Genomic DNA, 144,179 nt, shown 5'->3' on the forward strand with positions numbered 1-144,179 from the left:
TGCAGGGATTTAGCAGGAATGCGGACAAAGATGTTGAATAATATGATCTCTCTTGGAAGATTTAAAATGTTTTTTTCTTTTTTCCTTCTCTTACAAGGAACAAGTGCTTCATCTTTAGCCTTGTCGTCTGCTCTCGACTCCTGAAAATCGACAAGTACAATAAAATCAAGTTAAGACGGATCTTAATACAATGAGATTCACAAGAAGAGAGATTCACATAACCAAACTCACCAAACATGGTAAACGTATGAATTGAGGGTTTTTCTTGGTCAATTCCATTGCCTTAGCTTGCCTTTGCTCTTCGTTTTTGCCTCGTTTTGAACTTGCTGCTGCTTTCTAAATATAATCAACTGAATGAACTATTTCTTATTTGTTTAGTATTATATATAAATAAGATAATATGTTAGTTTTGGAAACTATAAAAATAAATAAATCTATTTCCAAAAGATAGAATATGGCTTAATTTTTAGATTTGTATTTTAGTTAGAGTATAATATTTAAGATTTTTAGTTGACATTCTAATTTAATATTTCATATCTTATCTTTATTAATTCAGAAGACAATACTCAATGAGATTAAGCCACGTCATTTGTACAACTTTTTTTTTTTTGGAAATTTAGGTTATGGTGGGTCCCATTGGTGTGCAAAGAATTTATTTATTCAAATCGTCTGCCAATACAAACATGCGGCAATTTCCGTCTTAGAAAAAAATTTATGAAATAATTACAACAATCGGAATAAATGAAATTAATTGCATGTAGTCGGAATGAATTACATAATTACATAATTAATAATTAGATTATAATTAGATTATTATACTAGAAATGCAAATGAAAAAATTCATCAAAAAAACATTCATATCGACCTAAATACATACCCGTGCAAATTGCACGGGTTTAAAACTAGTTTATTTAAACCAACACAAATTTCAAAAATCTAATAATGAAAATAGTAAATACTCCGTAACATCATCTAAAAAAATATTTGTTGGACAAAAATGAGGGATCCGCTAGCAATTCATTGGTGAAAACCAAGTGTTTGCTTGGGGATGGAGGATTCGATGATTGCAACTGCGATTTCATGAAGTTGAAGGCCTTGAAGCTTTCTTTGGCCACATTATAGCGAATCACAATCAACTCGTCATTAACTCGACGATAAAACCACAAATCTCCTCTAAATAACCTAACCGGAGTAATAACCAAATTTGGATAAGAATCGAGCACGTAACCAAATTTGCTATATAGTTCTCCCACCTTGATACTGGCCAGTTCGGTCCACTGATCAGATTTTACGTCTGTCAATTTCCAAAACTTCCACGTGAATCGCATACCAGAAGTATAAATTAAGCCTATTCCACTTCCCATGCCAAGAACACACATCAGATGATGTCCTTGAACTAAGCTATTTGGCTTAGAAATTTGATAAATTGTTTCCGTATCAACATCCAAGGCTAAACCAAGGTCACTCTCCCAGCTCGACTTTGTAAGCCAATATACAAATCCTCCTAAACAGTGCGGACTGTCTAATATTAAACTCTTCATTGTCCAATTAACGTGTATACCTTCAAGATCGATAAATCTCCAAGCTTTATCAACGCCTATAGTAAATACCCTCATATGTACCTGTCGAGAAAATGTAACTTTCCCAGAAACATGCACCACTTTATAATTGCCAGAAGAATCAACTGCTAAACCTACACTTTCGGGAAAATTGCGCAAACCCACCAAGGGAGGCAGGCTGAATTTTACTTCAGTCACGAGATTAACGACATGTAATATTTCTTTGTCTGCCGAATCTGAAAGCAAGACTAAGGCATTATAACAACACAATATTTTGACAGGGGGCGCTGTTTGAACTTTTTTTACCTTCAATATATCCGTGTCTGCCTCAATATAATAGACCTGATATATAGGCCTAGAGCCGCAAGAGGGTAGAGAGGCTTGAATGAGGAAACCAGCAGCAGGAGATATTTGACGACGCACTCTAATAAAATCAGGGTCTCTAATTATTTCGAACCACTGCCTGCACACGTATCTCACAGCATCATGCAGGACATCAGCAGGAACGTGGATAAGGATGTTGAATATGATCTCTCTTGGAAGATATAGTGTGTGCCTTTCTTCTTTCCTCCTTTTATAAGGAATACGCGCTTGATCTTTAGCCTTTTCGTCTGCTGTCGACACCTGAAAAATTGACTGTTATAACAGAAGGAAGAAAGAACAAATAAACAACAATAAGAAACAAACGCACAGATTTACGTGGTTCACTAACAGTGTGTTAACTACGTCCACATGGCAAAAGGGAGAGAGATATATTGATATGTGAGGAGTTTCCAGATTAAAGATTCAGACGGTATGATATGCATGACTGCTAGGTAGAGGCTTATAGAGTTTATATATTACTCTCTAAGACCTAATACTGAATGACTTAATAACGGCCCAAGACCCCCACATAGTTGTTCGAAGCGGCGACTAACAGAATCAAGGCACAAACCCAACATTGACAAGTACAATAATAAAACCGAGTCAGACAAAAACTCAGTCAGATGATCCTGCACTGTAGGATGCCTGGTGCAACTTTCGACCTCAAAACTACGTTAAACCGACAAATCAAATCCCAAGAATGCCCTTAGACCTTACAAGATGCACAACATATAGAGCTATGCCTTTTACAGATGCATGTATCATTACATTTCAAATAATTTAAATCTACAATTCTACATATACACAGCCTAATTGCAGAAAGTATTCACACAATTCCGTTTTCACTTTTCGCTATATATTCACACAATGATTCGATTTTATGTTATGTCGGTTGTGAGAGCCATCACTACATAAGACGATCCTAAACAAAAATTGGTGTAAAACTAATAAATAAGGGAAGTTGGAAAGTGGTACAGATACAAGCCGCTAGAGAACTGATGACGTGGACCCATTCGACCCTAAATAGTTTGAAATGAACCTCGAAAATCTTATTAATTTGGTAAATAACCCTATTTAACCAAAAAAATTCTTGTTAGAGTCTCGTCTTGTGGATCAGTGTTACACAATATTACTGTAAAACCGTCTTAAAGAAATTAACTGAATACAATCGATGCATAGTAAATTCGTAATAATAATACCTGAGAAAAAGAAGATTGACGAGAGGCGTGGCGACCAAGTTTCCAGCGAGTCGGATATCGGTGACATGATAATTTCATTGCCGTGTTTTTGCGTTGTGTATTTGATTTTTTTGCTGATTTTTAAATCAATCAACTACTCCCATAAATACATCAAAACTTTGGAGAAACGCAGTCTCAATAAAAAATGAAGATGATAATCAATACTGCTCGAGCAAAAAAAAGGGGAATAAGGGGTAATAAATAGGAGAATTCTACTGTGTAGGTAGTAGGGCTCTCAATGAGTCGAATCAGCTACCAATCGTTGGTTGGCGCAGTGGTAGCATGGGGCTGCGCTTGGTAGGGAGGTCTGCGGATCGATCCCCCACAACTGCGATTGGGAGGGGTTTAAATACCGTAATCCTTGGACACGCCCCGAAATCCGGATTAATCGGCCCAATGTGGTTCGGATTACCGGATGGTTTAGACCAAAAAAAAAAAAATGAGTCGAATCCGCTCGGTCAAAGCTTGGCTTAAAATAGGTTAAAAATTGATTTCGAGCCGAGGTTGACAAAATCCAAACCGATTCCGAGCTTAGTAGAGTTAGGATTGGAAGCTCGTTTAGTTTGTTTTTAATTTTGGTATTTTATGATTGTTTTGGTTCTTAATCAATATATATAACTAAAGGAGGCTTTTTTTTTCTAATTATACTATTAGCATTAGAATTAGGAGATAATTAATTATTTACAATTTTTCTATTATAATTAGGAATATAATTTTCCTATTAGAAATGAGAATTAATTAATTATTTTAAAATTTTCCTATTAGAAATGGGAAATAAATTAACAATTTATTAAGGCTTTTTTTCCTAATTAAACTATTAGAATTAGGAGATAATAATTATTTAAAATTTTTCTGTTATAATTAGGAATATGATTTTCCTATTAGAAATGAAAATTAATTAATTATTTTACAATTTTATTATTAGAAAAAAGAAATAAATTAGTTATCTACTCCGTACAATTTATTAATACTAGAAAATTATTCATTAATATTTTTTTTCACTTTTTATTAAATTAGAAGGAAAAAAACCTTTGATATATTTATAATATCCAATTTTATGACAACTTCTGATTAAAAAAATGAGGTATTATGAGGCTAAAATGCTCTAGGCCGAAGTGGGTTGTCACTAATGTGCATGCATAATACGTACTACATGGAATTTACTCATGTAACCTATTAGAAATGGGAAATAAATTAACAATTTATTAAGGCTTTCTTTTCCTAATTAAACTATTAGAATTAGGAGATAATAATTATTTAAATTTTTTATATTATAATTAGGAATATGATTTTCCTATTAGAAATGAAAATTAATTAATTATTTTACAATTTTATTATTAGAAAAAAGAAATAAATTAGTTATCTACAATTTATTAATACTAGAAAATTATTCATTAATATTTTTTTTCACTTTTTATTAAATTAGAAGGAAAAAAACATTTGATATATTTATAATATCCAATTTTATGACAACTTCTGATTAAAAAAATGAGGTATTATGAGGCTAAAAGGCTCTAGGCCAAAGTGGGTTGTCACTAATGTGCATGCATAATACGTACTACATGGAATTTACTCATGTAAAGAGTAAAATGGACGCTGAAATATACCCCTATGTCTTCTGTTATTGCTAATGTCATATTTAATTATACATAAGACGAAGTTTATTTTTCAAATGTCATATGTATTTCTTCTACTAATTTTAAAGTTATTTCCCTCACAATAACTTCAACTTATATTGATAATTTATTATTATATTATTTACATTCATTTGTCATTATATAAAAGTATATTAATCAAAATTTAAATAAGATATTCACAAATTATTGATAAGTACAAAGTTTGATATCTATTTTTCAAGAAGTATTAAAAGATAAAGAAAGTTGCTGCTAATATGCGAATCGAAATATCATATTATGACAAATGAGTAAATGTTTTGAAAAACTTTATTGTGCGATTGGTTTACAATTTAAAGTAAAAATGGTACCACGAGTAATAAAATAGATTTGAATGAGGCTTAAAGGTAAATTAGATACACATATTATAGAAATATGTATAAGGTTCAATTCAAGCAACGATCAACATTAAAAAAAAGTCATGATAAACACATAAAAGGGTAAGAGTAGTCTTTCCCTAACATAGTGAAGACCGTCTCTCTCAAGCTTTTCTTCTGACAAATTTAAATGCATAAAAAACGGTACTATTCAATTATATGGAGCAAACTAATTATTGTTGATGCTGTAATTTTTATATTTTTTTGTATGTAAATTGAGCACATCGTCACTATAATTTAGGGAGAGATACGAATTGGGGAAGAGTGAGACATATTCGTCATGCATAATACAATGTTTTAACCACCTTTAGGCAAAAATATAAAAATAAATGAAAAAATTTAAACCTAAAAGGGGGTCACGTACTTGCCAACTCTTCTATAGTTCTCTACAATATTCTCATGAAGTTTATGACATTTATTTCTTATTAATAAAAAAAATGATCACACTGATTCGTACAATTTGTGATTTATAACTTTTAGCTAACTTATTTGAACTTGCTTAAATTTATATATTTTAAGTGAAGAATATGAATTATAAATATGATAAACATAAAGTTTGATCTTTAATTTCCTCAGAGATAAAAAAAACTCAATTTTTATTTTCTTATAATATATTAATTAAAGGTCATAATGTAAAACATGAAATTACACCACAATCTACTATTTCAATATGTCGATGATCAACACTCAAAATAGCACATTTGTTATTTAAATAGTATAAAAACTCTCAAAATGCTAAAAAAAATTGTTCAGTCTGTCGTTATCAAAGAAAACCTAAGTCTCTGCATTTTTTTGTCATGTTCAACTTGATCTTTACGGATGTAAAAATGATGAAGTTCAGAAAGTAGCGGTTAGTTTTCTGTTAGTTAGATGGACTTTTCAAGAGAGAGATTAAAGCTTTGCATTAAGATCGTTTTATGTGTGAACCGATGGGATTAAGTAGTGGGCTAAAGGTTGTTTCGAGTGGGAATGAGGTTGATTGCTACGAGTTGGTTGACTAAAGTTTTTCCTTACTAGATATAGAAAGGGGATAATGATTATGAGATAATAAAATTTGAAGAAAAAAAGACAATAAAAATGAGATGGAGGTAGTAAGATTTATTTATGCAAAATGAAATAAATAACAAAGTTCGTGTATATATATAATATTCAAACTTATTCAGTTTACAAACATAGTACCCAAACACTTTGTTTGAGTATCTGGAATGGAGGTAGGGGATGGGACGAGAAAAAGACTAGGAAGGGAAAGGGAGAGAGATAAGAGGGAAGAGGGAAGATTGCTTCTTAAACTTTTATTTGTTAATTAAGGATAAATAAATTGTCTTTGATAAGGGAGACGAGGATCCATATCATCTAGAGTAAAGATTATTGTTTCATGGAGCTGAATGTGATTTATGACTTCTTAGATGTAAAACGTGGCAGAAAGGTAGTGATAATGGTAGTGGATTAGAGGTTGTTCCAAGTAGTAAGAACTATTCACAATGCATGGCTGATGTTTTATTTTGCGGGTAAATTAGTGGGGTGGAGGGAAGGTGCATTTGTGAAGGGTGATGAGTTTAACGAGGATAGTGATAATAAATAAGGTTATTTATCAGCAAAATATCGCTTGCATTAAAACATATAGGTAGCATGAATAATAACAAGAAACCTCAAAAGATCATAGTGATAATCTTAATCTTGACCCCATCACTCCAAATTAAAGTAAAATCTTAATTCTAACAACATTGTCGAGAGCAAGGGTTAGTTTCCATTGGATTGTGGATTTTTCTAGAACTAGGGGTTTAGTTTTTCACTTGGTTGGATAAATTTGAGAGAAGTTTCGAAGACACAGATCGATCTTTCAAGGGATGAGATTGTTTTAGATCATGTATGTGAATAAGGAAAATAGGGGTCTGCGTGAAGGATTTTCTTTCAAATTAGAAGATGGGGGGCAAGACTATTGTTATAGTGGGGTGTCATAAGCAGCCTCAGCCATATAGTATTGCGTTGGAATTTGGTTCACATTGAAAGGTACGTCTATAGTTTGACCGGGAGATATAACATTTAACTACCTGTAAATATTTTTACGTAATTACCATTTGACCCAACAATGATTAAAGTATGGTTGTTATTCTAAAGAAGGAGATTTGTTGCATCATTGGGTTGATTATGCAAAGTAGATATTATTGTTTTCCTTGACCAATTGAAAAACAAACAGGTATTAATGAACAAAATCTAAAAACTTTCAGTCCCATGTATCATATATATAAACTTCATATTGGTTTTATTTTCCTAAAAAAAATACATTGTCGAGAGGAAGGGTTAGTTTCCATTGGATGGTGGATTTTTCAAGAAGTAGAGGTTTAGTTTTTCACTTTGTTGGATAAATTTGAGATAAGTTTCGGAGACAAGGATCAATCTTTCAAAGGATGAGATTGTTTTTGATCATGTGTGTGAATAGGGAATAAAAATAGAGGTCTGCGTGAAAGAATTTTTTTCAAATGAGAAGATGGGAGCCAAGACTATTGCTATAGAGAGAAAAGGGGGGGCGGGGGGTGTCATAAGCAGTCCTAGCCACGTAGTATTGTGTCGGAATCTGGTTCTCATTGAAACGTACTTGTATAATTTGACCGGGAGATATAACATTCTAACTACCTCTAAATAATTTTACATAATTACAATTTGATCAAGCAATGATTAAATTATGGTTGTTATTCGAAAGAAGGAGATTTGTTGCATCATTGAGTTGATTATGCAGAGTATATATTATTGTTTTCCTTGACCAATCGAAAAACAAACAGATATTAATGAACAAATTCTAAAAACTATCAGTCCAAGTATCATATATATAAACTTCATATTGGTTTTATTTTCCTAACAAAAAGTATTTTATTAATCAAACAATCTTTTATTCTTATGTCAATATTATGTTAACGAGAATTATTTGTTGGTCATGCGGCATACATAAAATCTTAGACATAAACGATGTACTATATGTCTATATTCCATTTTATTGTGAAATTTATCACACATTATTTTAATATCCGTGCAACGCACGGGCAAGAAAACTAGTAAAATTGTATTTTAACATTTATGATTATATATTTTTACTATGTTTGATAAGTAGTTTATATTTACATTTCTCTTAAAATCTGATTTAAAAGTTAAAAAGGTAAAGAAAATAATGATTTAATCGAACTCGAGTTGAGCTCGAGCCTAATCCGAGTTAATTCTGAGCTTTAATTTTTTAGCTATGAGATTTTCGAGCCAATTCCAAGTCTATTTGAGCTCGAGCTCAAATCGGCTCGTTACATCCCTAGTAGGTTGAGGTGAGCATAGGTCCAATTCTAAAGTTAACCTCTAATAAACCCGTTTCATTAAATGCTATATGTAACCTTATTTAAATTGATTGTAAATGTCGTCTTAACTCATAATAACTTTAAAACACGAATTTCTAAATTCCAATAATTAAAATAGTTAATAATATCATGAAAAAAAATCTGACAAAAAATTAGGGGTGTACACGGCTAAAAACTTATAAATCAGGAGAGGCTAGCAATTCTTGGGTGAAGATCATGGGTTTGCTTGACGATGGAGGCTCCGATGGCAATTGCGATGTCTTGAACGAGACGGTCTCGAAGCTTTTGTTGGACAGATTATAACAAACCACAGTAAACTTCCCATCAAAATGATCGTAGAACCACAAAACTCCTCTAAATAACCTAACCGACTCTATATTCAAATGTAAACTAGAATCGAACATATAACCATCAAATTGCCTATCCAGTTCTTTCATGTCGATACAGGCCAGTTCAGTCCATTGACCAGATTTTACGTCTGTCAATTTCCAGATTTTCCATGCGAATGACTTACTACTATATATCAAGCCTACTCCTGTTCCGATACCAATAACACACGTCGAATGATCTCCTTGAACTAAGTAATTTGGCTTAGAAAACTGATAAATAGTTTCCGTATTAACATCCAAGGCTAAACCAAGGTAACACTTCGGTATCCCAAGCCAGTATATAAATCCTCCGAAACAGCTTAGACGACTGTATAACATTGAACTCTTAGCTTCCACGCTAATGGTTAAACCTTGAAGATCGATAAATCTCCAAGCTTTATCAACGCCTATAGTAAATACCCCTATATATAATTGTTGCCAGGATTCGGTTTTACTAGAAACATACACTACTTTATAATGACCAGAGGAATCAATCGCCAAACCTACATTTTTGGGATATTTGTGCAAACCCACCAAGGGAGGTAGACTGATTTTTACTTTAGTCACGACATTCACGACATGAAATATTTCTTCGTTTGTCGAATCTGTAAGCAATACTAAGTAGTCATTGTGACAACATAATACTATGGCCGATACTTGAACGTTTGTTACCTTCGATCTAGCTGTGTCTGCGTCAATGTAATAGTGAGGTAAGTGAGGGCATGGAGTAAGGAAACCGGCATGAGATATTTGACGATGCACTCTAACGAAATCAGCGTCCCTAACTATTTCAAACCACTGCTTGCACACGTATCTCACGGTATCATGCAGAACTTCAGCAGGAACGCGGACAAGAATGTTGAATATGATATCTCGTGGAAGATATATAGACCGTTTACAAGGAACAAGTGCTAGATTTTTAGCCTCGTCGTCTGCTCTCGACACCTGAAAAATTTAGAAGTACAATAAAACCGAGTCAAACCATCTTGCAATGAAGATGGGCTGCACTTTTCGTTATAAATGCTCAGGATTTTCAGAAGGTCTCCTGAAATATAATGAGATTCACAATAACAGAGAAATTCCACATTAGCAATCTCGCCAAACATGATTATAAATTTGAACCGATACATCATTTTATAAACATCGGTAAGACGGTAAACATTCCTAATTTCCTATAGCCCGAAAGGGTGTAGTTTAGTGGTTAAAACTTGGGTGAAATTCCAGGAGACTCGGGTTCAAGCCTCCCCAAGAGCAAAATTTTGTGGAGCATTCTTAGCCTGAGTAAAACCAATAAACCATATGCAAAAGATTAAACTATCCTTGTAAAAACCAATCTTAGTACATTATATTTAATCTTTTGTCTATATTATGTTAGTCTTTTCTTGTGGGTCATTGTTACACAAGATTAAGAGTAAATTAGATTTTACTATCTTTTGAAAGCAAAATTTTTAAAATCACTCCCTTAAGTGTCATTTTTTGCTAAAATTGCTCCAAATCTCAGTTTATGGGAAAAAATGCAATTTAAGTGTATAATTTTAGCAAATAAATGCAACTTAAGAAAATAATTTTAAAAAATAATTTTAAAAGGGAGTAATTTTAAAAAAGTTGGTTTCAAAAGGGAGTAAAATCTAATTTAGTCAAATATTAAAGTAAAACTAGTGAAAAACCGTAAGAATAATACCTCGTGAGGAAAAGAAGATTGACGAGAGGAGGAGCGACCAAGTTTGGAGCGAGTCGGATATGGATGACATGCTAAACGTATGTAGTGAGATTTTGTCTTCGTCAATTCCATTGCCTTAATTAGCTTTCCTCTGATCTCCGTTAAACACCCATTCACTTCACGTCATACTTTAGATAAAATATTGTTGGGTGTTTTTATAAATCGTACGAGTATATTATTGGTGTGTGTGATAAAATTATTTTCCGGAAAATTAATCTCTCTTCTCATTGATAATAAGCTCCCTATTTAATTATTTATACTGTTACAATTGTTCAAAATCCTACCTTAACATAAACCAGGAAGTCTGACATAAACTAGGATTAGGGGTGTTAATGAGACGAGACAACTTGCGAGCTATTCGAGACCGGCTCGGTCAAAGCTCGGCTCGGGATCGGGCTCGGCTCGAGAGCTTAACGAGTCAAGCCGAGCAAAGGTTGGCTCGAGTCGAAAAGCTCGCGAGAGACTCGAACTTGTGTGCTTACATAAGATATTGCTCATATTTTATAAAAATATTTTATCATGATTATATTTTTGTAACACACATATCAAATGCCTCGCTGATTTGCCAAATATTTTTACATTTAACCTTTGAGCTTTGTTATTGAAAATATCGAAAGAAAAAAAAAACAAAAACAAAAAAACAGTATTATATAGGCTCGATTTGGGCACGAGTTTGGCTCGAGCTCGCATTAAAGCTCGCAAGCTTTATAACGAGCACATTTTTTTTAAGCTCGGGTAAGCTCGAGATCGGCTAGAGTTCGAGTTTTGGTTATTGAGCACAAGCCGAGCAAGGCCAAGCTTGGACTCGGCTCGGCTCGCTAACACCCCTAACTAGGATACTTTCGAAATCATAAGCTTTCCTAATCATAAACTTTTCCTAATCATAAACTAGGAAATTTGACATAAGCTTTCCTCATCTCATGATTCAAACGGATTCGAAGGTTGTTAGAGCGCTTATAGGTTCGTCTTTTGAATTCCCAACAGCCCATTCTCATATGATACAAATATGTCAATCGTTTATTCGAGATAACACTTGGAAAGTGGAGCTTCATCACATTTATCGGGAAGCTAATTCATGTGCGGCCGATTGGCTTGCGAATCAAGAAGTAACGCAAATGCAGCAGTTGATCACTTATGACCTCTCAAATGTGCCGGATAAGCTTTTCCGATTAATGGAGCAAGACATTGGTGGAGTCTCTTGGCCCCGAGTTGTCCCGCTTCATTCGTCTTAAGTTTCTTGTTTGGTTGTTTTGTTGTTTCGTCTTTTAAGTTTCGTCTTTCTGTTTTTTAAAAGTTGAACCTTACTACTCTTCACAAAAAAAAAAAAAAAAAAAAAAGGTTTCCTAATTATTAATTGGAAACTCAAAATATCGTAATACTATGAAGATTCGTAATGCCCATTTTGCTCAATAACGCGTGAAATTGAGCACTACCCAAGGCTTTTGTGAGTAAATAAATCGGCTAGCTGACCCTTCGTAGAAACATGTTTGGTTTTAATCAACCCATTAATAATATCTCAAATAAAATGACTGTCCACTTCAATATGCTTAGTTCGTTTATAAAAAAGCGGTTTTCAGCAATATGGAGTGCCCACACCCGACGCATTATCACAATACAACTTGGCAGCCTGAGGATGAAAGACACCCAAATTTTCGAGCAACTCTTTCAACCATTTTATTTCACACGTAACTATAGCCATAGCACAATATCCAGCTTCAGTAGAGGAGCGAGTCACAATAGGCTGTTTCTTGGATTTCCAGGAGCACTCAAATTCGACCTTATAGAGTGATTCTGATCAATAGGTGTGCCTACGGGTTTGCTCCCGAGATAACCAGCTTCGCTTATCACATTCAGGGCGTATTTCCTTTGACAAATAACAATACCCTTTGGATTTCGCGCAACTTCAAAACCAAGAAAGTACTTGAGAGTACCTAAGTCCTTTATCGAAAAAACAAGAGCGCAAAAATCTTCCTTAAATGACGCCAAGGCTGCATCATTGTTAGCCGAGACAATCAAATCATCCACATAAATAAGTACATTAAGCTGAATTGCGTTTTTAGAATAAGTAAATAGAGAATAGTCAGAATGTGACATGACTGGAGAAACCCGTATTCAGTCAAGGCACAAACAAGCTTGGCAAACCAACAACGAGTTCAAATCGGCTCATTACACCCCCAGTAGGTTGGGGTGAACATCGGTCCAATTCTAAAGTTAACCTCTAATAAACTTGTTTCATTAAATTCTAAAGTATATGTAACCTTATTAAAATTGGTTGTGAATTCGTCTGAACTCATAATAACCTTAAAACACGAATTTCTAAATTCCAATAATTAAAATAGTCAATAATATCATGAAAAAAATACTAGTAAATAAATTCGTCTGACAAAAAATGAGGGGGGTACACGGCTATACTTATAAATCAGGAGATGCTAGCAATTCTTGGGTGAAGATCATGTGTTTGCTTGACGATGGAGGCTTCGATGGCAATTGCGATGTCTTGAACGAGATGGTCTCGAAGCTTTTGTTGGACAGATTATAACGAACCACAATAAACTTCTCATTGAAATGACCGTAGAACCACAAATCTCCTCTAAATAATCTAACCGGATTTATACGCAAATGTAAACTATAATCGAGCTTATAACCAAATTGCCTATGCAGTTCTCTCACGTCAATACAAGCAAGTTCAGTCCACTGACCAGATTTTACTTCTGTCAATTTCCAAATTTTCCAAGTTAATGGCTCACGAGTATATATCAAGCCTACTCCCGTTCCGATACCAATAACACACGTCGAATGATCTCCTTGAACCAAGTAATTTGGCTTAGAAAACTGATAAATAGTTTCCGTATTAACATCCAAGGCTAAACCAAGGTAACACTTCGGCATCTTAAGCCAGTATATAAATCCTCCAAAACAGTCTGGACGACTGTATAACATTGAACTCTGCGCTATTGCGCTAATGTGTATACCTTGAAGATCGATAAATCTCCAAGCTTCATCAACTCCTATAGTAAATACCCTCATATATACATGTTGACTGGATGTGACATACACCACTTTATAATGACCAGAGGAATCAACTGCTAAACCTATACTTCCGTAATTACTGCGAAAACCCACCAAGGGAGGCAGGCTGGTTTCTACTTTAGTCACGACATTCACGACATGTAAAATTTCTTCGTTTGTCGAATCCGAAAGCAATACTAAGTCATTATAACAACACAATACTCTGGTAGGGGCCGATACTCCAACTTTTGTTACCTTCAAGCTAGCCGTGTCTACGTCAATATAATAGTAAGGTAAATGCGACCAAGCGGGTTGAGTGGGAAAACCGGTTGGAGATATTTGACGATGCACTGTAACAAAATCAGCGTCCCTAACTATTTCAAACCACAGCTTGCACACGTATCTCACGGTGTCATGCAGGACTTGAGCAGGAACGCGGACAAGGATGTTGAATATGATCTCTCTTGGAAGATATAAAATGTTTTTTTCTTTTTTCCTTCTCTTACAAGGAACAAGTGCTTCATCTTTAGCCTCGTCGTCTGCTCTCGACTCCTGAAAATTGAGAAGTGCAATAAAATCGAGTCAAACGATCGTGCACGGAAGGATGCCTCATGCCTGGTGCAACTTTCGACCTCAAACTATGTAAAACCGCCGATTAATCAAAATCCCAAGAATGCTCTTAGTAGATGTACAGTATATCGCCTTTTACGGATGTTTCTTTTAGTCCAAACATTATTAGAAATAATTCACTCAAATAATCTATCTTCACGGTTTGCTTTAAATGCTCAGAATTTTCCAAAGGTCTCCTTAAATACACTAGTTCTTGTTTAAGACCGTCTTAAATTAAAATTCTCATACACCCAAATAAAATAGAGGAGCTGAGTGAATAAAAGTAGATTGAGAGAGATTAAGTTACGACGGTCTTAAACAAAACCAACCGACTAAAATATAATGAGATTCACAAGAATAGAGATTCTACATAACCAGTCTCACCAAACATGATTATAAATTTGTATCTATACAAGTATAAATCATATCATAGACATCAGTAAACATTCCTATAGTGAAAAAAATAGTTAAATACTTCATACACATATACTCCGTATTATTATATTAGTATGGATCCCGCGCATGCATGCGGGCTTGGTATATAAAATTTTTATATTTTTAGTGTATTAATACTTTATAAATTTACACCTCATTAATATTTAGTATTATATTAATGGAAAATTAATTGAAGAGAATTAATTTAAGTTGTGATTTTTTTTTAATGAATTTGGTTTATTGTCATGAAGCAAAAAAAATAAGTATGATAAAAAAAGTACAGGCAATATAAATCCCAATTCTGCCACGGTTTACGAAACCAAGGGTCCGAGGAGCCGTAAGTCTGTAATTAAGAAGGCCGAATCAATACTCCATTGTCCTTAAGAACATTACAGGAGCCTAGCTACTTTAATATCCAAACAAAGAATATTTAAAATTCGTAAATACTCGTGTAAGGTTGTCGTAATTACATACCTAATTGTGTAAAACCATATGCAAAAGACTAAACTTTTCTTTTTATACCAATCTTAGTACAGTATATTTAATTTTTTGTTAGTGTTATACACAATAATACAATATTAATGTAAAACGGTCTGAGAGTGATACATGGTAATAATAATAATAATAATACCTCGTGAGAAAAAGAAGATTGACGAGAGACGGAGCGACCAAGTTTCGAGCGAGTCGGATATGGATGACATGCTAAACGTATGAAGTGAGATTTTGTCTTCGTCAAATCCATTGCCTAAGCTCGCCTCTGCTCTCCGTTTTTTTTTTTTGCCTTGGTTTGATCTTGCTGCTTTGTAAATGAAACAATCCTAGTCCTGTAGATTTGTTAAACTCCCATCCCCTTCACGTCATGCTTTAGATAAAATATTGTTGGGAGTTTGTTATAAATCGTATTTTATTAATACATAAACCCTATTTTTTTATAGTTGAAAGAATCTATAGATATCGAAATTTTATCTTTTTTTCTATAAAAAATGAATAAATTATATTTTAGTATTTACTTATTAGATGATATATTTTTTTAGGAAACATAAGATGAGATATAATTATTAATTTCCGTCAAAAAAATATAATTATAAATTTCCCACAAAAAAATATAACTATTAATAAATAAAGGTTGTGACACTGACAATATTTATTTAGGTTATATACTAGTACAAGAGAATATTTTTAACCAGGATCAAGACACGAAAAACCTCGACCCGTAACCGTTTGACCCGATAATTTAGGGACATTAGGGTTGAAATCCAATCCCCTACTACTGAGAGAATAAAAATTCTTCTTAGTTTTCCCTCCAAAATAAGGTAACAAGTAAATTTTGTTTTCATTACATTATTATCTTTTCAATTAATATATTCTTATAATTAAACTTTAATCTTTTAATTAAAATTCATATTTATGACTTTTTCATTAAAATCCATAATTTATTATGCAATCATTTCCATTTTCATATATTATTCTTTATCAGTTACACTCTAAAATTACGCAAACTTACTTCTGCAGTCTTTAACATAATTATTGTCATCACTACACCTTAAAATTACATAAATCTGTTTCTTATATATCCTTCATCAGTTACACTCTAAATATGGTGTATATTTTAAAGGACGTAACAATTCTAATGTATTTTTTTAATTAAAAAAAATTATTAGTCTACTTATTCGTAAATCGTCTTTTTAAGTGCATGGTATATTGTTTTTACCTGTTTTTTTGTAAGGTTTATATGCGTTTTAATTAGGTTACATTTTTACATCACTTAATTGTAATTTAATGTCATAAATTAGTTTCGTGCAATGATATAGCATTATAGAATTAATTTTTATAGTAAGGTAATATAAAAATGGTTTAAGACAAAAATAAATAAACTTTCATTTTCTACCTCTTACTAAGATTATATTAGTACATTATAACATTAAAGGTACATTTAATTTATGCAATTAATTTATTGAGAATGTCTCTTTATAAAATAAAACTAAAAAAATACCGTGTTGTAGCATGGGCATTTACACTAGTTCGAATAAGTCAAAGATAAATAAAGAATTTTTTTAAAATATTTATTTTGAAATATTAATATATTATATTTGAAATAATAATTATAAAATTATTAGTTTTAGTAATTTATATTACAAAAATAATTAAAAATTTAATTCTATAGAGTATAACATGTAGAGTTTAATAATAAAATAATTATTATAGTAATTAAATTTCTATAATTGTGTCAATATAATTAACGTAACTATTAAAATATTAATATAAACTATGTTTCGATTTTTAAAAAATATTAATCATATTTAGCTTTTAAAATTACTAAAAGAAAAATCATGATTTGGGTGGCAAATATATTACTCTCTCAATTCCGATCAATTGTTGTCCTTTAGTTTTGGCACAAAGACCAAGAAAAGAGGAGAAGATAAATAAGTAAATGATAAGTGGACCAAATTTTGTGTGGATGATCAAATTTGTCATCAAGTCCATTCTTAAATAGAAAGGTCAACAATTAATTGAGATATCCAAAATAGAATATGACAACAAATGACCGGGACAGAGGGAGTAATTGGTATTGAATCAAGGACGGGAGGGACTCATGGAGGGAGGTCAAGGAACAGGTAGAGGATGGTAATAAATAAAATTAACTTTGACTGAGATGACCTTATCACTACCCTTCAGACCGTAATTTGACAAATCTTTGATCCTACCTTTGACCGTTGTTAGACCATGGTGAACCGACTATCCTAGCTATTTCTCCTTATTTTTAGACTCTTTATCTTTCTTTCATTACTCATATATAGTTTAGTAATCCAAACAAACAACTCCCAGAATTGTTACTTAGACGGACTTATTATTAGTAAATAGAACATTTTAGTCTCCATGTGGATACGATTCCGACTTCCTTTACTGCATTAGTTTAGCATGTTGGTTAGCTTTGAATAAGTGTACGATTAGCATGTCATAGGCCTTGGTAAGGCATTTTGGTAGATGGAGGTGTTACAGTAAGAAGGTGAGCAAGCGCGAGAAAAGGAAAGATCAAGAAGGAACTTACACGAAGTTTGGATTCAGTCCTCAAAGATGTAATCAATGGGAGTATTCAGAAAATCAACTTTGACAAAAAAAAAAGAACTTCTCAAACTAGTCCTCATCCTTCAATTTGAACTTCAAAAAAGAATTAAGTAACTGATTTTGTTTACATAATGAACCAACGACCCAGATCATCCTTCAAATTATTATTGATCCACATAATATTTAACACACCTTACACAAATGCCAAATGTCTACCTAAATGTGAATCATGTGAATCAATTCATACAAAATACATTACTCTTCAAAGAAATTTTTAGGTTAGTTTCTTTATTTTATTTTACTTTTCCTTTCTTTCCCTTCTCATTACCGTCTTTTAAGCACTTACTACCACTCACATTAGTTATAACTTTTCACGTTATTTACTTATCTTAATTTCCAAACTTGTGAATAAATTAACATGAAAACTACTTCATAATACTCTTATTTTGCCTTTCTTTCTTTGAAATATGTATTCGAACAATTTGGGGAAAAATATAGTCAAATAAATTAGTGATTTTTTGGATTAAGGACTCGCATAATCGCACTATGTCTTAGGTAAGAATCGAATCCCAAACTCCATGGTTGCAATAAGAGAGCTCTTCCACTTGAACAAACTCTTGTTTTCAAGTAAATCAACCATGACAATGTTTCTTAAAACGAGTAATGAAAGTCTTAGGAACTCGTATTCTTTACGTGCGTGTGAAGTGAACCAAAGCCTTTTGTTTTTCTTTTCCCGAAACTATCAATCCGTCCGAGCCGAACTGCATTGAACTGAATCACCTAAATCAAACATATCGGCTTCACCTCTCTCATGTCCATCAAATTTGGAGCTCCCATCGATAATCAATCGATGAGAATCTCCAAAACTGTTTCATCTTTCAATTAATAGTTCAATTAATAGTATGCTTATCGATCCTCTAGTCAACAAAAGTCTCTCTTTTTGGGAGAATCGTTTTTCAGTCCTTTATTTTGGGGGGGGGTTCGATTAATCCTAGGTTTTGTTTCAGTCGTAATATAGACAAGAGTAATTCGTTGATAGTTCGTCGCACATTACTTCAATGGTTACATGTTATTTTTCAACGATCTATAGAATCGGTAAAAGATATTTTTTCTTTTACAATTTATCATATACTAAGGATCCCCTCATCAAAATTGAATGAAGATAGTGATATGAGATGGAGCCGAATTGTCAGATCTTGGTTTGAGATCCCTAATTTACAAGAAAATTATTTTTCTTTGGTTTCTAATAGTTTCGTTTTCGGTTATAGATATATATTATTTGTAAATGTCGTACGGCGTTCTATTAATGAAATTATTCATCTATTTCAAAAGGGTTTTTCTACATGGTACTCTTGTATTTCTTCGAACTCTACATGGTACTGGTAGTCTGGTACCCCTCGCTTTTCAAAAATATCAGTGATACCCCTAAATTTAATGAAAACATCTTAAATTACCCAAAATGTTCTAATCCGCCACTTTTAAATGTTTCGTTTATGCATTTTTGATTGTTTATTGGCAAGAATTTGTCATGCCATTAACATAAATATCGTCTAGTTAATCGTAAACACATTTTATTCACAAAATTTAACTGTTTAGAAACTTGATTTTAATAGTTTGGGTATTTTAAGAACATTTTACTAAGTTTAGGGGTACCATTGATGTTTTCAAAAATCTAGGGATACCACGTAGAATTTGAAAAAAACACAAGGGCACCACGTAGAAAAACTCATTTAAAAAAGGGTGGTGCTCATTCATAGACGAGTTTTACTTTTTCATGGACGAAAATGACCATTTTACCCCTCTTATTTCATTACCCCAATTTTCACGTTCTCTTTCCATATTCAGTTATCCTAGATTCCAGCGTCTCCATTTCCCACTCCTACCACCACCTTGCCCACTGCCCTTCTCGCCCTTAGCTAGCCGCCAACCAGTGCCTCCTTCCCTCGCTTCTTTTGATCGACGACGCCTACCACACTAAAGCCCGGCCCATCATTCACCATCCCCAACCGTCAATGGGATCCGGTCAAGCATCATTATCAGCTCCACCATCAAAGACTAGTTCGTCATCTTCTATTGTAAGAATCAGAAAATGCGCTTGTGTCATAAAGAAGTGCAATTTTGACAGCAGCAATGCTGCAAACAGGTCTACTCATACGCAAAGTTATTCCAGTACTATCATGTCATAACATTTGATTGGTTACTAGTATAGAGCCCGTGCGAATGCACGGTATTTTAGAATGTCATGTGTAGAGAACTTAACAATTAGAGCTAATAATAATAATATATAAATGAACTTTGAATTTTATTTGTAATTATCTACAATTGTTAATGTATAAAAATACTAAGAATTAAAATAGAACGAATTTTACATTTTTACCCGGAATAAGTTGAAGATTAAAAAAAGAAGATTGTTAGTTTAATTACAAAAACTTATGCTTATTTTTACGCATTTGAAACTTATAACTATTTTTGTAATTTTTGTTACAATATACGGAGTAACAATTTAAACGGAGTAAAAAATTTAAAGAATAAAAAAGTGAAAAGCACACAGTGATTTTAATAATATAAGTAAAATCTGCATATGTTTTAAATAGAAAATTTACGTCATTTAAAATACATATATTTGACTAATGAGATAATAATGAATAAAATAAATTTGGCCCAGCTATAAAAGCTGCTGTGTTTGATAAGATACTTTGACACATAAAGACCATATATTTGGTCCAATACATACCTAGATAAAGTTAGACCCAATTTCTAGTTAAGAGCATTTAGGCGGGAAAATTTTCAGTTTTCTTATTCTTTTAGTTTAAGCTAAGGGGATGTAATCTTTTTTCTGAATTTAACAAAAAATCCCCGTTCCCATGTAATTTCAACTAACACCGACGACGGTTTAAACAAACCCTAATTTAACTAACACATACTTATTACTTGATCGATAAAAGAATTAACATCCATAATTGTGTAATTTGATGGATCTGATTAATTTTGTAGAATTTAATTAATTTTGTGAGGGAGAGAATTAGAGATACTTAAAGAGAAGAATTTGGCAAATGACATAGTATGAAAAAATAATGGAAAAAGGTTCATGAATGAGTAAGACCCTGTTCTTTTGGACTGAAATGGATCTGATCTGAACTGAACTGAACTTATATATAGGATCTGAACTGAACTTGTATTTGTATATAGGACCTGAAATGAACTTACAAGATCTGAATTTAAATTAACTTAAATTAAATTAACTTAAATATTATTGTTATTATTATTATTATTATTTAAAACAAAACTGGAACTTTTATTAAAAATTATCAAAAAACTTACAAGAAATTAGTGGGCAACCGAGAAACAATCTGGGCCCCAACTTATAAAATGTCATTGGTAGAAGTCGAACTCATGACCTATGGAAATGTTGATAGGATTTTTACCAGTTTAGCAACAAATTGCATTTGTGGAATTCGAACCCCAGTAATCTGGTTGAACAGTCGTCAGAGCAAACATCCACGTCTTCTTCTTCTTATTGTTGTTGTTGTTGTTGTTATTATTATTATAAAAAAAAAACGCAAACTTTTATTGAGATTAAACAAATTTTTTACAAGATATTAGTGGACAGCCAAAAGAGAAAATTGATAAGAAAATAGTCTAAAACACAAGGTAATATAGTAACATTTTTCCGCTTTATTTATATTAGTTTGTTCATACATTATACTACGATTACATCACAATAAAAAATAATAAGAGGAGTGAATGTATCGAATAATTAATGTCAAATGTTTTTGCAACGGTTTTTAAAAATAATATTTCGTATATAACTTTTTTGAACTGAATTTTTAAGATCTGAATTTATAGGATCTGAACTGAATTTATAGGATCTGAACTAAACTCAACTGAAATCTAAACCGAACTTATAAGATATGATCTGAACTGAACCCGTAGAGCAACTGCGAAAAATAAAATAAAAAATAAAAATAAAAATAAAAAAGCATACCGGCTTCACCGGTCGCAACACAAGTGCATAACCATAACTGATACTCACAAGTCCACCATTGTTTCTCGATCAAAAAAGCTTCGCCTTCAACAATGGCGAAGAAGAACTTCGAACCACCTCTCTCTCGTTTCGGCGTTCTCGTAGCACAGCTCGAATCTATCGTCGCTTCCGCTTCTCAACAGCCTCCTGATCCTCTTCTCTGTTTCGATCTACTCTCTGATCTCATTTCCGCCATTGTTGACGAACCTAAGGTCTTTTTTATTTTCTCTTTATCAATTTCATATAATCGAATTTCTGCAGTTTTCGCTTGAATTTCGTTTTTTGATTGATAAATGCCTCACTTGAATAATTATGCGACTTTAGGAAGTTGAAATGTATGCTTATTTTAGCATATTATCATGCAAATTATGCTTTGAAACTGCGATTAATTCTTGATACGGCAAAATGCGAGCGATTATATGCTTCAATTTAATAATTCTGCGACTTTAGAAAGTGCAAGTTTCTGCTTACATGAGCATATTGTTATTCAATTAGTCGTGGCGATGTTTCTTTATCTGTTGCAATTAAGTGTTGCTTCAGTATTGCCGGAGCTTCAATAAATGCCGAATTCAGTGCCTTTTATTCCTGTGATTGTTCGATTAATGAACTTTGCAGCAATGTTTGATACTGTAGGATAACATCGTGCTATGTATAAGATGAATTAATGGTAGAAATTTCAATTTGTAAATGAACTTTGCAACGATGTTAATTCAGGATCATCATGTTATTAACATGAGATTTCGAGTGATGTGAGAGGTTCTCTAATTAGTTACATGTGCAGCGATTACATGCCTCACTCCAATAATCCGGGAACTATAGAAAGTTGGAAGTTTCTGCTTATTTGAGCATATTATTATTCAATTAGTTCTGCTAATGTCTCTTCATCTGTTGCAATGGAGTGCATACTTCAGTATTTTTTGAGCTTTGAATGCTGAATTCAGTGCCTTTTGTTTTTGTGATTATTTGATCAATGAACTTTTTTGGGAGATGTTTGATACTCCATGATATTATCGTGCTATGTATCAGATGAATTAAAAGTGTAGCTTGGGACCTAGTAATGAAGTTGTAGCGGAATGTCTGGTTCAAAAGTATTGATTTTGAACATGCTATACTCATGACTCACAGTGATCTTTTGCGATAGACTGATAAAATCTGGCACTTTTTTAGTTGAGCTGCAATACTCATTACTCACAGCTGCAATATTGTTCTATGTATATCGCTACTATAATTTTGGAACTTTGAATAGGAAATTGACGGTGGAATGTAGTGAATTAATAGCGCAACCCTCTTGTGCAGGATTGTATTTTGGTATGTCAAAGAAAATGTGAAGATGCTCTGTATTCGTTACTGGTTCTTGGAGCAAGGAGGCCAGTCCGTCACTTGGCTTCAATAGCTATGGCAAAGATTATTGCTAAAGGAGATCCTATTTCAATATACTCAAGAGCCAGCTCACTTCAAGGATTTCTTTCCGATGGGAAGAGAAGTGACGCTCAGCGAGTAACAGGTTTGTTGAAATTGTTCAATTTCCTGTTAATTGCTTACGCGCGCACTTATGCCATCATTTCTGCATTTGTGTGTCACTTTGCATTTGAGTTGCATTACACTGTAGTGTAGGACCTTCAAACATAAGATTTTGATAAGATAGTGGATTAGTTGGGAGTTGGGACCTTCGAAGTAGCCATATGCCAATTTTAGCTGGTTAAGTGTATTGCATGAACCTTTGTAATCTGTATTAATAGTTTAATACTGAAACTAACATTAAACATCCCAAAGTAGACGGAAAACATTTTGAAAGTTTTTTTTTTTCCGCTGACTTCATAAGAACAAGAATTCTGGCCAGTCAGTAGAAGTGACAATGTGACATAAATTAGCTGCCTACAAAACAAGATCATAAATAATGAAAAAATCGCCTCTTAATCTTTGCTCAGAAGTCCACATTTTCACTACCTGGTTTTACCTTGATTATTTCGCGGCTGTAATATTCTTACTTGTGATCTATTTTTCATTTTCATGTGAATAAAGGTGCTGCTCAGTGTTTGGGAGAATTGTACCGCCTTTTTGGAAGAAAAATAACTTCTGGGTTCCCTGAAACAGCCAGCATTGCCTCAAAACTCATGAAGTATCATGAGGTATGCATTTTTGAATATTTGTCCATTAGCTGTATAAAACTATAATCAAACCAATCGTACATATTGTCTGACTGAATTATTTTTCACTTAGTGCATTGTAGAAACACTATGCGTCGAGTGGAGATACAAAATTAGACGGTTTGAATTATACTAGTGCTTGTGTAAGATGGTTTGACAGTACTACTTTGACTATAAGATTTTGGTTAGACCAGTGAGATTTCAGCATTAAATTGTTATGTTTTTAGAATGTGACTCTTAGGGCTACTATGTGTTTCTATTTATTTTGAACGTGCATACTTTGTATTAAAACCTTACACATTAATCTTGTCATGTCTGACCATAGTAATAGACTGTCAGATAGGAGTTTGTCTTTCCAAGTGGAAGGTGAATAGAGGATACTGAAAACTCCACTGAAATTAAACAAATGATGATTGAGACATTACCCCTCCTTGGTCAAAAGTTTAGAACTGTTCATTTTTTCCTTATTTTTAGACATGTTCTAACACGTCTTCAACAGTTCTTCTGAAGGCTACTTCTGACTATGTAAATTGCCCTATATACCACTACTTTTTATCATATGGCTTCCCTCTTGTGTCTTTTGCAAAACCATGGCCCAGCTCACAATTTTGAGAATCTGGTCAGATGGAGGTAGTATGTGCAGCATCTCTTTTTGTTTCATGTTTTGGATAAGTATCAGAAGTACATTTTCCCAGGACAGATGGGCAACACAATCCTGAATGATATATGAAGGAACATCTGTGACTAGGACCGCAGAATATTTTTTGCAGTCAAGAACACTTTTCTTTCTTAATTTTGTTGTTGTTAACATCCGAATAAGCAGCAAGCAATGTGATTCTTCTATTAGAAATTTTACTTTCTTTCGTCGTACACCTAGACTATTAAGTCTCAATGGCCAGTAGTTTGTTTCTGCGAATTAGCTATGCCAAAAAACTTGATCAAGTATTAGACAATACAAGACGTGGTAGTTGCTTGTTTTTTTTCCCACTACCGTAAGCCAACTATGTCCAGAGATACATGCGCATCAGGATAGAATGAGTTATTTAGTCGATGAGTCGTCGGTCTTGATAACTTTATGCTGATTCTGCAAGAACTAAGCTTGTAAAGACCTTTGTGAAAAATTTAACTACTGTCTGCTTCTTCTCTATAAAATTATAAATATAAAGCAGACTTTCAAATTGTACCTTATTGTGGTTGACATCAAGAGTTCAAATATTGCAGGAGTACGTCAGGAAGGAGGCGCTCTACATGCTGCAGCACGCAATGGAAGGTTGTGGTGGCACAGCCGTAACAACAGCATATACAGAGGCTTTTCGACTCATAATGCGATTTGGTGTGGTTGATAAGTCATCTATTGTCAGAATAGCTGCTGCTAGATGTTTAAAGGCACTTGCTAATATTGGAGGACCAGGTCTAGGACCTTCCGAGCTTGAAAATTCAGCTTCTACTTGTGTTAAGGTAGGTCCTTTCCCCGTTGCTTCTGCATTTCCTAATATGCTGACGTATTCTGAATAATTAAAAGATTTGTTTTGCTCAAGGCTTTCAATGATTCATTATCATCTGTTCGTGATGCCTTTGCTGATGCACTGGGTTCAGTGCTTGCTCTCGTGATGACTCCTGAGGCACAGGTTTGTATTTTCGATTGTCTGGTGAAAATGATTTTAACAACAACAACAACAACATCAGAGCCGTAATCCCAAAATGATTTGGGGTCGGCTGACATGATTCATCCTTTAGAACCGTCTATGGGTGAACGCACACCTCAAAATGCGAGAAAATAGAAAAGAAAAAGTGAAAAACAAAAGGGGAGTGAAACATAATACAAAAGGCAGGTAAACTTATAGGTTTTATAAATCGAAGTCCGGATTTGTCTTATAAAAACTTAGAATTTAAATCGAGAATAAAGATTGAAAAGATTTTAACATGTTAGATAATTTTTGTTGGAGGACTCAAGTTTCCTTTTTGTGATACAGGTGCAGCCACGAGGAAAAGGTCAACCTGTTTCAGGGAAGAAATTAGAAGGTTGCTTGCAGAGGCATCTGGTGTCCCCCTTTGTGAAAGGTATGTTTTTTGCTCAAAAGGCAGGGAAGTGGTTGCATTATTCTTCGGTTTCCTGTGCTTCTTTCAATAGGCAAATGGAGTTATATGTCGTACCTGTTTTAGATTATAGCTAGTAAAATACCTGTTTCATCAGTACAAGGCAGGTATTTTATTGATAGGTTGTGGTAATATGACGCAGATTAGTATTGGATCTGTATTATTACTTGTGTACGTAGCATCCATGATATATAAAGCAAAAGTTGATATCATTTGCCTAAATCAGATCATCAAACACGAGGAATGTAATCAGAATGTGACTCATCTAACTCTCTTTAGCATTTAGGTGCTTCATTGGGAAAATCTCACATAACGTTAAGTTAGTGTAAATTTATCTTTAATGAATGACTCTAAACTTTGGAAGTAACTGTGCAAATGCTCATGAATCAAATACTCTCTCTACTTACCAATGCTCATCATAAATGTAGGACTTCTTGCCACATGCTTCTTTTATCTTGTTGAACCTCTGTAATAATATGTACAATGGTCTTAAAGTTTATGGTCGAAAATGGGGCATGCCGTTTCCTTTCTGTTAAAAACGTGCAGTACTCCTTCAGTCCTTGTCGTCATCGGAACTTTAATATACTTGTTTGTGTCGACTATGGATCCTCGTCATTTCCTTAAATAAGCGGAGGTCCATTTCCTCATCGAAGGGCCTTATTTGTCCATATGCATCATCCAAGGGCGTATATTTAAATCAACAAAACGATGAAAGGATAAAGTGAGAGTGTGGAGGACATTTTTTTTCCTTTTCCATCATTTTGCCAGGTTAAATGTAGATCCTTGGATAATACCTATGAGTAAATTTGGTCCTTTGATGAGGACATGGATCTCCATCAATTTTTAAGAAATGAAGAGGATCCATTCCCATTTGTGTCTGCTGAGAAAATTAGAAACCTAAAAGCATTGAATGAACTAATTTGGAGATATATCCTTTTATATTTTTCTATTATAGCTAATGCCATTTCTTAACAAACTTGCAGCAAGTGGTGTTCGCCCAAGGGACGTGCGAATCAGCGTAACTTTAGCATGGGTTTCCTTCCTGCAGGTGGATTGTGATTTTTTTTTGTCCTTTTAATGTATGTGTATTTCTGATTGGATGTTATATTTGGATCCTGGACATCAGTTTTCAAAATACTCACCAGAAAGCCGTACTTTATATCAACCTGATGTCCTGAATCACTGAAGTTGATAGCAATTTTGGAGCTTGTACACTGTTCCATTTGCTTTCTCTGATAGATCATAACTTGGATCATGCATTTGCTTAATGTTGGTGTAATTCCGCTGCAGTGTGTTCATCAGTTCTGCTTATTTAGTGGCTGAAGTGCTTATTGCTTCTGAAGCTGTTGGTAGTCAGTGTGCATAAGAGCTGATAAAGGCTCAATTAGCCTACTTTATAATAAAAAGCTTTATTAGTCTACTTTACTGGATGGCTGTTGCTTCTTTATCTGGCTTGCTACACCTCCATGCTTTTGTCTTTACAGAAGATATATGTATTTGAAATAAGTAGGTTTGTAATTTTCTTACGCTCAAGTTAGGATGTTTTGGCAGCTCGTTTATCTTATGAATGACTGAGAGATGTCCAGTTTATTTTCTACCCCCTTTGCCCATTAATAAAGCTCCTACGTTCTTTTATTTAGGATGTCCACAATTTAAGTTCCTATTTGGAATTTCTCCTCTTTTGTCTGTCATTTGTAGTCCTACTTATTTATGACTTCACATCTTTCCTCAACTTTCATTCTCTTCCTTAAGTTTACTTGGTTTCTTAATATTTGTTCTCACACAAATAGGAACTCAATTAGTGGACAGAGGGAGTGAGTACTAAGTGTATACAAATCACAATTGCAGGCCATTCTTCTCAAGTATCAGCGTCCAGACAGTGAACTTCAGGACTTTGCTACCCAAGTGATGGACATGCTCCAAGTTGATACATCTGTTGATGCACATGCTCTGGTAGTCTTAATCAAGCTCATGAGCTCAACCCTTTCTCTGTGTTTGCTTTTGATATGTTGTTAGAATCTTGCTGATTAGGCCCCCTCATGTGACTTCTTTGGTTAAGAATTTATAAGGAAATATATGCAGCCACCTAGTAAGAAAAGCTGGTTGCGTTTACTGATTCTTGTTGCCAACAAAGGATTTTTTCTAATTTCCTTTCTGGAGTTAGTGTTGCCTTTTTGGGGGGAGATCACACACACCTTTCTTATGTTGTTTGTTCTTCTTTACTTTTGACTAATTCAAATTTGGGTTTGGGTTACTGGATCAGCTCAATCCCTAGCGAATTGGTTATGTCGTGGCTCTTGCTTAAAACATTTATACCAGGATACGCTATTAATAGTGTCACATATTGGATGTGGTATAAGGGAACCTTGATTTGGGTCATACAATCGTGCATGGCCAGCTTAGATTTTGATGACTATTGGTGCATTGATGTTTGCGTTTGAATGTATATAAGCTCGATACTTTCATATGATGTAATGAAGCTAATGTTAACATGAGCTTTATTACCTCAGGAAGCTCTAAACAGTTCCATGTTATAATTGCATTCAGGATGAATTGCTTTCTTGATAAAATTTGTGGAAGTATGCTTTGAAGTCCTTTTAGTTACTACTTGTTTCTATGTGTGTGGCTGTGTGCATACATCGCTATCTGCTTTATGCCGTGGTATAGTATAAAGAAGGGTTGGTAATATAGTTCCCAAGCTGGGTGGCTCTGATATACTTCTGGTTTTTGAAGGCATGTGTACTGTATATACTTAGGGTTGGTGTGGTAGATCAGTTGACAGAACCTACTCAAAGGAGCTTTTTAGTTGTTCTGGGACAACAGGTATGCTGGGTTACTTTCGAGATTATGAAATGATGATGTTGATATTGACTTTATACTTAAATATTTTCTTGGAAGTTGCAGCTTCAGTCTCCCGATAGTAGCTCTTTGATGAAGGTTGCTGCACTACGTACCTTGTCATATACATTAAAAACACTAGGAGAGGTGGGGCTTTATTACTGATTTTTATGTATTTTCTTTATGGTTTACATGAGTCAGTGTCCCCTGTCCATCACCTAAAAAAAGCCAAATATATTATTCTTTACCCTTTTGATATAATGGACTGAATAAAAATAAAAATAAAAGAATATGTTGGTGTTGGTTCTTCTGCATGCCCTGGTTTCATATTTGAACTTTGATATCCGTAGGTTCCAGTGGAGTTCAAAGAAGTTCTGGATAACACTGTTGTTGCTGCACTATCACATCCTTCTCAAATGGTAAGCTTTTGATACTTGAAGCTACTTTTAAGATTCTTCACTCATTATTTTATGGCTTTGGTCTTGGTTATATGTACTGTGCAGTATCATCTACATGTTTGTGTTACTTTTAGTCATATTCATGTTTTGGAAAACTTACATGGCTTGCTTCCTGTCTGCTAATACCCGACCTATTAATATTTGGGTAAAAAATTCCGGCAATGAAGTTCATACCGTTCCTTATCGAATGCCTGTGATTTTCACAATTACCCTATTCCCGTTATCTTCTCAAATACAGGAAATGCTTTGATCCTCCATTTACATAGAAACTCCTAATGAGTGGGTAATGGTAGAGCTCTCTTCATATGTGGTTCTTCTGAAATCTGACCCATGTGATGATCAAGGCTGTGCATTGGCAGTGTCACAAGATCTTTCTGCAAATCCTTATTTCTCACGTCAGCTTGGCTCCTCATTATATGCATATTTAAGTTCCTTATACAAGTACTGCTCCACTGAAGGTTGGAGCTCTTGTGTTGACAACAACAATAACAACATTACCCCAGTGCCTCAACTTCAAGGCTCCAGCAAATTACGGGACAAGGGGGGCCCTGGATGTACGCAACCTTACCCTTGTGCTAGCTATACGAATTACGAAGAGACTTTTTTCGAATGACCCAAGATTAAAATGTGTCAGGAAGTGCATCGAATGACTGATACTTCACAATAAAAAGCAGCGCAGCCAGTTTAGTGAGGTGTTTTGATTTATTCCAACATAATCCAGAACCAAAGAGTAAAGAGTCTTTGATCTATCTTCATCCTTTAACGAGATGGTTTAATCAGTGACTGGGATCTATCTTCATTCTTATGGAAACAGCTCTTTGTTTAAAGAGGAGCACAATGAGTTTGTCTGTCAAGCATCATAGTGTGTTGACAAAGGGGTTATTTAGATTAAGGGAGGAGTTGAACACAGAGAATTTGTGACAGTATACTGTTCTGACAGTATGTTTTTTTTGGTTTTCTTTGTTGTCAAAAAACTCGTGCATTTTTTTATTTGCCCGTTCTATGAACTTCTTTGGGTCAGGATGACTTGTCATCTTTATAGGGCAAGTAAGATGGGTTTTCAAGGTAATAATAGGTCAATAGTGAATACAAGTCTGGTGCATTTGATTGGAGCGAAGACCTGGCTGTTGTCAAGTCATGTCTCTTGTTATCTATATTTGGATTTATTTAGGTTCTTTGAGGGCTAAGGTTGCTAGTGCTTTAAGTAAATCTGAATCTCCTACCCTGAGTGGATTTGGACTTGGAATGTTTTTATATTAATTCTGGAACTCCTGAATCCTGATCCTCTACTAGTCTACAGTTTTTTTTTTTTTTTTTTTTTTTTTTTTTTTTTTTTTCAAAAATGATCATCTAATGTGTCTTTAGTAAATAATAATGTTCATTTCCTTTATAGTAAAGTCCAACATCTCTAGTTAAGACAAAATTAACTCCATCTTCATAAGAAAATGACCGTCATTCACTTGTCTACAGGAAACTTGGGAATGTCACCTTTGCACTCTTGCCGTTGCTAACTTTTGCATTTCTCTTTTTGGGGAACGACAAAGCATTTGTCTAGAATTAAATTGGGGTTGGCTAACATGAACGACATTACAATCTTAGATGTAACATGTACTTGGAGTTACTTGTCTCACCTCTTTGTGATGATGTCATATACTTGGCGACTGTACATTCTTCTAGCATCTATAAATCTATAATAGCTTATTCTTGTACCTCATCTAAGAAAAGTTCAAGAACGTTCACATGTTTTGCATCCTTTGTTCAGGTACGTGTTGAGGCTGCTCTGATGTTGCGGGCATTGGCTGAAGTTGATCCTACCTGTGTCAGTGGTTTGGTTTCTTATGGCGTGACCACTCTGAATGCCTTGCGAGAAAGTGTTTCGTTTGACAAGGTTAGGAAATTGAGTCATGTAATCATGTTCAAGTGTGTGTAATAGTTAAGTACTGCCTACATCTTTTGTAGTACTGACTACTGAGTCTCATGACTTGAATCCCTAAGGCGCATAATGCTTAAAGTGATTTGCAGCATCCACTCATGAAGCCCTATAAGAATCAGCATCAGTCATATACATTCGCTTAACAATTATTAAAGATTATTCATTTGAAGTTTACACATATGCAACACTATATGGGTGCAAATAAGTAGAAGTACATAGCAGGGACCTTGGTTCCTTTCTAAAAACACCTTAGGCAGGAGAGCATTAGGGTTTAGATCACAATTCTACTATTTCTGTTTTGTTAGAGGGAAGGGGCAGTTAGTGTAGTTGTCCAATGACTTCCAGTTCAAGAAACATCCTTGTGTAGTTGTGTCTGAAGGCGGTGAATGCACAAATTTGTCATATCCTGGAGTCTATTTTTTGGCAGATTCAAATTCCAGTGTAATTTTCACCTCTTCTATTTTAGTCCTTGACTTGGTTTTGTGAATAAGTTCCAACTTCTTCTTTCAATTGTCTGTGATGCTAGCAAGTTCAGCTCTTTTGCCACAATTATATGTTCATCACAATGAAATTATTAGCTGGTATTATAGCTGTAGTTCTCTGTGGCTATTGGTTAATTTGCATAACAATCCTTGTTGAGGATAATGCTGCATTTTTTTGCTAACTGGAATCGCATTTGTTAACTTTGTCACAACTAAGGCCTTGTTTGGACAATTAAGAGCTTGTTTGGATTGAGGGATTTGGATGGGAAGGAAGGGGAGGGAGAGGACTTGAGGAGCAATATAAAATCCTTTGTCTGGAAGGAGGGAAATGGAGGGATCCATTTTCCTGCCTCCAAGCTTAATCAAAATTCCTCCAACATAGGAAAGATTAAGAGGGAAAACTCTCTTGTTCCCTTTCCCTCTTATTTTTGTATACACACGCACCCTAAAAGTTTTGCAATTCCTGGCCATATATTGAATTTTTCTTTTCTAAATTTGCTATATTTCAGAGCATTCTTTTAATTAAAACTTTCTCTGTCCCCTTTCTTTTATTGTAAACAACGTAAATGATAGTTTGTATTTAATGCAGGGTCACATTTCTAAACTGGACCTTGATTCAATGCATGGCCAAGCTACCCTACTTGCGGCTTTAGTTTCTGTCTCACCAAAGCTACCTCTTGGTTATCCGGCTCGGTAATGCTTGAACTGATAGTTGTATTACATGACGTGTGCATAATTTTTAAGGTTTGATGTTGTTTTGGTCTATTCTGTCAGTTTATATTTTATATAATTTTCTGGTTCATTTGTTGCAAGCCCATGTCATCTAAAATGCATATTGAATTCCGGTGTTCATTAGCATCAGATAATTAATTGAAATTATCTGGTGGTGGATTGTAGTATAGATATGAGTGTCTCCTGCTTATTCTTGACGCTGTAAAAATTTCAAGTTTGTCTCTACGGTTACATGCATCTTTTCTCTCTGTCCCCCCAACATTGCATTTTTTGGCCGAGAAGTAAGTTGGCTTTTATTGGGGCATTATCACTTTCTTCTGCGACTTTGTTGTATTGGGTGCTGGCTATGCGAAATGATGTAATATCATGATACTGCCTAGTTCTATTTTCAGAAGAGTATTAAAATATGAATGATTTTTCTTTCTTTATCACTTCTCAATGTTTTGTACAAGCAATAGAAAGGTACCAAACTACCAACCTCCATTTTACTTTTCTTCCCACTTATCCAAATGTGTTAGGAGAATTTTGAAAAATGGGAAGAATTCGAAGACGCAAAGGGAGTAGTATTTAGAATGAAGCACACTAAAGTAGATGTTACTGACGCTAGATTTCGTAGTTGCCTAGGGTAACCCAGCTCTTTGGGTGTTCATATGAAGAATATTTATTGTGTGTATGGCCCAACCGCCTAGGCATAGCCTCTGTATCTTCTTTTTGAACAGTGGTGTTCTTGCTGCTGTCATCAGTGATATGCTTATAAAGTGAGTGGCATTGTACCTAGATGGAGCTTGAGTCCATTTTAGATTAAGCTTTCGAGTGTGACATGTGTACATGTTCTCCAGATTGCCACATTCTGTGCTTGAAGTTTGCAAGAAAATGTTGACAAAACCGAGTAGAAATCTTGAAGCTGCAACAGTTGAGAAAGAAGCTGGGTGGGTACTTCTAGCATCACTCCTGGCGTCTGTTCCAAAAGAGGTAATCACATATTTTGTCATCTTGTATCATCTGATTATCCCATTAACCTTGTTGCTATATTTATGCATTTACCTATGTGTAAAGGAATTTGAAGATCAGGTCTTTGACGTTCTTGCTTTATGGGCTCCCTTATTTAGTGGAAATCCAGAACTAGAGGTTCCTAAAAGTGGAGACTGGACACCCCAAATAAGGTGAGTCTTGCAGGATACATTTTTCTTTTCTCATTATTTTGGATATTGGGTGCCGGAAAAAACATTGTATTCTAGGTCTCCCCTGCCAATCACAAGTATCACTTCCCTCATTTTGCAAACTTTCTGACACGCTTGTTTTCCCAATATATTATTGCATTATGCTATTCAATAATTCTTCTATGCCACTCTCAAATATCTGCTACTCACTCCATTCACTTATTTCACTAGATTTTCATATATTCCAATTTTTTAGGAATGAATATATGTGTGGGAAGAATGGGGACACTACTCACATGAGAGTATTGTTGTGTGTTATTTCTTGCCATAACTGGAAATGTAGAGAATTGGTTCTAATGTCGGAAAAAGGAGATATCCAAATGAGGGAGTAGTAATTATATGTCCTTTAGAAGCTTTATTTGGAGTTCGATAAAGTTAAACGAAGTAATTCCCACATGAACTTCAAGTGACTCATCTTTCCTCCAAGTTGGGGGTTGTTATTAATTTTATTTATTTCTGTATTTTATTTTTGTTGCAGAAAAGGATCTTAAAGATTCACTCTCTGTATGCTGTAATTAAAACTAGTTTTTTTCCCCCCGAGGACTTAATAAGTAAGAATTAGGTGTAATGGAATTTTGATAAAGTTTGCTGAAATTGTGTCTTCTGCAGTGTATGGTCTGCTGCTGTTGATGCACTTACAGCATTTGTTAGATGTTTTGTTTCCTCTCAATTTATGAACAGTGGGATTTTACTTCAACCAGTGCTCGTATACCTGAGCAGGTACCTATTTTACTGGTCGTATTCTTCTTTAATATATTGAAAACTTACTGTCATGCTTTTGTGGCCCATAATTAATATCAAATTGTGAACTGTGGCCAGTGCCTTATCTCGCATTTCATTTGTGGCTGCCAAGAACCTTCCTAGCGCAAAATCTGCCCTGGACGTATTCATCATAAGGACGTTAATTGCCTTTCAGTCACTATCTGATCCACTGGCATATAGAAGTGATCATTCCAAGCTTCTTCAAATATGCAGCGCTCCATATAGGTAACAACCAGAAACACCTTTATGATTTGGTCATCTTGGATTTAACAATCCTTATCATCTGTTTTTATAGTTCTGGAAATCATCTATGCATGTTGATATGATTTCTAGTGGTTGGATTGGATTAGCTTTGCGTTTCACTTGTTTTTTTTTTCCTTAAAAAATATTTGTTGCTGTATGGGTAAATTTCTAAGGGGTTGCCACCTTGTCTATATATGCCCCAGGGAACCTTCTGCTTATGAGGAGAGTTCATGCTTGAGATTGCTTTTAGACAAAAGAGATGCTTGGCTGGGGCCCTGGACACCTGGAAGGTATTCAGATGTGCCTTATTTATTCTGCTTTCATGTTTCCATGACTCCATCTTAAGTGTATTTGGCGGTTTCTTACTCTTTGGAGCATGCCTGTGTAGTCTGGTTACAGTTAGGCCTTGTTTGGATAGGTGGATTTAAGGGGAAAGGCAGGGGAGGGATTTGGAAGAGCCGATATCCTTTGTTTGGATAGCAAAGTGGAGGTGGAAGGATTTGGAGAGGAGGGATAATGGATCTCCTCCAAGCCAAATTATTTCCCCTTCAAGGAAGAAAAATTTTGGAGGGAATTTTTTTCTTTCCATTCTCACTCCGCTCCCCTACCCTCTCTTTCCGTCCATTTTTTATATCCAAACAAGGCCTTAAGGTTACATCTGCCATCCATCTGAACGTTCCTAATTCTCCATGGTACAATCCATATTTGATCTTTTTTGGGCGCATACTAACTCCTACTAATGAGATTCATGAGCTCACTTGGGGACAAATATAGTCACATGTCTTGGGACTCCCACAAAACCAGAGATTTGTATAAATTGTCAAAATATCAAGAAAAAACACACATGTTACTGTTCAACTCCTAGACTCGACTTTTAGTTTATTAATTATGGTGGTTGTTGCTCTAATGCCTCAATCTGTAATCACTTGTAAGACTTCCGAGTCTGTTTGACAAATTGATATCCATGGTACAATATTATCTGTTACAATCTTATTCATGTTTTACTGTGTGGAGTGATTATTATTAGTCAATAATTTTACATTCTAACTGGTAGGTCGTCATTTTAAAACTATTTGGGCACAGTTGTAATTACTAGAGTTGCTCACAAACCATTGAATGGGACACTTGTCACCACAACTGATGTGTGAGATTGTCATATAAGACCTTGAAGACAAATGGACCTTTGGAAGAATACTTACCAATCAAGAATACTCGTTATCATCTTGGGACAATCCAAAACTATCTGTGTCTTGAAACGTGCTGTATTGGTCTCATAGTCATCTTTGTGCCTAATCAGGGACTGGTTTGAAGATGAGCTTCGTGCTTTTCAAGGTGGAAAAGATGGTTTGATGCCTTGTATTTGGGATTCTAAACTTCATAGTTTTCCACAGGTAACCTCTAGTCCAGGCAAAAATGGTTCGATCAGAACTTTATCATTTCTTGCTCAAATATTTGCTAGGCCTGCAGTATGCGCTTTTACAGTTACAGTTTTCCTCTAAGAAGTTTTGGCCGCATGGTCATTTATTTATTTTTTTGATGTTTTTGTCTGTCAAACTTTTATCTTTTCTGTTTGATGAATGTGGCTTTTTTATTGTAGCCGGAGACTGTAAATAAGATGCTGATCAACCAGAAGTTGCTGTGCTTTGGTATTGTGTTCGCATTTCAGGTATGGCCGTGTGGATAGTCTCGTTCTATATTTTTCTTGCTTTTCCATGTATGTTTCATCACTTGATTTATTAGAAGCAATTTCATCTCTATTAAATTTGGAATTTCTTCGTCAGGATAATGGCACAATGCTATCACTACTTGGAGTGATTGAGCAGTCTCTTAAGGCTGGGAAAAAACAATCATGGCACGCAAACAATATCAATAACATTTGTGTGGGGTTGCTTGCTGGGTTAAAGGTACAATAATAATTGCTCATTAGAAAATACTGTGGGCTATTTCTACCCTTGCTGCGTTTGTTTTAGTTTGATCCTGATGTGGACTTTCTTTGCAGGCTATGCTTATTTTCCGTCCTCAACAGCTGGGATCTGAGATACTAAATCTGATGCAGAATATTTTTCAGGTAATGCTGGTCTTGTTAGATAGGCTTCTGTTCAGCAAAATTGAAGGATCTTATTGTTATATGTTTACCTATATTATTTTGAATATATGCCAGAATATTCTGGCAGAGGGTGATATATCTTCATCACTACGTAGAGCTTCTTGTGAAGGTCTCGGACTCCTAACTCGCCTTGGAAGTGACAACTTTACTGCAAGGATGGTTAGTGCGAGGGTGATATATCTGCATCACTACATTTCTCTATGCTTTTCAAGGGCTTTAAATCATCTTGTTTCTCGCAGTGTTGCTAACGTTTCTTTTTATTGCTGCCTCTATTTCTTCTCTTATTGGGGTTGTAGACCAAAACGCTTCTTACTGATCTGGCCGGCACTACAGATGCTAACTTGGCCGGCTCTGTATCGGTGGCACTGGGTTGTATTCATCACAGGTGAAATAATTATTACTTTAGGAAATTCTGCTCCCTTCTCTATACAGATAAAATGTATTTGTATAGTGCGAGTCATTAAGCTCTTACCCATATGTCCTATCTTCAGCACGCTGATTAGGAAATTTGAATTGTTCTCTGTTGCACTATTTGTTTCAATTTCATGCATCTATGTCGAGGAAAAAAAATCAAGTTTTGTATGTTATCCACAGTGCTGGTGGCATGGCATTATCAAGTCTGGTACCCGCTACTGTTAGTGCAATCTCTGCATTAGCAAAAAGTACAGTAGCTGGATTGCAGATCTGGGCCTTGCATGGATTACTTTTGACCATTGAAGCTGCTGGCTTGTCTTATGTATCTCATGTCCAGGTACACTCTTGCAAGTTGCAACCATTGTCTGATATAATTTGTCGTTAACTATTTGCATATCCTGCTCATGTTATAAGCATAACAAGTTGGATCTAAATCGGCATTTGTGGTTTTTAATCTAGGTATGTGTTGGATATAGGTATCTCAGCATTGGTGCCTTGCTGGAGCACATTTTTTTTAAGAAATTGTTATTGTGAATGGAAAGGAAGGAATTTACAGAGTTGTAGCGCATATGTATGCGTCATGCGGTTATTCCCCTGTAAAGATATTTTAGTGTCAAGGCATTAGTCTATTCACTTCGGTTTAGCCAGTGCCAATGGTACTTCCTTATTGTGTTACGTGAAGTCGATCACTTGCTTTCAGTAATGATCTCTTTTGCCTTGGATCTTCATTCTAATTAGTACCATTTACTTATGTCCTTTCTCATGCTGTCATTTTAGTGATCCCAGATGTTCATGTAGTATGGATTCTTACAATATTAGGTCACTTTGAAAGGGTGAATTCAGGTATTCGAAGAAATGGTTGACAAATCATCTCCAAAAGGGTAAAAAGAAACATTTTTAGTTTGTCAGGGGTTAGGTTGATACACATGCTTTTTTCAGAGAGTGAAATATGTCTATGGAAAGTCAGAGACCTTAATACTCTAGGCCAGCATAAAATCGATAATTGCATCCTGATGTTAGTTTTTGTGTGGAGGACATCTTGCATGTTTAATAGGTTTGTGAAGGGGGTCTTTGATGGCATTGTTTCATAAACAATATGACCGAATAGCTTCTCTTGCTTGCTATTATGTGACGTTTAGAGTGAATGCCTTGCTATGCGTCATTGTGTATACTCCTTGACTGTCTATGCAGTTGATTAACTTTCATCATTTAATATCTAGGCGACGCTTAACCTTGGGCTGGAAATCTTATTGTCAGAGGAGAACGGATGGGTGGATCTTCAGCAAGGAGTAGGTCGGCTTATAAATGCTATTGTTGCTGTGCTTGGTCCTGAGCTTGCACCAGGCAGTAATTTTTTCTCACGCTGCAAGGTATTAATAGTTGGGACTTGGGACATGCCATGTTAATTTTCCTGAGAATTCAGAGACGTATTGAAGTAGATAGTAGATACCTATCTTATCAAAATCTAGTCAATTTACATGCCATATTTGTTACTGATCGATTTATGTTCGTGACGTATTGATGTATATGTATTCAGTCTGTGATTGCTGAGATAAGCTCCTGCGAGGAAACTGCGACACTTTTGGAGTATGTCATCTGTTTTACAATTTTTTCGGGTTCTGGTTGTTGAGTTATGATTTCCTTGGTTGATATATGTGGCGTCCATGCTTTTATTTTATTTTTCTTGGTCCTTTTATCGCACAAAAAGGGACAAATCATTCTTGGTAGAGAATTTTGATTCTTTAGTCTGGCACAAATGAGCTGATGCATGTATACATCGTTGATACACTGGCAGGAATATACGGTTTACTCAACAACTTGTTTTGTTTGCACCACAAGCTCTTTCTGTACATGTTCACGTGAAAACTCTTCTTCCAACTCTCTCTTCAAGACAGGTGCTCTTTTTGGTTTGTCAACTGTTTAGTATTCTCATCCCTGACCCTTTTTGACACTTGAATTTATATGCCCATTGTGACAGCCTACTCTCAGGCATTTGGCTATAACAACCCTCCGACATTTGATAGAAAAGGATTCAGTAAGTTACAAGATTTACTTTGCCAATTACTCTTATAGTTTTGCTAGTACCTGTAATATTAATTGCACATGTGAAAAGGATTTAATTTCTATATTAACTTTCTGGAGACACGCCTCTAACTCAGTAGTTTTGGTGCATGTTTTCAGAAATTCGGCAGTGTGTGCTGAGAAATAGGATAAGACCTTCTTTGTGTTCAGTGCTGTAAACTTGTACTTGTTAGTAAAGGGAGATGCTATTAGCATTCTAAAAGAGTCCTCTAGCTCTCCTGTGAGAGCACAGTTTTGAAGATACACTCTCAGTCTAGGATTGCTAGAAGCCTCTTTCAGAGTGCTGGTAGTCCTCTTAGTGATGTGGGCGGGAGCTATGGCTTACTTTCTTTTTAGTGCACCAATTGTCAAACGAACAGTCTACAGGAACCGTTTCTTTATTTTGCCATTCCAACCACATGTCTAGTGGGCTAACTCTCCTTTTAATCGCTTAGCAAGTAAGCCTGGTATCTTCTCAATTTCAACCTTCTTGAGAAAGTGCCCTGAATTTGCAGTTATCGTAGTTTAAACTCTTACCCACTCTGTGAATATAATGTTACGAGGCTTTTGGTCCCCTCTATCTTGATAAGTGTATTGTCCGAGTGAGAAAAGAGTGCGAGAACTGGGAGTAAAGCTGAGAAAATGGACAGCATACCTTGTTGTTGCTTTGCTACCACTGTTGCCTTTGGGCGCTTGCTAGAGTGTTGGCAGAATTGGTGACTATGATTTCTCTTCTCAGTGGGAGTACAGTTTGCAGCTTATGGGTCCTTCTCTATCTGTACATCCTGTTTCCCTACCCCTTCAATCATCGCCCACCCTGTTATTTGTTGGTCACTTAATCCATGTATTAGTAGTACTGGAAGCTCCTTCTCCTTGTCCACAGTTGTTAACTATACTAAATGATATGACTTACATCCTATCTTTCGTCAGGTTTCTATCATTCATGAGCAGATTGAGGAAACTTTATTTTACATGTTGGATGAAGAAACTGATGCAGAGTAAGATAAGCACTTCACTATTTTTTGTAATAAAGTTTGAACTGAGCTATTGTTGCTGCTCATAAAGATATGTTGAAGACTTGAAGGAGTTCTTGTGTGTTATGTCTCTCTTGCTTCTCATATTGTGTGGTATTGTGTTACCCTCTTTTAGCATGTTGAGTTTGTTATTATATATCACTTGCACCTTGTGGCTGTGGTGGCCCTACCTAAGAAATAGATCATAGATTAAAATCAGATAGTTGTGACGTTGTGGGTTTGGGAAGGAGCTTCTAATGAAATTGCCTTAAAAGCTTATGGTGGCGGCCATGTATTCAATTTAGATAGAACAGAGGTTTCGATATTCCATGAATTTGTCATCTTTGCAAGTTTCCTGTTTATTTTTTCTAGGAAAGGGGGACAGTTGCTTTCCTTATGAAAAAAGAAATAAATAATATCCTCTTGGGAAGGCCATGATTGCTTTTAAAGGGTTCCAGTTACACTTCTTCAAAAGTATAAGGAACACTTGTAGTTATTTAGCTATGCTTAATATACCTCTTTCCTTCCTTCTCTTTCCTCACTACAGTGTTGTTGTATTCATATACCATTTACCAGACCTTACATTTCTCTCTCCTTCCTAAGAGCATGTACTTTGCGAGCTCTTTAAGTGTTCTCCAACTTGCTCTCCAAATGGTCTCCATAATTGGAGAGCAACAAATATGTGTTTTTCCCTACATTAGGAGCTCTTTAAGTGACTCACATGTGCTCTTCAAGAAAAGGAATGGAAAGGAGCTCTCTTGGGGAAGAGCAAAGGAGATCTAGCTCTCTATCTTAAGTGGACCTTACAAGTGAAATGTGTGAGGCCAAATTGTTTTGCAATTTTTATTTAACGTAAACATAAAATTGTGTAGTTGAAAGGATGGAGTGGAAAGCAACCTGGAACTATGGAGACTAACGTTAGAATCTAGTGGTTTTACACTAAGCAGAAAGAAGGCATAATATTTGGAGTGTAGATTTAGTGGAAATGGGGGGTAGAGAGGCAAGATCGATTAGTCTTGACGGAGAGATAGTCCATGGTTCCAACCTTTTTAGGTATTTAGGATCAATTATTCAAAGTAATGGAGAATTGGATGGAGATTTGGCCCATAGAATCAGAACAGGGTGGTTGAAGTGGAAAATTGTCACGAGGTTTCTTTGTGATCCGGGTATACCCTATAGGTTAACAAGTAAATTCTATCGCATGCCAATTAGGCTTGCACTCTTATTTGGTACCGAGTGTTGGGCAGTAAAATATGGGCATATACAAAAGATAAGTGTAGATGAAATGTGTATGCTCCGCTAGATGTGTGGCCACACAAGAAATAATAGGCTGAGAAACGAGGTGATCCAGGAGAAAGTAAGTATTGCATCAATTGAAGATAACATGAGGGGAAAATGTTTAAGGTGGTTTGGCCATGTGCGACGGAGAGCACCCGACACATCGGTTAAGAGGATTGAGAAATGGGGAATGGATGATATTGTTAGGGGAAGGGGAAGACGGAAACAAACAGGGATAAGGGTGAGTGAAAATGATATGGATGTTTTGGGGATTAGTGAGTGTATGACGATGGAGAGGGTATTTGGAGAGAAATAATTTATGTTGACGATGTAGTTTGAGTTTTGGACATTTTCTTAGTTTTTACTTTTTTACCATTTAAGAACAATTTTTCGTTGATTTATACTCTTATATTTTTTTTACAACCTATTTTTTTCAACTTTTGGTTTTCACAATTTTCTTACCTTTCAATATTTTTACAACGGAATTGTTTCATTTGTCTTTATGCTATTTTGTTTTGACTGTATTTCTGGATTCAAGCCTAAACGGATTCGAATGATGATTCATGTTAGCCGACCCTATATCATGTTGGGACTAAGGTTCTGTTGTTGTAATAAACATAACGTGGGGCAAATTTGAGGTGAAGAGCATGTTAGAGAGCTAAGTAGAGAATTTTACTATTGTGTGAAGGTTGAATTGATTTTTGCTCTCCAAGGAGAGAGAATGTAAATGGAAGAGCAAAACAAGTGCTCTCCAAGTTGCTATTATGCCTGCTCTTATCCCCTTACCATCACCTGATACTCGCTCCATCAGCTCAATGATCTTCTTCTATAACAACCCAGCCGACCAACCGTCTCAAGAACCATCAAAAACCTCATACTGAGGCGGGTTTTAGAGTGATTGTCATTGTCATGGACCTCATGGTGAACAGGGGCTTGCTTAGCTACACTATAATTGAAGTAGGCTTGGTCCCTGTAGGAATTCATAGAATTATATATCTATTTTACAAAGCATAAACAAGAAAATAAAGTACCTTTGGTGGTAGTGGTGTTGCTATTCCAATAGCAAGGCTCCAGGTTATAATTCATATATAATAATGTTTCACTTATCATGTCCAGTGTCCTACACTCCTAGTCTCCTACCTTAATTTGGTACCAGCATCCCTATCTCTAACTTTTTGTGGGTGTTGTTAGAGCGAATAGTGAAAGTGATTGCAACGTATGGGAATAGAATTTCTTGAATTGAATTAAACTATTGGGGTGGGTATTTTGTTGCAAGGAGGGAGAAGATTAAATATTGGAATTAGCATATGGGCAATTGCAGCCTTGCAGGTATTGTAGATTTGGCCCGCGTCCCCTAATGTATTGGCCACAATATTAAGTATTAACCATTGGCTATTGATGTGCTTATATCACTCCTCGCCTATAGTTGGTGTGTAAACCATCATGTCTGACCACCAGGTGAAGGAATACATTGATAAAGTGTTGCTCTCCAGTTATAGTAGATGGGACATTAGAAATTGATTTAAGGCTTATTGTCTTAATTTCTCACCTTCCATTGGTTGTCAGCTCTTACATGAGTCATCTATCGATTCATATATAAATGAAAACAGTCAAATTTTTGCATTAGTATTAGTTCAGATTGTCTCATAGCTTTTGGGTGTTAATTTTCATTTGTATTTTTTCATAAGTAAGATACAATAAGACTGTAATAATTAAGGGACACCAAGGAGGCGACGCCCACGTACAAAAATATATCATAGAGGTGACACCCATCTACAAAAAGACACCATGAGGGTGCTAATTTTCATTCACTTGTCACAGGATTGGAAGTTTGGTTCGGTCAACAATTATGCGGTTGCTGTATGCATCATGCCCCTCCCGTCCCTCGCATTGGATATCAGTATGTCGGAAACTGGTATGCTAACTCTCTAAATTGAAAAGCAAAGGCTGGTTTGTTCTCTTCCCATTTTTCTTGCAGTTCTGAGTTTGTTTTTCGAAAATATTACTTTTCTGGTTTAAAGAAAAGTAAATTTTGTTTAGTTACTATTGTTTTACTCTCAAGACAATCGTGAACCTAATTTTCACTCCTGAAATCCTGATTATCCAAACATTCCATTGTTATGTGTATTCTTCTTTTGTCAGGTTGTGGGTTCGTGTTTAGTTTCTAGATAATCTTTGCATGTTTGTTACTTCCTCCATTTTTCTATGATGTACCTATTTATTGAATATATGAGTGGAGTATTTTAATAAAATGGGTACATCATATGAGAATGGAGGAAGTAATTGTTTATTTAGATAACTGAAACTTCTGTTGAATGGATAGTGTGGTTTGGTCATGAAACTTTAAGGGCAAGAATCTCAAGATTCAACCTTGGTGATAAACAAAGTCGATGCGGCACCACTTTCTACTTTTTTTTAAGGGTTTTTTGTCAAACACAACCTTTAAAAAACTTTTTTTTCCAAACACCACCTTTAAAAAAAAAGTTTGTGAAACACAACCTTTAATAATTTCTTTTTTGTCAAACACGACCTTTTGGTCGGGGGGGTTTTTGTGAGACTTTTATTAGGGTTATGATGCTTTGTTTGGTCTGAAAATTGGTATGTAGGTAGAGGGGAGTGCAAGGTAGGTCGTAGTTGTGGTGGTTGCGGTGGTTGTTGCTTGCAAGTGGTGGTTCGAGAGGAGTAAATTGACTCACGAATAAGTCATACTTTTAACTTTTTTTTATTTGTATTTACCTCCACTTCGCTCCTCCATCCCTACTTTACACACCGATAGACCCCATATAAAGCCACCTATTGCCACCATATTGATAACCCCTGGAAAGCTTACACTCCCACCTTTCCAACGAGCCTAAAAACACCCCAAACCGACCTCGTTTGCTATCTCAAACATCGATTGAAAATCACCCCATTACAAGTGATCAAACAAAAGGTTATGTTTGACAAAAAAAAAAATTATTAAAGGTTGTGTTTGACAAACTTTTTTTTTAAAGGTGGTGTTTGGGAAAAAAAGTTTTTTAAAGGTTGTGTTTGACAAAAAAACCTTTTTTAAAATCTATGTCCACCTACATCCCATCTGTTCAATGCTTCATAAGCTCTTGCTCGGGTAATTTTTTCTTCATTTGTCCATTTTACTTGATCTGGATTTATGTTCAGGTGCTTGCGACAACATCTAGAGAATCTGTAACCAATAGCAACCGCGAAAAAGATCTTACTAATGATTCAGAAGGCGGTGCTAGCTTGGATCTCGGAGAAGATGATGAAAACATGGTCTCCAGCAGTGAATCCATGTCAAAACAAGGTTATTCATGGGATGCTTATGGAGCTGTTGTGAAAAGAGAGAGGCATCTCAGATATAAAACAAGAGTCTTTGCAGCTGAGTATGTTTTCTTGCATTGAGTATTTATCTTTCCCAGTCTGGGCTGACTCAGCTAAAGCGTGCTTATGTCACCCACCTTAGTGCTCACAGCATGTCCTATTTCTCACAACTGATTCTACTAACTATACTATAACTTTAAGATATCAAATGAAGAGGCAAATTGAGAAGCGAGAACTGAATCGGTGAAAGGTGAAAAAGTCATGTTGTAGATGATAATTTACCAACAAGAATTAAACAAATAATTCCCCTACATGTTGGCCGCAAACTAAAAAAGACGAATACATCGCCTTTTCTTTTTCATTATACAAGAGAAGGGTGATCTGACTTGACACTGGTCTTTAAGGTTTCCTTGTCCAATATACCAAATTACCCAGTGTATCCCATAATTGTCTAGAAGTGTCATGGCATGTTAATCTGTTAGTGAGAGTTGCATGTATATGTTAATATTTCCCCAAAAGAACTCTTTGAGGTAGTAGGAACCACCACTGTCGTTTAGAGTCTGCTTGTTAGCAGTTAGCCTACACAGGATTGCCCTTCTGCTTCATCGGAGATACCAACATCTCTTTTCAACATATGACGGAGGTTCTGACATGTAAGAATACCGGTAGCACTATGAACTGTCGTTCGACCGGAGATCATCACTGTGTATGCGCACTGTGCACCAGATATTCAAATTTACAAGTCACCTAGCGCAATATTACCTTTCTTCCTAGTTCACACCTGTCAATTAAACGGAGCTTTGAAGTAGATAGCTCACACCCCCTTTCTATTACGTGGCTCTTCCGTTTTCCTGATTCAGTTATTGATTTCAGGTGCTTAAGTAGTTTGCCGACTGCTGTTGGGATGAATCCTCTACATTTTGACCTGCTTTTAGCAAGGAAACAGGAAAAGCGACCATCGTCTGGTGATTGGCTTGTTCTTCAATTGCAAGAGTTAGTATCACTAGCTTATCAGGTGCTTGTGTCAAAAATTCTGGCTGTTGGAATTTTATAAGGTGATTGCCTGGATTATTTATTGTGAAGTATCTCAAATTCTCTCATTTAATCTTCAGATCAGTATAATCCAATTTGAGACCATGCAACCTATTGGTGTGGAACTTCTTTCTACCATCATGGACAAGGTATGTTCATCTACAGCTTACGTGTGCCAATAACTTTTATGCACATTCATTGAGATTTCAGACATCAATACACTATCACATATTAAACTTTTGCTACCAACAAGGGTTGGCCCCAAAGAAAGAGTCCACCTTCTGACCTTGAAGTCAGGGGTTCGATTCCCATTGAGTTAGAATTTAGCCGTGTTTGTAGGCGATCTGTAAACACCACTGAAAGTCCTCAAAGAGGCCGGTGGTCTGCCCTGGCCTTGGACTGGGTAAGGCCTACCCTTGAACCTAAACTTTTTATGTACCAAAAAATTACATATTAAAGTTTTGCTTCCTATAGCCATTTTAAAGGCGAACTCGTACATTTGTGTGTGGTTGTGTGAGCGAAAGAGAGAGGGGGGAGGAAGGGAGGGAGGCAGAAGCGGCTCTCTGAAGCTCATGAAGATCTAGAGCTAAAGATTGTTGTTATTATGTTTGATTTATTACTACTATGCAATGACCAACTTACAGTATTGTTTCACTATTCGTCTGCCTAGAAGGTAATATACACGCAACAGTCATTGTTAAGTCTTGTAAGGTAGTTCCATTTATTTTGTGCTTTTGAACTTCAGTTTGGAGAAGTACCTGACCCTGAGCTTCCAGGATGCCTTTTATTGGAACAATACCAGGTTTGCTTGACAAATTCTGAAGCCAAACCATGCCTTTTTTGTTTTTTTTTTTTTTTTTTTTTTTTTTTTTCATTTTTCCCTTTTCTATTCGCATTTTGAGGTGTGCGTTCACCTAGGGACAGTTCTAAAGGATGATTCATGCCAGCCGACCCCAAATCATTTTGGGATTAAGGCTCTGATGTTGTTGTTGTTGTTGTTGTTGAAGCTCCTATTTAATTTTACAGGCACAATTAGTGTCCGCCCTTCGTTCTGCTTTGGATATGTCCTCAGGACCTGTTCTCCTGGAGGCAGGCTTGCAGCTGGCGACCAAGGTTCAAAATAGAGCGTATACAACTCTTTGTGCCCTTTTTATTTGTGTAATAAGTAATGTACTAGGGTCTGATAAAAGTTCTGGCTTTCCAGATCTTGATTAGTGGGATAATTCGTGGAGATCAGGCTGCTGTTAAGCGGATATTTTCTTTGATCTCTGTTCCACTGAGTGACTTTGAGGGCCTTTACTATCCATCTTTTGCCGAGTGGGTCTCTTGCAAGGTATTATCTTATTGATGAAGCGATACAATGAGTTTCTCTTTTTTCACCTAGTAAAAGTTGTTGAACTCAATTTTTACATGGAAATTACTGATATGCGTCGCAGATCAAAGTTAGGTTGTTAGCTGCACATGCCTCCCTTAAATGCTATACATATACTTTCTTAAGAGAACACCATTCAGAGGTGCCGGATGAGTATATGGCTCTGCTTCCCCTTTTTTCCAAGAACTCTGGTATGTTGGGCAAGCGTTGGATTGGAGTCTTAAAGGACTATTGTTTTATTTCCTTGAACGTCCACTTGAAGAAAAATGTAAGTTCAGATTCCGAGGCTCAAGTGCTCAAGTGCTGGAGCCTTTTATGTCTTGCAAAAATCAATGCAGATTACTTCCCTAAGGTGCAGTTCTTTTGTGACTGTCTCTTATGTTGTTGTTGTAGTGGACACCATTTCTTGAGGGAATCAAGTCACCGACAGTTTCGTCAAAATTGAAAATATGTTTAGAAGAGGTTTGGCCAATTCTCCTGCAAGCTGTTGCTTTGGATGCTGCTCCTCTGACTGTTGATGTTGATTTGGACAAATCATGTTATGCCACTGAGGAAAATCTGCCAAATGACCTTTTGTCCGGATTCAGCATGGTTGAACTGCACTTCGAAGAATTTCAGTTTCTTTGGGGTTTTTCTTTGCTTATTCTTTTTCAAGGACAAAATATAACTCTTGAGCAGCAAATAATACCATTACCTGTTAAAGCTAAAGACGGGGGAGACTCGCCGATTGACGAAACAAAACTCCAGAGCCTGAAATTGTATGAGGTTGTGCTTCCAGTTTTCCGGTCCTTATCTTCAGAGAAGTTTTTCCGTGCAGGCTTCCTCACAGTAGATATTTGCAGAGAGTTGCTTCAGGTTGGTTGTCACTGCTTTCAGCCTTTCACCTCTCATTTTTGTAAAATTAAAACATTATTAATGTGAATTAGTGCTGCCCTAGAGAACTTGGTATTCTTCTTGCTGTTTGTATAGTATTTTTTTTTTATACAAATAAGATGTGACATTATGTATTCCATATGATAAGAAGTTTATTGATAAAGGATTGATGTCTTTTTTAGTTCCTAATTATAAAAGTTAAGTCTCACTTTTCTTTTGAAGAGATTTAGTTCTCTCTTACAGAGACTTCTATGCTCTAATTAAGTGAATGAAAGCATAGATAGCTCTTTACTTGTTTTGGAAAATCTTATTCCATACATGAAGTTGCTTACGATGGGCAGGAATAGGAACAAAATGCGTGTTCTTGTCACTTTCAGACCAGCCTTTACCCAATTCTCTTGGGAAAGAGCAAGGAAATTATAAAAGGAAGTGTAATTTGGCAGACATTTAAGGCATTGGTAAAAGTGTGAACTTTAAAAATCAAGAGATGCACCAATGGTTAGGAGTGTAGGGATGGAAGGATGGATGTGGTTGTGCCCTTGCTTAACTCTCGATGTTCAATTGTCTGGTTGTAGATATTTTATCTTGTAATGATTTACTCCGTAATATGTTTGACTTCAGCACCAATTTTGGCTGGACGCAGGTTTTCTCTTGTATTGGTTCTCAGGGAGACTCGTGGAATTCCCTAGCTGTTACTGTTTTAGCGCAGGTAATCAAATATGTCATATTTTATTCCCTATGTTATGTAAGTAGATGGACACGACATCCATCGGCCAACCATGAGCGACTGTAGAATACATTTGCAATAGTAAAATAGGCAATTCAATTGTCCTAGTGATCTACGAGTATAACGTATGTCTTTGAGACTGAAGAGTGGATTTCTAATTCTGAAGACAAAGCAAGCAACATAAATGAAGGGAAAGGGTTCGGAAGTTCGTTGGCAAGGGTTGATCTTTAGTAAAGGTAGTGTCATACGAAGTTGAATTGATATAGTCAGAAAGGATTTAAAGATCATTGGTAATGAATCAAGTTTTTGGGCAACACAGATGGTTTGACTAATTTACATGTTCATTGGCATAATGTGCGACATTGTTGTATCTAATACCTGTTTCAAACCATATTTGTTGACAGATTGTCCGGAATTGTCCAGATAGTTTTCTGAAGATCAGCAGTTTTGCCAGTCTTCTAATGGAATTGTGTTTGGGCTACTTATACAAAAACTTTTCTAGGTAAGGAATCTATGTTAAGCTTTCATATGATATCATCTGTTTAAGTAAAATACATCTCTTACTGAGTTCCTTCGCAGAAATGATGTCGTTCTAACTGATGACTCTGGCATGGAGATTCTGACTTCTCAGTTATTTGCCACTGCAAAGACACTATTGAATCGTCTTGAGAGTGAGGTAATATTTATTTACTAAATAGGTATCCTAATATCTTCTGTGCTCTTGCCTTTTTAGAAGTCTATTGCAGCTTGTATGCCCCTTTCCCTTCCACACTTTCTAGTTCGGGATCTGATTTATTTTCCCCCTCTTTGTCATTTTGCACAGACGCAGCTGAAGTTAATTCTTGCATTTATGTTGGCTGGGTACCATTGTGCCAGAAGGGCTTCAACCGAAGCAAGCTTCTCACAGATCATTGGATTTGTTGTTCATACTTGTGGTTTGCTGAATAACCTTGTTGGAGGTAAGGATGAACATGCTTTGAGCTATAATTTCTTCCAACTATCAGGTACCTACCATAGATCACATAAAATTGTCTACAACTGTCTGGCATGCGAGTTTGCTGAGGCTCTAAGTAGAGTGTGATGTAATTTTTTTTTTTTTTGAAAACTCGCCCTTATTTCCAATGGAGCCAAAGACTCATTACTCTTTGGTTCTGGATTATGATGGAGTAAAGCAAAATGGCTTACTAAAGTGGCTGCGCTTCTTTCTCTTGTGAAGTAGCAGTCCTTCGATGCAGTTCTCGACGCAATTTTCATCTTGGGTCATTCGGAAACAGCCTCTTTGCGTTTCTAACACAAGGGTAAGGCTGCGTACATCCGACCCCCCTTACCCCGCAATTTGCGGGAGCCATTGAGGCACTGGGGTAATGTTGTTGTTGTTTGAAAACTCGCCCTTCCATCTCAAACCCTTGCTCATGAATTTAACTCCTACTAGGTCTGGTTATAACCTTATGATTAGACAGTTTGATATGAAAGTTTCTTAGTCATCAGGAGCTGATATTTCCTGCCCAATTGGTAACAACAGAATAAAGCAATAGAGTGGTGTGAAGTAGAGTGGTTTGATAAAGTATTTAAGTAAGATGCCGTAGATGCTCTTCTATTAATTTTCTCTGACTTAGAGGTATCATCTTTGATAGGAGAGTCTTGGTCATCTGGATGTCTAGACCTAGCATCACACTTATTTTGTCCTTTATTTTGCTTTTACACTTCTTACCCTAGTGGACACAATACAATTAAGGAATAAAGTGGTGACTTGATAGTTGATACTGTTTTAGCAAGATACTCTTTTCCTTAGCTCTATGGGTCTGTCTAATTTGCGGTATAATCTTTGATAAAAGAGAGTCTTGTTTGTCAGGATGGGCGAATGGCAACACCAAGCATTTTGCTGATATGTCTTTCATTTTACTTTCATAACCCCCACCCTAGAGAAAATATAAAAATAAGGAACCAAGTGGTCACTAGATGCTGATGCTTATTTTACTATGTTTGATTTAGAGGCATTTTGCTTCAGTAGAATGGTATATGTTTGGGTGATGTTTGGCGTCTTACCCCTTGTTTGGATAGAGGAACTTTGAGGGAAAGGGAATGGAACAATTTTCTTTTTTTTTGGTCAGCAAAATTGAGTTGTAAGGAAAAGACCATTCATAACAGAAACGATTTGGATAAAAAATACCGATGCTTCCTTACCCTCTATCCCCTACCCTTCCCTCCTACTTCTGTATCCAAACAAAGGGTTTGGGATAACCACCCTCTTCTCCCACCATCACCAACCTAATATATGATGATCCTTTGTTTTTAGTCTTGTTTGTACGTATCTCGTAACACGCCTTTCATTTTTTGTGTCCAATTTTTTCATTGGTTGATAAGGTGTTTCTGTTCACTGTGCAGAGAAATCCAATCGTGAAATTGTTACTGCCCATCATTTACAAATGATTATTGGAGCTGGTCAAAATGCCGTGTCTAATTTGGCCAAAGACTGCATTGAGGCAATTTGTCTTTTAGAAAATAAAATGTCCAACTTGCGCAGACTTGTTTTCGCAAAGCTTACCTTCTGCCTTGAGCAGATGTTATTCTTTGCTGACCTGTTATTTAAGATGGAACTTTCTCCAGAGGAAGGTTGCTCTACAAACGCAACATTTTCCTGTGGTTGCATCAGGTCTTTCTCATTTGTGCTTATGCATGCTAATATGAAGGTATATAATTCCTTTTAAATAACTGTCTGAAATACACTGAATATGGATCACTTTAAAAATGATGCCTGAGGGAAACTATTCAATGTGCAGGTTCAAGCAATTGGCTTGCAAGTGCTGAAAAACACAATTCAGAAAAAACTCAACTCTAGTGGCCGCTCTTTCCTGTTGTTTTTATCTGGAGAACTTTTCGGAGATATTTTGATTGTCATCAAAAAAATTGTGACGGTAATCAAGTGATTAAGATAATCTGAATCTGAATCTTGTCGAAACTTGGTATCAGTCTGATGGATTTATATTTGTGGTCAGGAACCTGTAACCAAGGAATCAGCTGCATTTGCTGGAGAGTGTTTGAAAACTTTAGTGCTTATGCAAACCCTTTCGAAGGAAATTGAGTGTCAAAGAGGTCTAATAAGTTTGCTTCTGGAAGCAGTTATCATGGTTTTGTCAGGGACAGAAGGCAACATGTCTGAGGTATCTCAACTATTAAATCTTTGGATTTGAAGCACTCGATTACATTGTTCTTCTGTAATATGCATCTGAGTATTTCTTTCCTCTTTAGTATACATTTCACAACTATTTTGGTGGCTCTAACTTATCTTTGATTGAATCATTGCAGGGACAGAATGATTTAAGAAGCATAGTCATCAGGCTGGTCTCTCAGGTTGTCCAGGTTCCCTCGGTCGCGATCCACCTGAAGGATGTACTACTGGAGATGTCCGATGAAGATAGGAAACAGATCCAGGTATTAATTGCTTTTCAACTATTCATACATGAATTGCTTTTTTCTTCCCCTCAATTCTTTGCTTTTCATTCTAGACTGCCTGGTAAATGCATCATTCTCAAATATATGAATTTTCCGCTTTTATTGTTTGTGTGGTATACATAATTACCTGTTTATGCTTCCTCCGTTTTTTTTTTCTTTGTGACGTTTTTGGTTTCGAAAAATAGGTCTGACTTTCGCTTAACAAAAAGGTAACATTATGTTATTGACTTGAGGGGTGAATGTACACAGACTTGCCCATGTAACAACATGAAGAAGTTGTAGCCAATTTAGAGGGCAATTTTCCTTTATTCCATCATAATCCAGGACCCCAAAAAAATAGGATGCAATTAAAAAGTCAGTCCCTTGATATGTGAGAATGACATTTATTACAAAAATAAAATGAGGGAGTGCTGTCAGTTGAGGCGCATTTTATCGAAATTGCAGAAATGGATGTTGGCAGTAGGGTCCTGGGCTAAGCATGAGAGTCCTGTATATTATTGATTGATTTCGTGGTAGTAATATAAGTTGGACTCGCGTGTTGACGTCTGTTTATATGCAGGCAGATGTTTATTCTTCTGAAACATCAACAGAGGTTTGCCTAGATAATTTTCTTGATAAAGTGAAACATTTACAAATATGAGGTGCTATATATTTTTGAAGTACTATTGATTTCAATGTTGGCAATAGGGCTGTAAATGAACTGAGCCTGCTCGACAAGCCTTCGGGATCGGCTCGGTCAAAGCTCGGCTCGAGATCGGTCAAACTGAGCTCGAGCTCGGGCTCGAACTAAGCTGAGCCCAAACCGAGCCGAGCTTGAGCACACTAAGGCTCGGCTCGGGAGCTCGTTTGAGCTCGTTATTTTTAAAATTACTTATTGTTTTTCAATATATTTACTTAAATTGTATCAATTTTAAAATAAATAAATTAAAATATTAGATTATAAGATAAAATTACATAATAACTGTTATTATAAGCTAACAAAAAAATAATATTCTCATTTGAATTTGAATTTTTAAATAAAAAATTACGTTATAATTAAAATAATGCTCGAAAAAATAGTACGCAAACAAAGCTCGGGCTCGGGTTCGGACTCGTAAAATATTATATGAGCCGATCCCGAGCTTTGATTTCAAGAGCTCGGATTCGGGCTCGAACTCGACTTTTACAATATGAGCCGAGCTCGATCATAGGTAAGCTCGAGCTCGGCTCGGCTCGTTTACACCCCTAGTTGGCAAGCAAACAAGCTATATATTCTGTAATCGTGCCTTCTGATCAACTTCTTGCAATGTACTGAGTACATTTTTAGTTCAGTTACACATTGGTGATAGGAAATGTGGTGCTTTTTGCTATAAACTGGTTTATGATAATTGGCAAATAATGCTTCTTCTGCTCGATGTAATATCTTCTTTACAGAATATCATCCGTGCATCTGTAACACAAGAACACCAGTCAACGCCGGTCAAACCCAGTGGGGGATCATTACAAATCAAATTACCCAATCAATCATTACAAATTAAGGATCCAAATTCAGCCACCACTCTCCCAAATGAACCAAGTGAGGATCTCGAAAATGAAGATGAAAATGAAGATGACTGGGATGCATTTCAGTCATTTCCTACAGTTACAAATACCAACGCTACTGATACTCCATCCAATGCTGAAAAATCTTCCACGAATGAAAGCCATTCTGAAGAGGAGGATGATTTCCAGGAATTTTCAAGCTTTGTAACTTCAACTGATGCAAAAGAAAACTCTCAACCTTATCAAAATCCTGAAAAGGAGGAACCGACTCTCGAGTCATCCCCGAAAAATGCTGAATATGAAAGTAGTGAGCGGCCTTCTGAGGCATCCCAAAGTCGGGATTCGATGGAAATATCTGGAGATGTCGATGAAGTTAATATCATGACAGAAAAGTCTACAAGCAGTGATAACCCAAGTGAGTTGGCAACCGTCCAAAGTTCTGAAGACCAGGAGGCATCCCTTTTAGAGGTAAACGATGTATTTGATGGAAATCGGCCTCTAGAATCTTCTATCGATATCATGACAGAAAAGTCTACAAGCAATGATAACCCAATTGATTTGACAACCGTCCAAAGTTCTGAAGAGCAGGAGGCATCCCTTTTAGAGGTAAACGATGTATTTGATGGAAATCGGCCTCTAGAATCTTCGGTTGATTCTGTACAGAATCTCTCATCCGAAAATAAGGATATTGCGTCTCCTGAAAATGTCAGCGAATGCTTAGAATTAACTGTGAGCCAAGATAATATTGTTACCGTTGAGAATTCTGAAAGTCAAACTTCTGTGGAGAATCTGAACATAGCCTTGGATCAAGGGTTTATAGACAGTTCTGAAAAAATAGAAGATCAAGACATGGCTACGAAGCCAGAAACTTCTCAAAATAGGCAAGAGTCAGACAAGAGAGATTCTGCTGAATGTGAAAGTACTATCCAGAAGCATGAATTTTCGACTATGTCTGGACCATCTGAAACCCAAGCCCAAGCCCAAGCCCAAGCTGATACTTACGATAGTATTGTAAAACCAGAAGAAAAAGATAAAGACTTTAAGTCAACACCTTCCGAAGTCAATGAAGACGCAATTGCAAAAACAGAAGTCGAACTATTAGATTCCTCAGAATATGATGGCGCTACAAAATCCCTGGAAAAGCCTAGAGATTCAACGGAGGACAACACACTGGAAGCAAAATAATTAAAACGACGAAGAAAAAGGCGTATTCATTTTTTGAAAAGTGAGACTATCGCTCTAAAAGTGAGTAGCTCTAATATCTTGTTGATTTTCCATCGTCTTATTAAGTTCAGAAGCCATCCATACAGGGGCGAAGCTACCTAGTAGCAAGGGGTGGCGGTCGCTACCCCAAACTTTAAAAAATTGGTTTAGAAGACGGATTTTTGCTACCCCAATTATTGTTGAATGAGCAATAAATAAATGTTATCTCATTAAATGTACAATAGATATTCTGGTTCAATGGTAAAGGCTTTCATTGCCAACCTAGCGCCTCGGGTTCGAATCCCACTACCTACAAATTCCTTTTTAATTTTTCTTTTTAATTTTTTTTTGCTACCCCAGAAATTAAATCCTGGCTTCGCCCCTGCATCCATATGCATCTCTTGGTGAGCATAATGGAATTTAGAGACGTTCCCATTTTCCGGCAGTTTTAGTGTATATTAGGTAGAGAGAGCTCTAAAGTGCTTGTTAAAGATTTTTTGAATTTTGTTGGTGTAGCAAAAATGTGCGCCCGTCCCGTGAAGGATATCGTTTCCTACTTTTGAAGCGAAATGTCAGTTTACGTTTTGGAGCGTCAATTGTATTAACTAATGTCGAACTAGTATTTATTGAGTTTTTTTTTTGGCGGTAAATATTTATTGAGTTGAAATGGTCATTTTTAATTTTTTTTTTTTTTTTTTTTTTTATGTTCTTGTGTACTCAGCTTTTAATGATGATAATCGTGGAATCTAACTGTTGTTAGGCGACTCGAGAGTTCGGGGATGGTGGATCTTCACAAATTTACAGCTTTAACTCGTGAATAGTTTTACCCCTGGCATGAAACGTAAGGGACCATAAGAGAAAACTATGTAAAGAAGTCGTTACAATAGGACCTTCAATGACAGAGATCATTGGCATCCTCGATTCCTCATCAACGCCAACTGAGTCACTGACTATCAATATCGTTCTTTTAAGCTTTACTCCGAACACGAAGTACTTCGTACTTGTTTACATTAGTATTAATTACTCTCTTTGTCTCGTCATTTGTTTACCTTTTATTTTCTTTGTCTTAGTTATTGGTTTACCTTTCATATATTCTTTTATGTCTTAGTAATAATCTTGTAAATTATTATTTTTAAACTAATCCATGCAAATGATACTAGATTTCTAGGTCAATTATTACTCATAATGTAAGCCCGTTATAAAATAAAATTCGAGAATAAGCTTAGGATCCTTTGCAAAAACTTTTTCTCAAAAATAATGAAAACAATAGCCCAATTGAGTTGACATAAGGGAAACCAAGATTTATTTTTGAAAATTCTCATTCTCCTAGTGGACAACCGCCTCATTTAGAGGTGTTCTCGGGCCGGGACGGGCTCTTCTGATCAAGCCTATGAGTGAGGCGGGTCGGTCGGAATGTGGGAAATATAACCTGGGCTAGTACTGTGTTCTATTTTAGGCGGGCCGGGCTGGCGGGCCTGAACAATTTTATTTTATTTTATACTCCCTCCTATTCATTCATTTTGTCCACTTCTATTTTGCACAAGAATTAAGAAAATGATTTTGGACCACACAAAACACTCTATTCCACTCTACACCACATGTAATTAAATTTGGATCACACAAAAGTTACCAAAAAAGGAAAGAGGGATAAAAATCCGAAGGAAAGAGAGACAAAAATCCGACTAGCTTCGATAAGGAAAAAGGGATAAAATGAATGAATAGGAGAGAGTATTTTACTAAAATGGCCGGCCATGAGCAGGCAAGGCTGGAAATTTAGGACATGAGCCGCGGGCGGGTCAAGCCAAATTGCCTAAAATAGCGGGCCAAGGGTGGGTCAGCCCGGGTCAGCCCGTGCTGATGGTGTCAACCCTTAATTTCGCTCCCGAGTAGATTAATGTTGGGAGAATTCTCCTTATCTTAATAGAACACGGCTTTCGATCATTCACACACAATAACTTTTGTCACTCCCTTTCTCAACTCGAGTTAAAGCTTCAAAGATGTTAACAATGGCTGTCCTACCAAATTTTAATGCCATTGTTAAACCTTCACCATACCCATCTTCCATACTCTCTATTAAACCTTCTAAATTTTCAACCTTTGCAACTAACCCATTACCCTTTTCTTCTCCTTCATTTTCCCTGTTTTCGAACAAAAATCGAAACTTTTGTACGTCTGTTTCTTCTGCTGAAACTGTTCCTGATGTCTCTTTTGATGTAGATGATATTCCATCCATTGATGCTAATACAGAGGTAATCTTGTTTTCTTTCATGTCAAATTTGAGCATTGATTAGTTGATTTGATGTAATGGGGTTATTTTTTGTTCTGATAGTTTCGTTTACTGTGATGTTACCCCGACATTTCACTTTGGTAGCCTGTCGTGTCTGACACTTGCAGCCGAGTCAGAGTAACATAGGTTTATCGGTTTATTAGATTGGTATTCTAGGAGGCAATTTGCCTGTAATTCAATACTGTAAGCTGCTGCTGAAAATCATCAAGGAAATCAGGAAACAGTTTCCGAACCAATGATGTCTTTGTCTAGTGGTTAAGTGTTGTGCAGGTTATAAGAGCTATACTGCAGATGTGATGTGTCAATTCCCGGACCAATGATGTCTTCGTCTAGTGGTTAAGTCGGGGAATGGGTATATTAAGGTGTGTTTGGTTTGAGGGATTTGGAGGGAAAGGAAGGGGAGGGAATTGGAATGATGAGAAATTCATTGTTTGGTTAGCAAAATAAAGGTAGAGGGATTTGGAGAGGAGAGAAAATGGATCCCTTCATTTCCCTACTCCAAGGCAAATTATTTCCCCGCCAACATAGACAAGATTTGCAGAGAAAATCATCTACTCCATTCTCCCTCCCCTCCCCTCCCCTTCCCTTCCCTTCCTTTCTCTTCCCTCCTTCCCCCTCCCCTTCCTTTCTCTTCTCTCCTTTTTTTCTATCCAAACAAGGCCTAAGGGTGTGTTTGGATAGCAAAAGTGTAGGGAAAGGAAGGGGAGGGGGAAAGAGGGAAGGGAAAGGGAGAGAAGGGAAGGGGAGGGGGAATGGGGTGGGGGTGTGGATAAAATTTCTCTCCAAATCTTGCCTATTGTGGAGAGATTTTGATTAGGTTTGAAGGAGTGAAATTGGATCCTTCCAAATCTCTCTCCCTCCATTTTCCTTCACCCTCATTTGCTATCCAAACAAGGGATTTTAAATTCCCTGCTCTGCCTCCCTTTCTTTTCCCTCCAATTTCTTCAATCCAAACACACCCTTTAGTGTGTTGATTAACAAAAATGAATACAATGAGATGATGTTATTGGATAACATAACCGAGTCTCAGATAGTTCCTTTTGTGTTCTTTTTGGGCATGTTTTATGAGACGGAGAATGAATGTGAAACTACTTAAAACCAAATGTAAACTATCTTGTGTCGTGCTTACATGAAAAAATCGTATCTAAAAGCAAATGTAAACTATCTAGTGCCATGGGTCGTGAGTGGTGATTGATATGATCGTTGTAATGTTAATGTAGACCCTCAAAGTGGTTCCAAAGTCAACGGATAAGCCGAGGCTAGTATTGAAATTCATATGGATGGAGAAGAACATCGGTCTAGCACTCGACCAAACCGTCCCAGGACATGGCACTATACCATTAAGTCCATACTACTTCTGGCCTAGGAAAGATGCTTGGGAAGAGCTCAAGGTGTTGCTTGAGAGCAAACCCTGGATCTCTCAAAAACAAATGATTATTCTTCTCAATCAAGCGACCGATATCATTAATTTATGGCAACAAAGCGGTGGTAACCTCGCTTCTTGAGTACCTATAATGGTTTTTTCTCTTGAACTTCCGTTGTATTTGTTTTTTTTTTTTCTATAGAGTTCCGTCTTTGTTATACTAGGGATTCGATTCTCTACTCGACTTGATTATCCAGGGTAACTGAACAGCATTCTTGTAATGTTTCTCCTGAAATTATGTAATTACTTGGACTACTTGCGGAAGCGTGCAGTTCAGTTGGTTATGAACGGTTCACTGTGGATGATAGTACACCGAGTCTCGTATGTGAGACCAACTCCAGTATTCCTTCTGTACATATGTGGTTAATGAGTTGGTCTCACTAATAAGACCATGTCATATAAATTCTTGTTAAAAGCATCGACTTCGTCCACGCCCAGTCGTTAAAAATGTCGACTTCGGCATGCCCTTTTCAATCTGATCACTTGACTAATTAAGTTCGGAGACATTTGCTGTTTCATTTCGAAACTATGCAGTCTTTGCTACTTTTAGAAATAAAAAGGAGAGCATTCTCTATGATTAAGACTCTATGCATCTGTGTCGTTATGAAGTACAAATATATCTGAAGACGGTGATCCATCTTAATTTCACGCGCTTTAGTTGAATCAACTTCTCTCCCAGGCCGGGAATGGATGATCTTAATCTGTATGAGCGTATCCAGAACAGGGGTTTCATGAAATAACAAAAGACCAATTCCCCAAAAGCTCAAAATAATTCAAAGTCGAAATTTGTACATGCAAATCACGAGTTTTATATATCTTGGTCATTCGGTTTACCTAACGTTGGAACAATCTAGCATAAGTGTTTCGAAAGCCTTGCAATTACAAAGGTGATTCTCCATTTGGCATGAGCTAAAAAAATGACTATGCAGAGAACGGTCAAGGACACTAAAAGATGTTTAATTTCACGAGAGACCGCCTTCATCATCCTCATTCGCAAACTCTTCTATGTGATCTAAGAGGTAGTTTGCAGCCATCGTCTCATCCTTGTCGCATGCAAAATACACTTGCAAAACAGTGGCCCGTCTGAAGCCCATAGCCTCAAGCTGCAAGACAAAGACCATAAGCAATGTGTCCTTCAGTAGAGAAATTCGCAATTTTTTATGCTATAAAAACTTAAATTGATGCACAGTTGCACATCTCATCCAACAAAACATGCACTAGAAAACAATGTTTAAAAAATGACCTCGTTTAAAGCACTCATATGGCATGATTTTTCAGTTCTTTTTGTAGGAGACGATCACACATGCGACTATGAGACACCAACCATAATATTACTTGATTAAATATTACTCGCCTAATTGTCAGGGTGATGGGTTGCTGGTCATTTGGATCAGGTTTTGATCAAGTCATTTACCTTATAGTAGGAGTCATTTCAGGTCGAGTGGTTAAGAGGCTAGTCCTTGCGTCCATCTGGATCGTGATTATTAATATTTCTCATTTCAAAGTAGTTATTTTGGGTATTTTCGGGGTCAGTATGGATCAAGTCATTTTGGTTTTGGGTTATTTTCTGATTGGCTCAATTGTTCCGGTCTGCTGTGTTATAACTTTCATCCCCGTGTCGAGTTGCATTGCTCAGGTTTTGCTAGGTCTAATCTCATATGTGCTACCAAAATCTCATGCAAATTTTGGGTCTTATGAATGAAAATCTCGGTGGCACTAGATAGCAGGAAAAAAACACATGCATGTGAATGAAGATGTTATTTTGCGAAACAAATCGGGTACATACACGCTCAATGGCTTCGCGCTCCTCCGGAGTAACGCTCAAAGTTGGTGGCATTGCAGATGCTAATTGGGCAGCTGCATTACTGTTCCACAAAAGAAGCGGGTGTGAGGAATAGTAATTAGTAACTCTGAGAGACTGGTAGTGTTCTTTCCAAGGAAAAAAAGAGAGTTTGAGGGATAACAAAACAGTATGGGGTGTCACCTAGGTAGCACCGACACGGACACGGACACTGACACGACACGGACACGCGATACGGCATCTCATGAAATTTAGGACACGGGACACGTCATTTAAATTTAATAAAATATATATTTTATATTTATTTATGTGCGATTTTATTTTTGAAAAAGTATTTGAATATTAAATTTAAATAAGTGAAGGTAAAACTTGACGTTAATAATAACTCATTCTCATTTTCAAAACCAAAAACTAACTTATAATCAACTATTTCGACATCTCATTACTAGTCTAAAGAACATCATCTACCGCTAATTCAACTTATTTCCCCACCAAATTCAACCATATAACAATTCACGCCATTTACCTTAAATACAACTTGATTCCGTTTGAAGGTGTGTCCAAATACCATGGACACGGCTCAAAATACCATGGACACGTGTCGGACACGTGCCCAAATAAAAGATGAAAGTTAGACACGGCTTTACAAGTGTCCGACACGTTTTGACGTGTGTCCGGCGAGTGTCGTGTCCGACACGGGAACGCCGATTAGGAGGAGTGTCCGTGCAACCTAGGGTGTCACGGAGTGGTATGTGTTCCACTACCACCGACCACCGTACTCACAGAGAGATATTATATTGATATTTAGAGGGGGATACTATCTTAATATGATATTCATGTGAGTATGGTGGAAGTGTCCAATACCACTATCAGCCACAAACTCATCTTCCATAACAAAAACTGTGACAGTATTGTGTGAACAAAGATAAGCCTCATTACCCTTCACCTCCTTCAACAGGTTCGTTCATCAAGCGCAGAAAATCTTCTTGGTGCTCTTGAATAAGCCTCATCACATGTGGGTTCTGCTTTCCTAGTTCTTGAAGCATAGGCTGACAAAGATTTCAAGATTTTAAACCTCTCTTATTCCAAAAAATTTAAAAATTTAAAAAAAAAAAAAAACACTCTACAACACTTGCTAAGTTGCTATCACTGCAAACACAATGAAACAAAAAGAAGAGCATACCTGCAAGATCTGGGGATTGGCTTGAACCATAGCTCGCAAGGCTTGGAACTAGACACAAAAAAAAATATAATAAAGAAAGTGACTAAGAACTTAACTTAATAAGCATACTAAGTAGATATTCGTCTACCTGTTGACTGTTGCGAAGGAAATCTAACGAGCCAGCGCCAGCATTTGATCCCACATTGGGAAGGCCCTGGTTCCAAAAATAATACAAATTCCAATTACAAGGAGGCTATAAATTTAATATTACTTCTTCTATCCTACTATTATCCTCTTACTTCCCATTTTGCGTTGTCCTACTACGATTTCCTTTCTTTTTTTGAGTATTAATACATTTTCTATCTCTTCTCTAAACTTTTCCCTCTCTCTCTACTATTCACGATTCTATTATATACACTGATTTCAGTGGAAACAGGAGGAAAATCATTCTTATCCCGCACAAGCTAAAGCTAAAAGGCCTACAAGACAGAAATAACACACCTGTGGGAAAAGGTCCAAAGGACTGGCATTGGGACCACCTGATGGTAGAGCTACTTGAGGAACCTGAGCTGGAAGATCTGCAGCCTGTCCACCAGCAGGAGAAGGAGCAGGCGCTCGAGCAACTGGAGGAACTTCAGCTTGTTCGGGTATTCCCTGATTGTTAAGAATATCAACACTAGCTAATCAACAACAACAACAACAACAGAGCCTTAATCCCAAAATGATTTGGGGTCGGCTGACATGAATCATCCTTTAGAACTGTCCATGGGTGAATGCACGCCTCAAAAATGCGAAAAAAAGAAAAGAAAAAGTGAAAAACAAAAGGGGAGCAACACTAGCTAATCATATATTAATAATTCGAATTAGAAGATTTTAGTTAAATAATATTGGGAGAGTATAATTCAAACTAGAAAATGGGCAGAGCACATCTAAAGCCTCATGAATACTGGTGTTTCTGAAATCAATTAAAAGTGTGGAATAGACTCAAACCAAAATATGAAGAGAAAGTAGAATGTTGTTAATTCTTCCCACTGGCTTACCAGACAAATAAACAAAGGAAAAAAATAAAAATGCTACTGCTTGAAGACAGTCATCAGAAAAGTAAGAATAGATTTTAGTCGGTGCAAGTAAAATTACAAACCCAGTAAAAATGAGCAATAAAAAGCATTTACAGAAGATGAACATACAGAATATAGATATTCAATCGCCCTCTCAGGATTGTTAAAAGCAGCACGTAATGCACGAACAACTGTATCCCTATCCCAGCTTCCACCACCCATATCTAAAATCTGCTGAATTGTAGTATCCAAGCCACTTCCCGCAACTAAATTTGATGCAGCTTGACCATAGACATTTGCTTCACCACTATTTTTGACCCAATGGATATTAAAGCAGTCACGAATACAAACGACAATTAGATGAATGTATGTAAAAATAAATAAATAGAAGGGCTTGCAAACAGGCAATGAAGGACATAAGCAGAAAACAAGCAATCACTCACGAAGGAGGGGCAGTTGCAGGCGCAGCAACAGATTCAGTATCAGTCTGTGGCCTACAATAATGATGGCACGGTAAGAAAACAGAGAGGACTGTAGCTAAGTTCGCCGACTATATCTGAGAAAAAATATTGACGTGAAAGCCAACTAGACAAGAGAACAGTTCCTAACTGAGCTTGTGGAGCAGTTGATGTTGGCACAGGAACTGGGGATGTAGAAGTCTGAGTCTGGGCCTGCAAACACCAACCGATTAGTAGGAGGCTGGTAGAAAGGAACTACCACCTACAACACTCACGTTAAAAGAGCTATATCACATGTTGCAGATAACACCACAACTATGTTCCTTAGTACTATATTTCTCTCTGACAGCCTACCTGGGCAGCAGGTGTTCCAGATGAACCTCCAGCTGCAGCCTTCGCCTAAAACAATCACCAGAGTATAAAGAACCACAAAAATACCATTAATATTTCAACAGTTTCATGAAAAATCAAGGGAAGATAAACAGAGAAACGTTTTTTTTTTTTTATGAAGGGAGGAAACTAAGTGGGACAAAAAATATTTGAACCCGTGACCCCTTTAGTTGCAGAGGGTAACCTTGGTAGTTGGTACCAGCAACTAACTAATCCAAGACAACTGATTATCATTTACCCCAAGATACAACAGTTAATTGAACAATCCAATAGAGTACGATCAAAAGAAAGCTTACCTTACTCAACATAATAACTAGGAAGCTGTTCTCGACAACATTATTCTCTTCCAGTGTTGTGGCATCCTTAAGAACCTTACCCTGATGGATGAGCACCTGTTTATCAACTGGATACGCCTCTGCACCCTGTACATTCTCTATTTGTTTCTTCACATCTACAATCTGAATAGACCATTTACAATAATGAAGCATCAGAGCCACTCCTAACTACTAATTAAGTCACTTTTGTTAAAACTTTCTTAAAGGGGGGGCGGAAGTAGCGCCATCAAAAATATATATATATATAAATCTTAGATTTTATTAGGGAGGAACATGATTATATTTGTTAAGGAATTACTGTGGCATACTCAAGCGTCCACATCACAGCAAGGGGAGAAAAAGCTTAATCCAGCGTCATAAATTACTCGATTTCCCTTCCCATAAAACATTTTTCAATTTTTCACCACTAGCTTCCCTATAAGCAGTGAAAAGTAGGAAACCCACTAAGTGATTTACTCACAGATTTGCTTGGTAATTCTGACACCTTTAGTCCAAACGACAATGATTATCATCAAGCTTGTTGTTTAAATATAGTCATGCCAAAAACACTATTATTTGATCTCGAAAATTTTATGGCACGTAAAAGTCTCACTCCAAGAACTCTATTAGTTTTCCACGAGAAGAAATACAACCACAAATGCACTCACATACAAATTACACAGTACCATTACACTTAGTTTAAAAAGCCGCAGCTTCTAGAGCACGCTTAAGTCCAAGACTCAGCGAGACACTACACAATACACCACAATCCATCTTAAGTGCACCTAGTAGAAGACGTGGAAGTAGCACGGCGCACAGCGCACTACTATACAATTCGAAAATTCCTTTTCTTCTAGTTCATGATCATTCATTATAGCATTCTAATTTGTCATACTATCATAACTTTTACTCCTTTACATGTTTACTCCCGTTTCCCATCGCATCTTTTGAAACTAAGCCTTAGCGATCGTTAAGCATTCTCAAACTCAATTTAAAGTGTAGCACCTAAATCCCATTGACATTACCTCGTTACCTACTCCAATTAGCAAAGACCACCACAAATTCGCACTCTCACCAAAAACTCTTGTTGGAATTCTGGCAGCGGAAGTATTGTGAGCCCGATATTCTCAACATGGATGATTTTATTTATATGTTGAATGTGTTTATATTACATGATATTTGGGGGAGACGGTATTGGTGGTGACCTATTAGCTCTATGTTTGGAGCCATGGCTACACAAACATTCTAGAGACAATTACAAAGTTGTCAATTTCTTCATTTCTCTAGATTATTCTAATGGCTTTGCAACTATCTTAATCTTTCAAGAATTTCCTAGATTACTATTTTTAACAACTCTACTAACTATTCCCCAAATTTCTCGATGATCCAGTTAATACTCTAGTCAGCAAGACTGATGATCGACATCAACACGGAATGTAATCTTCACACTCCTAAAACAAAACCACAAGAAAATCCAACTGAAAAACGACCTCAATCTACGATGCAATTGACCTCCATCTCCCAATCAATTACCACATAGCAAATTCTTCCCCAAGAAAATAACACCACTTAATTCAACAAACAAATAATGATAATTCCAGTACCGAATTAATCTAACATAACCCTGAAATAACGAATTTCAAAGAATTCGAACTTCAAAATATAGCATAACCCTAAAATAGCACAATCACCGCATTTCAAAGAACTCGAACTTCAATTATCGAATTACACCACGTAATTCAAGAAAACATCAATCACAGTACCAAATTAATCTAGCAGAACCCTAAAATAACGAATTAAAAATCGAACAATCCGAAATTCGCAACAAAAGAATAATAATTAAGAAAGAAAGCAAAAGATGATATACATACAGTGTCGCAAGGGTTAACTTGGATGTCGAAATTGATGCCTTTGAGAGTTTTAATGGAGATCTTCATCGTCTTTTTCAGAACTGTAAACCCTAATTATTCGGCGACGCCGGTTTATGGCGGCGCGTGAGGAAACTGATCGCGGGAAGACAGCAGCGCGTGGCGGAGTAATAGTAGAGAGTTTTAAGAGTAGTACACCGTATGTGTGGTGTGCAATATGTTAAAGTGTTAACTACTTACACGAGGGGTTTTGGGAAGGGTTAGACTAAGGGTATTTTAGTCATTTTACACTCCGTTTCTAAACAAATACTCCCTCCTATTCACCATTTTCTTCCTCTTACCTTTTTGCACAAGAAATAAGAAAGTGAATGTGGACCACACAAAACACACTACCCCACATGCAAATGAATTTGGACCATACAAATCAACCCAAAAAATGAAATAGGGAAGAAAACCCGAATAATCCGAATAAGGAAATAGGGAAGAAAATAGTGAATAAGAGGGGTAGAATGGATTGCAATAAGAAACCTTAATTCGTATCATCGGAACTAAACATAATATTTTTGTGGTGGTGAGAGGAGGTTTTTTAACGCTAGCTGAACCGACAGATTTGGCTTATATGATTTGACTAGTGTTAATTGTTATTAGTGGTGGTGAATCGATCGTGCCGCTTCTCCCCCAATCCAGTATTTCATCCTTCTCCTACTTCTTTTTAAGAGAAAGATATGAGGATAAGAGATGTTACACTTAATTTAACGAGAGCTAGTCTGGCGAACGTTGCAGGAGCCGGGAAGATATTTTGATGAGGGTCTAAGGACGAGGGAGTTCTTCAACTTAGGGTTTACATTATATTTAGGGTGTGTTTGGATTGGGTTATTTGGAGGGAAAAGAAAGGGAGGGAGAGCAGGGGATTCAAAATCCCTTGTTTGGATAACAAATGAGGGTGAAGGGAAATGGCGGGGGAGAGATTTGGAGGGATCCAATTTCCCTCCTCCAAGCCAATCAAAATCTCTCCACAATAGGCAAGATTTGGAGGGAAATTGTATCCAAACAGCCACACTCCATTTCCCCTCCCCTTCCCTTCTCTCCCTTTCCCTTCCCTCATTCCCCCTCCCCTCCCTTTCCCTCCATTTTTGCTATCCAAACATACCCTTAGTGTCCCCACTGACCAACAAATGTCATTTTCGGACATTTTTCCATCACTCATGCCATCGGCGAATGCAGGAATTTGGTCTCGAAGACATTTGTATATTAATAGAATGTATATCTGTGAAGATTTGTGCAAATATATGTGACACAATTGACATCGGCACGTAGCTAAATTTGCGATAATAGTAAGCTACTCCCTCAGTCACGGTAAAAGTTTACATTTGTTTTATTTTATAAGAGAAAAATAAACCAAATGTAAAATTATTGACTGCGACGGAAAGAGTACTATATCCGCGCACGTAGGTCGTTGGAATGATAAATGAAATTTATTTTTTCAATGAAATTAATTTATGTTTGGACGGGCCAAATGCTTGGCCAATACCTCCAAATAAAAGGGGTCCTGCTATACGTCGTCGACAATTTACTAATTATCGTCGACAATTAATGTAAATTTCCAAGTTTGCCCTTCATAACATAACTCCATTTCCGTCTCACTAAAATGCAATTTCCGTCTCACTAAAACACAAGTCAATTTCTGTCTCACTAACGTCTCACTAAAATCTTTCAAACAAAAAAAAAGACGGTTTTTAAAAAAAAAAAAAAAAAGCGGGATTTGTAATTAACAACATGAACGAGAACTTAGCGATTATCGATTACCGCACCAAAAAATTAATCTAAGTCAGAAAATAATTTTTTTTTTCAAAAAAAAAAAAAAAAAAAAAAAATTCCGGACGAAAAACATTTTCGTCCAGACCAAGGTCCGGACAAAGAAAATTTTCGTTTAGACCATGGTCCAGACAAAAATATTTTTCGTCCAGACAGAAAATATTTTCGTCCAGACGAAAAATATTTTCGTCCGGATTTTTTTTTTTTTTTTTTTTTGTAAAAAAAAAATTTTTTTTTTTAAATTTTTTTTTTTTTTTTTTTTTTTTTTTCGGACGAAAATATTTTTCGTCTCGGACTGAATCCGGACGAAAATATTTTCCGTCTGACTGGTCGGACGAAAAATATTTTTGTCCGGACCATGGCGGACGAAAAATTTCTTTGTCCGGACCTTGGTCTGGACGAAAAATTTCTTCATCCAGGTCCTTTTTCAACAATTTTTTTTTTTAAAAAAAATTATTAATTTCCGTCTTAAATTAGTTTTGGGTGCGTGGATCGATAATCGCTAATTAAAATAAGTTTCAATAAATTAAAAAATTAAAATAAAACGAACTATCCCCGAACGGGGTTTATTAGTAATTATTAATTATTTTTTTACGAAAACAAAACAAGACGGAAAAATTATAGGGGGGGGTGTGAGGGAGGGGTAATTTTGGAAGTTCATTAAAATTGTCGACGATGATTAGTAAATTGTCGACGACCTTTAGCAGACAGAAATAAAAGTTGGCCTTTGTGGCTGGCCTATGGCTTGGGCCCAATTAGAGGCTCAAGCCCAATAAAAAATCCGGGCGAAGCTAGGTCGGGCTAGTGGACCTGGACCATTTGATCCGCCTACTATAAAACCTACGTGTCCTTTTCATTTGGGCAATTAACGATTTTTTTTTTTTTTTGGCAGTTGACCTCATTTTAGTCGGTCATATCAGTTTTTTGCAATTAACAAATTGTTTTGCTAGTCCTACAAGCTCTCCTTTTATCATATTCATTCTACTTAATCCGTCTTAAATAAGAATTTGTGTTTTGAAATAATCGTCATTCATCACGTACGCACACATGCTATGTGTTTCGAAATTTATAACACATACGACAAACAATTTATCAAAAATAAAAGGTAAGATGTTGACTACTTAGCTGTGACTTGGGACTAGTTGCGAGGAATTGATTGTGTAATTGTAAACCACAACGAAGTACGAGTACGAGTGGAGGAGAAGGATCAAAGAACAACGTGCATTAATATGAGCTTGACGAGACGACGCATAAATATAAGTTACACATTCGGTTACGAGTACAAAAGTTGGAGCAATAAGTCTAGCTGAAGACGGGTCGGAGCAAGTGACGGATAATGCCACTCACAAAACGAATAGGGGGGCAAGATGGGGGCACCCCCCATGTGCTTCCCCCTCTCCTCTATTTGGGTCATTTGTGAGGGAAAATGGTATCCGTCACTCCAAAGTGACGGATACGTGCCGTCACAAATGAGATTTTGTGTTGTAGCCCATTTTTTCTCAATTTCCTAAAAGGAAATGGAGAGGTAAATTCTTATCAATGGTCCGGATCGCATTTGAACAATATCTAACGGTTCTAAATTTACGCATAAAGATAAAGGAAAATGAGGGTAAAAAGGGAAATCCCCCCTACTACTAAGAGAATAAAAACTCTTAGTAGTTTTCCCGCCTAAGAAAATAACTCTCAAAACTATACATGGAAAGAATATTACATTTGTATTTTACCTCTTTTACAAGAAACAATTATTATCCCTAATTTATTATACAATCATTTTCATAAATGTTATCCTTCATCCATTACACTCTAAAGTTACGCAAATCTCCTTTTTATATTATTCATCATCAGTTAGACTCTAAATATGATTTTCTAAATGAAACAAATTTTTATGTATTTTTTTTATTAAAAATAAAAAATAAAAATAAAAATATTAGTTAATTATTTGTAAATTGTCTTTTTAAACGCGTAGTATACTGTTTTTACATGTTTTCCTTATAAGGTAATACACATTTTAATTAGATCTTACATCACTTAAATTTATTTTAATGTCATATCATGTAACGATATAACATTATAGTGTTATTTTTAACAGTAAAGTAAAAATAGTTTGAGACAAAAATAACTTAACTTAAAGTGTCCTTTGATGGTAGTAAACTTTCGTTTTCTACCTCTTACTAAGATTATATTTAGTACTCCGTACATTATAATATTAAACTGAAAGTAAAGTTAATTTATGCAATTAATTTAATAAGAAAGTTTCTTTATAAAATAAATCTAAAAAATACCGTGCTGTAGCACGGGAACTATACTAGTTATTATTTAAAGAGATTGTGAGAGGAAATGGAGAGAAAGGAAATGGAGATGATCCATTTCCCAAAAGTTGGTACCCAAACATTACTTTGCATTAATAATGTCAATTTTATGCTAAAAAACTTTTTAGAGTATAGGTGGCCAACGGCGCGGGTTGGCCTAGTCTGGCCTGCTTGTCAAGTTGTCGGTAGATGTGGCTAGTGGAGGCGGGCTAGGTTGCAGGTTAGTGGCCTGAGCACAACACTGAATAGGGATCGGGCCGGGCTGAATCCCTATTATCAAGTCTGATCCTGCTTGACCCATACAGGGCTTACTTATTTAAATGTTTGTTTTTTGTCGGGCCGGGTGGATTGGGTTGAGAATCATTGGTCCTGGGCTTGGCTCGACCTGGGTAGGGGTAGGATGGACTGGCACTAAAAAATGGGCCAATGGTGCAGGCCAGGCCAAGCTGGTCCGCACTTTTGACCAGCTTTACGTGTCGAGTTACCATTCTCCTAATCCGTTTGATTCGTCTTTATCCCGAGTCAGGTTAAATTTAAAACTTTCCCAACCTGGTTGTAACTTGTGAACTGGACAACCTGGTTGTAACTTGTGAACTGGACCCTGATATTGCTTATTACACACCAATCAAAGATAAATACCCTGGTCTAGGCTAACAACAAAATAATGCAGTTAGGGAAGTAGGGGTCGAATCACAGGGAGACGGGAGTTGTTAAATAGGTTGTCATGGGTCGAACTTTATCTAGATCGAGTCGAATTGATTGGTTGAGGTTTGATTTGTACATTAAAGGCAATTAACAAAATGATAAATAACAATATGAAGGAAAATCTAGGGGATATAGGTTTCACATGTAAATTAGCATAGGGTCATTGTCAAATTCGGGTATTGTGAAGTCGATAATTATCTAGGTCAATAACATCCGCCTCTCGGTTTATTGTCAACCTTAAAACAGGTGTTAGAGGCTTTCGATCTTACGAGGTCATCCTACTACTCATGCTTAGTCTATTTTTCATTCGACTTTCGGTCTTAAAAGAGAATTTAAAAAGTATAATCTAATGGTTTTGGCCACAAATCAAAGACTAACATAAGCAAATAATAGAGACAATAAAACTTTGACAATCATACACCCAATTTTAACAATATGAAATGCTAATTTATTAACATGCTTCCCCTTCACTCTAAATATGTAAACTACTCACTCATTACAAAAACTAAACAAACTACTAATAAGGATGTAAAGGATGGCATAATATCAAGATAATAACAAGGAATTGAAATAACAAATGTAAAGCAGAGTAATGGAGAACAATACCAATGAAAATGCTTGAACAAGGACTGTTGGGGCTGGTGTCCTTTACAATTAGTGCAAGGACTTATAAATCTCTAAAAGGATCAAAAGGTATACTTTTGTATCATAATCAGTTGGTCCACGTTTATCAATAACGGTTGGCTTGCTAGATAAGTTTGACGTTATTGTCATACAGATGGCGGTGATCAACTGGTCCCTAAAAGTCACACCTATAGTATACTTTTGTATCATAATCAGTTGGTCCACGTTTATCAATAACGGTTGGCTTGCTAGATAAGTTTGACGTTATTGTCATACAGATGGCGGTGATCAACTGGTCCCTAAAAGTCACACCTATAGGATACGTTTGAGAGATGTGACGGTATGAAAATACAGTCATGTAGATGCCAAATTTGACTAACCAGTTAGTCTGAGTTATTTGACTAATAATTAGTCAAAATGTGATGTTGAGATATTTTATTTAATACGGATTAAATAAAATGGGCTTAGGCGAATTAAACAGTTAATTCGTAAATTAAATATAAACGGTTATATTTAATTAATGTATATTGAATTAATTATACAATATTGTCTTTGTCGGACATGCATTAATATATCGGCTAATCCTTGTTATTAGACGATATTTTAAAATACCGATAACCGATGACAATTTATAATGAGACCGCGTCATATACATTTAGTTATTTGGGTTCGGACCACGAGTTTAAATGAAGAGGAAATGGAAAAGCCCATTTCTCCTCTCCTCACTCGGTTTGGCCGAATGAAATGAACAAAAGAGAGGCTCACTCTCTTTTGTTAACCTAAGCATTTTTCATTTGTAAAACAATTAGGGTTTTGGGAGAACATTTTTCTCTCTAAACCTAGATCTCACATCAAGCAAAACTCAAATCAAGTTCTCTCAATATTGCAAGGCAATTAAAGAACACTTTTCTAGCACAAGGGCATATTCTTAGACGATCTTGGGTGCAACAATTAGGAGGAGGTCTACTTTGATCTCTCATTGCCGAATTGCACTAGGACCGAAGGTTATTTCTAATGCTTTATCGTTTTTCTCATGTTTTCGTTTTATGACAATAATCACATATAAAATTTGCGTTATAGTCCTAATTTTATAGGGTATTATACGGATATTACCCCTCAAGTGGTATCAGAGCGAGGCCACGTAAATTTTTCTATGTGTTTTTTATCAAACGAAATTGAATCGATAATTTTTTTTTGCATAAAAAATCGTGCGGCATATTTTTTTTTTGTCACGGCTGGTTCGTTTTTTTTTAAAACACGGCTGTTTTTTTTTTTGTGCATTGGGATTCGTGCCTTGTGACGATCTCTTGTTTTGTTTTCGATTTGATCTTTGCATTTTGTTATCGTGTTTAATTTTTATAGCAATATGCTGTTGTTTTGACAATTGTTGATTTAATTCTATACGGATTAGTTTTGAATTACAATTGTTCTTTTATCAAATCGATTTTTATTTTTTTGAAAACCGTGACCTGCTACACACGGCTGCATTTTTTTCGTGCTGTTGTAAACAGTCAGCCGGACTGTTCAGGTATGATCAGTCGATCGAGGACTGTTAGTGTCTCAATCGATTGGTTTTTTTTTCGATTTAACTTTTGCATATTGTTATTGTAATCCATATTCATAGCAATATGTTAAAGATTCATCCTTTGTAGTTTCATTTCTATACGGATTAGGTGAAATTGCAATTGGTTTTTAACAAATCGTTTTTGTTTTGATCGTTGTTGCTCACTTTTGAGCCGAAATTTTTTTTGGGTTTTTTTGTTGCTCTCGGCATTCAGCAACAATTTTTAAAAAAAAAAAAAAAATAAAAAAAATTTTATGGTACTGTTCACGCTCAGCCGTGAATAGAAAAGAAAAATTTTTTTTTTTTTTTTTTTTCGGCCATTAATGCATAATACGGACTTATGCACTCGCTTGATAGTGAAACGGTTCACCCACGAACAATTTAGTTACTTTAAAACGATTTAAAGTGACGGATTATCATGAATTAAAATTAAGTCGATGAAGCGGTTTTGTCACATAATTTTAATTGTCTTTGGTGGTTTGGATAAATTTAACATAATTACGGAATTATGTCACGAATAAATTTAATTTAGTTGATGCATTTTATTTATCGTTATTTTGAATGTTTTGAATGCTTCTATTACGTATTTATTTATTTTTGCAAACGGTTGTAACTTAGTGTGGCCTTAGTAGAACGTGTTACCGTAATGATGGAACACGGTCTTGGTTGTATTTTGAGATCTCGTATCTCCCTTTTTATTTCTTTTAATTTCAGTTTTCATTTAGAATGTAAATAGGTTTATATTTTGTAAATTTTAATTGTAATTTTGAGAAGACTAAAGAAGGAGATCGGATGCTCACTCCCGCTGCATGTACAAAGATGGAACATCAAGACAAGCTTTTCGGGTCCAACGGTGGATTCCAAAGTTGTATTATGTTCTTTTTACTAGGATAGGCCACACTAGGAATTTTTATTTACGTATTGCATTCTTTTATTTATTTTTCGTAACGATTATATGCATCATATTCCGCCTAAAAACCAAACCATCTAATTATTGCATGAAAACTGACACATATAGAGGTCACGAGTTAGTTTTCTTTGACATTCTTATGTCACATGATTTTAAGCCATCACCCAAATTAATTCATTCACGCAGACGCTAGTTATTCGTTCACTTAATATGAATTATAATTTAGTTGATGGGATCTTCCTCGTATAAACAAAAATTGAGAATAGTCTTTATAGGTCAAACTCCAATGAGTCCCTTCTTCGTCGGTAGGCATAATATGACCCCTTCTACGTCGGGTAAGTTGGAACTGATTGACCTATTTTATCTCAACACTATGGTCACTCGTACGATCCTGTGATTATGGTGGACTATAGATAGGATTTACGGAAATCTATCGACCAAGAGTTCTTACGGAAGAATTAGCTAAACAGTTAGCTTATCAATTTACAGAAATTGAGTCTTGGGATCACTTGTATCATTCTTGAGGGAGATCAATTATGCAAGTGCGAGAGTCTACACGATTAAAATGAATTTTAAATAGACTTAAATCACCTCGATGAGTTGCTTATTTCGTTTTGGTTTTTCTTTCTTTTTCAGCGTAGATCACGACCTTTTAAAACTGCTAAAAACAATATGGCTGGCCGTACTGACGACCCAATGCCAAGTGTCACATTGGACCGTGAGTCCTGGCTTCGGATCTTTATGGATCAGATGAATCAGTCTACTCGACTGAAGAATGATGGATCGAACTTCGCGGACTGGGAGGCGGCATTACGGAATGCTGCCATTGCTGATGGGAAGCTCAAATATCTGATTGAGCCCATCCCACCAAACCCAAGCCCCACGGCTGGAATTAACGAAATCGACAAGTATAACGATTTCGCCATGGAAGCGGGTGCGGTAAAGAACGTACTTATTTTTGCAATGGAATCCAATTTGCAGAAACGCTTCATAGCCCAAAGTGCAAAGAAGATTTTCACTACGCTCACTAAGGAATTCTCGAAAGCTCCGAGAATCGTGACCTATGAGCTTACCAGTCGCTTCTTTGAGGCGAAGCTCCAGAAGGGCCAACCGGTTAATTAGCCCACACATTCTCAGCATGATTGAGAATGTCGAGAAACTGGAGACACTTGATTGTAAGATCAGTGAGAACACCGTGATTGACCGCATGCTTCATTCACTCCACGATGGTTTTGCGCTCTTTAGAGCCAATTACTATATGAATGATTTGAAGAAAAGTCCTCATGCACTACACTCCCTTCTCGTACAGACCGAGAAGGACATGAAGTTTAGTGGGAGCATGAAACAGGATGTTCTCGTTGTGTCAAACAAAGGCAAGGGTAAGGGCAAAGTTCAGCCAGGCCTAGCAGTAGGCAAACCGAAGTTTAAGAAGTCGGGATCAGGTAAGAGTGGTCCTGGTGAGTCGAGCAACTCATCATGCGCGACAAAGAGCAAGAATGAAAACATGGAATGCCATCATTGCCACAAGACTGGGCATTGGAGGCGCACATGTCCTGTTTATCATGAGGACTTAAAGGCAGGTCGTGTTAAACCTGTTGGTATGTCTTCTTCTTCTTCTTCTACTTTTATTCATATGATTGAGATTAACCACGCAAGTTACGGAACTTGGGTACTTGATACTGGTTGTGGTTCTCATCTGTGTAATCATGTGCAGGGGCTCCGAAACATCGAACCCCTCGTAAAGGGTGAGGTGGACCTGCGTGTTATTTGGGTTCGGAGCACGAGTGGCTGCCGTCTCGAGGGGAACATACGTGATCCAGCTTCCTAGCGGATTTGAGTTATTTTTATATAACTGCTATTATGTACCAAGTCTTTCCAAAAACATTATTTCAGTTTCTGCACTTGACAAACTTGGATTTTCATTTGTAATAGAGAATAATACTTGCATTTTCTCATTACACGATATGATTTATGGCAAGGCAGTCTCCATGAACAGAATTTATGTTTTAGATCAGACCACCGAAATATTACACGTAATGAATAAAAAGTTAAAGGTTGGTGACAAAGATCAAACATATCTATGGTAATCGCCGTATGGGACACATTAATGAGAAACGCGTAAAACAAGCTCATCAAAAATGGAGCTATCTCGGCCTTTGATTTTCAATCATTTGGCACGTGTGAATCATGTCTCATCGGTAAGATGACTCGTATTTCCTTCAAAGGTGTTGGAATGCGCGCTGCTGACCTATTAGGACTCATACACACGGATGTATGTGGACCTATGTCAATCACCGCACGAGAAGGCTATAGGTATTTCATCACTTTCACGGACGATTTAAGTAGATATGGCTATGTCTACTTAATGAAGCACAAAAGTGAATCCTTTGAGAAATTCAAAGAATACCGAATAGGTACAGAACCTATTAGGTAGAAAGATTAAAACACTACGTTCGGATCGTGGTGGCGAGTATCTTTCTCACGAGTTTGATCAACACCTTAAAGACGGTGGGATTGCCTTACGATTAACTCCACCGGAACACCTCGGTTGAATGGTGTGTCCGAACGGAGAAATCGAACACTACTTGATATGGTTCGATCCATGATGAGTCACACTTTGTGTTGCCTCGACTCATTATGGGGTTATGCTCTTCTCGTCACCGCTCTAATACTTAACCGAAGTCCGTCTAAAGTGTTGACAAGACTCCATATGAACTATGGAAGGAACGGTCCCTAACTTGTCCTTTATACGGGTTTGGGGCTGCGAGGCTTATGTCAAATGGAGACACGAGGATAAGCTCGGCCCGCGAGCGGTCAAGACATACTTTATAGGTTATCCTAAAGGAACGCTTGGTCATTACTTTTATTCGCCAACCGAACAACGTGTTTTTGTTGCGGCTAGTGCGACATTCTTAGAGAAGGAATTTCTCGAGAATGCAAAGAGTGATAGAACCTTCGAACATCGGAGATTCGGAACCAAGTACCGAGCAACTATTGGAGGAACCTATTCCTTCAATCCCCTTGCGGTTAACATTCTTGAGGAACCTAGGAGGTCGGGTAGAGTCTCTATTCCTCCAGACAGATACATTGGTATGGTCGAGGAACATGACATAGATGACATTCTACTCTTAACGAGTAGTGAACCCGCAACCTATAAAGGTGCCATGACCAGTTCCGACTCAAAGCTATGGCTTGAGGCCATGCAATCCGAGATGGACTCTATGTATGAGAACAACGTATGGGATCTTGTTGACTTACCTGCTAAGGTTCGTCCCCTTCAATGCAAATGGCTTTACAAGATAAAGCATTCTGTGGAAGGTCAACAAGATATCTACAAAGCACGACTAGTTGCTAAAGGTTTCACCCAAGTGCCAGGTTTGCACTACGATGAGATTTTTGCACCCGTAGTCATCTTTGCGTTCCATTCGGATTATCTTAGCGATTGCCGCTTTTCATGACTATGAAATTTGGCAAATGGACGTGAAAACCGCCTTCTTAAACGGCTTTTTGGAGGAAGAGTTGTACATGGTACAACCCGAAGGTTTCATCGATCCTGAACATCCTAAGAAAGTGTGCAAGCTTAAGCGTTCCATTTATGGACTTAAGCAAGCATCAAGGAGTTGGAATCATCGCTTCGACCAAGTGATAAAATAAAATGGATTTACTCGATCGGTCGAGGAACCATGTTTATATATCAAGTCGAGTGGGAGCAAGATTGTCTTCCTAATATTGTATGTTGATGACATACTCCTGATTGGGAATGACATACCTCTCTTAACTTCGGTGAAAGTATGGTTGAAAAACCATTTCCAGATGAAAGATCTGGGTGAGGCACAAAGAATTCTGGGCATCCGTATCTATCGAGATAGATCACGACGGATGTTATCTCTCAGTCAGGAGTCTTACATAGACAAAATCCTAGAGAGATTCAGCATGACTAACTCCAAGAAGGGGTTTCTTCCTATGGCTCCAGGGGTGCATTTGAGCAAGTCTCAGGCACCAGAGACACCGGAAGAGAAAGAGCGCATGACACGGATTCCTTATGCTTCGGCTATAGGATCAATCATGTATGCCATGATATGCACACGTCCAGACGTGGCATATGCATTGAGTATGACAAGTCGATTCCAACAGCATCCAGGTGATTCACATTGGATGGCTGTCAAGAACATTCTTAAGTACCTACGGAGGACTAAATATTGGGCATTGACTTATGGAGGCGAACAAAAGCTATGCGCAACCGGTTTCGCAGATGCTAGCTTCCAAACGGATCGTGATGACTCGAAATCTCAGTCTGGATTCGTTTTTACTCTTAATGGCGCTGCGGTCAGCTGAAAGAGTTCCAAACAAAGTGTTACAGCAGATTCTACGACTGAGTCCGAGTACTATGTCGCGTCTAGACATATACAACGGAAGGCTCATCTAATCCGAGATTACGTGGAGCAAAATGAAGTAGTGATAGGAAAGATTGCTGCACATGATAATATAGCAGATCCTCTCACTAAACCATTACGACAAGATAAGCATGAAGGGCATGTTAATTCCATGGGAATTAAACGTGTTCCTGAGTTGTAGTACTCTTTTATGGATTAGATTCATTCTCTTTTGTACTCTATACAACATCATCGTTTTGATATTTATATATTTTGTTTTTCATGTGGAATTGTGCGACAATTTTTGAACACCACAAAGTGAACTGAACAAACATTATATTTTTCAGTCCTTAATTGCCCACATGAGCTGATAACTCTGGCAATTATTTTGTGACGTTGGTTGATGGTGGGTTCAACGAGCCATAAGTCAACCGGTTGACTGACCAATCACAGAGGCGAGTTATACGGATATCTCGTAGGACACAATTGTGACATCGACGTGGAGTCTTAAATGTTTTATAACATTCGGTGCCCGGTCGTGGATAGGACTACCATGGTGATCCTAAGAGTCGATTCTTTTGACTATCGACTGTCTCTTGAGACTAAGGCAGATTTTGGGTGACTTTGGTTTCTTTCTCACGGTCATCCGTAACAGGGGGCCAAGTAGATTTTTTTAAGGTCATTTCATCTTTGTGCTTAGATCGGAAGGAGTCGAGTTGTAGGAAATTTTCAGCCTTTATCAGGTACTCGATATTTCTCAGGGCCACTCGAGGAGCTGTAACTGAAATGCATGGCCATGCTCGGATACGGATTCGTTTTATCAGTTAAGTTACTCTCTGTTCGGGGAAACCACTCTTGATCCAGATCGATTGTAAAATACGACCTTTGCGGATCCAGATCTGCAAATTGTTTTACATTGAGTGGGAGAAATTTTAAATGAATATGAGAATCGGTTATCGCACATACACTTGTACGGACAAGTGGGAGTTTGTTGGAGGTGGTGTCCTCCAGTTAGTGCGGATAACGTCATTGCACATACACTTGTACGGACAAGTGGGAGCTTGTTAAATTTGGTGTCCTTTACGGATTTAGTGCAAGGACTTATAAATCTCTAAAAGGATCAAAGGGTATACTTTTGTATCATAATCAGTTGGTCCACGTTTATCAATAACGGTTGGCTTGCTAGATAAGTTTGACGTTATTGTCATACAGATGGCGGTGATCAACTGGTCCCTAAAAGTCACACCTATAGGATACGTTTGAGAGATGTGACGGTATGAAAATACAGTCATGTAGATGCCAAATTTGACTAACCAGTTAGTCTGAGTTATTTGACTAATAATTAGTCAAAATGTGATGTTGAGATATTTTATTTAATACGGATTAAATAAAATGGGCTTAGGCGAATTAAACAGTTAATTCGTAAATTAAATATAAACGGTTATATTTAATTAATGTATATTGAATTAATTATACAATATTGTCTTTGTCGGACATGCATTAATATATCGGCTAATCCTCGTTATTAGACGATATTTTAAAATACCGATAACCGATGACAATTTATAATGAGACCGCGTCATATACATTTAGTTATTTGGGTTCGGACCACGAGTTTAAATGAAGAGGAAATGGAAAAGCCCATTTCTCCTCTCCTCACTCGGTTTGGCCGAATGAAATGAACAAAAGAGAGGCTCACTCTCTTTTGTTAACCTAAGCATTTTTCATTTGTAAAACAATTAGGGTTTTGGGAGAACATTTTTCTCTCTAAACCTAGATCTCACATCTAGCAAAACTCAAATCAAGTTCTCTCAATATTGCAAGGCAATTAGAGAACACTTTTCTAGCACAAGGGCATATTCTTAGACGATCTTGGGTGCAACAATTAGGAGGAGGTCTACTTTGATCTCTCATTGCCGAATTGCACTAGGACCGAAGGTTATTTCTAATGCTTTATCGTTTTTCTCATGTTTTCGTTTTATGACAATAATCACATATAAAATTTGCGTTATAGTCCTAATTTTATAGGGTATTATACGGATATTACCCCTCAAGAATCTTGGGTGCAACAATTAGGAGGAGGTCTACTTTGATCTCTCATTGCCGAATTGCACTAGGACCGAAGGTTATTTCTAATGCTTTATCGTTTTTCTCATGTTTTCGTTTTATGACAATAATCACATATAAAATTTGCGTTATAGTCCTAATTTTATAGGGTATTATACGGATATTACCCGTCAAGAGAAAAGTGTTCTCTAATTGCCTTGCAATATTGAGAGAACTTGATTTGAGTTTTGCTAGATGTGAGATCTAGGTTTAGAGAGAAAAATGTTCTCCCAAAACCCTAATTGTTTTACAAATGAAAAATGCTTAGGTTAACAAAAGAGAGTGAGCCTCTCTTTTGTTCATTTCATTCGGCCAAACCGAGTGAGGAGAGGAGAAATGGGCTTTTCCATTTCCTCTTCATTTAAACTCGTGGTCCGAACCCAAATAACTAAATGTATATGACGCGGTCTCATTATAAATTGTCATCGGTTATCGGTATTTTAAAATATCGTCTAATAACGAGGATTAGCCGATATATTAATGCATGTCCGACAAAGACAATATTGTATAATTAATTCAATATACATTAATTAAATATAACCGTTTATATTTAATTTATGAATTAACTGTTTAATTCGCCTAAGCCCATTTTATTTAATCCGTATTAAATAAAATATCTCAACATCACATTTTGACTAATTATTAGTCAAATAACTCGTAATTAATCGGTTAGTCAAATTTGGCATCTACATGACTGTATTTTCATACCGTCACATCTCTCAAACGTATCCTATAGGTGTGACTTTTAGGGACCAGTTGATCACCGCCATCTGTATGACAATAACGTCAAACTTATCTAGCAAGCCAACCGTTATTGATAAACGTGGACCAACTGATTATGATACAAAAGTATACCCTTTGATCCTTTTAGAGATTTATAAGTCCTTGCACTAACTGTAAAGGACACCAGCCCCAACAAGCTCCCACTTGTCCGTACAAGTGTATGTGCAATGACGTTATCCGCACTAACTGGAGGACACCACCTCCAACAAGGACAAGGGAAATAGAAGAACTATGCTTAGATTAAGCCCTCAAATGTAATAAACAAGTAATATAAATGTTTATGAGAGAATTATTGTAATGAAAGACAAGTTTCTAAACCCTAATACAATATGTAAATGACGGAAATAAGATAGGTTTTCGATAAAACACGTAAGCATTATATAGATCGAGAAGGTCGGAAAATGAACAGCCGCTGAGACTGTTCATAACCCCGGGGAGCCGGGGTGGCTAACCCCGATCGGGGTCGTAGCACTCTTGCTCAAGTTGCTTCATTTCTTCGCTTTTTTCGCAAACACTTGCAACCTCTATGGCTAGGGGTCGTCACTAATCACCTTTGAGCTTGATTTCCACCTTCACTTGATCATATTCATGACCCCAAGGGGTAGGGGTCGTAGCTTGGGGTCGCGAACGGCTTTTGACAACGCATTGTAAAACCGTCATAACTTTTTCATACGAGTTCGATCAGAACAACTTGAAACTCGTCCCCTTTGGCTTGAAACTCTCTTAGGGCCTTAGCACGCCATCCTAAGCTCCAATACTCATCTGACATGGAATTCCTCCAAGTGACGAGATTTAGCGTATGTAGAAACGACTCAAATCCTACAAAAGACAATAAAGCACAAGAAATACCTACAAGATGAAATTAATTTAACTCATAAAATCAGTGGATAATTCATATAAAACCGAGATAAATAGGGGGGGAGTATATATAAATGTAACACATCAGACCCTAACCTTAATTCGGTTCTAACTCAATCCAGTCCCCAATCCAGCTAGCTTATACATGTTGTATGGTAAATAAACTTTTTTTTTATATATCTAATTCTTTTTTCAACCAAATAACAAATAAATGTCCTTTTAGATTACCTATGCTAATCAAGTAATCATAATTTCATAGTTGGAAGGCAAAGATAATTAAAAACCGTCAAACCCTAACTCGAACCCTTTACCCACTATGATAAAGATGTTGAACACCATAATATGCTAGAGGAAGAATGAGGTGGAATATTGTGTATAATGTATTACGTAGAGAGAGCATTCATAATTTGCATGTCCTACTTAAGGCTACCTACGTACGTTTCATACTTCAATTTTATAGTTATTGCTTTACTACATACGTTCTATTTCCTTCTAGTGCTTCCAATTTTTTGGTGACATGCATGGTGTCACCATCAGCTTCATCCTATGTGCACATCTCAAACAATGAGTTGGTCCAAAATAAATAAAAACAAAGAATGCGTTGTAATTCAAGTGCATACACGTGGTTAAATATAAGTGGATAATTTATTGTTTCGCGCTTATAACCGTTTTAGAAATATAATCGTTTTTGTTAGGACAATTGGTATCATGTGTGAGGAGGGTAAGTGACTGATCTTGAAATAAAACCAGAGGGGTTAAGATATGAAAGCTTAATCTCACATGTGAATACTTAAATTAAAGCACCGAGTTAATTAGGGCTGAGTAATAATACATTTATTAATTGTATATAAACTTAGGCCTTATTTGGTTGTCTTTGTAAATCATGGAATTGGAAAATCCCATGAATTACAAAAAGGGGAGAGTGTTTGGTTGCCAATTATTTGACAAAATGTAGGCATTCAATTTTCCTAGGAGTTTCGAATGCCTACATAATGAAGGAATTGAATTACCTACTCCCCCCTAGATAGTTGACAACTCCGGTGGAATTCAACTCTTATATGCGTAAACAAACGAGTTTTCCGAATTCATGTGAATTTGCATACATGAAAATAATTCACACGAATTGGGTTTTCCTGTGTCAATTCAATTTCGGGATCAACCAAACGAGGCCTTAAATGATCAAAGAGAGCCGGATTCCTCCCTAGGGGCTAGTTGGAACGCTCGGCCCCGCTGCCCAAGGAAAAAAATTGAAAGTTTTAGTTAAAATTTCCGAATATATATTCTTTAGCTTTACATTATGTGATAATTACTTGTGTCTTCCCCACCGAGATTTTTTAGTGTCTCTAGCTGTAATCTTGGCTCCAACACTGAAACCTCTTCCGACATACTCCCTCCTATTTATAATAACAATACTTATTTTAATCATCTTACCCCACAATAATACCTTCCTCTCTCCAATTACCTTACACCACCACATTACTTTACAATAAAATAACCCTTTCCTTAATTTGCGTGCCTTTTTAAAATGGGAGAGTTATTATATGAATAGGAGGGAGTAAGGTACTAACACCTCAATCCTTGAGGTCCCGGGTTCGACGCCCTAGACGGGAGCACTGAGGTATTGCACGGTGGCCCTTTGGGTCTGTTAAACGGGGTGCCGGCTTTCCGTGCTGTCGCGTATTCCCGAGGTTTGGGCTCGCCGGACTCTCCTTATGATCTCTGGTGTAACGACACTCGTCATAGTTCTGACTAGGCGGATTCAATAAGGTTTGAAAGGAAGTCATTTCCCTTGCTTGCAAAAAAAAAAAATCCTCAAATATACATTGCTCACAAAAGGTGCAGATTCGATTTTCACGGTTTAAAAACATTGACAGACATGTATGTATTTAAAGTTACATTTAATAACCATTTTTAAGGGAAAAAAAAGTTTGATCAGAGTTATGTTTATATCAGGCTAGCTTTTATGTGACGGAGAAGTGGGGCAATTGGAACAACACAAAGGCCCTCCTGGTTAGCCTACACGTACTGCACAGCATTTCCCTCATTTTCATTGCGTTTCATTAAGCAATAATGTTCCGTTTGTAAATAAACAACATACAATAAGGGATGTTCCCATACTGTGTTGTTGCTTATTAAATGAAATTTATAAAATTTATATGATAAAGTTTGATATTATCAAACAATTGAAAAATGAAATCCAACTTTTAGCTAAATTAATTTAATCAAAGGTAAAAAAAAAAATGAATAAAGTGGAGGGAGTAGAAAATTCTAGGGCGTTTAAGGCCATGTTCAGCCATGAGTGTAGAAAGTCGGGAACCGGGGTCTGATTTGGCCTCAAATTTACAATCTTTAGGCCTTGTTTTTTGTGGGTTATAGCAGCTGAATTGAAAACTCATTATCAAAATTATTACTTTCACAAATTCTTGCTTGGCTAAATTCTTTTGTGTGGGTTGATATATAGTTATATCAAAACTCATTATCAAAATTATTACTTGCACAAATTCTTATTTAACACGTATATATTCATGTTAAATAATAAAGTTCAATTAAATACATAAAATGAAAATAAAATACCTAAGAAATGGTATACTCTTATCTCATTCACTTATAAATAATATTTAACCCGTTTTATTAATAAGATCGGCAAACTTATTTAATGGTAGTCTAGACTATTCCAACAATTAATTATTCACGGTTATGGACATAATACTCTTCTAAGATATGAACCATTTACGTGTAGGATATGACTTGCTTGGCTAAATTCTTTTGTGTGGGTGGATATGTACTTATATTTTATATAGTTATATCAAAACTCATTATTACAATTATTACTTGTACAAATTCTTATTTAAATCGAACATATTCATCTTAAATAATAAAACAAGTTAAATAAATGGAGGAGATAAAAACAAAATATTTAAGAAATGGTAAATGCTTGTCTCACCCACCTATACAGAGTAGTATTTAACCCGTTTTACTCTTAAACGGATCACAAATTCTTAAAAGGGACGGTCTCTCATTAATAATGGTGAGAGACCTCTCTCAGAGAAGTAGTTATCATTTTTTATTTAATTTATTTTTTTAAAAAATTTTAGTGTTTTTATTTGATGTCTCTCATTAATATAATGAGAAACAATCTCTCGGGAGACTTACTCCGGATATAATAATTTCAAACTTATTTAATGGTAGTCTAGACTCTAGACTATTCCAACAAATAAATCAACAACACAAATTCTCATTATAGACGGGAGATATCCGTCTATATATAGTTATAGACGGAGCAAATATCCACCCACTGTAAGCATAAGACAAGCAACAAATTACATGGTGGGGCCTAAAAATATTACCATTTTAAGCATCATTTTAGACGGATATATATCCGTCGTGAGACTAATTAAATCAACAATTAATCTTTCACGGTTTGTGTTAAAGGAATTGACTAATTAGTCGGCATCCATTTATTAGAAGTGTGGTTCTTTAGTCCACTGAGTATGAATATAGTGACAAACACATAATGCTTCCTTTACTACAACGTACATGTCTTTATTTTTACATGCACGTATGTATTATTATTATTATTAGCCAAGAAAGTCCATAGATTGTCAAAGGTTATTCATAACGGAATAGTACTATATAAGGAGAGATTCTTACGTTTATCGGGTGTATCATGTTAACTTACATCCCCGTGATAAAAAAAAATGAAATTAAGGCCGTGTTTTTTTCGGCTGAAAAAAAATTGAATTGAACTCGACTGAAATGTATTTAACTATATTGAATGCATCTGAATTAAATTGAATGAAACTGAACTGAAGTAATGAATAGAGCTGAACTGGATTAAAATGAATTGAAATTAAGTTCAACATAATAGGGCTTAACAATATAGACCGTAAATAACTTGGCATTTATTAGTTTTCATTTGCAACCACTTAACTAAATCAACTAATTTTACGTTGTTATTTAGTTTTACCGTCAACATCTAATAATTCACAATATAAATCCGAGTTAATCCAAATTAAATTATTCCGTAAAATTTGAAAAAATGGTATCCCATTAAAGAAAAGGAGTAAATTCGTACATATAATATGCTTGAGGTTATTGAAGTTTGTAGACAAAACAAGTCATAATATATACTCCCTTCATATCGGTCAATTATTGTCCTTTGGTTTTGACACAAAGACCAAGAAAAGATAAGGGAACCAATTATTTGATGACAATTTGACCAAATTGAGTGTGATTGTTCAAATTGCTCGTCAAATATAATTTTAAAATAAAAAAGACAACAATTATCTGAGAAATCCAAAATGAAATAGGACAAGAAATGCCCGGAACAGAGGGAGTAGAAGTAAAATCATCATCAAACAGTTGGAAGTTGGATGGACGACAGATGATTGGTGATAAGTGATAACTAACTATTCCAACAAACTATAAAAAATAACTCCAAATTAATTAATGCAATATTAAGTCACAAGTTTTGACGTGTTATGTGATTGGTCCATGAATTTAATGATACACCAATCATTTTTAATTTAGTTAACGTGATTTTGAGGGTGATTACCCATTAAATTAATTCCTAAGATGGGTCTAACCAATTGGTCGTCTATCAAGTTGGGTGCACCCGTATCCATGATATTACATTAAATGGCATCAAAATTTTGCATTATCTTCTTCTTCTTTAAAAGTTTAGTTTAACATATCCGATGATCCGAAAGAAGGGCCAAATTTTATACTCCGTATACAACAAAACTGTAAATGGTTATTCTAGTATAAGAACAGGTTTTCAGTTCAAGTCATGAGAATACAATAATGCTCAAACTAATGAGGAAGAGAGTTTTACCGACCTAGTAATTATATCCGTCTCGAATCTGGATAAAACCAGATGATATACACACAAAAAAAATACAACAAAATATATTTTAAGATGTTTTTTAATTTTAAATGTTTAAAATGTCTTTTGATTCTGTATTTTAGAAAATGGAATTACATACTTACAACATACTCTATAATGTTAACGTAATTTTTATGGGTATAAAAGGAGCCATGATGACAATTATGTTATTGATGGCGTTTGAACTCAGATCATAAGTAGTAAATACTCACCCCGTGCGACTCTACCAGTCAAGCTAGCTGATATATGTATAATGCAAGTGTAATTAAGGTCAACAATTCCACATGAAATCTATTTAGATTTGGTCGTGATTGAGATTGTTCTTTGCAAAAATTCAATACGAAGGATCCATTTATTTAAATAAGAATAAATGGGATTTTGATTTATCTTACTTATAGTAGCTACCTTTAGCTAACTATTATAAGTAGATAACAAGAGACATTGTTAAATGTTACTCTATGGCCTGTTCTTTTGGGCTGAAAGCCACTTAATTTAAGTTCACTTCAGATTGTATAAGTTTAGTTCAGATCCTATAAGTTCAGTTCAATTTGAATCCTATGATTTTAGTTCAGTTCATATCCTATAAGTTCAGTTCAGATCCAATAAGTTCAGTTCGGATTCTATGCGTCACTTAATTTAAGTTCACTTTAGATTCTATAAGTTCAGTTCAGTTTAGTTCATATCTTATAAGTTCAGTTCAAATACTATAAGTTCAGTTCAGTTCAGATTCTATAAGTTTAGTTCAGTTCAGATCAGATCAGTTTTAGTCCAAAAGACAGGACCTATAACTTATACAGAGTAATTTTTGTTGTTCTCGAGACCTTAGGTCTCGCCTTACTATCTTTAAGTTTTACTATTGATTGTCTATTTGTAACTAATAATGTTGTTCATTATCCTTGACATTTGCCTAATGTAATTTACCAAGGTATTTCATTTGTTTCCATATCTAAACAATTGTTGCAATTAGAGCTTATTATGATATTTATCTAAGTCCAAGAATACTTTATTTTGAAAGAGAAGTGAAGGAATAAAAGAAGTAATCATAATTGCAAATAACAACGTGGACATGTTACATGTATCATCATGGTACAATTTGTGTGCCAAATAAATGAGGAGTTAATCCATAAAAAGACACGTGTAGGTATAATATTAGAGCAATAGTTACTGCTACAAGTACTATCTATAGTGTTATGGACTTGTGGCGAAATAAATAAACTGAAAATTATATGCATAGGAGTAATCATTATGACACTCTTTCTATATGTAGTTCATTGTTTGTCCCAAAATTTTAGGAAAAAAATGTTTGGTTTATGTCAAATTATTGTCTACGTTTTAAGTATTGTGATTGATAGAGTAGACTTACATTGTCAGATTGTCTCGAATTATTATGTAAAACGATCTTATAAGTAAGAGCAATGTTACTGAAAAAACCGTTCAATATAATGATTTCAACCCACAATATATGAACTTAAATTTACTCCGTATATCTCAATATGTTATTACAGTTAATTAGTTATCAACTTGTCAAAATAAAATTGAATGATATTGAAAAAATCTCATACTATAATCAGACCTTGAAAAACTGGCCCGCCTGACATTTTTAATCATTAATTAATAATAATTTTGAAACGAAGCTAGCGAAGTTTGAGTTAAACTTGCTATAAGGCTGACCCGAGACTCGAAAAGCGTGACCCGAGTTTGACCAGATCGAGATCGACTCAGGCCGAAGTGACCCCACATGATCAATAAGTTGCCTGAAATTACTTAGTTAAGGCAAAATCCTGACCCGAGAATGACCCAAAGCAACCCACAACGACCCAATCTGAGTGATACGACCCAAAAATCATGTGATTATTGTTAACTCGTATATGACCAGTCCCAAAGTAACCCGACCCAAATCAAATGACCAATTTATCAGGTCTAACTAACTGTAACGATGTCTTATAGAAGAATCGATATTGAGGGTCATTTAGATAAGCCTAAAAATGGCATACCGGGATCAATGTGTAATGCATCCTTGTCAAAGATTGATTGAATCTTGAACCGCAAGTAAAAATGGGCCATCATCTTATACAATTTGATTGACGCATAGCTTGGCGCCAATGCATGCATGTGATGTCTATAATTTCTAACTAATTTTTCTTGACTTACATTATAATGAAATTAAAACTCTCTAATGTGATTACTCGTATGATGAAGCCATCATAATTAGCTAGTACAAAGAGGAAGTAATTAAGCAAGGAAAAAAAAAACCAATAGGATTAAAAATCATCCTAAACGGAGTACAATAAACATTATGTTTGTACACAAAATCTCATTTGTGACGGCACGTATCCGTCACTTTGGAATGACGGATATCATTTTCTCTCACAAATGACCCAAATAGAGGAGAGAAGGAAGCACATGGAGGTGCCCCCACCTTGTCCCCCCCTATTCGTTTTGTGAGTGACATTACCTGTCACTTGCTCCGACCCGTCTTCAGCAAGACTAATTGTTATTTGTATGACAGCACGAGTATAACCTCTTAATTAGGTGGATGCCAAGCCTTGTGGTGTAAACATCTAACTAATTTTTCATGCATGACTTACAATAATTCTACAACTCTATGATTATGATACTCATTAATGACAAGCTCACCATTGGTCGACTCGCGGATGATGCGCTCGTTCTGCTGAACAATGAAAAATCTAAAATTTATAGTTAAGAAAATCTCGAGTTTTTCAAATTTTACGTTGTACCTGTTGAAATTTTTCAATCCTAATTTCACTTTCTGATTCTGATACTAAACTTAGCTTGTTATACCATATTATCATGCACTCATGAAACCAAATATAATCAATTAAATTACTATTTTCAAATTTTACGTAGTTGTATTATTAGTTCGTCCCGTTGAGATTCGTCGATCCTAATTTTAAATTCAGATTCCGATACTGAAACTTATCTTGCTATACCACATTACCATGCACTAATGAAACCAAATATAATCAATTAAATTAATATTTTCAAATTTTACGTGGTATTATTAGTTGTCCCGTTGAAATTCTTCAACCCTAATTTTAAATCCTGATTCCGATACTAAAACTTAGCTTGCAATACCATATTACCATGCACTCAAAACCAAAATAATCAATTAAATTAATATTTTCAAATTTTACTATTGTATCATTAGTTCATTTCCGTTAAAATTTTTTAATCCTAGTTCCGATACTGAAACTGAGTTTGCAAGCTTGCAATACCATATTACCATGCACTATTGCACTTATATGAAACCAAAATAATCAATTAAATTAATATAATAATGAAAATAATTAAGTCTTCCAACTAAGAAAGCGTTGCTTGATAATGAGACCTTCAATTTAATCTCCCCATCCACCCACATTCATTGCTTACACACCTTTTTTTCTCTTTATATTACCTCCTCTTCCTCACTCATTTTTGTAAGCTTCTTCTTTACATACAACACACACAAAAAAAGAAAAAAATTCCCACTTAAATAACAAAAAAAAAAAATATATCAATTAGATTCAAAATTAACAATATTATTGTTGCTTAGCTTGAATAAAAGTTATTATGGATACGAGTCATACAAATTCTGTAAAGTTAAAGTACGTTAAACTAGGTTACAGTTACCTAGTGAACCATTTCCTAGGTCTTATTCTTATACCAATTATGGCTGGGGTACTAGTCCAGATTCTTCGGGTCGGACCCGAATATATTGTAACCCTAGTGAAATCCTTACATTTGGATACAATCCAAGTGTTATGCTCTTCATTTCTTATAATATTTGTACTTACGGTCTACTTCATGTCTAAGCCACGGTCCGTTTATTTAGTGGACTACTCCTTATTTAAACCCTTGTCGATATTCCGTGTCCCATTTTCGACTTTTATGGAGCATTCGCGACTCAACCTGAAAGATAACCCGAAAAGTGTTGAATTTCAAATGAGGATTTTAGAAAGGTCGGGTTTAGGTGAAGAGACATGTTTACCCCCGGCTATTCATTATATTCCTCCTAATCCTACTATGGAAGCTGCCCGGGCCGAGGCCGAAATGGTCATTTTTTCGTCGATCGATGATTTGTTAAAAAAGACGGGTGTTAAGGCTAAGGAAATTGATATTTTGATCGTTAATTGTAGTTTATTTTCTCCTACGCCTTCTTTATCTGCTATGGTGGTCAATAAATACAAGCTAAGGAGTAATATTAAAAGCTTTAATTTAGCGGGTATGGGTTGTAGTTGTAGCCCGATATCCGTCGACCTGGCCCGCGACTTGTTACAGGTAACGCTTCTAATTTTTTCATTGGTCGATATTTTTATAAAAGAAGTCATAAGAACAATTTAAATAATCCAACGTTTCTAATATTTTCATTGGTCGATATTTTTATAAAAGGAGTCATAAGAACAACTTAAATAATCCGTTTCAAGCCGGTTTTTTACATGGTACTCCATACTTGGTAAATTAGATGAGTAAAATATTTTGCTTAAATAGGTTGATTCTGTATTACGGAAATATGAGACGGTTTTACACGGGACGAACAGTTTCTCCGGATTTACTTTCATTAAATTCTTACTCTGAATTGGTTATTGATTGCGAAATTTTAAAGTCTTGCTTTAGTAATGTGACAACCAAATCGTGAAAAATGTCAGTAGAAAGAAATTAATGTTGGGTGGCAAACAAATATTCATCAATGTGGAATTTATATCGCACACATGTTTTGGTACGATATGTTGTTTACTCTTGTTAGGGCAAAATAAAATTGACTGTAAAACTAAGGGAAATGATGAATACAATTCAATGGGGTGTATTTAAGAAACTAAAAAAGAAAATAAATACTTAATACATATATTAATTGCATTGATTTATGTGTAATTTATGCCTTAATTTCTAAATTAATACCAAATTTAGAAGGGTATTAAATGCTTAAATACAACCCATTGAATTGTATTTATCATTTTCCTTTTAATTAATACTCTTAATAAATTTTCGAAAACGTCTCATTATGTTATTAAGTTATTTCCTCTTTTTCGTCGATACTTATTGCTTACACTATAGGGGAAAAAAAATCGACCGTAAAATTAATTAATACTCTTAATTAACTTTCGAAGACGTCTCATTATGTTATTAGGGAGTATGTTATTTCCTCTTTTTCATCGACATTTATTGCTTATATTATAGGTCAAAAATAGACCGTAAAATTAATTAATTAATTAATACTCGTAATAAACTTTTGAAAACTTCTCATTATGTTATTACGGAGTATGTTATTTCCTCTTTTTCATCGACACTTATATTTTACATTACAGGCAAAAAAGCGGACCGTAAAATTAATTAATACTCGTAATAAACTCTTGAAAACGGCTCATTATGTAATTTCCTCTTTTTCTTCGACACTTATTGCTTAGTACTACACTATATGCAACTGTTTTGTAGGCTTTGCCACATGCTAATTAAATCATGCAAGTATAATATGTGGCTCATTTATTTCAACCCAAATTCTAGTTTAAAATGAATATCTGTATATTTGTCTTAAACAAAAAACCAATAAGTGGGTTATACATCCGATGTACTACCACCAGTTGTGTAGATTTTGAGCATTTTCGAGTTTTGTTTTAAAGTTTCTGAGTTTTATTATAAAGTTTTTGAGTTCATTCACTTAAATATTAAGCTCAAAAAATTACAATATAACTCAAAAACATTACATATAAACTCAGTTAAATTTGAGTTTTGGCGGGAAAAAATCAAAATGTAACTGATAAACTTAAAAATGCTCAGAAAAAATACACATAAGCTCAAAAACAAATGAGCTATGAGGTAATACATCCGATGTATGTTCCTATTTCTCACAAAAAAACATATCAAATAAATACGAATATCAGTTATATAGGGTCAAATGGTCAATTGCCTGGACTGGTAAAAGTTTGTTACTAGTTACTATCATTAATTCATTAAATGGTAGTACTTGGATCGATTTTTATTATAAAATGGATATGTCCGTCCTAAATAAGACTAGACGACTAGCTGTTTTTTCATCGTAAACCGTGTTAATACGTTTTTTTTTTTGGTAAATAAACAGGTGCACCCGAATTCATATGCCCTAGTGATCAGCACGGAGATCATAACGCCAAACTATTATCAAGGGAACGAGCGTGCGATGCTCTTGCCAAATTGCCTATTCCGTGTGGGATGTGCGACAATCTTGTTATCGAACAAGCCAAAGGAGAAGCGTAGGTCCAAGTACCAGCTTCTCCATGTTGTCCGTACCCATAAGGGTGCGGACGACAAGGCATATAAGTGTGTATTCCAAGAGGAAGACAAAGAGGGCAAAGTCGGAATTTCACTTCAAAAGGATTTAATGGCAATAGCCGGGGAGGCTTTAAAGTCCAATATCACTACAATGGGCCCATTAGTCCTACCGGCGTCCGAACAACTTTTATTTTTATTCTCGTTAATTGGTCGGAAAATATTTAACCCGAAATGGAAGCCTTATATACCCGATTTCAAGCAAGCCTTCGAACATTTTTGTATTCATGCGGGTGGTAGGGCGGTCATAGACGAGCTTCAGAAGAACCTTCAATTGTCGTCTGAACATTGTGAAGCGTCTAGGATGACGCTTCATAGGTTCGGGAACACGTCTTCGTCTTCCCTTTGGTACGAGCTAAGCTACATTGAGTCGAAGGGGAGGATGAATAAGGGTGATCGAGTTTGGCAAATTGCATTTGGAAGCGGGTTTAAGTGTAATAGCGCGGTTTGGAAGTGTAACCGGACTATTAAGACACATGTTGATGGGCCTTGGGCCGACTGCATTGACCGATACCCGGTCCATATACCGGATGTGATGAAGCTTTGAATAGCATTACTTGATGTACCAAAAGATCATATTGTCTGCTTAATTAATTGTGTGAAACAAATGTGGGTTTTATTCATCATATTAATTATGTGAAACAAATACTTTGTAACAAGTTATTAATGTTAGCTTTAGTTTATCATAAATGTCCAGTAAGTGGATTATACATCTGATGTAGTACATCAGATGGTATAGTTTTTTAGCATTAAGATAAAGTTTTTGAGTTTTAATCTAATTTTTTTGAGTTTTATTATAAAGTTTTTGAGTTTATTTACTTAAACTTTAATCTAAAAAAGTTACATTATAACTCAAAAAGATAACATATAAGCTCAACAAAATTTGATTTTTGACATCATAAAACTAAAATGTAATTTATAAACTTCATAGTACTCGAAAAAATTACACAAAAACTCAAAAAAGTGATTAAGTATGATGTAGTACATCCGATGTACAATCCTTTTTCTCTAAATGTCCGTCACTTGTTTTTTTTTTTTTTTTTTTGAAACAACCCCAAAAACGGGTTTACCTCATCTCATTAATGTCACGAGTAACCAACGACATAACTTGTTCGGGTAACAAACTATCCCATACTTGCCTACCTATTTCAGACGAACTATAATGGGCAAGCTCATGTGCTACACTATTGAGTTTCCGACTAACAAAAGACCAAATAACTGAATTAAAAGCAGAACTAAAATAGAAAATGTCATCTAAAATCAAATGGAAATCACTCTGGCCGTGCTCCTTCTTCTTTAAAGCGTCAATCACCGGTTTGCAGTCGCTCTCGATGATTATATTCGAATGTCCTCTGTTCCTCGCCTCTTTAACTCCTTCGAGAATCGCCATAGTCTCCGCTAGCTTTGGTTCCATCTCCTCCCTCCTATGCTCTGATAAGCCCCACACCACCTCACCATTGTTTCCTCGGCAAACCACTCTTACTCCCATTCCCCAACCTTCCTTCACTCCCGCATCTATATTCAACTTCACATACCCCCGTTCTGGTTTCGCCCACTGCCCCTGCTCACCCATAATGGCCCCTGCTGCCTCCACGTTTCCCGTATCCACCTCCATCTCCCTTCTCATACCCTCTACTCTCTTCACCACCCGCATTGCATCCAACTGCTCTTGCTCGAAAACCACTCTATTTCTTGCTTCCCACATCGCCCAACACCCGAACATAAACAAATCTATCTCACTATCCTCCAACTCCCTCCACACGTCCTCCACCCACTCCTTCACCCGCTCATACCCCTCCGTCCTCCTTACTCCAATCCCAAGTCTATCCCACACCCCACCCGTCCACCCACACCCCCTTACAAGATGAATAATGGTCTCCAACTCGCAACAACATATAGGACACCCTGCATCAATGGATCGAACACGGGTAGCTACGTTGGCTTTAGTGGCAATCACTTCGTTACATAGCTGCCATATAAACACCTTAACCCGAGGCCAAACATTCGCTCTCCAAATACGGTTCCAAAGTCTCTTTTCCCCCGCATAGCTAGAAGACCCAGCACCCTCCATATCGACTCCTACCATAGCTTTATAAGCTGTCTTTACTGAGTACTCGCCCCTCTTGTCCAAGTCCCACATCCAACAGTCCTTCGGTTTCGTAGCGCTAATACGTATATTTAGAATTCGTTCCTGCTCGAAAGGTAGAAACAGATTACTAACCTTGGATGTGTCCCACTCCCCACCATCCGCAGTCCACAGTTCAGCAACCCGCATGTCAACCGGTGCCTCCCCCCTATCTGAAATAATGAGTCTCGACTGTGTGTGTGGAATCCACGGGTCTGACCACACTCTCGTAGTTAACCCATTGCCAATACGCTTCCTAATCCCCAACTTCAACACCTCCCGAGCCTCCCAAATTCCACGCCACGTGTAGCTAGGATTAACCCCGAGATTTGCTTCCATAAATTGTCCACTCGGGAAATATTTTCCGCCCACAGCCCGCACCATAAGGCTAGTCTTGTCAGTTAAGAACCTCCATGCTTGTTTGCCTAAAAGTGTCATGTTGAATTTGTGGAAGTCCCTAAAGCCTAGTCCACCCATCCCCTTCGGTTTACAGAGCTTCGACCAAGCAATCCAAGGTATCTTCGCCCTACCCCGAGCTGCCCCCCACCAAAACCGTGACACTAGGGATCGAAGTTCATTACAAAAGTTGTCCGGGAGCTTGAAGACACTCATCGCATAGGTTGGGATTGATTGGGCGACTGCCTTTATCAACACTTCCCGACCCGCCTTCGAAAACAACTGCCCTTTCCATCCTTGTAATTTCTTCCCCAATTTGTCACGCACCACATTCGCTACCACACTCCTAGAATGACCGACTGTTGTAGGAAGTCCCAGATATCGGTCCTGGCCATCCACCATTCGAACCCCCAACACTTGAGTAACCCCCTCTTTATCTCTTTCACGAGTTCCTCGGCTAAAAGAAACCGTAGTTTTGTCAAAATTAATCACCTGTCCCGAGGCCCCAGCATAATCGTTTAGGATCTCCTTCACCTTAGTAGCTTCGTCCATTTTGGCCTTGACAAAGAAAATACTATCATCCGCAAAGAGCAGATGTGTTACCGTAGGCGATTGTGGGGCGATCCTTATTCCATGTATAGACCCCATTTCCGCAGCTCGTCTCATTAAACTTGATAAAACTTCCGCGCACAGTATAAAGAGATAAGGTGATAGAGGGTCACCTTGTCGAAGTCCTCGCTCGGGTCGAAACTCTTCAGACGGAGTGCCATTGATAAGGATAGAAAAACTAACAGAAGTCACACAATGCATCACTCTATCTACCCAACCTGTATCAAACCCCATCCGGATCAAAACCCGCTCCAAAAAATTCCACTCCACTCTATCATATGCTTTGGACATGTCAAGTTTGAGCGCCATAAACCCATTTTTATGCTTGGAATTTTTCATGAAATGGAACATTTCGAAAGCTACTAATATATTATCCGTGATGAGGCGACCCGGTGTAAAGGCACTTTGATTTTCCGACACAATTTCACCCAAGAAAATTTTCAGACGGTTAGCTAGAACCTTCGACACCAATTTATAAATGACATTACATAAACTTATGGGACGAAAATCGGTCATTTTATCTGGTGCCTTTTTCTTTGGGATTAAAACAATATGAGTTTTATTAATACCTGTCGGAAATGGAGCCCCTCGCAAGATACCGAGAACCGTTCGAGTAACCGCCTGCCCCACTATATGCCAATAGGTCTGATAGAAGAGCCCATTCATGCCATCCGGACCGGGAGCCTTTAGGGGATGCATCTGGTTTAGCGCGGTCACGACCTCCTCTTCCGTATAATCACCCCGAAGTACGGTATTCATGGTTCCCGTAACTCTCCCTGCCACTCCATCAAGTAAATGTTCAAAATATGTCGGCTGCCCAGAGGCAAAAACGTCCTCAAAATACTCCCTTGCCACCCTGGAAATGTCTTCCCGGCCCTCCCAAACACGCCCCTCATTATCAACCAGACGTGCCAAATGATTCTTCTGCTTTCTCTGACTCGCTTTTCGATGAAAGAACTTTGTATTTCGATCTCCTTCTTTAAGCCAAATTGCCCGGGACCTTTGTCTCCAAAAAAGTTCCTCTTGTTTGAGCAGCTCCGCAATCTCTTTAACCAAGCCCCGTCTCTCCTTAACCGCACCCCTCGATCTTCCCCCCGCATTCAGCACCTCAAGCCGTCTTCGTTTCTTCTTTAAATCACGCATCACCTTCCCTATACTTGTACCCTTCCACTTCTGCAAGTCCTCCGCACACTGAGTGTAACACCCCGATTTATAAAGGAGCCTATAGCAAGACATTCCCTAATAAACCGGACTGTTACCATCTCGGTTTCCCGAGGTAGTGAATAACAAATTAAACTCCAAGGCAAATTACATAATTTCTTTAACTTAACTTTTTACAAAACCTCATTTACATCAAATTACAAGAACTAACATAAATAAAAGTGAAAGTCTTCTAAATGATGATCTAGCTACTAAGTCTTCTGATCCAGTGTCTCACGCCCATCAAGCTCCCATCCTATCTCATAAACCTGTCAAGTCTGCTCCCCAATATTTGGATCGTCACGGTGTTCACGAATACACGGTGGTCAACCACGAGGTTGAGTAGGGAATACAATGAAACAACAAAATATGATATGCATGCTCCTCCGTCACCTCCACCTCCATCTCAACTCATATCTCATAACCCGAACGCCCACCCATACCGATCCACGGTAGACTATATATCGACCGTAGCCGATCCGCCACTCGCGGTTGAGGACACCAGGGCAAGTCCTGCAGAACCCGCCTGGGCCTTATCACAACATCATCATCACTACACCACATCACCACAACATCCTCCATCTCCAATGCACATGAATGCTCAACAGTAATTAATGCAACACAATATGTATATCAATGAATGAAATCATGCCAGCTACCAAAAATGTTGTGATAACATACTCAACACGATCAGTTCAGTCAACCACATTCCAGTATATAAATCATAACATAAATCAACAACCACGAAACAAGTCAACGTTCACAGTTTGGTCATATGAAACACAACAAGTCAACACAACTTAACAATAACGCTGATAAGTCAAGTGTATTTCCCTACCTTTTCGCAATCCAAGCTCACACAAGCAATCAATTATGAACCTTCACATATCCATCACCTACATAACATAATTATATATAATTACCACCTACTCAATCAAATAATCATGCACATAACCTAGACTCATCATAACTTAATAGGAATATCAACTTAAAGAACAAACACGATTTTTCCTGATTTTCCAGCACATGATAGACTCGGAATAAAATACATAACTAATTCCAAAAAAATCAAATTGATACAAGGCCAATTGAATTGGAACCCCATGAGTCTTAGCTACAAATTATATCTAACATGTTTTTCCCAAATTCCATACTTATCAAGGGTTTCTAGACTGATTTCCAAAAACTGACAGAAACCGTCGCATAAAAAGTATTGATTCAAAAAACGAGTTTAAAACATTATTTTTCAGTAATTCTAAATCCTATTATCATCTAGACTATACCAAGATTATGTATGAAGAAGCCTCATAACTGAATCGACATAAAAATGAAGGTTTCAAATCATTTTCCACAACCAAATCAGATTCGCGGACTTTTCAGTGACATGTTCATAAATAAATCACCTAGGACAAACCACAAGGAATTTTACTATGAGATTTTATATGCATAAACTAGACATCAAATAAACAGGACTCTCTTTTCAAACTTTTCGAAAAAGACGACTTTAAAACAGTATAAACAATGGAATGAAATCGACTTACAAACAGGGAAACGAATTAGGTTGGAATCGATGAGCAATCTTCAATCAAATGAAAGGATCGTGTGTGTGTGTGTTGGTGTGCGTCGAAAAGAGGGAGGCGGGTGAGATGAGGGTTGTGTAGTGTTAGGGTAAAAATTAGATTAAGAATTAGGTTAAAACATGATGTTGGGTGTTGGGTTAAACATGTTATTGGGTAAACTCCAATGGGCCGAGGGTAAATGGGTTAGCTCACATCTCGAATTCCATGTAAACCCGTCTCAATTAACTTACGAACAACTCGATCTTACGATACAACGCGAGTCAAGTAAAATAACTTAACGTAATTATCGACTAAACAATTACCCGACTTAAATAGTAATATAAAATACGGAGTATTACACTGAGCTAAAAGCTCCACCAAATCCGTCCCTCCTTTCTCCCACGCTTCCTGAACCACCCCCTCACACCCATCCGCTCCAACCCACAACTGTTCGAACCGGAACAGCTTCCCTTGTGCCTGCTCTTCACGCCTTCTTCGTGCCAACCGTAGCGAGATTGGAGCATGGTCTGACCACTCCCGCTCCAAGTGGATAAGCTTCGCCCTCGGAAATAAATCAATCCAAGCCTCATTGCATTGAGCTCTATCAATTCGGCTTTGTCTATTATCTTCCTCCGCTTGCCCATTATCGTAGGTGAACGTATACCCCTCAAAATCGACATCCCTTAACCCACAGTCGTCCACTACCTCCCTGAAATTATTCATTTGCCATTGAGCCCGTACACCCCCTTTCATCTCAGTCACAAAGAGCACCTCATTAAAGTCCCCTATACACACCCATGGGCCATCATATTGCGAACCAAGCTCCCTAAGAAGCTCCCACGACAGATGTCTCTCTGTAACATTTGGCCACCCATAAAACCCTGTTGCACGCCAGGTCCCTTCTTCTCCCTGAATCTCAAAATCCATATGGTGAACCGATGCTGAACGAAAATTACATTGTATATGCTTCTTCCACATAAAGGCTAGCCCCCCAGACCTCCCAACACTATCCACTTCCATTCCCTCATACTCATCAAAGCTAGCCCTGACTCTCCTAAACTCTTCACCGCTTAGCTTGGTCTCGGAGAGAAAGACCAAGGCGGGGGCCTCATTCCGTAATAAATTACGGAGTCCACTAACTGCAGAGGGGTTGCCCAGCCCCCTGCAGTTGAGGCTTAAAAGACTCATTGGGCCCGGCGGGGTTGAGTGCCCTCAACCTCCGCCTCAGATGAACTCACATCCATGGTTTTTCGACATTTGAAAACTCCTCCCTCACGCCCTTCAGTCCCCAGCTCCAAACCCCTTCTTTTCTCCCCTACCTGTGCCAAAATAACCTCCCTCCCAACTGGTTCATTGGTATTTGGCTCCCTACTCTTCCTCGTCCACTTTCTGCCCTCCCCTTTCCCCTTCTCTCCCTCCCCGCTGTGTGCTGCCCCCTTCGCACCAACAATCTCCTCCTCTTCCTGCTGTTCGACCCTCTCATCAACACCCCTGCCCTCCAAGTGCATCTCCTCTCCTCCCCCCGAGTGCCCTGTAATTTCCCCACACCCTTCCAGAATAGTTCCCCCGTCTCCCGTCTCTTTCTCCTTCCTATTCTTCTCTACCTCATCACCCCTTCCCCTTGATTCAGTAACGCCTTCATTGATACCCACCCTACTTCTTCCTCGAGTTCTCGTTCTAATGGAGATGCTTTGTAACTTCGCTATCATGCTCGATACTGCCTCTTCCTCACTTCGCCTCTGCTCCTCTTCAAAAGCTCCAAACAAAACCCTCGCCTTTGAATGATCCACCGCCGCCATAGTTTTTACTACCCTCCTTGGTGAAGCCCTCAAATTTTCACTGAAGCGAAGCTCCCCTTCCTCATATGGCCCATCATCGTAGTCTTTTTCTCCATGACCTAGCACCCCACATCCATAACAAAATATAGGGAGTCTTTCATACTTAACCTCAAACTCAACTGTCTCCCCCTTTGCTAGTGTAATCTTCACTGAATCACGCAATGGAGAACGTACATCATGTAAAACCCTGACCCGAACCGCTCTTTCGAATTCTGGTAACGGCGCTTCATCCACACTCACATAACGACCCAAGTGCATCCCTAGCCTGCGTATATTTTCGAGGTTCGAACGTCCCCTCAATGGCAAATCATAAACCCTAGCCCAGAATGGAACATGAAATAGCGGCGTATCTGACACTCTCCCTTCGCTAATAGGATCGTTAAAACACCAAATAAACTTATCGAAATGCCACGGTTGTCCATCGACAACCTTTGCTTTATCGGCCTCTAGTTCGAACTTAAATATGAAAATTTTATTCTTAACGTCAATGAGATTCCCGACTACATTACCTTTTGGGTTCCAAAGCTTCGTCATGGTGTCAATGGCCGCCCGTGCATTTATCCCCTTCGACGTCCAAATTCTCCCACCCAATATAGCATTAGTTTTGTCAATATCCGTCCTCTCGTCCCCCACATCCCATACAAATTCCTCCTCCTGACCCATAATTCCTTTGCCCTTCCTGTGTCTCAATTCAGAGCTTGATGTCATGTCGTATCTTAGAGAAAAGCCTCCCCCGTAGCCAACGAATAGAGTAGAAACCACCACGAGAAGCGTAGATGATCCCTCGAAGAAAAGGATGACCCTAAAGACGACGATTAGACGGAGGCTCTCATATAAACCCTAGAGAGAATTTTTTACCACTCACCAACGTCACTTGTTTCTTTTAGTTAAAAGTGTTTCAGTAATTATTGTGTAAGACGATCTCACAACTCAGTATAATTCGATATTATATCCGCTTGACTATTATGATACAATGAAATGAAGACAATTTCGACAAAAATAGAAAACAGTCTTTACATTCTACGAACCAAGGGCGCTACAAATACCGATCCTCTCCCATCTGCAATAGGTGGAAGGTTTCATGACATTACGATAGTGTTTTAGGGTTAATGAAAGTCATGGGCACCCATTCTCAGCGACTTAACTAGCTAACTGACTTGCGCACATCTTGGTGATGCGGAAATAATCAAAATTTATGCAGAGAACAGAAATGAGAGACATGCTGTAATGATATTTCAGAATAACAGATTCGGAATCAGTAGATGACATGAACTCAGGGTTAGCATTCTAAATTTCTCCTACACTAGTATTTACAGCAGATTGTCTCGAATAAGAGGTTCTGCAACCTTAGTTTACCATGACAAATCAAACGACAAGGTTTCCCCGACGACAGTTTCAAAAGAATCAAGTAATTTACGAGCTTCAATTGCCCAGTTATCCAAGAAATCGTTCAGGCTGCTCAATGTACACAAGTCGAGGGGAGTTCCGGCCTGAAAGCCTCTCACGTTACCTAACTTTATGCCCTTTAACAAGTGACGCCAACATTTAAGGTTCTCTGGTTGGCAGCAATTTGGTTCTGGTCCCGCTGCCAAGCTCTTCAACAACCCCTGAAAAACAGTCCAACATGTCAATTTTTAATATCTGGATTCTGGAATAATCAACCTAGGAAAATCAACTAACCCATATTGTCCATTAACTTGTAGGCAGACCTGCCAAGACTGAACCCGGCACGTAACCTAACAAAATATTCCAAATGACCTAACCCACAAAACCCGATCCCCCACTCAATTTGAGTGACCAATTTGCCAAAGTCTCGTTGTAGGCTTATGAATGGATATAGAATGATAAATTTCCGTATGGCAAAGCAATCTTAGGAGCCATACGCCCATATGTGGTACAAAATTCAATATAAGTTTTCTTTTAACGGAAATAAATTGAAAAAAAAAGAATAGTTGATCCAAAAATGTTGTACTCCCTTCGTCCCGGTCAATTGTTGTCAAAAAGAACCAATGACTAAATGACAAGTGGAACAAATTGAGTGTGAATGATCAAATTGTTCATCAAGTTCATTCTTAAAATAGAAAGGACAACAATTGACTGAGACACCCCAAAATGGAAAAGGACAACAAATGACCGGGACAGAGGGAGTACAATCTTATACAGCAACTTTCTATACAACCCTAAGCTCTTTTCATAATATTTACTGATACATCTTTCCCAGAGAACAAAGTTTGAAAACAAAGGGACCGTAAAAAGACATGGTAATTTGTTTAGCTTAGCATGTCTGTGTTCGTAATAGCAAAAATGTACTCTATTTGTAGTAAAAAGAACACTGATAATCACGCATATGAGAGATGGGAACAAGGAAGGGAGTAAATTCCCTACAGCCCAATGTAAACAACATGAATTCATTATTGTATGAGTATAGAATACAAACCTTGACATGCATAGGCGAATTATAATTTAGCTCTAATCTTAGAGTTTTCGGATGTAGGTTCTCGAATAAGCCATCCAAAAGATCTGCATACTTCTCTGATGTAAATGCATAAATAACCAACTTCATACTTGTCAGCTCAAAGGGCCGAGGAAGTAGTTTTCTATTAAGGTTTTCCGTAGTGAAGGCGATATCATCCCCCTGACAAAGAGATAAAATTATTAACTGCAATTCCAGAAAAAGGCTAGCTGTTCCAGAAACTGTATAATGTACTTAATTTATCTCAACCAATAGTTTACGTTTGCTTTTGAATCTTTCTATTTAATCTGTAAGCACATAAGCATCCAAGTGGGATATGTTACCTATGTAATCCAGCACACAAACATACTTAAAAGGAAACGTAAACTATTGGCTAAGATAGACCAAATTGAAATAGGAACAGTATTCCCTAGAACCGACAAAGTAACAAATAGCTCCACTAGGAACTTAGGCATACCCGCGCAGAAGTAACTGACAAAATCAACTCCTGGAATTTATTATTTCTGAGAAAGTTGTTCAACTCCAAGAAAAAAGACCTATCCCTATCAGTTGAAGGCAAGGGAAGTTCAGCTATTCGGTTACCAGAAACACTATTCAATGATAAATCAGACATGCTCTTGCTGTGATATTTAAATACTTGTAAACCGGGTGTATCAAACTCAGCTTTCTCAGTATTTGAGCAATTGCGGAGGTATACTTCCTTAAGAATGGAACTCGAGAGCTTCACAGCTTCTTTCACAACACTTTCACCCAGAGACAAATGCTCAAGTCGAGGAAAGGACAGAAAAATGTCTCTCAGAGATTTTGCATCAATGAAAATGCCACATAAAGACAAGCGTTTCAGATTTGGGCTCACTACATCTGTGAATGCAAGTCTCTTCGTTGAACGATAAGAAACCACGAAATCACACTCTTCCAAATTCGGAAGGTCGATGCTCAATCTCTTGATGCGGAGGCTCGTATGTGGATGATACACAACCTTCTTAAGCTTTTTATGACCATTTATCTTAAGTTTGGTTAACCCCAAACAACCCTTCAACGAGAGCACTTCCAAGGACTGCATGGATAAAACAAGTTTCAAAATTGATTCCTCGTCTATGAAGGAACCGTTAAGATGCAACTCAACTAGAGACGAGATGTTAAGATCCCCCATGCCCGAACAATCAATCAAAATGCAACCTTTCATACTTAAAATGGTCAACGATTGCGATGCAAGAACCCGTATAGGCATAGGGTAGAATCTTTCTCTTCCCAATGTAAGACATAGCTCTAACTCCCGAACATTCAAACCACTAACCAAATCCATCCAAAAATCAACACGAGGGAACAAACCCACACTCACAAGTGTCATAACAAGGCGAAACTTTTTTACACAACGATCATTCTCCGAGATACATCTCAATTTTTCATCAACGTACCTCATAAAGTTCACCCTTTGATCAAAAATCTTGCGTCTCACATCTTTAGGTAGCCCTAGCTCCTTAGGATTTACTATGTCCAAATGTTTCCCGAAAAACAATTGACAGCAATCCACAATGGGAAATGTTTCCCATATATGACGCCACCGTTTAGATATAACACAAGTTTGTGCGGCCGTTTTTACTGGAAGCAATGACAGGATTTGATGAAGGATGAAATCAGGTAGTCCAGAAATCATATCAACACAAATTGCATTTTCACCCATAACTGTATTCAACCAGAGCTGGGAAAAAAAAATACAAAGAACAACCAATTACTAGGTCAAAAATCGAAACGAATTATATCAAATTTCATCACAATCGAAACGAATTATATCAAATTTAAGCCCAATTGCAAGCTTCTTTCCAATTTCACACATATAATCATATAATTAATGACATAATTTTATGAATTGAAACGAATTAAATCATATTTATGCCCAAATTGCAAGCTTCTTTCCAATTTCACACATATGATCATATAATTAATGAGATAATTTCATGAATCGAAACAAATAAAATCAAATTAATGCCCAAATTAAAAACTTGTTTTCAATTTTAAAATCTGATTAATCAATGTAACGTGTGATCACAACAAGAATCTACACATGTATACAATCATCAAAGCATTAATAATTGCACTATAATAACAAAATTAAAATCGAGAGGTATACCGAATTGAAGCGAAGGATCGACGAATCAAGAACGGAATTAGGGTTTGCGCGGGAATTTCGCCGGCGATGAAGAAATCGGAAGAATGTATGGCGGTAAAAGGATACGAGGTGGCTAACTAACTAATTAAATGAGACGGTGTAATACCGTAAATTACCGCTCCCTATGATTTTACCCGGCCTAAATTAGGTGATACTTTATTTACCTAATTTTTCTATAAAATCGTTTTATAGTATAAAATAGACCGTATAAAATGGTGCGGAGTATTTTATACTGTCCAATTCGCCCGTTGGTGCGAGTGGTATGAGTTCTCATCTGATTTCTAATTCATCTTCGTGAAAAAAATCAAACTTGATGAGGTTGAGGTTTACGTTTAAGTTGTCCTCAATACCCTAAATGAAATTGCCCCAAAGCTCTCGGATGTTTGTTCAGTACCACAAAGGAGATTGTCCAAACCGTATGTAGGAAAATTTATAATCTAAATGAGAAAAATATGTAACGCACACTTATATTATGTTTTAATAAATTGGGATAGACCCTATAAAATCGTTTTATAGTATAAAATAGACCCTATAAAATGGTACGAAGTATTTTATACTATCCAATTCGCCAGTTGGTGCGAGTGGTATGAGTTCTCATCTCATTTCTGATTCTTGTTCGTGAAAAAAATCAAACTTGACGAGGTTTACGGTTAAGTTGTCTTCAATACCCTAAAGGAAATTGCCCCCAAAGCTCCCGGATGTTCGTTGAGTACTACAAAGGAGATTGTCCAAACGGTCTTTAGGAAAACGAATAATCTAAATGAGAAAAATATGTAACACTATTATATTCCATATTTTAATAAATTGGGACAGATATGTTCATGTCAATAATTCACTTATAACTCAAATATACCCGTTATTAATACAAAATGTCTTGTTATAAAATCGTTTCCTTACCTATACAACCACATAAAAAACTTGATAAAAGGATGACTATGATGGTAGTCTCTTTTGTTTCTTGTAAAAAATATAAGGATATTTGTGTAGAATAAAAGAATAATGTTATAAGAGGTTTTACAAAATAAAAAATGTGAAATAGATAACATGACTTTTTGTAATTTACGAATTGTATTACAATAAGGAGCTTCTATTATTCGTTGTTAACATAATTACTTATATCGTCTATAAATTAGCGAAATGACCAACTTCAACATCTCTTTCTTTTCTCTATTAAACTTCAAAAGTAACCGAATCAACGAACCAAAGTTAATCGATCATCAGAAGGAAAAAGAAAAGAGAGGCAATTTGGGTAGTTCATTAACTTTGTCGACAATATGAGTAATTTATCAATGACAAATAACAATTGGGTTACAATATACACGTACGGCCCAATAAATTGATGGGCTATGAAGCATAATATGAACCAGACACATGCTCTAAAGGTAACTAACTATTAAGGGCTTAAGGCCAATGAAATTCAGCTTCCCTTCATACCTTAATAACCTTCTATTTTTTTTTTCAATAGTGACTTATAATACTCCCTCCATACCAGGCCAATGGTAACATTGACCGTTTTGTCACTATTCATGGTCGTAGGGAATCTTCGATATTATTCTTAATCTATAAGACAAAATATAGTCATGTGAGATCTTATTTGATTTATCGTCATGAATGCTATAAGAATATCAAATTTTTATAATTTGTAATAATGTATAATAAAAGATATTTACGTTGCAAAACGTGTCTCGACAAGTGTGAAAAAGTCAATGTTACCATTGATGTGGTATAAAGGGAGTATACAATATTAAACGAAGAAACTTTAAGTAGGGGTGGTTTTAATACTCTAGATTAATTGAACAAATTCAATTAACTTACTAGCGTTTAAAGATATTGAAAGTATTATTTATATCAACAAAATGTACTATCGTTTTTGTAAATTGATGTTAGGAACTTTACAGTTTAACGTATTTAGGCCCTGTTCTTTTCGGCTGAAAGGAGTTGAACTAAACTAAAAGGAGTTGAACTGAACTGACCTAAACTTAATAGAGCTCAGCTGAGCTGAGCTGAACTGAATGAAACTAAAGTAAGAGTTAATTTATGAAGAGATGAGCTAAACCGACTTGAAATTAAGTCAGAAAGAACAAGGCTTTATTAGAAAATAAAATAATTTAAAAATAAATTGACATTTTTGAAAAGTTTAAGAGACTTACAAATCTGTGAGCCGAGTATATAGACTAGACTTACAATGCTACTCCTTAAATTCACGAGATTAATTAGTCTCTTTGCTTTTATTCATTCACACACGAGGTATCTTTGTGGTAAAGGGTAGTCCTGCAGTTTTTATTTGACAAAAAATTGAATAGTCAATAACTTTATTTAACTACCAAAGATCTTATAATGATTGATAGAATAATGAATCTCTTTAACTTCACTTTCTTATGTTCTTTCCGCAATTTTAACCATAAATAATCAATAATGTCAAATTCATGCAAAGTATATACTTCTTTTACCATGATTATCATAATTTATTACTTCTTTCTCATTTTACATAGTATGTTGATAAGCTCTAAGCACCGTCAAATCAAAGATCTCAAAGTAGACTGCCTTTAATTTGAGTCTAAATTAATGTCTTAATGATTATTTACTTATTGAATTCCCACAAAATGTAACGTATTGGAAGAATATGAAGGCCCTTTTGTTTTTCGGAATTACTTTTTTCACATACAGACTTTACTCTTTTATATACATTTTTCATTAACTTTCCCTGTCATATCCTTTTTTCCTAAAACTAAACAAATTGACTCTTATATTACCCTTTTCCTTAAAAATCGAATCTAATTGCTCTAAAAACTTAAATAATGGATCATACAATTATTGAAGTAATTTAGTTGTTTCTCAATTATTAATATGTTTTTTCTTAAATTATTAGGGTTTATCAACTAGTGAATTAATATGTTTATCAATTATCAGTTAGGGTTTATCGTCAGAAATGATTGGAGGATCAAGTTGTTCTACCAATCGCAAGTAGTCGATTCCAAGAAAAGATTTTTAATATCAAACAAATCCGATGGCAATGTCATCTTAAGTAGTGAAAATCCAGTCATTCTTATCTCGGGAGATACTATGCATTAACATTGAGTGATAGTAAATTGATATCTAAACATTAAAGCACTACTGTCGTCTTTAAGACTATAAACCTACAATTTGGTATTTAGAGTATTAGAAATTGAGAAGAGATAATTCATAAGAGCAATTGTGTTATTGATAGTTCATTCGTATCTCGAATGATTACATTGGCTCGATATTTATAGTACTCACGAGATCTAAATCGTATCAACTAATATCACAATATAATATAATTATTCTAATACATATATTATTCCGATTACGATAATATTATCGTAATATTCCCCTAACACCCCCCCTCAAACCCATGGTAATTTGTCAAAATTTCCATGGGTTTGGAAGGTAGACAAAGAGAAACGACTCTCTTTTCGAATCGGTTTCGTCGGATGAGAACGTCGTCGCTTTTCGAACCCACCAAATCGTTGAAATTTTGTTGTCAAGAACGTCGCATTTTTTCGAACTTGACAAATATCGGTGCGTAACTCGCCAGCCGATGCGTATAGGACTCGCCAGACCGAGTTTCGTAATTTTTCGAACCTGATAAATTCATCGATCAGAACAATCATCCATCCAAAATCCTCAAAATCTTTACACAAAGCGATGTGTAAACAAAATAATTCATTCGATGGACAACTCTTCAAGTAAACAAACGTACATGGCATAATCCCATGTCGTCGCAAAGAAAAACGATTTTTTTTTTTGGATTTTGAATTCAACGCAAAAGAGAAATCAGAGTGATTCATTGAAAATCCCGCCGGTGAGCTTCGTAACTCATTAGCCCACCGGCAGGCAGCGAAATTTTTGATTTTAGGCCTCAAGAGCGTGACGCTCTGATACCATATTAGAAATTGAGAAGAGATAATTCATAAGAGCAATTGTTTATTAATAGTTCGTTCGTATCTCAAATGATTACATTGGCTCGATATTTATAGTACTCACGAGATCTAAATCGTATCAACTAATATCGCAATATAATATAATTATTCTAATACATATATTATTCCGATTACGATAATATTATCGTAATATTCCCCTAACATTGAGTAATAGTAATAGAAGAACTTTATATTAAGTACTTTATATTAAGTTCTTCTTATGCCATATCATATTTTATTATTTCCAATGTTTAAAAACTTTTGTCCATAATAGATGACATTTGTATAAAGTTCTTAAATAAAAAATAAAAAATAAGTAATTAGTCTTCCACATTTTCCAAAATATGCTTATTGGTTTTCAAATTCTCATGTATGAACAACCAAATTCTTATTTTGGAACTCAATTCTTAAAATTAAGAACACAACCTTTTACTTGCAATAGAAGAACTTTTTATTTTGGGTTCTTAGTGATCACCCCAAGACTAAGAACCACTATTGCTACTAGTTTTATGCATGCCCGTGCAAAAAAAAAAATGCACGGGTTGAGATATATTAATTGATACGATAGTACACTAATGTGGTGATGGAACTTAGTTGTGTTTTAGGATTACCCGATTAAATAAGTACATAATTGCTTAGGCGTAATAAACTTAGAATATGAGCAATATGATCATAAAAAGGTGATGATCCTTGTCTTGTTTATCGACTTATTTCAACTATAATATAAAATGTAAATATTAATTTATATGACATGGAATTAATATGGATTTTATAGACATATTTTTATGATTTGTCAGCAATGTATAATTTTAAAGTGTGTTAGTTAATACAGATAATATACATTCGAATTCCATAATAGATAATTTCAAGGTTCATGGAGATGTCTAGTTACGATAAAGTGATTATTAGTTAGCAATGCATAATTTTAAAATGTGTTGGTTAAAACAGATAATATACATTCGAATTCGATATTAGATGATTTCAAAGTTCAGGGAGGGTGTCTAGTTACAATAAAGTGACTATTAATTACTGTATATGTTATTACGGAGTATAATTCTATCAAATAAAGGCGTACGACATACCTAACCCAAATAACGATGATAATAATAATAATAATAATAATAATAATAATAATAATAATAATAATAATAATAATAATAATAATAATAATAATAATAATAATAATAATAATAATAATACGGCTCAAGCAGCGACTCAAGCAACGGCTACCCTACGCTGCCCCTAGTCCACCACCGTCACCACTGTTACCGTCCTATCTCGCCGGCCATCTCTTCATCGACAACGGCAGGTTTTGTTGGTGGTTGTGGGGTTCGTTTTCGTGCAGAGTTAGGGTTGTTTTGTGGGTTCGCTTCAATTAGGGCATCGGTTATCGTTTCCTATTTCCCGCCGCTGGCTGCCAACAACCACCCACGTCGACCTTTTAGACCTCACGTCGTCGGTTAGGGTAGTTGTTGTTGGTGGTTCTTGCGGTGTTTCGCGCTGTTTGTGAGGGGTTTTGCGTTTGTCATTTCGCGTTTGACATTGTCGCCTGTTCTGCGACGGCTGTCGAACGGCGCCACCACCCTTTGGCACTCCGACCTCAAGTCCCCGCCATTGCTGTGGTGGTTAATGGCGATGCCTATGCCCTTCCTCCGGTGAGTCTCTTTCCTTTTCCTGTTTTTTTTCCCGTTTCTTTTTTTTTCTCGGTTTGGTGCCGTGTTACGGTGGTCTGCTGCTCCTTCCGGTGCTCGGCCGCTGCCACCTCTGCCGCTTTTATGTGGGTCCAGGTTGTAGTGCGGGGTGCTGTTTTGGGGGTTCGTGTTGGGCTGTTTTATCATCCATATTCGTTTTGGGTGGTTGTTGGTCGTCCAAGGCCGTTCACCGCCGTTGTGTGCAAGGAAGGGTGTTGGGTTTTGTTGTCCTTACATGCCTGAGCTAGTACGGTACCATTGTCCTTTTTCGGGTCTTCATGGGTGTCGGGATGGTTTCGGTAAGGGCCTTACTAAGGCAGCTTGGAAGAAACATTTGCAGGACCGACATTGTCATGACGGGGCGTTGGACCTTACGCGGCAGACTCTTTCGATAGTTTTTTGTTTATTCCAATGCCGAGAGTTCTTTGAGACGGATGGGGTTCTGGTTGTGTGGGGTGTGTTTTATGACCCATACTCTTGGTGCTAGATGTCGGCATAATCGGGGTGATATTGTGGAGCATCCGGAGTGTGTTGATGGCATTTACACCTTCCATATTTATGGTATTCCGAGACCTTTGGCTCCTTCTACTTCGGTTTCTTCTGATGATAGTGTGGAGCTCGTTCAGTGGTCTATATCTTCGTTGGGTCGTTTGCTGTCTTTGGGCCTTCGCACAGTGAAATCTATTCCTCCTAAGTGCCGTATTGGGTATGCTCGGGCTTTGAAAGGGGCCTTGGATGCGGTGTTTGATGCCCCTAGTGATCTCTCCCGCTGGGTTCGTTTGCTTGCTTTACCTCTTTGTTTGCTCGGGACTTTTGCTCCTCGGAGTAATCATGAGTGTCGGATCGCTATTCGGCGTCGGCATCGGGAGGAGAGTATTGCTGGGCTATTCTTGCTTGGGGGACACCGGGGGGGGGGGTTTGCAGTTGTTACAGGAGTGCTTTGATGAGGGTCCTTCTTCTTTTTATGTGGATGAGGATCTCGATTTGAGTGACCTTAACCTCCGCCAATGCCGGCGGAAGATATCAGATGGCCATTATACTGCTGCTGTACGAGTGCTTTCTTCCTCTGGGGTCGCCCCCTACTCCGATGCCACTCTTGTGGCCCCGCGTGAGAAGCATCCTGTCGCCCGCCTCCTTCATTGCCTCCTCTGTCTGGGGATCATCATCCTCTGGTTACCTCTTCCGCGGTGGTCTTGGATATGATTCGGAGCTTCCCTCGTGGTACTTCTTGTGGGAGGGATGGTTTTCGTGCTTGACACCTTATGGATTGTTTGAGTGGCGCTCTTTGTGGCTATCTCCGATGATTTGATCACTTCTATTACTAGGGTGGTTAATCTTTTTCTTGAGGGTCGGTGTCCTCTTCCTCTGGGTGAGTACATTGCCAGCGCCCCTCTCACACCACTCGTTAAACCGGGTGGTGGAGTTCGTCCTATTTTGTCAGACGGTCCGGAGACGGCTTGTCTCTAAGGTTGGTGCTTCTATGGTTGGCCCGTCTTTATCTTCTTATTTTGATGGGCTTCGGTTCGGGGTGGGTGTGTCCGGTGGAGGAGAGGCTATCTTGCATGCCTTGAACCGGCTCATTGAGGCTCTGGGGAACAGTGGGGCTTTCTATGTTCTTTGGTTGATTTCAGAACGTTCAACCTTGTTGACCGTTCGACCATGCTTCAGAGGTCCGCCGTCGGTGCCGCTCTCTCCCGTTGGGTGGAGTTTTGTTATTCCAGCCCGACCCGCCTTTTTATGGGGAGCACTGCTTGTGGTCTTGTCGGGGTGTTCAGCAGGGTGATCCATTGGGGCCTTTGCTTTTCGCGTTGGTTTTGCATCCTTTGGTTAGCAAGATCCGGGACACTTTTGACCTCACTTTGCAGGCATGGTACTTAGATGATGGCACCATTGTGGGAGATACTTTGGAGGTGGGGAAGGTGTTGGACTTGATTAGGTTGGATGGCCCTCGTTTTGGTTTACACCTAAATGTCTCCAAGACGGAGGTCTTTTGGCTCGTTGAGGATCCACGGCCGGCTTCCGGGGGTTTTCCCCACTTCTATTTCTCGCCCATTGCGCGGTGTTACAGTTTTGGGAGGACCTGTCAGTACTTGTCCTGGTTTTAGCAGTGAGATTGTGGCGACGAGAGTAACTAAGACCATTGAGCTAATGGATTTGGTTGCGAGGATTGAGGACCCGCAGTGTGAGTTGCTTCTTCTTCGAGCTTGTACTGGTATTTCTAAGCTCTACTTCTCTCTTCGCACTTGCTCCCCTAGTGTTTTTGGGTCTGTTCATCTTCCTTTTGATGCCGCTCTGCGTTCTAGCTTGGAACGTATTGTCACCGCATCAGGCCCGGGTTTTGGGGATTGGCAGTGGCGCCTTGCTACATTCCCTTTTCATCTTGGTGGCCTTGGTGTTTATGCGGCCGGAGATGTTTTGTTCTATGCTTTTATTGCGTCCCGCTTGCGATCCTTTGGTTTGCAAGCTAAGCTCCTCGGCCCTTCTCGTGTTGTAGCTGCTGGCCCTGCTTTTGATGATGCCGCACGGTGTTTCTGCGACTACTGGTTCGATATATTGGGTCGCCCTAGTGAAATTGCTGCCCCAAACTTATGAAGAAATTGGCAGATATTTATTTCACGACGGTTGCTACTACCTCGTAGTCTGTTTTTCTTTGACACCTCGCCGGATCGCTCTATGGCGTCTCGGCAGGTTCTCACTCCTCCGATTGGTTACGTGCGGTTCCTATCTCGGGGTTGGGTCAGACTATGAACGGGAGGACTTACCGTAGTGTCTTGGGGTATCGTCTGGGTGTTCCGTTATTCTCGGTATCTAGGCCCCGTCCGCTTGCTCTCGGGTTTTTTTTGCCGGGGATGTTATTGGGGACCACGCGGTTTCTTGTCTTGGTCTTTGTGGGCGTTAAACATCGGCATAACCTTGTCCGGGACACTCTCTTCGACATCTGCTATAGATCTGGTATTTCTGCGGGGAAGGAGGTTGATATCTGTTTGGTTGATGGGCATGGTGGCTCTCTTCGTCCTGCGGATTTATTGCTTTATTCTTGGGGCAGGGGGCGTGATGTGTGCGTCGACCTGACAGGTTCTTCACCTTTGACTCAGACTGGGTTGGCGGATTTTGTGCCGGGCCGGGTTGTCGCCGATCTTTGCTTTCGGCGAAAGTGTGCTAAGTATGGGGATTTGTGCGCGGTAGCGGGTTATGGTTTCCTACCTTTCTCTTTCTCTTCACTTGGGGAGTTGAGTTCGGATCTTTGTTGCCTTGCTCAAGCGGATCCGAAATTCTCGGTATCTCAGGATGCTGGGGCTCGGGTAGCCGCTTACATTTTTACTCGTATTAGCTTTACTATTGCTAAGGGTGTGGGAGCCCAGATTGTCTCTCGGCTCCCCACCAATTTCATGTAAACCTTTATTCTTATTTTAATGAAAGCTGTGCGCATCCCTTTATAATAAAAAAAAAAATAATAATAATAATAATAATAATAATAATAATAATAATTGTAAGGGCATTCTAAATTATGAGATGTCAAATGTTTTATTAGGCTAAGGGGTTTGTGTAGGTATGTCTTTTTTTTCCTAGGGGTTTATAAGATTCTGTTTTCCCATTTTATGAATGAGAATACTGAACTCTTTCAAAAAGAAAATAATAATAATAATAATAATAATAATAATAATAATAATCAACTTTAAAATTACTACGTTAGTACTCCGTCCCAGTCATGTGTTTACCTTTTCCATTTTGGTTGTTTTAATAATTTTTTTACCTTTTTATGTTGGGAAGGCTTTCGATGGGTAACCTGACCATCTAATGGGACATATGTCCACTTATCCAATACCACTACTCAGAAATAGTCCAAAACAAAGGTAAAAAAAATAGCCGGGCGGAGAAAATAGTAATTTTTTAGCCCACTTATTTGTGAACATATTCGTACTCCGTATTAAAGTTTTCGACCCATTACTTCTCGCCCCCATTTGCTTGTGGTCGATATAAGTTACCCTAATTATCCTAGGTGTGTAAACTATTTTTTATTCAATTGCTTACCCTAATACTTAACATCTCGCCTCACTCTACACACTGCCTCCATCTTCTCCAATAAACATTATTTCATTCCAACTTTCCTATTCTACTCAACTTTCTCCATATGCTTTCACAACTCCGCCGCCACCATCACACCTCCACCACCTTCCTCTTCTTACCAACACCTCCACCTATTCCGCCATCACACTCATTAAAAAGCAACATTTTCATATATTTCCAACTTCATTAATGTTCATCGGATAGATGTTTGCATGGATCCCTCTTGTAATGGGTGATTAAGGGTTAAAAATTAAAGAGGAAAGCCAAATGAAAAAAATTAAATGTTAGCCTTAAAGGTTAATTTATATCCTTCCATATTTTTATAGACCTAGCTTTTATAATTTGCAAGCTTTATTTAGGTTTTTCCCAGTCGTTTTGTATTTTATTTGTATTTCATTTTATTTAATAATTTTTTTTAAGTTTGTCAAATCTGGTAATTTTTTAATATTCTTCGTTTTATAACTAATTTTAAATTTTATTATTATTGAAGCGATTATTTGAGTATTTTTGTTCCTTTAATTTTTTTTATTCCTACTGCAATGAATCACAGTACCTTAAATTCCATAAGTTTTGCCGAATGATTTAGGCAATACTCCGTATTTTTTAAAAATAAATAAATTATTTTTCCAAATTTTCTTATTAATTAGAGAAATCAGATAATTTGCAAGAATAATTTATCAAATTAAGTGTTTACGTCATAAACTGATTGACTACTCATGAAACAAAGTATAATGAGATTAGAAAATAAAGAAGGAAGAAAGAGAGAAACTAATCCTCTTAAAGATCGTGAGAAACCTACATTAAGCAAAAAAATAAACTTTGGTTTTTCATTCCCTAAAATTCAGGAACCAATGAGAGTTCTTTAAAAAACATATCTTTTCACTACTACAGATACAGGCTATAACAACGGTCAAAAACCGTTGTTATATAAAAAAGCGGACGTTGTTAAAGCGTCCGTTGTAGAAGGTTTTAGCAACGGTTGGTTTACTTAAGGAAACCGTTGTTAAAACTATTAACCACGGTTTTATGTATAAAAACCCGTTGTGGAAAGTGTGACTCAATTTTGGGGGGAAAGTTATAACAACGGGTTTTAATATACAAAACCGTTGTTATAACTAAAGACAACGGGTTGTTTGTAAATACCCGTTGTTGTTTGTTCTTAAAAAAAAAAAAACAAAAATAAAATATTACTAGATGCATGCATAATTACGGCCCGTTAGAATTCCGATGCATGCATTATTACTGACATCACTGTACATATGAACGAATAATATGGAATGAGAAGGGTTAGTAATAAGATTTGAAGCAGCATTATTGAGAGATATGATGATGATTATGGCACAACTTCCTAACATATATATTAATTAAAAAGCAACTCAACCCACACATTGCTTAGTATAAATACATTGCATTATCTCAACTAACATTTCCATTATCTCAATATATTAATCTCCAAACCCTAACTGCTAAAACAAACTCTACTTAATCTTTCAAAACAAACTCAAAAAACTCCAACAAAATGAATGATTTCATCCTTAAGACTCTTACCATGATCGAGAACAACAACAACTTCATCCGCCGGTTCCTCCATATTGAGGAAAGTTTCAGGAGCTACCTTGCGGATGCTCGATCCGCACTGAAGCACGCCAAAGAAGATGGCTTGACGGAGCAAAGAAGCAGCGATTGCGGCTATATGACGATATAGCAACTGCTGAACGGAACCTCCAAATAGCCAAGGAGGAGAGGACGGATACGGTAGAGCAGAATAAGATCCTTTATGAAAATATAAGAATTGCATTTTTACATATGTAATTTTTTTTTTAATTTATGTATTTATAAATATATATATATATATATTAATTATGTTTATCTTACTTCTTCATCTTGCTTCTTCATTGTTTTACTAACTAATTATGCGAACAATACTTAAACAAATAACATAATGGTCGATAAAAACACATACATGCAAAAGAAATAAATAGAAAAAGAAAATAATGACGATGAAACTAACAGTGACGGCGAGATTTACCTGATAAATACAGAACGTAATAGACGATGAAATCAACAGTGACGGCGAGAAGATAAAGCGACGATGAGAAAGAGAGAAAGAGAGAAAGAGAGTGTGTGTTTTGTGTTTGTTTGTCTGCTGTGTTTGTGTTTGTGTACTAAGGGCTGTGTTTTGTGGCTGCAGCAGACTTCTGTTTGTGTGGTTTATAGTATGGAAGGTATTGACAACGGTTATTAAACAACAACCGTTGTGAAATATGTTTTAACAACGGTTGTAAAAAACACCCGTTGTTAAATAAGTTTTAACAACGGGTTTCAAAAGTAACCGTTGTGATTACTTTTCACTAACTTTGCGCCAATTTTGCGCCAAATTATTAACAACGGTTGTGCATGTGTGACCCGTTGTTAAAACTAATAACAACGGTTTTTATAACCATACCCGTTGTAATTTATTTTAGTAAAATTCGCGCCATACATTCTACAACGTCTATTGTGATTTTCGTGAATAATCGTTGTTAAAGGGGCGTTGTAGTTGCCTGGATTTGTAGTAGTGTTTATACTAGGTTGATTGCTCTTAGAACGATGAATTTTAACGCCATTATTGCCAGTTTAGACATTAAATTCATTATGATGCATATTGATCCAGACAGAGGGAGGCCGGGGAAGGGGAAGGAGGAGAAAAAGGATTACGCATCTGAGGTAGTACCTCAGACCTTATAATTTTTGAGCATATACACATTTTTTCTGAGCATATTACCATTTATAAATATAGTTTTTGAGCAATATTATATTTTTTAAGTGTAATATTTTAGTAAATGTGCTCAAAAAGTTTATACTAAAGCAGAACTCAAAAACTTTAAAATAAAACTCAGAAAATAAACAATAAGAGGTACTACCTCAGATGTATAGTCTATGAACTGGGGGAAGGAGGTGAGGGGAAGAGAGATGAAAATAATTAATTGAGCGAGAAAGGAAAAAAATGACGAGGGTAAAATTGTAAAAGGCGTATGTGAATGAGTAAATTTCGTATGTGAAAAAATATGACCCTTGTTTTTAATTAAGGTAATGTTAAATACAACTCATTGGGTTAATGAGTTGTATTTAAGCAATTAATATCTTCTATTTTTGGTATTAATTTAGGAATTCAAGACTAAATTACAATAAATCAATGTAATTAATACATGTACTAAGAATTTTTTTTCCTCATTTAGTTCCTTAAACACAACTCATTGGGTCGCATTCATCATTTTCCTTGTTTTTAATATGACGTGCATAGTGAAAAAATTTCGACATTTGAGATTTTTAACATGTTTGACTAATCAATGCGATAATCAGTGAAATTTTTCGGTTGTCATATGTTTAAATAATTAGCTCGACAAATGGTGTCAACTAATTAGTCATATAATGTTAGGAGCTACTTCCTCCATCCCGGTCATTTATTTGTCTATTCAATTTTAGGGTGTCCCAGTCAATTATTTACCTTTCTATTTTGGGAACGTCTTTGATGGATAATTTGATCCTTCACAATCAATTTGGTCCATTTAACATCCAATAATTGACCTCTTCCTTTTTCCTTGATCTTTATACCCAAAACCAAAGGTAAACAAATAACCGAGATGAATAAAGTATGAGTTAATTACGACTATATATGGAGTCGAATCTCTTATTGACAGATCAAATCTTGTTTTCGTCAATACTATTCACGACTACATTTGCATAAAGAGGCGCAACAATCAAAGGTATAGGTATTCATATTGCCGAGTAGCAACTTAAGTTCCACATTGGAAAAATAGAAGAGTCTTCCTTATTTATAAGAGATGCGTCACTCCCCTTAGTATGAGGAACTTTGTCTAAGGAGTTCATAAACAAATTTGTGCGAGTTTGGTCCAAAACAGAAAAATATCATATATGAAAGAGGGGTGAATATGACATTCCAACACATATGTTCTGAAACACAAAAATAACAATTTCAAATTAACAAGCAAATATTAAACTCATTCTTTGGAGCTTTGGCAAAACAAATCTTATTTGTAATGATCAAAATTATATGACGTTTAATCTTATAATTCGTTTTCATTTTAATATTATTTAAATTGGTTGTGAGTACCATAACAAATTAATTATTATATACTCCACTTTAATAAAAATAACATGAGAAAAAGGCACAAAAGTTGCAACTTGTACTAGACTACTAGAACAAAAGTGGCGATGATGATAAATCTAGGCTTGAAATTGAGAGAAGCACAAGACAAGGCTTTTACTATGCTTTGTGAAATTTTTTACTGCATTATTACTTAACTAGTATTGGTGCCCGGCTTCGTCCGGGCTACCTATACTTATCATTATTTTTTTCATTAAATAAAATTACTTAAAATAAAATTACTTAAAGTTGCATAACCCTTAAATTTATCATTAACATATTTTTCTATGATATTTCTTCCTAAAATTACAATGAAATAAATTTTGAGACAAATTCACTACTCCCGCTATTAATATTTTACTCTTATTAATGAAACAATAGTAAAAACATTTCACTACTCTCCCGTAATCATTATTACTTTCACTACTCCCGTCGTAATTATTGTTACTGTCACTACTACCGCATTAATATTGATAATTTCACTCTTCCGCCGTAATTATTGTTACTTTCACTATTGTCGCATTAATATTGATTATTTCACTACTCCCGTTGTTGTTTCTACCACTTTCACTAATCTCACCGATAATATTGTTACTTTTACTATTCAAATGAGTGATTATTATCATATAGTATATCCAATGTTACTACAATTCTTTTCTTTACTGACGAAATCACTTTTACTACTTAGACATGCAATTTTAAGAGGATTATATATTTATATAAATATATTACATATATGCATTAAATCAAATAGGAAGAATTATGCAATATTATATATTATGGAATCTAACTTGAATTATTTATAACCTACTTATATTATATTTTTGTATGTTAAAGAATTAATATCTCTATACATCTAATAAACTATAAAATTTAATAAAATTGCATAGAATTTAAATTTAATATATAATTTTATGATGATAATAGTTAATACCATAAGTGTGCATGCTTATACTAATTAATTATGTTATTTTAAGGAAATTGACCATCTTCTAGTCTTCTACAAATATTTAGGAAAATTATCAAGTATCTTCTTTCTTTTAGTCTCTTTAAAATTGACCATCTTAATTAATTATTTTATTTTAAGGAAATTGACCATCTTAATTAATTATTTTGTTTTAAGGAAATTGACCATGTTTTAGTCTCTTACAAATGTTTAGGAAAATTACCAAACTTCTATATAATTTAATTTTAATCCAAACTATATAATATTTGCATTGAGATCCCTTAATCGGGTCCATCACACGGTGCTAGTGACTTAAAACTATATAGTTTAATTAATTTGTATAACTTTCTTTAATTACATTGAAATCTCTTGATTTCTGAATTTAATATATAGTATTGATTAATGTTCTTTTTTGCTGATTTGGGAATTTTTGGGGGCATGTTTATGTACATTCCGTACTAATTATAACGCCCTTTCATTATAGTCTATCAATTAGTCTCCCTTGTGACGGACGCTATCCGTCACAAGGTGAAGACAGGGCGAATACATACCATATTACGTTAATATGGTAAAAAGTGACTCATTTTCTGCAACCAGCTAATTAATGATCATTTGACATTACACAATAAAAAATAAATAAAAAAAGGGACAATTTCCCATGTAATACGGTTGCTAGCTAGAGACTTTTGTGTCCATTGTCAGTAAGTCACTTTATCTTTCTTTTTCCTACATCTCTCCAGAAGCCAGAAAAAGGGGCATCATCAACAATCTTCATCATCAACAACCTTCAATTAGGTGATAACATCTCCATTTTCATCATCAATTAATTTCCTCTCTGTAAAAATCCTAAAGCTTCACAAATCTCATCTCCATTATCAAGATGTTCATCTTCAACAACAACGATCTTCATCTCCATCTTCAACAACAATCATCCATCTTCGAAGCTCCATTTAAGGTTGATTATTGTGTTGGTTTTTTTTTAATTATGCAAAAACTTTAAATATCTATGTTATTTTTTACTCAAAGTTGATAATTTTATTGGGTTTTTGTTTGATTTATGTTTAAAAAGCTTGAATCTTTTGTGTTTTGATTTGTAGATTTGGGGTTGTTGATAAAAAATATGTGAATTTTATCCAAATCAGAGAGGTTTGGAGTTATAATGTTAGTTCACAATATCAATTGTAAAAAATTCACATTGATTTAATTATTAATTTTTTTGATGTACTAATTTTTTGTTTTATTTGTAAAAATTCTTAGTTTCAAGATCGGAGTTTTATTTGTAAAAAATATTAGCAAATTTTGTTGGTTAATAATATATTTATTTGTAGTGTATTACTAATGCATTTTTCTTGTCATGTAATAGTGCTTAACGTTATCATTAGCTACTGTCACAAAAAAGAAGAGCAAGAGACCGATATGCGCGGAAGAGGTATGACTGTAAATTGGAATATATTTTTGCCATAACCTGAGAAAAAATGTAACCACCTTAGTGTTGATAATGTGACCACATTTGTTGAGAAATGTACCTACATTTGAGTGTGTTGCTATTTATATTTATGTTTGTTTGGGTTTAAAATGAATCTTAACAAGTTAACATAAATGACTAAACATGGTGACATATGCGTGTGTTGAAAATGTGACCAACTTAGCTGAAAAATGTACCTATATTTAAGTATGTTGCTCATTATATAAATGTTTATTAGGGTTTAAAATTAATCCTAACATGATAACATAAATGAGTAAACATGTTGATATAGGTGGTAATGTTGAATATGTGACTACATTTGTGAGAAATGTACCTACGTTTGAGTGTGTTGCTATTTATATTTATGTTTAAAATGAATCTTAACACGTTAACATAAATGACTAAACATGGTGACATATACGTGTGTTGAAAACGTGACCAACTTAGCTGAAAAATGTACCTATGTTTAAGTATGTTGCTCATTATAGAAATATTTATTAGGGTTTATAACGAATCTTAACAAGATAACATAAATGAGTAAACATGGTAACATATGTGTTAGTTTTGAATATGTGACCACCTTAGTTGAGAAATGTACCTATGTTTGAGTGTGTTGTTATTTATGTGTGTGTTTATTTGGGTTTAAAATGAATCTTAACATGTTAACATAAATTACTCAAGATGGTGACAGATGTGTCAGTTTTGAAAATGTGACCGCCTTAGTGATAAATGTATCTATGTTTGAGTGTCTTACTCATTATAGAAATGTTTGTTTGAGTTTAAAATGGATCTTAACATGATAACATAAATGGGTAAACATAATGACATGTGTGTTAGTGTTGAACATGTGACCACCTTAGTGGAAAAAATGTACCTAGTGATAACACATATAACCATTACACTATATGTTTGTTTAGATTTGAATGAATGTTATAGTGACAACATATAAGAATAAACATGGTGACATATGATTTGTGTTAAAAATGTGACCATCTTAGTCTCGAAATGTAACCCTGTTTTAAAGATTGTCATATTAGTTAGAATGTGTGAATAAATATAATAATGATAACATTTATGAATAAAGATGGTGACATATGAATTGTGTTAAAAATGTTACCACCTTAGTCTCGAAATGTAGCCACGTTTTTAGTTGTTATAACGACATCTACGAACAAACATGGTGACATATGAAAATGTTACCATCTTTGTCTCGAAATGTAACCATGTTTGGAATATTATCATGTTAGTTAGAATGTGTAAATGAATATTACAATGACAATATCTATGAATAAACATAGTGACATATGAAAATGTTACCATCTTTGTGTCGAAATGTACCTCTGAATGAAATGTTGTTGTATTAGTAAGAATGTGTGAATGAATGTTATGATGGTAACATCTATTAATAAACATGGCGACAAATGAAAATGGTACCACCTAAGTCTCGAAATATAACCATATTTTAAATGTATAGATTAATCAGAATGTGTTGCCATATATTTTGTTTGAAGGGCACTTTTAATGTAAAGTAATGGTAAAGTTTCATACTCATTTCGCAGAAATTCGTATGCAAACGCAACACCTAAAAATGGACAAAACAAAGTCCGACGTTAGACAAACCTCGAAGCAGTTGGGGGTGCAAACAACAAAGAAATTGGAGGTCCTCCAAAGGGTGTTGCCAAGAAAAAAATGAAGGAGGCAGAGGCCATTCTTGGACTATTATCTGTTTAAGAGTCAGTTTGTAATAAAACTTATGTTTAGTACTTGGTGGTTTGTTTGGGGATATGTTATCTTAGAACAGAATTTTAGTACCTCTGGTTAGACATCTAAGACAATGTTTGTTTTGTGACCACCTTAATAATTATAAATGTCATCGTTATCTATTTAAATGTGCGCATTTTTTCGAATTGTAACTATGTCATCATAAACATCTAAAAATGTCTTAATTTTTGTCGAATTTATGACCACTAAAATTATAAAATATTCAAAGAGTAGTATGTGACCATAAGAGAATACAATGTTACCATTTAAGCTATAGTAGTATATTACCTTCAGTTTTTAAATACTACAAAATTTGTTCGTTTAATTTCTAATGTTACCATGGAGAGTTTAGTGTTACCATTTAAATTCTACTGGTAGTCTCAAATGGTTTCCAAAATGATAGCATACTTAGCTAAATTGGTGACATACTGGAGTGAAATTGTAACATATTTAGTTAAACTTAGTCATATACCAATGTGAAATAGTAACAATTTGAGCACTTGTGATTACAAAACGTACGCTGATAATGTTATAATAACCTTACATCACTATACAACATGTACTACCTAAAACGTTTTCCCCAAAATGTGGTCGGATTGTTATCATATACCCTAATGCCCTTTTACGCCTTTTATATCAGACACGGAGAAACATTGTACGCGGAACTGTTAGTTGCCCGCATCTTAGTCCCTTTCCTAGCCTTCTTCTTTCCCAAGTTCCTTTTTTTTTTTTACATTGATTGCGCCCGTTGTTCTACAATATATATGGTCAATAATAGCATGCGCCCCACAGCTCCGTGGTTGGTTGATCTTCGTCCATATTAAGGGACAAATATGTGTCACTAACATAGCCAATGTCTCGTTGCTGGTAAATATGAACACATTATCAGCATATAAACTTCAAATGTTTACACATTAACATTTAATGTAACCAAGTTAATTAATAGAATGTTACCATCTTAGTTATACCATTAAAATCTAACTGTACAAAGAAGATGTGATTGAATTTGAATAGAGACTTATAATGAACACATATATCCATTGAGATGGTGACATGAAAGTTTGTGTAAAATGTTATTATCTAAGTCAATAAATGTAACCATCTATAATTAGTTTTTTATTTATTTAAATGAATCTTATAATGATAACATATATGAATGAACATGCTGACATGTGAGTTTGTGTTAAAATTGTTACCATCTTAGTAAGTATGTGTTGCCACTTTACAGAATGTGTACCATAAATGTTACGACCCTAAGTAAAATAATATCATCTTAGGCTGAAATGTAACTATAATAACAATGCTTAATTGGTCTTAAAAATGTCAACAAATAAGTGGCAACATTTATGTAGAAATGTGGTGACATAAGACAATATGTCAAAATGTAACCATGTTAGCTTATGTTCTTACACACCAAGATGGTAATATTGTGACACATTCTCCTTTGTGTGCATATTCAGATAATAACATTTGGAACACGACCAAAAGATGTGCGAAGTTGGTCACATTCACATATATGTCACCATGTTTAATCAATTATGTTAACAAGTTAATAATATTTATACGTTCCTAAAACATAAGTACAAATCTTTGATAAGGTGGTCATATTTTCAACAATCACACATATAACTCACTATGTTTATTAAATATGTTAATATGGTGACAATTGTATAATCAGACTAAGATAGGTACATATCTCAGATAAGGTAGTGGTCAGTGGTTACATTCACATATCTGTCACCATGTTTAGTCAATTATTTTAACAAGTTAATAATATTGGTACATTCCTCAAACATGGTCACATATTTGTAAAAACATGCTTACATTTTCAACAATCACATATAAGTCACCATATTTATTATATTATGTTAACATCTTACGGATAATTTGTAACACCAAAAAAACATAATATTATTGGTACATATCTTTGATAAGGTGGTCACATTTTGAACAATCACATATATGTCACCATGTTTAGTCTATTACGTTAACATGTTAAGAATAATTTAAAACATAACATTGGTACATTCCTCATCTAAGGTGGTCACATTTTCAACAATCACTTATATGTCACTGTTTAGACTAAGTTGATATGGTGACAATTGTATAATCAGATGGTCGCAACTGAACAATGGTGTTTTGTTAAGAAATGATATCATCTTAGTCTGAACACCCCGAAAGATCGGTACCTATGACAAAAGCAACCAAATTTAAAACTTTGGTTAAAATGGTAGCACTGTATTCATAAAGGTGGTCACACTGTACGCTAAAACAGTAACATATATGACTGATTGTATAAAATTTTCAAAACGCATTTTATGCAATGTTAAATTAGTGAAGTCAGTTTTATAGACGTATTTGTGCTCGCCATTTTATGTTAATCTTCATAATCAACTAAAACCTTCATCTAAAATTGAATCAACAACAAAAACAACATCTTAAAATCTCATCAACAAAATCTTAAAATCTAATCAACAAAAACATCTTAAAATCTCATCAACAACAACAAAAACAATAAGACTAACAATCTTCCAAATTTTCATTTAAAATCTTCTAAATTCAAAATTTTCATCTAAAATTTTCAACCCCAACAACACCCGAAATATCATCAACAAAAACAACATCTTAAATAATAAAGAATATAAACCTTTACTAAACACCAACACCAATTCCCTTCAAATTTTTGACCTAAATTTGCTCTAAAATCTCATGAACAAGTTAAAAGATACAATACCCAACCTTTCAATATCAACAACGACACACAATTTCATCATGAAAAATTATGAACTAAATTCACATCAAATTTTACTCATCAACATCATCAGAAAATCAAGTTTTACTCATTCACCAAAATCATTGCCCTAAAAGACGACAATTTAAAAATGAAAAAGTACAAACCTTGACTCAACAACATCGTCACAAAATCTTCATCAACTAACCGCAAAAGCCAAGTTCAAAAAATCAACCATTTTTTTTTTGCATTTTTGGTGTGGCTATGTGATTTAAGTTTTTAAATTAAATTTTGATGAATTTTTTTATGTTCAATACTATATGGTAGTTACAAATGGTGAGGTGCAAGGTAAATATGATTTTTTTTTGAAATTTTTAATAGACGAAGAGAAGGTTTTAGAAAGGTGAAGGATGGTGGTGTAGGGTTTGTGATATGGTGATTGAAACGGGTTTGACATAAAGGCAAATGAGTGATATGGTGTAGTTTTTTATGCATGTGAGCATTAAATGCAAAACAGTGCTTTGTCCCCAAGCTGTCATATCTATATTATATATAATATACATAGTCGGGCCCAATATCCGCTTCATCTTGTTAATACAGTATGTATTCGCTCCGTCTCTTATTTGTGACGGATAGCGTCCGTCACAAATGAGAATTTGTGATAGTCTATAGCCAAATTTGGATCTTTTTAATGTTATACTCCCTCCTATTCACCATTTTCTTCCCTATTTTCTTTTACGGATTATTCACGTTTTCTTCCCTATTTCCTTTTTTGGGTTGATTTGTGTGGTCCAAATTCAATAGCATGTGGGGTAGTGTGTTTTATGTGGTCCAAATTCAATTTCTTATTTCTTGTACAAAAAGGAAATGGGAAAAAAATGGTGAATAGGAGGGGGAGTAATTGTCAATGTATCAAAAATCAATATTTGGGATGCTTGCTTAAACTTGTTTTCTCCCCCTTTAGTCTCACATTTGAGGAGTTCGTGTAGAGGCGGTTCTAGGATTTGATGAATGGGGGTGTGTAAAATTTTCTAACAATGAAAATATCGAGTTATATGAAAAAAAATTGTTTAGTTGGACAAAAGGTACCGTGATATAACATTAAATAAAGATTGTTTAATACAAGCATTGAAGAGTCATGACCTCTAACTAAGAAATAATCTTAACAACCAGTAGGCCCACATAATAATGTGCTCCACTACTAAACAAAATTGTAATTATTTTTGGAAAAAGGGAGTGCATATATGCAGATGCACCTACTGTATCCCCGCTCCTCCATAATATTATGTCATATTGTAATGGGCTTTGGATGTTTCCAAACCCTACTAGGTCTAGATGTTGTGAATGTTGGAAATATAGTATCACTATAGGGGCGAAGATATAATTAGAGAATATTTGTTGTTGTGTCGTGGTATGGAGGCCACTGAATGAGAAACGAAATCGCCCCGACTACGGTACAAATCGATATAGGCGTCGTCCCCCAAGGTCACACAACACTCCTAAAAGTCGTGTACTCAACCATTAGGAGTTGGAACTCATATGGTATGCTCAAAATTATCATAGAGAAGTAGTAGAGATATATGGAAGATGTGTATCTCAAATGACTACATACTTCTCATATTTATAGTGATTAATTATCATTATAAAGAGGCATAACCACTACCATAAACATGGAGTTAGTGGGGCTATAAACATGCATTTAGTGGTGAGAGTGGAGATATTCTTTTACGGGGTAATGTAAAGCTTCTCTACAATGCAATGTATCTAGACAACATTACTAGCCTTTTGCATTACTTCCAACAATCCCCCACTAATGCAAATGATAGACAAAATTCTGAGCATATTAATAAGGATTGATACTTAAGCATTAATATCTTTCGATTTGAATTAACACATAGTGAAATGGAACAATTCTTTCATCACCTAGAGAGTGAACGAATCTTGAACTCCTAGACTCCGGGGTAAATTCCAAACACATATCTCACCTTAAGTTCCAGACGAGTTCCGCGATACAATTCAACAATTTTATGGCCAAATGAACCTTGGGATTCTCACGAGTGCTCTAGAGAGGTAGCCTAGTCTCTCATAGAAGGAGGCCAATCCTTCACACTCACATAGGTGATTCCAACAAGTCTATCTCCATATAAACCACTCACGCATGAGCTATAGAATCATTAAGAGCTCTAAGGCTCAACCTCTCAACATAGCGGTGAATCCATCATGTCCTTCTCAATAAGACCACCCAAATAAAGGGATATAGATTCATTAAAAGCTCTAAGGCTCAACCTTTCAACATTGCGGTGAATCCATCAAGTCCTTCTCAATAGGACCACCCAAATAAAGGGATATAGATTCATTAAGAGAAATATCTCAACCTCCATCATTACGGTGATCTCATCAAGTCCGTCTCACAAGGACCACCCAATTTTGGGCTATAAGACCATTAAGAGCTATATGCTTAACCTTCCAAAATAGTGTACATGTCATAGGAATGGGAAGTGTACACAAGTATGAGTTATCTATGGCTTCGTTAGACCACCCTTGCATAGCAAGTTCCGGTATCCACCACAAATTCCTCAACTAATAGGCTTTTGCCCCATTCCCCTCGACAATTCTAGGACTTCTTTCTTTCTTAGTCCATCAGCTTAAATATGCTCCTCTCAAATTTCACAAAGATAATAATTTGTGAGCATATTATTCTCAATCAACTTTCTCAAATCAAATCTGCATAAAATGTGTAAATCTGCAAGTCATTATACACATTATTTTAGCATTATTAAGTTGATATTAGCATTATGCTAAAGATAAACATTAGGCAAAATTCCATGCCCCCACAATTAAGTAGTAGCTAATAATAGCTTCACAATCACCCTGCATCTTACCCTGCAAGATTAAGAGCAATATAATATGCTTACATAATAGACAAGGTTATAATAGTCTTCTCAATAGACTTAAAACAAGATCACCATTAAAGGTGGAAATGTATAGTACTCATCATAGATCTCACCTTGTCGATCGTCATTACCTTTTCGTCGATCCAATATCTTTCTAGATATTCAACATAGTGCAATTCTTAATATTGCACCTTAGGCACTTCACTAAATGTGAATGATAACTTTGGTAATGAATACACAAACAAAATGTACTTAGCTGCATAAGCTACATTGAAACAACTATAATTATACATATTAGACTTCTCACAATAGTCAAAACATGTTCTCTAATAACTCCTTAACATCATTGTTCTAATTAAATATAGAGCTCCACTCTCATGTCGTTTAAAAGAATAAATAATCTTCTTTATTATTTTCTCTTTCAAATAAATTGACATAGAATAAAGCATACACGTAGTGTTTATGATTTTGCACCCAAAATCATATTATTTACTAAAAGCTCTATATACATTATCATTCTTATATTAGAAAACAACGAATCTCGATGATTGTTTCACTTTATATTTACTCTTTGCAAATCCACAATATTTTACAAAAAGAAATTTGACTTCTTACAAACATAAAATCAATCATCATAATCTCATATAATGTGGTGTAAGCAAAATGTAACATAAATAATTGAACCTTATGCAGCCATTATTTATTGACATAGCCATTATTCAACAAATTAATACTTGTAATTTTGGTTCAAATAGCCACGTATAAAACATCACCTACGTGAGTGTGAAGGATTGGCCTCCTTCTATGAGAGACTAGGCTACCTCTCTAGAGCACTCGTGAGAATCCCAAGGTTCATTTGGCCATAAAATTGTTGAATTGTATCGTGGAACTCGTCTGGAACTTAAGGTGAGATATGTGTTTAGAATTTACCCCGGAGTCTAGGAGTTCAAGATTCGTTCACTCTCTAGGTGATGAAAGAATTGTTCCATTTCACTATGTGTTAATTCAAATAGAAAGATATTAATGCTTAAGTATCAATCCTTATTAATATGCTCAGAATTTTGTCTATCATTTGCATTAGTGGGGGATTGTTGGAAGTAATGCAAAAAGCTAGTAATGTTGTCTAGATACATTGCATTGTAGAGAAGCTTTACATTACCTCGTAAAAGAATCTCTCCACTCTCACCACTAAATGCATGTTTATAGCCCCATTAACTCCATGTTTATGGTAGGGGTTATGCCTCTTTATAGTGCTAATTAATCACCATAAATATGAGAAGTATGTAGTAATTTGAGATACACATCTTCCATATATCTCTACTACTTCTCTATGATAATTTTGAGCATACCATATGAGTTACAACTCCTAATGGTTGAGTACACGACTTTTAGGAGTGTTGTGTGACCTTGGGGGACGACGCCTATATCGATTTGTACCGTAGTCGGGGCGATTTCGTTTCTCATTCAGTGGCCTCCATACCACGACACAACAACAAATATTCTCTAATTATAACTTCGCCCCTATAGTGATACTATATTTCCAACAATTGAGAAATTTGACTTCTTACAAACATAAAATCAATCATCATATAATCTCATATAATGTGGTGTAAGCAAAATGTAACATAAATAATTGAACCTTATGCAACCATTATTTATTGACATAGCCATTATTCAACAAATTAATACTTGTAATTTTGGTTCAAATAGCCACGTATAGAACATACGATTATCATTTTCTCTACACCCCCACAATCAAAGATATACATACTCTTCACAAATTATAAGATATCAACTCTAAACTTGATGAATAAATTTATCAAATAAGTTGAACGTCTTCCCCCACATGTTGTCACGCCGGAAATTAGTGACAAACATAATCGTTCAAACAAAAATATACACATTATTCATTCATCATCTCAACATTTAGATATCATATAATCATTGACAAATTATGTTCTCCATAATCTACTTTTATGAAGCTTTGACAAATAATCATTTCCAATTTTTGTCACACATATCCAAGATACTATATCAAGTTAAAACAAAATATTTAACCCCCACATTTGGTTCATAACTCAAATATCAATTTTAGTTCATCTCATAATCAAAACTAAATAATCAATCAATCCAAATGTGTGAAATATTTTGCTTGATAAACATATTATACACATAACAATATCTTGGTCACTCAATCATTCTAGCTACTTGTCATTCAAAATCTTGGAACAATTTCATTCACATAATCTCGAAATCAATTATTAAAAGTAATTTTACCAAGATTATAGACATGTCTTACCAAATAAAGTAGTAGCTTAAACATATGAATGATTAAGGCATATATAATTTGACCAAACCTTCATATTTATCATCATAAATATTTGTAAAGGAAATTCACGGGAACATACCTTAATCACAAGAATGAATTGAGCGATAAAATTATAGATAATACCATTCTTTTATGAATCTTCATAAACTTTCCAGCACACTACCATGACATTATTGTCCATTTTAAGGAAGCTAAATGACAGAATCTGCTCACGTCTTCAACTACAAAGTTGTAGCCCTTCTTCTTAGCTTTCCAACGCCATATTACACGCCTCAAACAAAGCTCTAGAGACCAAGTTATAGCCAAAATACCAAACTGTTGTCTCACCCTTCGCGGCCTGATTCTTATACCCGAAGAACAATATTTTTGGCCAATAGAAATAATTCCAATGACAAAAATAATGAACACAACAACAATAATAGCGATAAAATTTCGTTTCTCAATTGTTGGAAATATAGTATCACTATAGTATCACTATAGGGACTTGAAGGGAGCCGTTGGTCTTGAGTAGCCGTTGGTGGCGTAATAGGGGCGAAGATATAATTAGAGAATATTTGTTGTTGTGTCGTGGTATGGAGGCCACTGAATGAGAAACGAAATCGCCCCGACTACGGTACAAATCGATATAGGCGTCGTCCCCCAAGGTCACACAACACTCCTAAAAGTCGTGTACTCAACCATTAGGAGTTGGAACTCATATGGTATGCTCAAAATTATCATAGAGAAGTAGTAGAGATATATGGAAGATGTGTATCTCAAATGACTACATACTTCTCATATTTATAGTGATTAATTATCATTATAAAGAGGCATAACCACTACCATAAACATGGAGTTAGTGGGGCTATAAACATGCATTTAGTGGTGAGAGTGGAGAGATTCTCTTACGAGGTAATGTAAAGCTTCTCTACAATGCAATGTATCTAGACAACATTACTAGCCTTTTGCATTACTTCCAACAGTGAATGTATGAATACGTTAAAGCTAATGGAAAAGGTCGTATTTATCTGTGATATTCCGTTGTTCTTAGCACAAACACTTACGCTCGTGTGCGTATTTACCCTCACGAGTAAAGGAAAAGCGATTATTAATTCATTATGATGTATATAGATAGATATACTCCGTAAAAGATCAGCAAGAGCCAAGAGGCAGGCATAGGAGCATGACTCTATTCCGACGTAATTAAGTTCCTTTACTACTCATCTTTGATTGCATCATGTCAATTAAACGAATTTTTTGGCAAATTGGTGTTTATTAGCAAAATAATTAGGGAGTTGGGGTTGGTTTGAAACTATTTAGACTTATGGTGTCCACGTCATCAGTTTTTATTTTTTTTCCCGTTTTTATGGTAAGCCGCTAAGTTTCTTAGCGGCTTACTATTTTTTTTTTTTTTTTTAATTTTTTTTTTTTTTTTTTTTTTTGGAAAAAAAAAAAAAAAAAAAAGTGAATAGTAAAGACGCTAAGAATCTTAGCGGCTTTACTATTCATTTTTTTTTTTCAAAAACCGTCACCTTCTAACACTGATGACAGCCTATTCTAGAAATGAATAACCACAAAGCCGCTAAGAAAGTTAGCGGCTTCCCTATTTCTCTATTTTTCATAAGCTTATGACATTTATTGTCTAAAAAATGACAAAGAGACAAAGACGCTAAGGAACTTAGCGGCTTTGCCTAAAATTTGGAAAAAAAATGAAACCGATGACGTGGACACCATAAGTCTAAATAGTTTCAAACCAACCCCAACTCCCTAATTATTTTGCTAATAAACACCAATTTGCCAAAAAATGAGCTCCTAGTGTAAGCAACAAGACTTGTTATACTTAAATATATGCCAATGTGGCCGCATACTAAGCCCATTATTCTAACACAAATGAAGTTTTGAACGTTGCATGCAAAACGGACTCGAAGGAGGAAGGCACAAGTCAAAAGCAAGCACCCCTACGAGCTAATTCCTAGATGCATGTCTAATTTGATAAGGAAAATGAGCTGGCGTCACCGAGTGGCACCCAACCTTAACGCTACCCTCTCACATGTAATAAGTGGGAACCCTTTTCATAAAGGATGTGTGTAAGAAGATGACACCCAATTTCGACGCCACCCGGTGACACCCTATCATCATCCGATAAGCAACATTAAACAGAAAAAGGAATCATGAGGCCTATATCTAAATAGGTTTTGAGTAGTACTCTTCCCGCTTGAACTGACCATTTTTCTTTACATTTATTTTTGGCACAAAATCAGAGAGTACTTTAAATTGTATATATGAAGAAGTAGCAATTTGCACCACCTATGTGGAAATTTAAAATAATGAATGAGACACCTATATGAAGTAAATAATAATTGAAACAGATACAACTATTTTATATATTAATTTGTATATATGAACTCGAATAAATACGAAAACAAACTGTAGTGCGGAAGTGTTGATACTTAATTATGTTGGGCCTCTGCTGCGCCAGTGTTTATTGTCCATAATAGTATGATATTGTCCGCTTTGGGCCAAACCTTCACAGATTTACTCTTGGGCTCCTCCCCAAAAGGTCTCGTACGATTATATGTTGTGGACACTTATAAAAATGACATTTCCTCTTTACACCACCGAAATGGGATATGGGTTTGCACCCTAACAATCTGTAACACCCTCACTTCCCAAGGAGCCTTAACAAGACCTTCCCCGGTAAGTAAGGGCGTTACCATCTTGGTTGCCCCAGGTAAGTATATCAAATAGACCATAAAAGAACAATTATTAAATTCTGTTACAATATACATCGGAAACGAAAAAGGTAAACAACTCAGCTATACAACGACATATGCAACTGGTGAAACTATTATCATCCAACGACTGACTCTATATCATGTGACCTCTCCAACCCAGCAACTACATCAAGACAACAATTAGCCACAAGCACCTGAAAAGTCTCACTACTCACCATTTGCCTACAATATCAAATGGATCATCGCATGTAACACCTCGGCCCAAACCGAGACGAGAGCGGTTACTTATGATAGCTCACTAGGCTGTGTACATGGCCCACAGATCAACACAGGTCCTTTATAGCGCATTTTGTCCTCACTCATGCGCATCCCGGGAACCTTCCCAGGAGGTCACCCATCCTAAGACTACTCCCAACCAAGCACGCTTAACTGTGGAGTTTTTTTGCATGGATGACCATAAAAGAAAGTGTACTTTGTTGATATGAGTAGTACTTCCAATCCCTTTAAGCACTAGTCATTTAAGCCTATCACTGGACCTCTTCCATTAACGTGGGGTGTTACACCGCAGACACAGACAACAAGAAGAAACACAACAAACACACCACATAGGTTAGTAACAATATAAGATCAAGATGAAGTAAGTACAACAAGCATCCAAGATGAAAAAGGCAATACCAATTCCATTGCTAGGCTTGCAATGGATTGATCATGGCTGTTATTTACTTACTGTCAAAAAAAAAAAAAATTCCACCGTCTCAAAACTCCACAGTACCCAATGGCTCTCACCGCAACGAGTAGTCGGGTCCCCATCGCAACAAGTGACTTACACCACCAGTGGTAGACCACAACCTTGCCACCTAAGCCCCGCTCATCGCAACGAGCGAACCCAGATCATTAATGTGGACATCCCCCTTGTAACGGGAGCGACGAGAGGCGAACATGAGGGTGAAGACCATCTCCCGACAGTGGCTCCATAATCAATACCAAAGCCGCTGTTACACCGCCACCTAGGTTGCACCAAAACGGACATCAACACGGACACGAACACGACACGGACACGTGACACGGCATCCCATGAAATTTAGGACACGGGACACGTTATTTAAATTTAATAAAATATATATTTTGTAGTTATATATGTGTGATTTTATTTTTGAAAAATTATTTGATATTAAATTTAAATAAATGAAGGTAAAATTTGACGTTAAATATAACTTATTCTCATTTCTAAAACCAAAACCAACTTATAATCAATCTATTTCGACATCTCATTAATTGTCTAAAGAACATCATTCACGCCATTTACCTTAAATTCAACTTTCCGTTTGAAGGTGTGTCCAAATACCATGGACACGGCTCAAAATACCATGGACACGCATCGGACACGTGCCCAAATAAAAGATGAAAGTTAGACACGGCTTTACAGGTGTCCGACACGTTTTGACGTGTGTTCGACGAGTGTCGTGTCCGACACGGGTGTCCGACACGGGAACACCGATTAGGAGGAGTGTCCGTGCAACCTAGACCGTCACACCATAACCACAACATGGTAATCGAACTGATACAGTAAAACACCCACAATAGAAGGTATTACAACAACAATCAATCAATCAATAACTGAAACTGAGTAGGGAAATCCTACCTTTTCGCTACTCCAGAGAAATGCATCAATCACATCATGCCTAGCGAGAAATCCACATCATTTCCTACAACCAAAAATTACGTCCTATTACTATACTAGTAGAATCCACAAATCAATTACAAATAAGCAGACACTTATCACGAAGAATATCTAGATGTCGTTGGCGGAAATGACCTGACTCGATGTTTCCACACCCGAGTTACATCCCTTCCCGGAGTAAGGTTCATGGTGAAACATTAGAATGGATAGTGAGAGATGGGAGGATAGAGAGAGAGGATTTTAGGTTTAGAAATGATAAAACGAATGGCGGAAATGATTTAAGTCGTAACCTCCGCATGATATAATAACACGTTGTTAGACGCGTACTCGGTCGAATATGGAACATACTCGGCCAAGTACGCCGCACTCGGTCGAGTACCACAGCTACACGACCGAGTCACCCTTACTAGGCCGAGTATTCAATCTCGAATATAAAATGTCTCCGACTTCCATCTCTTACTAAGGATTCCACATGGTCAAAGGTCAGTCAACGGGTCCCTAATAGAGGGGGTATTACACAATCCTTCCCTCAAACCAACGACCATCATCTTGACTTGGACCTTGACCTCCATGGAGAACACTCCCCACACTGTACAACCCCAACTTCTAGGCACTCCTTAGCATCACCAAGTTTTGATAATCTCCCCTTAACTAACACACCATATCACCTAGCCATGTCTGCATCACATGTCACAACCTGGTCAAGTGAGTGCTCCCACACGCTTCTTCTTACATGTACATGTATCCCACTTGGGACTGTGCTACATATGCATCTCGAACTTCTTCTGCCTCCAATATACCCTGGATTGGGTCCGCCACTTCAGAAGTCCTAGAATACAACGGTCACTGAGATCCAACTTGAAACCAGACTTGTGTCACCCAAAGTGATAATTAAGAGCCTACTTAATCAATAGTTCTAGTACACAAATGGTTTTTGCCCCACGAGACCTATAACGCTTTTCATCCATTTAGCCATGAACCGGGCTTGCTCAAGGCTCCACCTCGAGTAAGGAGTTTCATGCCTTACCGTGTACGTCACCTTCAAGTCTTGATTCGTTACTTCACCAACATACCACCCATAGACTTGTGATTGACTCGTGATTTTCACACAGTTTGCCAGATCTAGCCCGCAAGTCTATGACTCACGAAAGCTATCTGTTCCGCTCTCCAAACTCTACCATTTGTACGTCATGGGGCCTAGGCCCAAGTTGAACTTTGAGCTCTGATACTACTTATTGTGCGGAAGCGTGATACTTTATGTTAAGCCTCTGCTCCGCTGATGCCCACTGTCCATAATAGTGTGATAATGCACGCTGTGGGCCAAATCCTTACGAATTTACTTTTGAGTCCTTCCCAAAAGACCCGTACTATTATATTTCATGGACATTATTCATCTTTATACCGATTGAGGAACATTGGTTACACCGGCCTAGCACAAACCACGTGTTCACTAAAAATCACAATGGGGTGAACGGGCTATGCAAAATAAGTTTTTAAATCTCCCTCCATTATCAACCTAAACAGGTTTAAAGATTGGACGACCATCAATTGGGCCACACCATAGACCATAGTTGATGCCATATAGCTAGTACTAATTAAAAATATAATATCTATAATATCATAGAACATGATTATATCAGACAATTTGGCATTGTATTCATACAAATTGAAGTATTCTTTTGGTGTGTATTTCTCCACATATAACACTTTGAGCTATACAAAGTTTATTTTTATGTAATAATAATAATAAAAAAAAGCATGCAAATCAATAATATACCTATGATTGCTATGGAGGCTAGAAAACGACAATTGTGTAGCATATAATGGAATTGTAGCTTTTAAATCTGAATAGTGCCACCACTTCATTTTATTTTATTTTTTATTATTATTATTTTGGTGAAATTTTCAAGTTGTAGTATACTCTTGTCCACTAGATGCAAAAGTCAAAGGCAATTTATGCAAAAACTTGTAAATGAATGCTTTGACATCTTTGAAAAGAGAAAAGGGAAAAAATAAATGGAATATTCTATGTTTTCTTTAATATTTTTGAAAATAAATCCCGAATTAAGGGTATAAGATTAGTAAAAAACGACGGGATTATAAATTAGCGAGATTTTTACATGCAACGAACTGTCATTAAATAATAACAAACGTTTGATTTTATGCCGCTAAATAAAAAAATCATTACACGATAGGGCTGTGATTTATGTCACCCAATAAAAAAAAGTTGTATAATAGGTAGGAAAACCAAACCTTAATGATATAGATAGAGATAATAAAATTACAGTCAGAAATACCATTAAAATAAGTGTCAACTCTCAAGGTATCGGAAAATTTAGTTGAAAAAAAAAAAGAGAAAAATTAACCACATCCCGAGAGAGGGTCTTTCAATAAACTTACTAGTTTAGATCCCGCGCAATGAATGCGCGGTATTTATAGAGTTTCTAATATAGACCTCGTGCAATATATGCAAGGTATTTATAAAGTTTTACTAGTACTTTTTAGTGTATTATTTATAGAATTTAAATTAACAATTCACTTATTTTTCATGTTTCTCCTAAATGTATTTTGATTAGAGAAATAAATAAAAATTTAAATTGTAAGAAGTAATAAAATGAGTACTTTTTTTGAATTTTTTACCGAGAAATTAAGGATGTTAATTTACAAATATTTACTAATAACATATTTTTTAGCTGCAAATTTTTATCGTAAAAATTCAATGAATTTTAACAAATATTTACTAATACCGTATTTTTTAGACGCAACTTCTTATCATAAAAAAAGTTTTATTTTCCTTATCGTAAAAAGATCGGAGATAAATTTGTGTGAAATATTAAATGTTATAAATATTTAAATACAATATCCATTTATAACTTATTATGTCCACACCTATAGTATATGCTAAAAATACCATGCACTATTCTAGGAAATTTAGGCCGAAAAAGTTAGAGTTTCGTCTATTCATTTAGTAAATAGGGGATTGGGAGATCAGTTTAAAATTAATTGAAAAATGGTACGAAATGAAATAAAACGGGCACATATACTATACATTGAGGGTACTAATTAAAATTGTTACAATACATGACTAAATAAGTACGATTGTTTTAAAAACATGTACTTCATTCTATTCACTCATTTCTTCCATCTTTCCGTTTTCATGATAGTCGGATTTTCTTCTCTCTCTTCCTTTTTCGAAGGTTTTGTGTGGTCCAAATTCAATTGTATGTGGAGTAGATTGTTTTGTGTGGTCCAAAATCATTTTCTTATTTCTTGTGCAAAATGGAAGGAGAAGAAATGAGTGAATATGAGGGAGTATTAGATGAAGTAGACATTTTGAGCCCAATCAATAATAGAAAATTAGAAAGGGTATAAAAAAATACATAAAGAAATACGATAAAATAGTCTCGCAATAACTTAATGAGATACCGTTTCTCCAAAAACATACACCAATCACTTTAATTTAGATTACCTTTCTTAATCTTCAACAAATACAAAGCCTATTTTTGCCTTTTAATTAGAATCTAAGTGATTCTTTTTTCATATTAATGAATGAAATTAATTTAAGAAAAGAAAAAAATTATTATTGAAAATAACCAACTACTCACATAGTCACATATTATGACGAGTTTGGATTTTCTGTCCCATTTCATATTCCATCTTGTGTCTCGCTATTTATCAATTTAACACATAAGCATTAAACATTAAACATTAAACATTAAACATTAAACATTAAACATTAAAATAAATATTTAGTTATCCTAAAAGGATGAATGTTAGAAGATTAAGGTAGTGAGACATAAGATGAAACACGAAAATGGGACAGAGGATCCAGGCTCATACTATGACCACTATATATAAGACACTTAGTAGGCATTTAACAAGTCACATCTCCTCTCTTTCTCTTACTCTTTCACTCACACTTCTAAACTATCCAACACAACACAACCAAAACATTAAAACAATGGCCTTCATTATAACAACTTTCTTGATCATAATTTTGAGTTGGTTTATAACAATAAGCTATGAAACTATATCATTTTATTGGTTATCTCCTAGACGTATCAAAAAAATTATGGACAAGCAAGGTGTGCGTGGCCCTAAACCCCGGCCTCTTCTTGGAAACCTCCTTGACATGGCTTCTCTTGTTGCATCTTCTACCTCTATGGACATGCCTACCATCTCCCACGATATCGTCCCCCGCCTTCTTCCACATTACCTTCTCTGGTCTCGAAAATACGGTAAAGATCACATACTTGCTAACTGCTTAGTATTAGCAAAACATGTTACTAACTAGGAATATTCTACCGGGTACCTCTATGTCTTTTAAAAAAAGACTTTGACTGACTGTAACTCGTGGTCACTAATTCTGAACGGAAAAAACTTGCAATATTCTACTTGGTACAGCTAGTGTTTTTTTAATTTTCTAAAGCGTAGTCCTTTTGAACAGAAAAACTTTGACAGACACTCCTGATCACTAGTTCTGAAAGCGACAATTTTTTAATAAAACAATTGCAAACTATCAATAAGTCTAGTTTGAAATTTTGTTTTCTAAGATGGTTTTTTTATTTCAGGGAAGAGGTACGTATATTGGAACGGGTTTGAGCCACGAATGTGTCTAACGGATCCGGATATGATCAAGGAGTTGCTAACAAAGTACAATCCTTTGTCTGGCAAGTCATGGCTACAACAACAAGGATCAAAGAATTTCATAGGAAGTGGATTACTTATGGCAAATGGTGACGCTTGGTACCACCAAAGGCACATTGTTTCCCCTGCTTTTATGGGAGATAAGCTTAAGGTAATTAAAATACAATCAAAATAATTATATAACTTTAGTATAATAAAACTTTAGTATAATAATAATGCAATAAGAACCCCATGAAAATTATATAATGCATAAATTTAATTGGATTCTTTTTGAAAGCATGCATGACCCATTAATACTTTAAACTAAGTTTTCATATCATTATATTTGGCTTTTATTGTCCTTTCGGGGACCATCTGATAAAATTAGAACGATACAGAAAAGACTAGCATGACCCCTCCGTAAGGATGACACGCATGAATCGAGATATTTGGCTTTTATTTACATAAAGGTTTTTGGCTTTAAGTAATGACATTGAATAATAATAAGATTTTGTGTCCTTTGATATGATGCAGAGCTATGCAGGACATGTTGTGGAATGCACTAATAATATGCTCCAATCGCTTCGAAACACTATGGAAAATGACAACAATGAGGTCGAAATTGGTGAGTTGATGACGGGTTTAACCGCGGATATTATATCTAGGATCGAATTTGGGAGTAGTCATGAGAAAGGGAAGAAGATATTCAACCTTCTTAACCTTCTTCAACATCGGTGTGCTCAAGCTAGCAAACATCTCTGCTTACCTGGGAGCCGGTAAGATATCAATATTTTCTGTGTACAGCCAAACGACCCCTTATAAGTACGAAAGTTTTTAAACTTGTAGCTCAAAATCATTTATTTGAATTTCTTAATTATTTTTAAGAATTTAATGTTGACTTATGATGATTCACTATGTTTTATTCCTTTACATACAATCCCTTTTAGTCTTTTTATTTATTTATTTTAATTTGATTCTCTTCTAAATAAATATACTAAGTTGTCAAACCATGCATAGTCTTTTCTATCAATCTCAATAACTTTGCATCTAAATTGACCTATCACTAATAATGGTGTATATACCGCGATTTCAGGTTTTTCCCTAGCAAGTACAACAAGGACATCAAGACCTTAAAAATGGAGGTGGAAGGACTATTAATGGACATAATCGAGAGTCGAAAAGGTGGTGTCGAAATGGGTAGAAGCGACTCGTATGGAAGTGATTTACTTGGGATTTTAATGAATGAATTGCAAAAGAAAAAGAAAGATGGATTTAGTTTGAATTTACAATTAATAATGGATGAATGCAAGACATTCTTTTTTGCGGGACATGAGACTACGGCTTTGTTACTCACTTGGACCGTTATGTTATTAGCAAGTAATCCAAATTGGCAAGAAAAATTAAGAGACGAGATTTCACAAGTTTGTAACGGTGCTACTCCTTCGGCCGATCATCTTCCTAAGCTTCGATTGGTAAACATCATATTCCTTTCTTAAAATTGACTTATGGTTATTTTCTTTATTATGTTTGATATTAATTTGATGCAAAGTTCGATAAAATGAGGAAATTTGAACTTAAGACTTAATGTATCAGATATCACTTACGCGATTATTTATTTAGGTTATATTTTTATTTTACTGTTACTCAATCATGATTCGTGTTTTTTGACTTTATAATAAGTTAAAAAAAGGTGAAAAAAATGTAGCATAAGACCGATAACTACCAAAATGCGGGTATTTTTAGGTATAGTGTATTAGTCTTTGTTAACATAAAGAATTGTTGCATATTCTTCTTATTCCCTACCTATCAAAATCTAAGATTCCAAGTTATAAAGCATAGCTAGGTAAGCCGTTGGTCAAAGTATTACTCCATATCTACAAATTTAAAATTCTAAATAAACTAAATAGTGGAGTGTCACTATCTAATATTTTCGTTTATTATGTATTCCGCATTTGGTACGAAAATGATAAATTAATGAAGTATATACAAAGTATATATAATGTATATACTTCTCTTTTAAATCATTTTCATACGCTAATTTAAATTAAAAATGATGGAGACTGAACAAGCATATATAAAAATTAGTAAAGAAATGACGGCTAAGTTTTTGTTTGATAGCAAATTATTAAGAGTGTCAGAAATTGTCCGTTTATAATTACACAATCATGTACAAAATCTTCTTTTACAATTGACTAAGTTCGTGCATGTGTGTTGTGTCGTTTAGTAACCTTCTAAATGAAGTAGGAGTAATAAATTGTATAATTACAGTTTACTTAATTAAGAGAATAAGTACTTCCCAATGAATATCTTAATTAATTAATTAGTACTCCATACTCTTTAAATCAATTTTAAATTAATATCGAAAATGTCCTAACTTAGCGGTTAAGTTACAGACATTGTGGTCTGTGGACAAGTTTGTTTGTTTTGTTTTTGTTTTGCTTTTAAGCTAACACAAGTTTTGAATTGTATTTTCAGTTGAGCATGGTAATAAACGAATCATTGAGATTGTACCCACCAGCTACAATTCTACCTAGGATGGCATTTGAAGACCTTCAATTGGGAGATCTTCTCATTCCGAAGGGTTTATCAATTTGGATTCCGGTACTTGCCATTCATCATGACCAAGAATTGTGGGGTAAAGATGTTAACGAGTTCAATCCAGATCGTTTTGCTTCAAAATCTTTTATTTCAGGTCGTTTCATTCCATTTGGTGGTGGCCCGAGAAATTGTATTGGTCAATCTTTTGCAATCATGGAAGCCAAAATCATATTAGCCATGCTAGTATCAAAATTCAAGTTTACAATTTCTGATAATTATAGACATGCTCCTATGGTAGTTCTCACCATAAAGCCAAAGCATGGAGTCCCCGTCTACCTAGAGCCAATATAACGATCTACAAGTCTTGCATGCGTAAAACTGTCCTATATTGGGTGTGGCAAACGTTTTGGAATCCAAGATGGGTTCTTAAGTTGAGCGACAAAAGACCGCCAATACATTAACACCTTACCTTTTCATGGGACGGCCCTATCCAAATTTTGCATAGAGTTCAAGATTATTTATGTATTTCTTTATTTCTTTTGTAACTTAAGGAACGGTGCATAGTCGTGCACCGCACCTATAAATTTTGTAGATAGATTATATATCTAGCATAGAGTACGCTACATCTTTGTATGGAGATTGAAGAGGGATCTAATACAGCTTATAAATGAGTTAACCTCTCACAATAAAGTATTGGTCCATATATTTATTTGCCTTTACATTTTTGGATAATCATCATTCACATAAATAACAGCCATAATTCTTAGGAATTGTTAATGTAATTAAATTTATCCTTATAAATCTTAAAAAAATTGGGACAATTTCAAAGAATCCGAGGGAGTATTATATTACCATGCACTATTGTAGCAAACTTGCTATCGTTGTTACATACATATTTGTTCTGATAAATTAATATTTCACTCTCAATAACAGATAAATCTAAATAATGCGTGTGTCAGATTCATCTCCATTTACTTACCTCCATTTCTCTTCTTCCTTACCTATTACTCCATAATAGTTGAGATTTAATTAATCATCTCTATTTTTTTCTTCAATTTCCTCTAATTTTTTTTCCACCACTAACTCTTGTGTCTTTCCGTATTTTTTCTGAGTTTACATGACATTGCTAGTCTGCCTAGTTGAGATTTTTCATCCCTTAACTGCGAATCCTGACTCGATCACTATATTTAAGACGTCTCATAATAATCTTATTGTGACACC

At 36.1% G+C, this 144,179-nt stretch overlaps 9 protein-coding genes, 1 long non-coding RNA gene and 1 other non-coding gene across 14 annotated transcripts; 6 read left to right on the forward strand and 5 right to left on the reverse strand.

Moving 5' to 3' along the window:
* Positions 1-869: 869 nt before the first annotated feature.
* Positions 870-3,413, reverse strand: LOC141612475 (uncharacterized). The gene is made up of 2 exons (XM_074431267.1): positions 3,122-3,413; positions 870-2,183 (listed from the first exon to the last, which is right to left on the reverse strand). The coding sequence occupies exons 1-2, from the start codon at positions 3,197-3,199 to the stop codon at positions 969-971; spliced, it is 1,293 nt and encodes a 430-aa protein (XP_074287368.1). The 5' UTR covers positions 3,200-3,413; the 3' UTR covers positions 870-968.
* A 9,358-nt stretch (positions 3,414-12,771) lies between these two features.
* On the reverse strand, positions 12,772-15,510 carry LOC141615400 (uncharacterized). The gene is made up of 2 exons (XM_074433773.1): positions 15,321-15,510; positions 12,772-14,197 (listed from the first exon to the last, which is right to left on the reverse strand). Exons 1-2 carry the CDS (start codon positions 15,429-15,431, stop codon positions 13,049-13,051), a joined length of 1,260 nt encoding a protein of 419 aa, XP_074289874.1. The 5' UTR covers positions 15,432-15,510; the 3' UTR covers positions 12,772-13,048.
* Positions 15,511-21,733: 6,223 nt separating this feature from the next.
* LOC141612476 (protein SWEETIE) lies at positions 21,734-56,202 on the forward strand. Of its 4 annotated transcripts, none has more exons than XR_012529103.1 (49): positions 21,734-21,991; positions 23,076-23,283; positions 23,802-23,908; positions 25,148-25,384; positions 25,465-25,554; positions 25,900-25,987; positions 27,007-27,071; positions 27,872-27,976; positions 28,757-28,846; positions 28,928-29,008; positions 29,212-29,280; positions 31,082-31,207; positions 32,324-32,427; positions 33,306-33,438; positions 33,523-33,629; positions 34,296-34,406; positions 34,506-34,673; positions 34,895-34,981; positions 35,989-36,082; positions 36,289-36,357; positions 36,473-36,595; positions 36,691-36,759; positions 36,853-36,957; positions 37,095-37,183; positions 37,393-37,549; positions 38,433-38,582; positions 38,750-38,799; positions 39,008-39,107; positions 39,191-39,247; positions 40,204-40,271; positions 43,386-43,479; positions 44,721-44,944; positions 45,756-45,897; positions 45,995-46,063; positions 46,660-46,716; positions 46,941-47,027; positions 47,119-47,247; positions 47,351-47,554; positions 47,680-48,141; positions 48,803-48,868; positions 49,291-49,388; positions 49,466-49,562; positions 49,710-49,845; positions 51,272-51,576; positions 51,667-51,801; positions 51,883-52,047; positions 52,193-52,318; positions 53,753-55,105; positions 55,824-56,202. XR_012529103.1 is itself a non-coding variant. In XM_074431268.1 (48 exons), the coding sequence occupies exons 1-48, from the start codon at positions 21,833-21,835 to the stop codon at positions 55,043-55,045; spliced, it is 7,155 nt and encodes a 2,384-aa protein (XP_074287369.1). In that variant the 5' UTR covers positions 21,734-21,832; the 3' UTR covers positions 55,046-55,344. The 4 variants fall into 4 exon arrangements, 1 of the variants encoding a protein (XP_074287369.1); XR_012529105.1 differs by lacking the exon at positions 55,824-56,202 and adding an exon at positions 55,785-55,800; XR_012529104.1 differs by lacking the exon at positions 55,824-56,202 and adding an exon at positions 55,424-55,607.
* Positions 56,203-56,951: 749 nt separating this feature from the next.
* On the forward strand, positions 56,952-59,057 carry LOC141612478 (small ribosomal subunit protein cS23-like). Its single transcript, XM_074431271.1, has 2 exons — positions 56,952-57,312; positions 58,571-59,057. The coding sequence occupies exons 1-2, from the start codon at positions 57,061-57,063 to the stop codon at positions 58,853-58,855; spliced, it is 537 nt and encodes a 178-aa protein (XP_074287372.1). The 5' UTR covers positions 56,952-57,060; the 3' UTR covers positions 58,856-59,057.
* Positions 59,058-59,524: 467 nt separating this feature from the next.
* On the reverse strand, positions 59,525-66,048 carry LOC141612477 (ubiquitin receptor RAD23d-like). The gene is made up of 12 exons (XM_074431269.1): positions 65,828-66,048; positions 63,939-64,100; positions 63,607-63,651; positions 63,404-63,465; positions 63,238-63,288; positions 62,924-63,101; positions 62,238-62,390; positions 61,885-61,950; positions 61,758-61,805; positions 61,514-61,623; positions 60,560-60,638; positions 59,525-59,876 (listed from the first exon to the last, which is right to left on the reverse strand). The coding sequence occupies exons 1-12, from the start codon at positions 65,891-65,893 to the stop codon at positions 59,736-59,738; spliced, it is 1,161 nt and encodes a 386-aa protein (XP_074287370.1). The 5' UTR covers positions 65,894-66,048; the 3' UTR covers positions 59,525-59,735.
* Positions 66,049-90,193: 24,145 nt separating this feature from the next.
* Positions 90,194-93,746, forward strand: LOC141612480 (3-ketoacyl-CoA synthase 6-like). Its single transcript, XM_074431272.1, has 2 exons — positions 90,194-91,034; positions 92,830-93,746. Exons 1-2 carry the CDS (start codon positions 90,327-90,329, stop codon positions 93,601-93,603), a joined length of 1,482 nt encoding a protein of 493 aa, XP_074287373.1. The 5' UTR covers positions 90,194-90,326; the 3' UTR covers positions 93,604-93,746.
* Positions 93,747-98,785: 5,039 nt separating this feature from the next.
* Positions 98,786-100,133, reverse strand: LOC141614766 (uncharacterized). The gene is made up of 2 exons (XM_074433513.1): positions 99,295-100,133; positions 98,786-98,789 (listed from the first exon to the last, which is right to left on the reverse strand). Exons 1-2 carry the CDS (start codon positions 100,131-100,133, stop codon positions 98,786-98,788), a joined length of 843 nt encoding a protein of 280 aa, XP_074289614.1.
* Positions 100,134-101,996: 1,863 nt separating this feature from the next.
* LOC141612481 (F-box/LRR-repeat protein At5g02910-like) lies at positions 101,997-105,556 on the reverse strand. The gene is made up of 4 exons (XM_074431273.1): positions 105,388-105,556; positions 103,714-104,958; positions 103,221-103,418; positions 101,997-102,390 (listed from the first exon to the last, which is right to left on the reverse strand). The coding sequence occupies exons 2-4, from the start codon at positions 104,938-104,940 to the stop codon at positions 102,136-102,138; spliced, it is 1,680 nt and encodes a 559-aa protein (XP_074287374.1). The 5' UTR covers positions 104,941-104,958; positions 105,388-105,556; the 3' UTR covers positions 101,997-102,135.
* Positions 105,557-120,900: 15,344 nt separating this feature from the next.
* On the forward strand, positions 120,901-123,573 carry LOC141615401 (uncharacterized). The gene is made up of 3 exons (XR_012529839.1): positions 120,901-121,174; positions 121,583-121,648; positions 123,244-123,573. It is a non-coding gene; the product is annotated as an uncharacterized LOC141615401 (long non-coding RNA).
* Positions 123,574-139,684: 16,111 nt separating this feature from the next.
* On the forward strand, positions 139,685-143,659 carry LOC141615402 (cytokinin hydroxylase). Its single transcript, XM_074433774.1, has 5 exons — positions 139,685-140,032; positions 140,366-140,592; positions 140,955-141,196; positions 141,514-141,892; positions 142,896-143,659. Exons 1-5 carry the CDS (start codon positions 139,756-139,758, stop codon positions 143,307-143,309), a joined length of 1,539 nt encoding a protein of 512 aa, XP_074289875.1. The 5' UTR covers positions 139,685-139,755; the 3' UTR covers positions 143,310-143,659.
* On the forward strand, positions 140,778-140,882 carry LOC141615818 (U6 spliceosomal RNA). Its single transcript, XR_012530214.1, has one exon. It is a non-coding gene; the product is annotated as a U6 spliceosomal RNA (small nuclear RNA).
* Positions 143,660-144,179: the final 520 nt, after the last annotated feature.

This window comes from Silene latifolia, chromosome 11 (assembly GCF_048544455.1).
Source record: "Silene latifolia isolate original U9 population chromosome 11, ASM4854445v1, whole genome shotgun sequence".
Lineage (NCBI taxonomy): Eukaryota > Viridiplantae > Streptophyta > Magnoliopsida > Caryophyllales > Caryophyllaceae > Silene > Silene latifolia.

Excerpts from the sequence above, each read along its gene's own strand:
- LOC141612481 (XM_074431273.1), bottom strand. The coding sequence starts at position 104,940 with ATGGGTGAAAATGCAATTTGTGTTGATATGATTTCTGGACTACCTGAT. Across the intron at positions 103,419-103,713 it reads TGTCAGTTACTTCTGCGCGG|GGGGATGATATCGCCTTCAC; the intron begins GTATGCCTAAGT and ends TCTCTTTGTCAG. Across the intron at positions 102,391-103,220 it reads ATTCGCCTATGCATGTCAAG|GGGTTGTTGAAGAGCTTGGC; the intron begins GTTTGTATTCTA and ends ACTGTTTTTCAG.
- LOC141615400 (XM_074433773.1), bottom strand. The coding sequence starts at position 15,431 with ATGGATTTGACGAAGACAAAATCTCACTTCATACGTTTAGCATGTCAT. Across the intron at positions 14,198-15,320 it reads AATCTTCTTTTTCTCACGAG|GAGTCGAGAGCAGACGACGA; the intron begins GTATTATTATTA and ends CTCAATTTTCAG.
- LOC141612480 (XM_074431272.1), top strand. The coding sequence starts at position 90,327 with ATGGATACGAGTCATACAAATTCTGTAAAGTTAAAGTACGTTAAACTA. Across the intron at positions 91,035-92,829 it reads TGGCCCGCGACTTGTTACAG|GTGCACCCGAATTCATATGC; the intron begins GTAACGCTTCTA and ends GTAAATAAACAG.
- LOC141612478 (XM_074431271.1), top strand. The coding sequence starts at position 57,061 with ATGTTAACAATGGCTGTCCTACCAAATTTTAATGCCATTGTTAAACCT. Across the intron at positions 57,313-58,570 it reads CCATTGATGCTAATACAGAG|ACCCTCAAAGTGGTTCCAAA; the intron begins GTAATCTTGTTT and ends ATGTTAATGTAG.
- LOC141615402 (XM_074433774.1), top strand. The coding sequence starts at position 139,756 with ATGGCCTTCATTATAACAACTTTCTTGATCATAATTTTGAGTTGGTTT. Across the intron at positions 140,033-140,365 it reads TCTCTGGTCTCGAAAATACG|GGAAGAGGTACGTATATTGG; the intron begins GTAAAGATCACA and ends TTTTTATTTCAG. Across the intron at positions 140,593-140,954 it reads TTATGGGAGATAAGCTTAAG|AGCTATGCAGGACATGTTGT; the intron begins GTAATTAAAATA and ends GATATGATGCAG.
- LOC141614766 (XM_074433513.1), bottom strand. The coding sequence starts at position 100,133 with ATGAGTCTTTTAAGCCTCAACTGCAGGGGGCTGGGCAACCCCTCTGCA.
- LOC141612476 (XM_074431268.1), top strand. The coding sequence starts at position 21,833 with ATGGCGAAGAAGAACTTCGAACCACCTCTCTCTCGTTTCGGCGTTCTC. Across the intron at positions 34,982-35,988 it reads GGGCCCTGGACACCTGGAAG|GGACTGGTTTGAAGATGAGC; the intron begins GTATTCAGATGT and ends GTGCCTAATCAG. Across the intron at positions 38,583-38,749 it reads ATTTTTTCTCACGCTGCAAG|TCTGTGATTGCTGAGATAAG; the intron begins GTATTAATAGTT and ends ATATGTATTCAG.
- LOC141612477 (XM_074431269.1), bottom strand. The coding sequence starts at position 65,893 with ATGAAGATCTCCATTAAAACTCTCAAAGGCATCAATTTCGACATCCAA. Across the intron at positions 64,101-65,827 it reads AAGTTAACCCTTGCGACACT|ATTGTAGATGTGAAGAAACA; the intron begins GTATGTATATCA and ends TGGTCTATTCAG. Across the intron at positions 62,391-62,923 it reads CGATTGAATATCTATATTCT|GGAATACCCGAACAAGCTGA; the intron begins GTATGTTCATCT and ends CTTAACAATCAG.
- LOC141612475 (XM_074431267.1), bottom strand. The coding sequence starts at position 3,199 with ATGAAATTATCATGTCACCGATATCCGACTCGCTGGAAACTTGGTCGC. Across the intron at positions 2,184-3,121 it reads GTCAATCTTCTTTTTCTCAG|GTGTCGACAGCAGACGAAAA; the intron begins GTATTATTATTA and ends TCAATTTTTCAG.